Source organism: Adiantum capillus-veneris, chromosome 14 (genome assembly GCF_014529385.1).
Source record: "Adiantum capillus-veneris isolate H3 chromosome 14, ASM1452938v2, whole genome shotgun sequence".
In the NCBI taxonomy this organism is placed as follows: domain Eukaryota; kingdom Viridiplantae; phylum Streptophyta; class Polypodiopsida; order Polypodiales; family Pteridaceae; genus Adiantum; species Adiantum capillus-veneris.
The window spans coordinates 134868196-135012374 of record NC_140944.1 but is presented as its reverse complement, the minus strand read 5'-3'; the positions used below and the strand labels follow the sequence as shown (position 1 = coordinate 135012374).

The window sequence follows — 144179 nt, the reverse complement described above, 5'->3', positions numbered from 1 at the left end:
TTAAATGAAAAGCCAGGCAAATAACCAGAACGAGACAAGATTTCCATTCCCTTCTTGGACATATGTCCTAACCGGCTATGCCACAAAGAAACGTTCGGCTGCTCGGTTACATTGATTACATTTTTAGAGACATTTGATACATAAATCATGTAAAGTCCTCCAGACTTTACTCCATGTGCTGCTGTCATAGAACCCTTGGATATCTTCCACATGTTCTGTCCAAAAATGGTGACATAGCCAGCATCATCAAGTAAACCTGTGCTGATCAAGCTCTTTGTAATTGCGGGAACATGTCTCAAATTCTTCAGCGTGAAAGAAGAGCCATTCTGAAACTTCAATTGAACATCTCCAACACCTAAGATCTCACATGTCTGCCCATTGCCTAGCCGAACATGATCTTTAGTGGTCACATAAGAGGTAAACCACTCCTTGTTTGGAGACACATGAAGTGATGCCCCTGAGTCTATAATCCAGTCACTCAGTGCATTTCCATTAGATGATGTAAGAAGAGCTGAGTCCATTGTATTCTTCAAGAAGTAGATGTCTCCTGACACTAGACTGTCATCCTCTGCAACAGTGTTTGTCACATTTATTTCTTGAATCTTCACTGAGGACTTGTTCTTCTCACCATGGTCTTCAGCTTTCTCTTTGCCTTTTTCTGCTTTCCATTCTCTGCAGTCTCTTTTCATGTGACCCTTCTTGCCACAATGGTAGCATTCTATGTCACTCTTGCCTTTAGCACTGCGGGACTTGCTACGAGACTGATTCCTCTTTCCACCTTTGTACTTTTCTTTGGTCCTTCCCCTGACAACTAAGGCTGTTCCTTTGCCTTTGTCCATTGTCTTTCTATTGGTTTCTTCAGTTAGCAGACTTCCTTCTACACCTGCTATGTTCAAACCATCTGGAGGTGCAGAATTAATCAAAGCTGTGCAAAAAGTGTCCCAACTTTCTGGCAATGTGATCAATAGGAACATAGCTCTAACAGGTTCATCAAACTTGACACCTTGAGCTGACAACTGACTATAGATTGTGTTGAATTCATTCAGATGATTGGACTAGGTGTCCCTTCTTTCATCTTCAAGTCAACAAGCTTCTTAAGCTAGTATACCTGTGAAGCTGCACTCTGCTTCTCATAAAGATCACTCAGCTTTAACCATGCTTGATAAGACAACATCTCGTCTGCTACATTGAAGTAAACGCTTTCTGCCAAAGTCAGCATAATGGTAGAAAGTGCCAATTCATACATTTCGCTCCATTCATCTTCGTCCATATCTTCTGGTTTTATCCCCTTGAGCTTTATAGGTTTGATCTGCTTCTTTTGTACCAACACGTGCCAAATCTGCTGCTTCCACAATGGAAAATTGGTTCCATCCAGCTTCTTGATATTGTAAAGAGTAGTGTCCTATGATCCAGCCATAGCTACGCTTCACAGTAGTTTACTTTCCTGGGAGAAATTCGGCAAAGTTTCCCTTGTAAACTGACCTCTGAACCAATATCAACCTGTCAAATGAACCAAGAAAGCTTCAGATTTTGCATAAATTTCGGCAGAGTCTCCTTTGTAAAATGGCTCTGGTGTACTCAAAAATAGACCAAAAAACAGCTCAAAAAACACTGTCTCTCTGACACTGTAAGCTGTGGGTAAACCTGTCCTGCACATGTACTGTCTTTGACTGTCCTGTCACTGTTCTGTAATCATAGACTGCGACAATGCCTCAACGGCAATAAAGCAAAGATGCAATCCCAACTGTCTAACTCACAGTCAATACATCCTAGCCGCCTATCTAAGGGTGCTCGAGGGATCGCTCCAAGACATGTATCACCAAAAGGATCTCAACATTCGAGAATCCCCCAGCTCAATAAAACCTCACTCGACCCTCAACAAAGGCTACAGTAAATCTGACAGTACATAGACTTCCCACAAAGTCATACATCCACAAATTTCCCACTGTATGCTATAACCGTTGCGGCGGTTGTTTGCTGCGTGACTCACAGCCAGCAAACCCTCAACAAACATACATCATCTCTAACAATACATCCCATGTGGAAGTACCTGCAATGTCAAGATGAAATCTGGAATATCAAGCAGGAAACCTAAGCTACCTGATGAACTAGTGGATGTCGCCTACAGTCTGTGTGTAGATGCGCCCGTGTCGTATGTGACACGCCTCCAAGAACTGTGAGCCGTCCTTCGATGTGTATACAGCCACAAATCAACACTCTGGGAGTGTCGATATCCTCATCACCTGCAGTCGTAGGCCGAAAACCCCAAATTTGCAGAGTCGGATCTGCACCCGCTGAGACCACGTAGTCGAAAATGGCCTGCGCAGAACTTTGTCGAAGCCGAACGGTAACCGAGATGACCTCAGAATGAAATTCTGAGCACACCAAGCCCTACGGAGCCTCCCACAAGATTTGGGGCCGTATCTTTGCCTGTCGAATTTTACTCCAATCTGAGCTGGTGACTCTAGCCTCTTGCAGTGTTGCCCCGAGCCTCGATTTGAGCTCTGATACCAGTTGAAGGAGTACGAGCGGAAGTGCGACGCGAGAGAGAGTGCGAGAAGAAGAGCACGACGATATGGTGAACTCGCTCTACTGTAATGTGTAGAGCATAGTGAGTTCTTATTAGGTTTTTACAAAAGAATATGTGTACATACCTGGCGGCCCGCCCACTTACCTGGGCAACCACATTGGGCTTTATACCCCAACATTACCTGGATCCTAATGAAGAGTATGCCATTCGCATTGATGACCATGACATAGAGTTTGAAAAGGAAATAAGGATAAATAACCAAGGAAAAATGTATATGGATAAGAACCGAACTCGGTATTTAAAAGTTGGAAACATTGATGTGATAGACGAATGGGGATTAGAGGTAAATACACTCATTCCGGATATGGAAGCAAAAGAAGGTCCACCAACTTTAGAACTCAAGGGATACGATCAAGTTGATTTGAAACCCTTGAAATGGCTTAGCACGAATAATCCTAGGATCGTAGTCTATTGTTGGGAGGATAGGAATGTCAAGGATCTTTTGTGGACCTCTCATGCCAAATCAAGGTAGTTAACACCCATGAAAATCATCTATATCTTCAAAATCAAAGACAAGGGTTCAACAGATCTACCAACTTATCTTTTTAGGGATTGTTGTAACCAAGGGTACTCTATAAGAGATTGGATATTGGGCCAAGGACTAGAAACTATTCCAAGATAGAAACTCTACGAGCAATCTTTTGGGAGCAATGTTAAAAAACCCAAACCTACCTCATCACGAAGAAAACCGGGTGACACTGAAGCCAGTCCAGGGCTACATGAGTCACTATTTCCAACAGATTGGGTTGAAGGACTTGAGACAAGACCAACTGCCAGAAGAGTTGGAACCGAACCAAATAGACGTGTTAGACCAAATGATTTTCAAAAATGGGTCAAAAAATATAGTGGATATGGGGTTCCATATGACCACTTAGCTAGCTGTAAGCAAGTGCTAAGAGTAGAATGTATATTTGATGTCCACACTCAGTTTGAGGGATTCTAGAATGACATTAGAAGAAAAAGCATTGACATGGTTCCAAAACATTCACCAAGGTCAATCATGGACTTAAATACATTAGCTCAAGGATTTATAGATACATATTCCAAAATTGGGATCAAACATAATACGGTAGCTCAAATCTATAGCTTCAAACAAAAACAAGGTGAGTTTGTTAGGCTTTGTGCATCTAGGATGAAACAATACATTGCAAGATTCCCAAAACTAGAAATACCTGTAGAAGAAAGACTAGTGTCATTGTTTCTATAAGGATTGCTAAACAAAGAACTTCATGATATATTGTATAACAAGAAACATGTGACCCTAGAAGAGTGTGTATCAGATGCTATTGACTTGGGAGACAATTGTGATATTTTCAATGAAGAAAATGTCCCTAAGGATACTCAGAGTGAGAAAACAACATCCTTAAAACCAACACAGGTGGGAACAACTATTGCAGCACCACTAACAGCCATAGAAGATATGCTCAAAAGGATGAACAAAATGATGAATAATATGCAAAAAGCACCTATGAGAGGACCAGGGCAAGAGATACCTCAACAGGGACAACCGATTAGGCCACAAAAAAGTGTGATATCAAGGGTAAATGGGCCAACCATGAGACCAATGAGTGCTATTACCGACCAAAATACTTTGGAATTGTTCAATATGTGCCCATGAGGCCACAAGGACAACCCATATATAGATATCAGCTTAATATGGCCCCAATACAAGGACCACTGAGATAGGTATGGAAAGACCACAACCAGTGTTGGGTCAAGAACCTCCATATTCCGAACATAATGCACTACCTGTAAAGTACATGCATTCAGAAAGAGTCATAGATAAACAACCACTAGTGCTTGTTACACCTTATGTGGAGCCTAGTCCATCTATAGTAATGGTAGAAGGGGAGTGGTATAATTCACATCCACCTCCAATGGAAGAATCTGTGACTTTACACTAGAGCTTACACCAATGTACTATGTAGCTAATCAAGGTGTTAGACCTTGTATGGTAAGACCCATGATTAAGACAAGGATTGGAAACTATTATAATTGTGGTGCAGATGATCATTGGAAAAATGAATTTCCAGAACCTGATAAGAACATTAAGCCAATTGAAGCTTTTTGTACACAATGTTGCAAAAAGGGGGAACACTTCCCTGAAGACTATCCAAAAAATCCTTTAAACAAGGGAAAAGCAATAGTGAATGTAGTCCAAATGATACCTAGTAGCTCTTTGGAGAGTGAACCTATGGTTCCAATCAAGATGATCACAAGAACCCATGCTAAGAAAAAGAAACATAGATCCTCCAATGAATTAGAGAACACTAAAATTTCCTCTCAAAAGACCAAGAAAAGAAGAAGTCAAAGGTATGAGATGAGAAAACAAAAACAAAGGATTGAAATTGAGGGAAAAACCAAGAAACTATTCCAAGAAAAATTGGAAGTGAAATCAAAGAAACCACAATGAAATCTGGAGGATCAATTTTGGTAGACAAAGTTTTTGAGCCAATTAATGGAGCCTTGGAAGCTTACCAAGCAAAACTTAAAGCAGGCCAAAACATTGAAACAAATGAAAAGACTATTCTTCTCTAGATATGGAAGCAGCTAAGCTTGAAGCTTATCAAAATTTGGTAAGAATTACTGAAGAAAACAAAAACCCAAGCTTGAGAGTCTAGCAAAACCTGGGGAGCTTGTGGTAGAAATCAGTAAAGAGAAAGCCAAAGTGGTGGTAGAACCCCACCTTGAAACTAAAGAGCCAGAGCTCATAGTGCTTGACAGTGAAGACGCTTTAGATGGAATTACTTTTGTAGAGGAAGACTAGCCACGACATTTATGGACAAAAGTAAGGGAGATTAATGATGGGAGCATAACTTTGATGTCGGCTCCTATAGAGGAAGTTTGGCTAGACAATCTACCTCTTGATATGGACAATGATATCCAATACTTGTATGGGGATTACGGATCTGAAGCATTAGGAATGTCTAAACCATTGACTCTAAAAACACTACCCTCTTACTTAGGAGACAATAAAGATGAATCTATAGTGTGTAAAACCACTCAGATAAAGAGAGCGAAACAAACCTTAGAGGTAGACAACATCCATTCAATCATGTCTACACCCATTCAATCATGTCTACACCCATTCAATGCACTCTTACCTTGGAGAATTGTTAAAAATCAGACCATATCTATGGAATGATCTACAAAAAAGTCTAGAGAAGGTGGGCATAATAGGGCTAATCGAGAAAAATTGAAACATGAATTGGATAAAAAAGAGATTCAATCTGTCCCAATGAACACGATCGGAGAATACTATGAAGGGGAAGAAGGAAACACAACTCTTCCAGTGAGATATAATGATGTAGAAACCATGAAAATACTAGATAGCAGGCATGCATAGCCATAGCCACAAAAGCAGTATGGGAATCCTCGAGAAAATACTAGATAGCGGGCATGCATAGCCATAGCCACAAAAGCAGTATGGGAATCGTTGAGAAAATACTAGATAGTGGGCATGCATAGCCATAGCCACAAAAGCAGTATGGGAATCCTCGAGAAAACTGGCCAATAGACAAACTCAAATGAAATTACAATTGACGGATGGACACATCAAAAAACCTTAAGAACTACTTGAAAAAGTGATAGTTAGTTCTTGTGGAATTGATTATCAATATACTTTTGCAATAGTGGAGTTTGGAAAGAAACTTAACTATGAAATCATCTTGGGAAGACCATTCATGTGACAAGTACAGCTTATTCAGGATTGGGGAAACAATTACTTGTATTTGAAGCAAGTAGGATCAATCACAAGGGTTAATTTGACAGGTCACACTTATAGAGATGTAATGCAAACACTCATTTAAGAATTTGACTCAGTCTCGTCAGGCTGAATCAAAGCTTTCGTCTTGGTTAAACAAAGACACACCTATTTGGATGTGTGGAGCCTCATAAAACGGGAGTTTAAAACAAGAAGAATGTATTTTAAAAAGAGATTGCTTGGATGAAACATATATACCTGAACCCTTTCCGGAGCATTTGCTTGAGCCATTTGAATGGACTCAAATTTTGGCAACAATGGATGAATGTGTGTGAATATGTCTATGCCTACTCAATTTTGCAATGAGGATGGTTATGACTTAATTCCCATACAATTGATTTTGACCATTCACATTGAAGATGAAGTTCAGGAACCCAAGGACTTACTGAAAGCTCAAAAAGTCTTTTTAAACCTCTATTATGATGCCACAGACAAGTTTGAAGAACATTCAGCTACATCTGATGATTTGGGGTCAGAAAAAGAACATGTGAGAGCCAAACTACTCATGAAAGGAGGAGAGGAAAAGTTTTTTTACTTTCCAAACCAAAAAACAAGAATATAGAAATGGTATAGAAGAAAAAGAGACACTAGAAACTTGAAACCTAAACCTATGCCATCAGTTCTAGCAAAACACAGTTTTTGATACAGATAGATGCACATGATTGTGTCAAAGACAAAATCATGGGTAGATATCTTTCAAAAAACAAACAAGGAACATAAAAAACATCAAGGAAAACGAGAAAGGAAACTCAATAAAAACCTAAACACTAGGATGATGATTCATCCATGACATGAGTTGAATGAAAGAAGAAATATCAAGAGTTAAAGAAAGCTCTAAAGGAGACGTATACCAATGAAATGGAAACCACAGAAGAAGAAAGTAAAGATGTAATGAGTGTTCCATCCCATTACAAGAAATATACTCTCCAAGATCGAAAGATCATAGTCGAACAACCTGCAAGGGAACTAAGAAAACAGGGTGAGTCCCATGAAGGACCTGAAAATGAAAAGAAGATAGTCTAGTCGAACCAGGAGAAGACCTAGACCTGCTTACATTGCAAACGACTTGACGAAAGAAGAAGAACTTTTTCTAAGCTTACTGAAAGAGTACTGAGATATCTTTGCTTGATCTTATAAAGATCTCAAGGCTGTTGATTTAGAAATTTGTCAACATACCATACCCATGAGAGATAATGCAAAACCAAGTAGACAATGGCCATATACTTATAATGAAACCTTTGCCAGAAAGATTAAAGAAAAGATAGAAAAGCTCAAGGAAGCTGAATTCGTTTATGAGATTGAACACACAGATTGGGTGTCTCCAATTGTGGTGGTACCCAAAAAAAATGGGAAATTAAGAGAGTGTGTCAATCTCAAAAAAGTGAATGCACCCACTATTAGAGACAACTATCCTCTTGCAATCACTGAGCATGTTTTACAACGAGTTGCAGGAAAAGAAGCTGACAGCTTTTTAGATGGATTTTCAGGGTACAATCAACTTTTGGTTGATCCCAAAGATCAGCATAAAACTGCCTTTGCAAATGAATGGGGTATTTTTGCCTATAGGGTTATGCCTTTTGGGTTAACTAATGCTCTTGCCACCTTCCAAAGTTTGATGAGCCATGCTTTTAAAGAATATCTTCAGAATTTCGTGGAAGTATATATGGATGATTTATGTGTACATTCATCAATCCGTGCTGATCATTTTGAACACCTCAAAAAGTTATTAAAAAATGTAGACTCTATAGGATTTTCTTAAATCCTAAAAAGGCACATTTATGGGCAGACAAGGAAAAATTCTTGGACATATAGCGTCTAAAAATGACATAGCGATGGATATGGATAAAATTCATGTTATTGTTGAATTGTCGAGGCCGATAATAGTCAAAGGGGTCCAAGCTTTCATGGTACATTGTGGATATTATAGATGATTCATTTACATGTATGCTATAATTGCAAAACCCATGTATAGCTTGATTACACTCTTTGTATGGACTGATGAATGTGAAGAATCCTTTATGAAGGTTAAGCAAGCTCTCACTTCAGTCCCAATATTGAAAGCACTAGATTGGAATAAGATATTCCATATACATGTTGATGCTTCCAATTTTGCCATTGGATACATATTAGCTCAACCAGGAGACGAAAAAATTGATTTTCCTCTTTCATATGCTAGTGAACAGTTGAATGTGGTAGAAAAGAATTATACAATCACTAAAAGGAAAGGATTAGGGATTATCTATGTCGTAAAAAAGTATAGACATTACCTATTATCCAACAAATTTGTGTTCTTTGTGGACCACCAAGCTTTGTTGTACTTGGTCAACAATCCATGCAACACAGGAAGAATGGTGAGATGTTTCATCATTCTTTTGGAATTTGATTTCATTGTAGTTGTAAAAAAGGGTACCACTCACCAAGAGCATATCATTTATGGAGAATTATTTCAGGAGAACCACCAAAAGGGGTAGACTGTGAGTGCACGAATGCAGTGGTGTGTGGAGAGAGAGAGAGAGAGAGAGAGAGAGAGAGAGAGAGAGAGAGAGAGAGAGAGAGAGAGAGAGTACACAAGATGTGGGTGGAGCTCCCAAATCTCACTGTATGAACACAATTTGAGAATGAGTGAAATCTCATTATTCTTTGTATGTATAAAGAATAAGGAGATAAATGTGGGCGGCCAGTCTCACTGGCCGACAGACACGGGCAAAGCACGGTGAGGCACACTGCCTTTACCTAACCTTCTCCCACTAAAGGTTGTGTGCCGATAAGTGGCGAGAAGACTAGCCTACAACTAGTATATATAAGAGGTGAGAGAAGACGACTCTCAACCTATGCCCACTACTCATGCTGTAACTGCTCTAGTGTAGATGCAACATGCATATCACTAGGGCTAGAGCTACGATGACACTCCTGATGCAGGTATCGAGTGACGACCTGCATGGATCCAGAATGCACAATGACAGTGTCAGTCATCGCACGACTGACAAACCAAGTGTATAAGCAAGATCAGATCTCGAGGCCAAAAGATCAGACATGAGAGACCCAAAAGCTGACGAGACATGCAATATGTGGGCCAACCTATCCCTCTCAGCAACCTCAGTGCCATATGCATCCACATGAGGACCCACCTGACTATGCATCACCATGCCACTATCATCTGTCAAAGGCATATCTGCTGAGAATGACTACAAAACCAAAAAATCAGCACCACTATAATCACACACAATTGTCTGAAGGACACTGTCACCTCAAATGTATCAGACCCATCATAGAACAATACATCGGTCTCTAGCTCAACTGATGTCACCTCAACTGATGACTGACTAAGGTGTGGATCCCTAGAGATACCACTGTCTGCGTGAACGTCACCACAAGACAAATGCACAACCTGCTCTCCATGCAACACATCCACAAAAGAGACATGCCTCATCTCTCACTCCAAACATGGCTGCAATTACACAGAGACTACACCACCTCATGTCTCAGAAATATTCAAAGGGTATACCAGACCACTCCTAGCACCTCTGGCTATCACCAGTGATCCCCTATGCATCTGAAATGACCGCTCTCCAAGTAGTACACAATGTCCACTACTTTGCAATCGACCCACTGAAATGAGACTCTAGCTAAGTCCTGGTACATAATGTACATCTCATAGCGTAAGCAATGCACCGCTAGGTAAAGACATGCATACATCTCTAGCACCCTCTATACCTGCTGAACCATCAACAAATTGCACACAACCAAGTCTCCCACTAGAGAAAGAGAAAAACAAATCACGATGTGGTATCACGTGAAAAATTGCATGCTCATCTAGTAGAAAATGCATAGACAATGTGGTATCCCAAGACACAAAGTAGTCTGAAGGAAAGCTAGACTCAAAAGTGACATGCCCGTCACATGCATACTCTCTAGCATATGTCCTCATAGTAGCACCATGCAGCTGCCTCTTCCGCTGCCCCATACACCTGAAGCAACGATGCCTAATATGCCCATCGTGGTTGTAGTGCCAACATGTCAGTCGTGATTGTGAGCGAGAACTGCCTCTAACCTGAAGCGTCTCCATATCCATGCCAAAACTATGGCAAACAAAGTGGGAGGCCCACTCAACCACTACACAATGCTCAAAAGCATGATCAATCACATCAAAATTGATGCTCATATATGCATAAAACAATTCCACAATCTGCAAACTCTGCAAGCATAAACTGGGACAAACTGGTCAACCGAGCGTAAAGCACATAACCATATACGCAAGTAGAGAGCAAACTAGCTCAAAACACATCCCACAAGAGAAACTGTCTGCAAAAATCTGCAAAAACCTGTGAAACCTGTGACTAGCCTATATTGTAGCCACACAAACATACACAAATCACTCCTATGAGAGTGAGTACAAGAACACCAAACCGTGTCCAAATTGACAAAACCTATCAAAAGTGGGAGTAAACACTTGATCACTGTCAAAGTGGGAATATATCGACCACTATACCATCAGAGAGCAAACTACGAATATGCATAAACCATGGCGAGAAATCTTGGGAAAATTTTGACAGAGTTTCTCCTAAAAACTGAGCAAAAACTCAAAAAATCTCACCAAATACGCAGGACAATAGACACTGTCTCAGTAGGAAAATCCACAAATGGTCTACATGCAATGCCAAAAGCCTGGCAAACTGGTTCACTCCTGATCGAGTTGCTCTATGGACGTGTACATGTCCAAAAACATGCAACCTGCTACCTGCAAGCTATGGCTAGCTCAAACTGTATCCGCATAATGCATACATAGCATGAAACTACACAAAACCCTGCTTAAAAAGCTCTCTGAAATGCCCCACACAGTCAAACAATGCGCATAAAACTATATCCGGATCTGTAACGATCCGAACGTCACATCCCAAAGTATCACTTGCATACACAAAAACAAGGTGAATTCTCTCTCAAATAGCACCACAGTGTGTGCCATACAAGGCCAAAGATGCAAACCGCATCACTCTCTACACTGTGGGAATCAAACTGCAAAACCTCGATATGTCGAGATTGTTGACAGGCTGCTACAAAAAATTCAGCGTCAGAATTTCAAAATTTTTATATGATCAGTACATCCAAAATGTGCCAAAATCCCAAGATAGACTCTTGGATTACATGTATCCGAGTCCGAGTGTGAGAGATATGCCAAAAACCTCCATTTTCTACCCAAAAACGCAGCATAAACTTTACGTTGTTGCACCTGCTGTAATTTAGAGCAGAACTTCAGAAAATAGAAATCACCATCACATCCAACATCTGCCAAAAACCCAACCTAAACTCCTCGATTATATCCATCCGACTCCGTGTGACAAAGATATACAAAAAACACTATTTCGGGAGCCAAAAACAACAAAAATGAGCTACAACACTTCTTGTTCCTGCTCTAGTTCTGCAAAATTCAGCAATTACTTGCTACACAAGCTGAATATACATGCCTAAGTTGAGATCTAACACCGTCGAGATGTATCCACCTCCACCGAGCTCAAGCCGCCATAGTCGAGCTCCGTCACTTCCATCTCGTCCTATAGCACACGTGTTGCCAAAGCTCTGATACCAATTGTGAGTGCATGAATGCGGTGCGTGTGCGGAGAGAGAGAGAGAGAGAGAGAGAGAGAGAGAGAGAGAGAGAGAGAGAGAGAGAGAGAGAGAGAGAGAGAGAGAGAGAGAGTACACAGGATGTGGGTGGAGCTCCCAAATTTCACTGTATGAGCACAATATGAGAATGAGTGAGAGCTTCTTATTCTTTGTATGTATAAGAATAAAGAGATAAATGTGGGTGGCCGGACACTAGCCGAGGACACTAGCCGACGAACACGAGCAAAGCACGGTGAGACACACCGCCTTTACCAAACATAGACGATGATCTATCAGATGCATATTTGTTCTCCATAGAAATGATACCCCGTTGGTCAGAAGATATGGTTTTGTTGATGACCATAGCTCAAGTGGATTCTCAAATACCACTTCCTATTACAACCGGATAATTGGGCAATCGACTATGTATTAATTACTAGCTGGAAGGTTCTACAAAAGAAATTGGGATGGGATATTTCTTTTTTGCATTAATCCTGAGGAGAAAACCCAATACCTAAGTCAAGCGCACATTATCATCATAGGACTTCACTTTGCGGAAGACCAAACTATGCAACGGATCATGAGACTTGGAGTATTTTGGCCAACCATGAGAAGTGATGTTCACTCATCTATAAAAAAATCGTCTTCAATGCCAGAAACAAGCACCCATACCTCATGTGACATTATTTCAAGTTTCACTTGTTCCTAAGTGGAGTAACTATCTAGTTACTTACTTATCAAGCAGAACAGTTCCATACTTATCAAGCTAAACATTTCCAGAGGATATGAGTAAACGCTGTCAAAGAGAATTGAAATTAAAGTAAGAGACTATGCTCTTATTGGAAACCAATTATATCGAAGAGAAAGGATTAACATTTGTGTCTTTGTGCAAATGAAATGAATATATACCCATTCTAGAACAAGCACATGCTAAATTAGCTCGAGGTCACTTTTCAAGTGAAACCACCACTAGAGCAATTTTAATGGCAGACATATGGTGGCCTACACTTTTTGCAGATGCCAAAGAATATGTTTGAAGGTGTGATGCATGTCAACGAGCTAAAATGCAAACCCGGATAGATAGCATGCCTTTAAGACCAATGATGGGGGCTAGAGGTTTTGCAAATTGGGGCATAGATTTTGTCGGACCATTACAACCACCTTCTTATAGAACTAAAGCTCGATATATTATTGTAGCTAGGACTAGGCATGAACTGTCAAAGAGGCTCGAAGATTTACAAAAGCTTGATGAGTAAAGGCTAACAGCTAGCTCACATCTATGCACAAAAACAGAAACAAAAAAAGTTTTTTGATTCCCATCTAGTCACAAAAATCTTCAAAAAAGGGGACCTAGTTTTAGTTTATTCCCTTAAGCAGCACATTTCCAAGTTCAAGGAACGGGAAACGAACCATTTATCATTAAAGATGTAACCCCAAGTGGAGCAGTTAAGTTGTCCACTCTGGATGGTGAACCAATGGCTCACTGGATAAGTGGATGTCGCTTAAAGAAGTACAATTTGCCACGAACCAATGATTTGCTAGAGAAGATGCATGGAGCAAAGCAGAGAAAGATGAAATGAAAACAGGTTATTGATGAAGCCCAAGAGGAAGCTCGACTTTGAGTACTCAAGAGGAAAGCTGCTTTCAAAAATCAACATATATTTATTCTATCATAATATATACAAAGGTTAGCTTTGCCAAAAATCTAGATGATTCTTAGAGCCATAAAATTGATAGGTATTTATAGTTAAGTTTTTACAATCCACCATTTCATTTGAGTAGTAGCTCTTGCACACATCCTTGAGAGGATTGTGAAATATAAGGCTCTTATTTTAGGGGACAATGTTAGGGACAAGAATGGGTTTGGTCTTGTAAGTAGGGATCACTTTGACCACTTGATTGAAAACCCATTCATTTAAGGTCATGTCATTTCCATCTTCAAAGATAACAATGTAGTCATCTCTAACAGAACCAAGAGAATAATAAAGTTGAATAACTGGCAGCTCTTCCCTCCACCAAAGGTAAGAGGAGAGACATCCGAGCTTCTTCACATTGATGTAGAAGATACCAACATTACATCCCCATGTAAATTCCCATCCCCTTTGGATTCTTGTTGATGGAGGAGAGAAAGCCTTCATCAAAATCTTCATCATGTTGCAACAAAAAGAAAAATTTGAAGAGCAACAAGCCTCAAAATACATTATCTCAGAGGTCTTGAACTTGCGATACTTAGCGTCGGCATCTTTCTGAAACATTGACATTGGTAAGTTCTCGAACTTACTCTCCAATTCAGTTTTTCTAAATTTTCAAACAATAACAGTTTCCATAACCATTTGGCAACATGGAGGATACCTGACAGGTCGCTAGGCCCTAATAGATCGAGAAAATCATAGTCAAGATAGACATGATTTCCAATGGGACAGGCTCTTGTCAAGTAACTTGAGTCCGAGACATTGAAAAGGTTTCCTAGCCCTCTCTCACAGGGAAAGCATGAACTAACTCAGGAATCTAAACGTCTTTAATTCTCACCTTTCAAAAGAGACAAAATCCAAATACCTTTTTACCCATAGCTTTCAAGGGCACGTATATTTGGGACTTCTCCACTCTTGGCAGCACAATGAGTTTCTAGTTTCGCTTCTCCTAACAAGAGGGAGTGGAGAGTTTCTTGACTGATCGAGACAACCCATCCTTGACTGGCAACCTGAGCGAGTTCCCACTTTCCACCCCCGCACTCACACTTTTTGGTTGTTTTCTACTTACTACAATAGGATTGTTCATACACAAAATTCTGTTTTAAGGTTCCCACCACAAGTTTGATAAAACAACCCTTCAACCATTATCAAAGTGGCACCAAAACAATCTTTCCTAGAAGAAAAACAACATATGACTCTTCTTCATTAAAATATCCAAACCCCTAGAGTTCACTCCTCTTGGAGAGAGTTATTACTCCCGTGTCTTTAGTTGCCCATACAACTAAATTGTCCTGCAATCTAGACACAAACCCGTAGTGACTAACTTGCAATCTGGGCACCAACCCGCAAGTACTATCTTGCATTTTGGGCACAAATCTGCAAGATGTGTGCACCCATATGCACTGCTTTAGCATTCACTCCACTAAGCCTTGTCTGGATATCAAAGGGAGTTTTGACTATATCAGTATAGGATTTTTGAATGAAGAAGGTTCAAGAGTTTTTCTACTAGGCAAACATTTCTTTCCTACGAGCAAACAGACTACTTTCCAAACAATCTTTCACGACAAAGAAAATTATATAAGACATATGATGTAATTTGTGATGGTTTTATGATCCATTGAGATTGATTTTCCTTTTCCTACTCTATCGTCTATGCAATGAATGCAAATACTTAACTAAATTAATTCTAACCTTGTCTAGTGTAGGACTAGTGCCTGGCGAGTTTGATGGCACATCCTCCAAGGCAATTCTCCTTAGTGCGAAAATGGTCCTTTTTGGGGCAATCTCGCCTCTTATAGATAACTTGAAAATGTGTTAGAACTAATTGTGTAAAAACCAATTTGATAATAAGTTTGATAAAATGTTAATTACATCAATTTGTTCACTTCTATTCTAATGATTTATGCTTATGGTAGGCAAAAAATTATGTAAGTCTAAGAGACATACACATTCACACCATCTATTCATGCACTAATCACATGATTAATCACTTATATTTTCTTGCAAGAAAAATTCATCATTTTAGTTGGACAAAATTCTTGAATGCGATTAGCTAATTCATGCAAGCATCTACGTTACGTTGATGAAGGATTGCACATATAGTCAACACAAATGATTATGTAATTGAGCAGTGAGACCTTCATTACTTTATATTGTAGATAAATTACCATAAAATAAGTATAATAAATGTTGATTCCCAGTTGAGGATAGGTAAATAAGAGTATAGCATTTGATAGTAGGGTAGCAATTGGAAAGGATTCCAATTGAATGATGATATGGTAGCAATTGGAAAGACTCCAATTGAATGAGAGAAGAGATTGATAGTAGCTTGATTAAACAATAGATTTCTATTACCCAAATTTTCTTTGGAGTTATTGATCTCTCAAAGGTTTGATGTGGTAGTCACCAAGTTGTTTGCTACAGCAGCAGCAGAGGTTCCTTCTCCCAAGTGTGTCTCCAAATGAGTGAGAAAAGGCTCCTTTTATAAATTTTTGGAGTCTCAACCTTCCCAATCTTGCCCATAACTCCCAAGGGAGTCCCTATTGCTATTCTAAGTTGTAGAGGTGTCCTACGACTCATTACTTGCCAATGAAGGCGTCGATGACCATTTCCTAAGTCTTCTATACCAACTTTGGGTGCTACACCTCATGTGGCACATGCTTAGATCCATTCTTACCAAAAGAGATGGGTCCATGGCCATGGGTCACCCAATGGGAATCCATGGGCATCCATATACATGCACATGCATACACATATATACCTTATAATTATAAACTAGCTCTACTAACATTAGGATAAGGATTTAATTGTTCTAGGTGAGCATAGGTTATTAGAATTGAACTCTAAAAGTTGCTATTGAAAGACGAGATTGAGGGCGACGACTTAAGGTGTGAGATGCATACACCTGCTGTATTGTCCGTTACATAGTCCTGATGCTGCTCATCTAGTTTGGGCTCATTCAGGGTCTGTTTGACTTCATATGTCAAATTTGACACTTTGTAGCCTTCGAGCTTTTTCTTGTTGTTTGAGAGCTTGCCTTGACTATTTCCTTGAAACCATCTAGGTACATTGTGTATAGACCTTGTCTATAAGCTGCCAGTGGAGACAGAATCCAATTATGGCATATGGAAAAATCCTAGATTATTTACTTGGGACCCCTTCGACCCTTGCCAAATGGTCATCTGATGATATGGAAATGTTCTATTACCTGGGGGAATGCTACAGTTCAAGTCTCGTCCAATTCGGTTGAGCTGACAGGCAGCTATGGTCAATTTTGTGTCGTAGGAGTTCGTACGCAGCTGGGATTCTAGGGTTTTTCCCTGAGCCTAGACCTGCTACTCGGCCGTATAGAAATGTTCTTTGATGATTTGAGAACTTACCACTCATGTCTCATGTGAGATGGCGTTGTAAATGGGCGACTGTGGACTTCGAAAATCGCGTGCGAAGAAGACAGAAAGCTCTCTCCTAGTGGAAATGAGGTGATTTTGGGCTACCTTGGATATCTATACTCGGACTTCCCAAACTATTTTTCCCCAGATTCCCCTGTTAGTCCTACTAAGCCGTGAAATCTACGTTAAACTCAAAAATCTCTTCGATTAGATTCCGTTAGCTCATTCTGCAAGAATTTGCAAAAGTAGGCCTTGGCGGCCTAATTTAGGCTTCCCGTTTTCGTTTGTCGTTTTGATTGAAAACTTTTGTGCATGTCCGCCTTGTTCTTCTGATCATCAGTGTATCTTTAGTTTCTCCATCTGAGCTCATTTGCTATTTATTACTAATTTTTTACCTGTTTATTGAAAAAATCAAAGAAAATAATAAGATGCACTAAAAAAGCAAAGTGAAAAATCAATAATTGAGAAAATCCATTGAAGAACACTATTATATTGCTTTTTTGTGGAATTCTCCATTTTTAAGGCTACAATATCAAGAAAAATGATGAAAACAAGAAAAATGGTTAATTTTTTGATATATTTTACGATAGTATATACACTATTTACACTCATCGGGCAGATGCTATCAGTTAAAATTCCCCAGTTGATGATGTTTTTGAGGGCATTATTAGGTAATCTTGCAAAAAATCACACGTTAACATCCAACTTTTTCCTCCCTCTTCAAACATTGCCCTTAGTTAGTGAAGTTCCCCTCCATCCCTCCTAGATGGAGTACTCCGGGAGGACTGTGTGCATGGGTTGAACAATCGTGTCTATGCATAGCTATGGTTGGCTCTACCATGCTTTGAAGATCAATGCAATTCAAACCAGTACGTTGTGCAAGAGTTGGGTCTTGAGTAATTAAGTCAAGGGTTTCTGTGGTCGAGGTTTCCTGTTGATGTTTCCCAAAGAGAAAATCTTGTATTTTGTGTGCTCTTTGCTTTATTGTACCGTCAGGATACGTTGGTATGCTGATTTCCTTAGCTGTCGGTATCAATGATGACGATTGTTGAGCTTTAACTTGCCAATGGTATCTTAGATTTTCGTTGATGGACTGTTGTGGTTGAGTGTTTTGAGACTTAACTTTCCACTATTTCATTGGCTTTACAGTTTGTGGAGAAGATAAATGCTTCTTTTTCCTCCAAACCCATTTTGTGATGGTTTCTCTTCTGACTGATGTTTTTCTCTGAGTTGTCAGATATGAAACTTTCGTCAGTATGATAGATGAATTTTTACGCACTCAAATCTGAGCCGGATTGTCCTTGAGTTGTGCTTTTGGTACCCAAATTTGCCTGACTCCTTGCATGCTACTTGTAGAATTTTCTTGTCTAGAGGATGAAGAAGATTTTCTACTCCCTTGTGTCTTTTGTGGGTAACCTCTTTTCCATTCTCCGTTGCTTGATGCAATTGGAATGATGAGTTGTCCTCCTTTGGGTGATAGCTTGAGTTGATTGGTGTCCCAACCTCGTACTGCCTTGTACGTCCGCATCCATGAGATTCCAAGAATCATTGTTTCATTCATGTGTTTGTCTGGTATGCATACAAATTGATGAGGGCATGAACATCCATGTACTATCACATTCAATTTGACTACTCCCAATGCCGGTGTTGGGTTTTTGTTGCATCCTTTGATACTTTCTTGTACGTGGAATAACTGACTGCATTCATTCGAGCTCCGGTATCAACCAGTGCATTCGTGCTATGATTCTTCAGCTGTACTTTGATGCGAAGGTCCATTCCATCTAACCATTTATCATCCATTGACACTGCATCCTTCCGCAATTCCCATAGTCTTTTATCTAGTTCCAAAGTGTTGATGGGAAGATCTCAACTTTATACATATCTTGATATAAATAAAGTTATGGCATCTTGAATTTAGTAAAGTTAGTTCCTTTCAAAATCTTGTCTTGAGTTGTGGAAGCTTAAAGCACTTGATATTATGTTAAGTCTTAAATCAAACCACCAACAAGTATATTCTTGTGTAGGTACCATCAAATTCCTTATACACTGTTGTTGTACAGGAGAAAAAAATTCTCCTAAACCATGCCCAACCACCCACATTCAAAGGGGAAGGAACCCATATTGAGCACGACATAGAAGCTTAGATTGAGGCTATGGAAAATTATTTTGAAGCTGTAGTGACCCAACCTGAAAAGCAGACAATGCTCGCAATGTTCCTTCTTGCTGGTGATGCAAAGATATAGTGGAAACAACATTGCAAGGACTTGGCTGTCTCAGGATGTTTTGAGTCTTGGGAGGAAGGAACCCATATTGGGCGCGATGTAGAAGCTTGGATTGAGGCTATGGAAGATTATTTTGAAGCTACAGTGACCCAACCTGAAAATCAGACTATGCTCGCAATGTTTCGTCTTGCTAGTGATGCAAAGATATGGTGGAAACAACATTGCAAGGACTTGGGTGTCTTGGGATGTTTCGAGTCTTGGGAGGATATTAAACAAGAGTTTACAACGCGATATCTTCCACCCGCTCATCGAGACGCCAAAATGAATGAGTTCTTTGCTCCAAAATAGCTATCCTTATCGATGAGGGAGTATTACTCTAAGTTCGTAACCTTGCGAAGATATTCCCCAAAAACGTCCATTGAGCAGTAGGTAGCACGATTCTATCAAGGATTGAATCAACCTTTGGATAACTGTCTTGAAGCAATGAGACCCGTATCACTCTAGGATGCTCTCTTAAGGGCAACATCTCTGGCCAAAGAAACAACTAGGAATCAAGGAAGAGGAAACAGATAGGAATCAAGGAAGAGGAAAATTTAGAAATCAAAGGGCTAGGTCCAACAATTGGAACCCCTAGAAATGTTAATCAAGCTTATCAATCTCGCCTTGTAGCACCCGCAACTACAGCAACTTAACTTGAGCATCCTAATGTTTGTTGTTATGAGTGTAATGAGCTAGGACACTATAGGAACATGTGTCCCAGAAGAAGTGTAGCAAGTACTACAAATGCAATTCCTATAGCACCAAATGGTAGAGGTCAATTGGTTTGTCATGGAGGAAGGAATTCAGGAAGAGGTCGTGGAAGAGGAGTTGTGGCTCAAGCTCACCTCATTATTATGGAAGATCCAACATTAGGATACCTAGCTAATGAGAGAGTAACTTTGTATCCTAGAAACTCAGGAGAGGAAACTTAGGAATAGAAGCATCGTCAAACACCTTGTCAAATGGAAGGATTTCCCTGAAGAAGATGCAACGTCATCCGGACTTACCTTTGAGATGAGTACATTAGTTCACTTGTATGATCATACTTCAATGGATGACAAAGAGCCGGATCACTATGGAAAGTTACTTTTACACATGTGTAATAGCATGGGTATGCTCATAATGGTGTATCTTTATGGAGTGGAGCCAATGGATTTACATGTAGAAAATATAATGGGGATAGTGTGATTGACTATATGCTACTCTCCAAAGCCATCATGTATCGCATAAAGAGTTTTATTTTTGGCCAATGGACCCCGGAATCAGACTTTCGGACCTTATGTATTGACCTTGCATGTGGAGAAGCAACTAAGCATGATAATCTCAGTCAAAGGGAAGAGAATTTATCACTATATATGGATTTTAAATGGGCACCAATGTACATTGAAATGGTTGAGCAAAAGTTATGGATGACAAAGCTTTAATATGGCGCATCATTGGAAACTAAATGGGAACCTTTCAAGAAAGTTATTTGTTCTTGTGCCATAGCATGTCCATGGTATCAACAAAGATATATCACGCAAAAGGTGGTTTGATAAAGAATGTCAAGACGCTTGAAAGTCCTTGATAAATCTTGATGCAACTATGGACAAAGACAGTTGTAAAAGTCATTTGCATATATACAAGGCATTGATTCAAAAAAAGAGAAGAATCTGGGAAGTAAAGCAACGATTTTTTTTAAGTCTAAGAAAAGGCACGTGCATGTGGAAGATTTTGGGGAAACTTAAGGGACAAGCGGGTTGAGATTTTTGGTAACTTGAGTCATGTGGATATGTACACACATTGTAGGCAACTATATGAGCAACCAAATGCTTAAAAAATGTCATTTTATGGTTCACTCCCATGTATGCCCTCCTTTTTTACTATTGAGGATGTATGTGGTGGGCTTGAAAAGTTGGCCACTCACAAAGCGGGAGATCTTCAAGGTATCAAGTCGGAGATGATTAAATGGACGGGAGATTTGACACATGATTGGATGCGTGATATGTTAAACCTTGCACTTCAACATGGTATGCCTTATGATTGGAGTACTAATTGGTTCAAGCCTTTCCATAAAGGAGGGGATGTAAAGAATGTAAACAATTATCGGACTATAATGATTGGGTCTCATATGGAAACGTTGTTTGGGTGCATAATGGAGATGAAATTGAGTGATTGTGTTGAAAAGAATGACAAGCATGCAAAAGGACAAGCGAGCTTTTGTTGATACCATAGCACCATTGATCATGTTGTCACTCTTCATGTTCTCATGGAGGAAATTCGGTTGAAAGGCAAGCAATTGTGTTTTTTTTTTCTGGACTTTAAGAAAGCCTTTGATATGATTTCATGAAACAATTTGTGGAGAATGATGGAAGAAATCCAAGTGTCAAGTGAGTTTATGCTTGCAGATTCTCAAATCTATGAGAAGATGATGTGTCAATTGCGCATAGGAAGAGGAATTTCAAAAAAAATTGCAAGCACTATTGGGGCTAACAAGGATGTCCGTTGTCATCAACTCTCTTTGGTATATGCATTGCTCAATTGGAACAACTGGTACTTGACTTTATGCAAGAAGAAAGCATTAAAGAGGTCACTATTTTCAATGTGGTAATCATGCTTTTGTTGTATACGGATGATGTGGTGCTTCTAGCACACACTTTAGAAGATGCAAAAAAGCTTATGGTTGTCCTTGAGAACTTTTGCTTGCATTGGGGGGTGATTGTAAATGAATCCAAAACAAAGGTTATGCTTGTGAAAACCAACCATAAGTAGAAGTCATGCATTGTGTACAACAATGAGACACTTAAAGTTGTTGAGAGCTTTAAGTACCTTGGCCTTGAGGTTCCGGACAATCACAAGTGGCATGAATGTGCTATGCATCATTTAGAAGCGGGAAAGAGAGCATACTATGCATTTGAGAGCATGTCTAATGGGGGAAACATCAAGTGTTGGGTTCTCAAGAAGTACCTTTTTGACACATTGGTGACACCAGTTCTTCTTTATGGAGTTGAAGTGTGGGGTGGGAGCATCTCAAAGTCTACTTGGAAAGAGTTTGAGAATGTTTAAAAGCATTTTCTCACAAGTTTTCTCCAAGTTAAGACACAAACACGATACATCCTCCTACTTCTTGAGTTGGGATCTCTTCCAATTGAGGTTATGGGCATGGAAAGGGTTGTGGAATACATGATAAAGATGCATCAAAATCCCTCACATCGACTTTCTACAATTGCACGGGAAGCAAGACAAAAGTTCAAAAGACGCATAAAAGCAAGATCTTGAGCACGGGATGGATGCAATACATAAAGAAGTGGTTTGGGAGATGGGATGCATTACACTTGCTACATGATGCCTCAATTGACTCGCAAGTGAATGAATCTTTTCTACAACACCAATGTATTATGGCTTGGGAGGAATCCGGTGGGTCACGCTTCATACATTACACCACCCATATTGCCCCCAACTACAAAATCATGTTCTTCGTTGAAAGGGGAAACCATACTCACACTTACATGCTTGAGCCTATCCCCTTGTCAACGATATGCACTATCACAATCATTCGGTTTAGCTCCCACTTCCTTTGATGTGAGACAGGGCATTGGGGCAATGGAGAAGAGTCAAATCAAGTGTGCACATTATGCTCACTGCAAGTTTGAGAGTCTGAGTACCACACACTACTAGAGTGCTCAGCTTTTGGTCACATCCGAACTTGATTCCCTCACATTTTTAGCCGTGACTTAGACCTACACACTTTCCTCTCCCAAACACAATGTGGGCTCTCCATTCCGATATTCACCACCACAATTTTGGAGCATCAAGAGTCACTCATCAGCCACACACATACTACATCACATGTAACTTTGGTCCCATAGGTCATATTTGACCTCTGAGGACAATAATAAAATCTCTCTCTCTCTCTCTCCCTCTCTCTCTCTCTCTCTCTCTCTCTCTCTCTCTCTCTCTCTCTCTCTCCCATATAGATTTTTTCATGCTCTTATACTCATGTTCCTTAGTTGAATAATCTTTCTTCAAGACTCTTTCATTTGCTAATATGTTGATATTACTATAGTTGAGGATTCCAATTTACAGTTTAGTATGCTCTATGTTTTGCTACTAGTTTGCATTATAATGTAATTTAGAATTTAAATCCAAGATAGATGTACACCACGGTTTTGGCCACAAGCTATGGTTTAGAGTACCAAGAGCGTATGTAATTTGAGAATTATTTTTGAAGGGACCAGAATGATTGCAAGAAACAACAATGTTCCATTGTATATTAGTATAATGCTAATAATTGTTGTATTTAGGAGAGCGTCATAATATTTGTGGTGCTTAATAGGACACATAGCATATGAGTTTTGTTAAAACCATATTAAGGTGGTTGATAGAAAGCCTCGTGTTGTCTAGTAATAGGAAGATGCATGGCGAGAGCCTTAACGAGTACGACTAGACAAAGGTTCATCCAATTTACTGTCACACAAAGTGTGCACCAACCATTTTGGCATACCTCTAGCCTCCTCATTTTCAGCCCTTTCCTCATCAAGTACATCATGTACATCTACATCAGTAATAGGCTGATCTAGAACATTTTCAGAAACCCCCATAGGCTGTACATTTGCCTCATTGGAACTTACATTCGTATTTCCACCACTGAAAAGAGGCAACAAAGTGTCATAAATTTCCTGTGAGCTTCATTACTGTCTCTAGTACATGACAGCAAGGGCTGAACAGAATCTTCCACAAACACTACATCCCGTGAAACCAGAATAGGTTTTGTTTGCGGATGATACAACCTGTAATCTTTGCTTTCAGCACTATAAACAACAAAAATACATTTGACAGCCTTATCATCCAATTTTCTGCGCTGCACTTGTGGCACCAAAGCATATGCCAAGCAGCCAAAAACACGCATGTGCTCAATAGAAGGCTTTCTATCATGCCATGCTTCATATGGAGTAATAGACTGCAAAGCTTTCGTAGGACACCTGTTAAGTACATAAGTGGCACACATAATGGCCTCAAGCCAAAAAGAATGCGGCAAAGCTTGACTTTTGACCATACATCGTGCCATATCCGTCAGTGACCTGTTTTTCCTCTCAGCAACACCATTTTGCTCAGGTGTATAAGGCACTGTACATTGGTGTTTTATCCCACGACTAGCCAGAAATGCATCAAATTCATGAGACATATACTCCCCCCCTCGATCAAAACGGAGGGTGCCCATAGTACATTTCGAGACATTTTCAGCCATAGCCAGAAATTGTTTGAAGCACATAAAAACTTCGGACTTTGCTTTAAGCGGAAATACCCATGCATGCCTAGAGTAATCATCGATGAAAGTCACAAAGTACAGGTAATTGCCCAAGGACAGAGTTTGCATGGGCCCACAAACATCACTATGCACAAGCTGCAACCGGCATGTGGCCCGAACTGAACCATCCTTTGGAAACTTAGAACGCTGCATCTTACCCAAAATACAGCCTTCACAAACATGTTTGACAGGTGCTTCAAGAGGTGGCAAAGAAGCAACCATATCAAATTTCTGCAAATGCAGCAAACTGGAAAAATTCAGATGACCAAAACGTGCATGCCAAAGTTTTGCATCTGAAATAACCCTTGAATCTGCAACAGCATTTGCAAAATTTTTTCCACACTTGTCATACAAAGTGAGCTTATACAGCCCACGACACGTACAAAAGCCCAGATGCAACAATTTCATCACCAAAACTGAGATCATGAACTATACATTTGTCATCCACAAATTTGACTACAAGTCCAAGTCTAGCAAGTGCGGATACAGACAAGAGATTCTTCTTGATTCCAGGTACATAAAGTGCATCAACAAGTGTGAAGGAACTGCCATTAGCAGCAGTGAGCACAATCTTTTCAACTCCCTGAACTGGATAAGAGGCGTTGTTGGCACAAGTGACTGAATTCCCATGAGGGACAGACTCGAGAGGGGTAAACAATTCACGATGTGAGGTAATGTGCTTTGTAGCACCACTGTCGAAATACCACACATGTGAATCTGCAGCAACTGACAAGCATGCATCATGGACAACAGGATTGTAAGTGCACTCTGCGCTAAAAGCCCATTCTGCATCAACATCAGCATTACAGTCTCCTTTCACAGAAGACTCAACAATGGCTGCATTTGTAGTGGAACCAGCATTTGCAGTGGAACCACCCTCTTTCTTCTTAGCCTCTTTGGCCTTCAACTTAGGACACGACTTGATCAAGTGATCATTGGATTTACAATAATGGCAACGCATCTTATTTTTGCCCTTATCACCAGAATTGCCAGACGAAGTGCTGCCAGCAGAAGCATTAGGAACATAATTTTTGCCACTCGCAGCAGAACCATAAGAAGTGGCTGCAATACTGTTACCACCCTTTCTTTGAGAAGCAATAAAAGCCTGTTCAACTGCACGCTGCCTAGTCCTGTTTTTTCTGGAAAGTGACTCTTGCAACAGCAATGTGCATAATGCATCAAACTTGACAACTTCAGGATTTCCTTGGGTCATAAGTCTCCAAGTACTAGCAAAAGTCTGGTAGGAATCTGGTAAGGCATCAAGAATAGTCTGCACAAGGGAACTGTCTAAAATGACTTCACCTGCAGAAATAAGCTGCTCATTGATATCCTTGACACTAGCAAGGAAAGTGTCCATATTATCTTCCTCATGCATAATCTTCGACTCCAGCTCTTTACGCAGCAAAGCAATTTTAGCCTCATTGCGGCTTGCATAAAGACCTGCTAGAATATCCCAAGCTGTTTTGCAGATTTTGCTGAACGCATGTGAGGAACAATGGTGCGCTTCACAGACAACGCAATCAATGCATGAGCTTGCGCATCCTTAACATCCCAACGAGCTTGTTCTGCCGTAGGAAAAACAACTCTAACAGCTACAATCCTTGCAACAAGACCTGCAACATCCTCAACATCGCCTACATCCTCAGAACCAGGACGTACATCAATGCCCTACACAATGTTCCAGACACCCTTTGACACAAGAACATGTTGCATCATATAAGCCCACATAGGGTAGTTGTCCCCATCCAATCTGTCCTCAGCAACAGCAAACATCTTGAACACATCTGTGTTGTTGTTGTCAGCCATGGTAAATGCTGCACCTGATGTGAAAACTGCCCGAAAATAGGAGAAACGGAGCGGGAACAACCTGTGCTATATAGCACAAACCGTAGAAGATTATAAGGCACCTGTTATGTAGAAAATGGCACTGATAGAAATTCTGCACAAAATGACGAAATAGCCTGTGCAATACTGCCTGTAGTGGAAACAGAGGCCGAAATGAGCCCAAATCAAAATTCTGAGCAGACCAAATTTTGAGCCCAAATAAAAAATTTTGTCGACCTACGAACGGTCGCCAAAGCTCATTGAAATCAGAGAAAGTGAGCAGGCGTGTGCTGGAGCAGCTGGCGACTAAGCCCGGGAGGACGTGACCTGCTCTGATACCAATTGTTGGAATTAGGGTTGCAGAGAAACACACACAGCTTGGAGAAGACGAAGGAAGCTCAAGGCACACAATAGATAATGTGTTACTTAGTGTGCAATGGAAAGATAGATAGCCCTAGAGTGATGGGCGTATATACAATGCACGGGGGAAAAAGCCTCCTAAAGAGGGAAAAAATGCCCTGGCGGTCCTAGTGTGGTAACAAGTCAAACATTGACTATTCAAGAACCCAATAGACAAATTCAGATAAAGACTAATAATATCAAAAGCTGGAAAAAGGAAATGAGGCCAGAAGAACTTTGCAAAAAGTATGGAGCAAAGAAGATTGAGTGTATACTCGCATCCATGAATACTTTTCCAATTGCAGAGATTGATCTGAATGCTGTCTTAATCGACAAAGAGCAACCTAAAAGACAAAGATGGAAATATCCTAACCAATTTATTGAATCTAACCTTGGGGAGAGGACAATTTAGCTTGATGGGCGAACACCAAACTAGTCAGACCAGGAGAAGTAGGAGTTTAGACCAGAAGCAACCTGACCAATGTGGAGAATCCAGATCAAGCTAATGAAAGGGTAGAAATGGAACCTGGAATCGCTGAATTAGGAGATCCATTTAATGAGTATGCAAATGGTATTCAAACCGAAAAATAAGCTGAGTCATTGGACAAAAGAAAAGAAGGTGATCCTAATTGGCTCCGTCTAGACGATCAAGAGATTGAGGATGGAGTCTTGGCTCAGAGAAAAGTCCCAAAATGGTTAAGGTCAACAAGCATCCAAAGCTAGAGGTTAGTGAGAAATCTAAGGCATTATTTCAGAAGTATAAAGACCTGTTTGCATGGGAACACACTGATCTCCAGGGTGTTGATCCAGAAGTCTGTCAACCAAAAAAATTACACTTTATGCGGTCCCAGGGTTTTAGAAGGAGTCAAGAGGATCACTACTTGCATACAAAGAAACTCATTGATGGTTCTTTAGTCATTCTCATTTTATATATAGATGACATGCTCATTGCAAGAAACTCCACTGAAGAGATTTCCAAATTAAGGCAAATTCAAACAAAAAAATTTTCTATGAAGGATTTGGGTGAAGCAAACCATTTTCTTGGTATGCGTATCAAGAGAGATAGGAAAAGAGGTCTTGAGGTGGTTCAATATGCAAGGGGGGAAGGCAGTCCCACTACCATCATATTTGAAACTTATCAAGAAGATTCTCCCAAGTCAGATGCTGAGAGAGCCGAAATGGCAAGCGTTCCATACTCAATGAAGCTAGGTGATCCTAATCAGCTTGGTATATGTGGTATTGGGGACATAAAACGTTGTATGCATAATGTATGCTATGGTAGGTTACGAGGCCAGGCATTGCATTTGTATTGGGAGTGGTCAGTCGATATATAGATAATCGTGGAAAGGAACATTGGATAGCGTTGAAACACATCCTTAGACAATTGAAGGTTATAACAAGTAGGTGTTTACGCTTTGGTAATAGCGATGCATCGATTGTTGGTTACAAAGATGCAGATTATGCGAGTGTAGCGATGCATCTATTGTTGGTAATAGCGATGCATCTATTGTTGGTTGCATAGATGCATATTATGCAGGTTGTATATATAGTAGAAGATCTATGTCTGGCTACATTTTTGTATTTGTAGGAGGAGCCATTTCTTGGAAATCATCTCTCGAGATTGTATGGCTTCTTCCACTACAAAGTTTGGGTATGTTGCAACGTCAGATTCCAACAAGGAAGCCTTATGGTTGGCACATTTAGTAGGAGATCTAAACATTCATTAGGTTCCAGTTTTGAATTGTGATACTCAGAGTGTCATTGCTTTGGCAAGGAATCCCGTGTTTCACTCCAAGTCAAACCACATTGAGGTGAGGTATCATCTCATGTGGGATGCATTGACAGATAAGTGCTTGGAGCTTGTCAAGGTCCACACTAATGATAGCCTAGCAAATGCTCTTACAAAGAGCCTAGCTACAGAGCAGTTTGTACATTGCATCAAGTCAATGGGTGTATGGTGAACTGATTTGTACAAGGGTGAAGCTGTCGTGCTTCACAATTGTACATACTAGCTTTAGTCTCTACTTAAGGCCACATTGGCCTTTAGGTGGGAGATTGTTGGGTAAAGGCCCTATGGACAGCCGTCCGGACACCCCCTACCCTCACTAACTCACTAACCTTTGTATTCTTCCCATATACATAAAATAAAGCAGCACACACATCTCCTTCTAAGCTGTATGGTTCCCCCAAAGCCTTGGTCTCTCTCCTCTCATCTTCTCCTTCCCCCTTCCTGCACGCACTTGAGCATGGGCTTCTCAATCCCCATAGTAGCATGTATAAGTCACCCACAAATATTCCAAACTTTATGCAGGTCTTTTCCATGCCCACAAACAATGTGACCCCACTCTATACAATATTGTTATCTAGGAAAGCCTGCTCAATTGCACCCTAGTCGTGAACATGCTAGAGATTGTACAGTAGAGACTAAAGGGTTACCGTAGCTGATCTCAATGGGTAGTCCTTGCAATTGAATACACCGAGTAAATTGCAAGCAACAAACAGGAAAACGCAATCAATATCAACAAAAGCAGATCTAGAACCCTAAAGAAAAACAAAGAAACAAGAAAACTAGACAGTAAAAGTGGGACTAGAACGACAGGATGGGATAGGGACTATTATACCCTTACAAGAGCCTTTGTGCACTCAAGTGTCTCGTCCTTTGTGCCTCGGTATTGTGCAACATGGGCAAAGGAATCCATTAGCACTCAAAATCTTGCACATCTATAGCTGGAACGCAAGCTCACTCGTATCATGGGGGTAGTAGCAGCAAGGTGCATAGCTTTCTCATTTTGCATGACATTGCCATACATGAAGAGGATCACAATTAAAAATGCTTGAAAAATTAGACGTTAATGACAATTGTTCCCAAAATTCAGGGTTGAAAAGGGAAAGGCACTGGTAAGGGATCCCTAGCTCAAAGGGGTTGAAAGCATAAGCCTTGATCCCGAAGCTCGAAGAGGACATGTTGTTGCTTGCTTTAAAGAGATGCAGATGGATGCCACTAAAGCTACGATAGCTCCCATCATGGAAATTATAACTCCCACAATGGCACCCACAAAGGCAATGATAACTACAGCTCTTTGGCACATACACACGGAAGTAGTTTTGGATTGAGATGTAGAGTCTTCAAGCATTGTTTGCAGTTGGCAAAAGTGTCGAGCGGAGTTTCCTAGGACAAGATCAGTAGGTTACTAGTTGTCACTTGCTTGCATACACGATAATCGAGGTAGGCACCTGTCAAGAGTGCAAAAAATTTCTTACCTCCACTACAATATTGCTCCGCTAACAAGAACCCAAAGATCAATCACCCATTTTGAAATGCAAAGCTTCAAGGCCCAAATAAAAAGCATAAACCTCTTTCGAAGCCATGAAACTTTCAATAGATTAATCTCCAATTTCACATGCACAAAACAATATTTGATAAAATATCATTAGCTTAACTATAGACAACCTTGATTCAAAACAATGGGGTGGCAAGGTCATTACCATGGCCACATCTTCTCAACTTCAATGTGGCAACACAATGGATTGATAGCAAAACCAACACAACAGCACGAACATCAACACAAAGTAGAAAAGAAAATTGACCCTAGAAACAAGAGGTTGAGCATTGTGCTAATTTTATTGAAAAAACACATGAGCAAATTTTGTGCAACAACATCATGACATAGCAATAAACAAACACACAAAGAAATTCAGATTCAACCTTGACTTTTTGAGCATCAAAAGCCAAAATAAATCCCCACTTTTTGAGAACCAAAGATTTGGAAAAAGAACCTTTTGAACATGAGCCTAAGTTGAAAGAAGAGGAACGGATGGGAACTAGTAATGATGCAAAAAGAAAACATCTGCAAGGATACTAAAAGTCGAGGCTAAGTTGCAACAAGGGGAACAACACTAAAGTAGTTACGACACAAATGGGCAGAGTGTTGCGGATCTCTACGGAGCACTGCATCATTGCTCCTCGGAGCCTCTGCCCCAACCATCGCCAGCTTGTTGTAGGTGAACCAAAAAGGTCACCATGGAACCGAGCTAGGAATTAAGCAAAACGTAATTTTGCTTCACATTTACCAAGGCAAAAACAAAGGCTAAGTTGCAAGAAGGGAAACACATGATCAAAATACGAGGGCTACAAAACTGGGCAGAGTGTTCCTCCATGAGCTCCCATCCCAATAGCTTGTTGTTTGCCTCCTCCCACTTTGCACAACGGCTAGAGTCCCAACACAAAAAACCTATAGTTTTGCTAATCTTGATTCCACCTGATCATCGATTAACCAAGGTTGCATGTTACACAATATTCAAACAGGGTTTGTGATAGAGATCTCGTGAGTGTAGTTTTGCAAGGGGCACTCCCGACTCCAAGCCTCAAGTCCCAACTCTCCTAGAAAGCTCGTACAACAAGAGAGAACTAGAGAATTGCTTCAAACTTAATAGGAAAAATAGTCATCAGGTTGAACAACCACTTGCTAGCAGATTTTGAGGATGTCTTAAAGGAGCGGCACAAGGAGAATTCGAGATTGTGTTTGCATAATAGGTGATTCTCTATATGAACCAAGAAAGCCTATTGCAAGGTTATTCTTGGAAAAAAGGCAAGAGGATTCCAATACATTCAATGTGCATTGATTTTTGATAGCTTGTCAAATACTAAATTCAAACCTTGTACTGAGAAACGATTATCTTAGTAGCCAATAAGAACTTTTCTTTAGTTCGTAAAACATAAAATATCATTCTTATTTTTAGCTAGGCAAAAAGAGAAGGCATCTCTATGGCCTTTGCCCTTTGGGCAGCCAATAAACTCAAGTTGACAAATTAGAGAATTCCCAAATAATTGAAGCATAAGATGCATAGAAAAACTAGAAATATGATAAACTAGCACAATAGCTCTCCTTTCCAAAAGCAGCAATTTCCAATGGCACTAGGCCCACACTCTCAAAGGTCATCGGGCAGCACTGCTCGAAAAAAACCTAGGTATTGTGTAATCCCATCTACAAATTTTGAGATTTATCTCTAAATTTTTAATTTGAAGGTGATAAAACCTACAAAATTCAAAGAAAATTAGTATAAAAACCTTCAAATTTAGTTAATTTACCTCTAAAATTTCTCATATGTAGGTTTGCCAAGTTTTTTGGCGATCTGAAGTAATGACTATGTAGTGGGGTGAATGTTTTTGGCAGTGATGATGAGTTATTGATATGTAGTATCTTTTGTTCACTCAATAGTAACATTACTTTGAGTTGTCTTGAGATGAAGGGGCTGCTTACACTAGTTTCTATAGAATATGGATGATGAGATTGGTGGGAGAAATCTTTTTCTTTTTGGATTCAAAACTATCCTGAGTTTGAGATGGCTATCTATAAGTCGATTATGGTTTTGGTTTCCTGTAGTCATAATAAAGTTCATTTAAGATCTTATAAACTAGTAAGGTCTTTTGAATTAAATAGCTTTGTTATGAGTTCTCTTATAGTTAAAGTTTTATGAAGTCCATAATAATGTTCATCTTAAAATATCATAAATTAATTAAAAAAATAAATAAATCTTCAACAACTTATTTATCCCCTCTTTGTTACGCGCGTGCGCGCGCGCACACAGAGAGAGAGAGAGAGAGAGAGCGCACAAAATGGATAAAAATAAATATACCTCTCTGTACTTCTATAAAGGACCTGTAGGCTTACTAGTACGACCACCAACCTCCACTTTCACGGAATCTTGTAGCTTCGCCCCCAATTACATAGTCGTAATTTCAACTTCACCCTGTTGGAAAGGAAATCATAAGCTTGCATCATCACAAAAAGAAACCTAAAATGCATTCTCTATTCTCTGTGAAACAATTTCCCTTCCTGCCGTTATGTAGATTATATACATATTGTTGTGCACTTCTTTTCATATCCTCAGCCACCAAACTCTCTCTCTCACTCTCTCTCTTTCTCTCTCTCTCTCTCTCTCTCTCTCTCTCTCTCTCTCTCTCTCTCTCTCTCTCTCTCTCTCTCTGAGCGCACTGAGTTGCATGCAACACTACCGGAACCAACCGGATCAAGGAGTTTACGACACGTGGGGGGGATTCCTCCCCCTTTTATAATATTATAGATGAAAGAGCTGGCCATTTTTAGTTTTAGTTCAACTTGATATATTTTTACAATTTTTTTTTTGTATGTGAGAGAGAGAGAGAGAGAGAGAGAGAGAGAGAGAGAGAGAGAAAGAGAGAGATCAAAATAAATACATATATAGATAACTCTTTGTACTTGTATAAAGGTCTTTTAGGCTTATGAAAGGGCTAGCCATTTTGAGTTTTAGTGCAACTTGTTATATTTTTACAAATTTTTTAACTGAAATTGCATCCATACATATTAGAGGGCCTTCACACGGGCAATTCTGTAACTACTCCAAAACTTTCCTTGAAGGAGGCAAATGGAATATGTGAGCATTCACACGCACGTCTTTTTTGTTCCAAAGACTTGCTAGTGTAGGTCACTTTATTGCACACATAAAATATGGACTCCTTGATTAGAATGCTACCCATAATCTCAAGTTACGTTTGTACAAAAGGATGTTCCTATTCATAAGCTTTTGCAAAATAGCAAAAGTTTATGAAAAAGAACCAATCTCCCTACATTTTAGCTCAACTACTCCAAACTCTTTCGAACACATCGTGTGAATGTGAAAATTTGAAAAGAACCCTCTATTTTCCTTTTCAAAACTCACCGTGTGAAGAACCTCTTACACCCACACTTCGATATAGCAAGGGTTGACCCACTACGAGGATGCCTTTAGAAGTTATGTTTTTACGGTTTATTCCCTTTTCGTGTTGCTTAATGTGAAAGACAGGCCATTTTAATTTTAATAACGGGCAGTGCCGGCCCCACTTTGGCAAAAGGTCAACGGAACTCTCATAGACAAGCAACCTTTTCTGTCGTTCTGGCAAAGCAATCTCTGCTGATAACAACACGTTGCATGGGCAGCATGAGTCGCACCATCCCACGTCCGTGTAAGCCATGCTAGTGAGGCAGACCAAGAGGAACTGGCCATGGGACACGTCTGATACAAGAGCAGAAGCGATATGGCGCAGCGGAGCCGGCGCAAATCACATGCCAGACGGCTTATCGCCTCTACTTTTGTTTTCAATCCCTTCATCCTCTGCGGATCTACCTTGTTTTTGCTCTTCCTTCTCTCCTTCATAGCTGGACCTCTCCTAGTCTCCCCTGCTCAGCAACAACCTGTTCCCATTCACCAGGTAATGGATTTCTTTTTCTGTAAATTATCTTCAAATCATCTTATTTTACCTGTGATTTGGGTTTCTACAGCTGAATACTTATTGACATTTCGAGTTTTGCTTGCCTTGATAGCTTTTATTGTTGTTTCACCTTCTATTGGCGTTCATGAGGCTTTGAGCTTCTGTAAATCATTGGTTACAGGAGATCTAGAGATTATACCCTTTTTTGTGCGTGAAAAAGATCCTTCTATTAGTTTTTTGAAACTGCTGCCCGACGGGCTACAACTCCTCTAGTTGTTATATCTCAAGTGAATGTCCCAATGGAATCGCAATATTTATTTTGTCTTTAGGTATTTATTTTACTTATTTGACAAGATTCTGGGTAGGGCAATTTATTGAAGGGGGTACTTAAGGCCCCTGGGCTAGAATATAAGTACACCTACTCCCCATTGTATAATCATTAATTCATTGCCTAGTTGATTGGTTTAGCAGTCTCTCTCTCTCTCTCTCTCTCTCTCTCTCTCTCTCTCTCTCTCTCGCATTCTCTCTTGGCTCTACGCTTCCTCATCATTGACTTTGACATGGTAGTAGAAGACAAGGCGATGCACCCTGTGCAACCATCTCACCCTTCCAGAACTCTTGATGCACTCACAGTAGTATCCAGCCATCTCATCCAGATAGAAATCTTGATGCACTAGAATCACATTCATTTCACTTTCACTTAGCCATTACATCTGGACCTTGTTGATCTCTAACAGATGTCTAGATGCACTTAGTTCAAATCATTCATCAGTTAAAATGCTGCAGACATTTCATCTTTCCAACACATACTCTAACAATACACACATGAAAGAGCATGTTCAATCTAGGAGCTTTCCAATTCTATGTACATATTTTCATAAATTCATTCCACAAAAATTGTTAGCCTATCAGTATCTCTAAAATCTCAAGGAGAAATTAGTGACTTTATTCAATTTAAGCAATCTGTGACAAAGGAGTGGAGCGGCTCCCCTCTTGTGCAGACCGCACCGCATCGGATTCAACGTGCTTTTTCATTAGTAAGTTTTGGAATAGATAATCCAAAAGCCTCAAGGTACAACTCAAAACTTAAGAGAATTTGCGAGGTTCTCTTCCTCTATCCACTTTGCATCGAGAGCCAAAATATGCCCTTGACCAAATTATCTGGTGGACCTACCTTACCTTTCTGTTCTTTTCTTGTGCCATGGGACCTGCTGGTAGCCCCATTGACCTCCCCTGTCCACTGGCACCTCAATCTGAATTGTCGGAATTTTGTGATGAACCATCGGCGGATTCCCACAGTTCTTCGGAACTCTCGGATGAGCTATCGGTTGATCCCATTACTTCTTCGGAATTCTTTGATGAACTATCATGGCTCCCTTGGCTCTTTCGTTTTCTTGGAAGCCTCTTGCCCCGTAGAGGTGGACATGGCTTATCCATAGTATAGGTTGATGAGCAGGCATGCATACCAAAACCTTGCTTGGCATGTCTCATAAGTCTCTGAATGGAGTCAGGCCTCTTTTGCAGACAATACGGTTGAATCTCTTTTGGCTATCCACAACAGAACCGCTCAATCTAGTCCTTCAAAGTGATCTTCTGAAACGAGGACACTAGCAAATAGGTATCCGAAAACCTCTCGCAATAATCATACAAAGTGTCTTCCTTATTCATTCTCAGATGATGCCAAGCAGTGATGACATCTTCTTCATATTCTTTCGTTATCCAGTCAAAAGTGAAAACTCTCTTGAGTTTTACCTACTTCTTAGGTGCTTCTTTGTGCAACAATAGAGTAGACCACCCTATGCATTTCCTTTCAAGTAAGATGCTGCCCTTCGTACCTTGGAGAGTTCCGAGAAACGAAGGCGACGTCAAACTCCCGGATGAATTCAAGTGCTGGATGGGTGTCGTGGTAGCTTGAAAATGTGTCAAACTTGACTACTTGACCCCATCCTTGAACTCCTTGGTCTTCTTGTTCTCATTATCTGAAGTTAGAAGGGAACGAGATCTCCTCTGAATTTGCTAGATGGATCCCTATGCCTTCTAGACCTTTTCAAGAATTTTCTTTCTTGCTTTTTCTTCGCTTCTTCTGTTTTTCTCATCTTGTCTGGATCTAGAGGTAGACGAACTAGCAAAACTCTCTGAAGACGAAGAAAATTTGGTCATCTTGGAAACGAACATGCTTCTTACATATGCTTGCCACCTCAAAAGTCGATTTCCAGCCCAAATAACAGGAAAATCTGCTGATTTCCTCTTCTTCCGAGAGTGCTTTAAGCTCTTCATCAATTGGATTGTCTTCTTTTCAAGAGCTTTGTCAAAACTTTTCTACGAGTACAATTTCGGCTTTTCAGCACTCAGCTTTGCTTTCTGTTTCATTACTGGCTCTTGAGGTGATTCACATATATTGGGTCCTTGGAGTACTTGATCAATCTTTTCATGCACGTGTCAACCTGAAGTTGATGTTTGTACTCCGCATTATCGAGATTCCTCGTTGGAAATCAACATCTCCGTTGGTTTCTTTTGTTGCCACGCTGGGGCTCAACTTTTCATCATCTCCTTGGTAACCAACCATCGGAGGGATGTTGTCTCTGTCTGGTTCTCCGCGAGAACCCATGTGTGCTGCAAAAAGGATCGGATCTTTTGTAGAAGAAGAATTGTTTTGAGATCTGATACCACTATTACGGGCTTGGACACTCCAAGTGAGAAATCAATAGCAACACACAGACAAAATGTGCAAATAACTGAACTTTAATAGAGAAAGATAGAGAAGAGGAGTTTTGACACGGAACGACGGAGTTCCGTCCCCAGATGCACTGGGCCCAAAGATTGGCGCCCCTTTCGATATTTTTTTTTTTTTCCTAGAAAAAGATCCTTCTATTAGTTAATGAAAACTGCCCATAGGGCTACAACCACCTCTGCAAGAGAGGGCTACAACAAGCATGATGGGGAGACTCTCCAAATGAAAAAACAACATATATACAATGAGGCTAAATCAAGAGATGGGAGGAGGGAAGAGCCACACAGGTGGACAGTAGTGCCATCTGAGCACCCCCTGAACGATGGTGTAGAAAAGATTCTCTCTCTCGCTCTCTCTCTTGCATTCTCTCTTGGCTCTACGCTTGTGCATCGTGGACTTTGTCACTGGCAAGAGGGTACATGACACAAGAAAAATGTGGAGACTCTCCGATGCTTAACAAATAAACATACAACTGCTAGATCATAAAATGGAGAAAGGAAAAGCCACACATGTGGTCGATAATGCCATTGAATGCCCTCGAAGAAAGGCCCTGTATTAGAGATAATATGTAGAATCAAGAATTGACACTTCCACATATTCTCTATTCCCTGGCCTTTCTTCATGGTGGTTGAGGGCATTCAATGCCATTATCGGCCACCTATGTGTCTTTTCTTGGAGTGCTACTTAGGGGGAGAGAGGTGGATGTCCTTGCAGTGCTCTCTATTGCATCCCACATCTACCACCAGGTGTGTCAGGAGCAGGCCTTGCCTATGGGCACAAGCAGGCAGCATTGGAGGCTTTGCCGCACCAGGTCAACAATCTGTCAATATGGGCACGAGCAGGCAGCGAGAGAATATGTAGAAGTCTTATCTAGAGCAGCAAGGCAAGCAAAATTTAAAATGTCAATAAATATTCAGTGGGTTAAAGCTTTTATTTTCTATAATTATGTTCTGTTTCACTTTATAGTGGCGTGGATGGCGCTCTGAGCTTTTGTAAATTATTGGTTACAGGAGATATAGAGATGCCATTTTTTTTTCGTGAACAAGATCCTTCTATTAGTTTTTTGAAAATGGCCAACTGGCTACAACTCCTCTAGCAAGAGAGTACATGATACAAGAAAAGGTGGAGACTCTTCCATACAAATAGATATACAATTGCTAGATCACAAAATGGGAGGGAGGAAAAGCCACACATGTGGCTGGTAATGCTACTGAATGTCCTGGCCCACTGCCTTCGCCGCCACAACTTTATGAAAGCATGGCGTTGTCTCTGTACATTGTCAGAGTGTTATGTGCAATGAAATTGAGAGAATATGTAGAATTAGGAATTCACACTTCCACAATCCCTCGTTCTTTCCTTGCATTAATGAATGCAACTTTGCATTATTGATGGTTTCTTTTAGTTTTCTGAGAGAGAAAGAGAATCAAAGAGATGAAGTAGAGATGTAAAGAGATAGAGGGAGAGGATAAAGATGCATCAATGGGTCCCAACCAACCCTCTCAAGGCCCCCCCACACCGTTATCGATGTGGTATTTGCTGTAGATTGTGTAAATGGAATGTACACTAATGCAATACTTCAATGCGAGACTCGACTCGACTCGACTCGAATGAATGATGTAGCCGCAGTAACTCTTCAAAATGAAGTTAAATTGATGCACCTTTGTAATGTGGCTCAATGTGGGTTGCGGATGGTCACCAACGGGTAGATCTGGGGCTGATTTGCACACCCGATGTGAGAGGTTTAAGGGCTGAATGCTGGATGGAAAAAGCGCAGACGTAATGTCATGAATATCAATTTCTAACCTTCTAAAAGTATTCTCCAACTTAAATTGGCTACTCAAGTCCAGGGAAAATAAAAAGAGGACAAGTGAAATCGATTAAGTGCTCTCCTTACTGTTCACTAGTCTTGCTTGTTCAGAAGAAAGACAACACATTTCGAATGTGCGTCGATTAACGTTCTCTAAATAAGATTACAATTAAGAATAGGTTCCCGATTCCTCAAATCGATGATATCCTAAACAAGCTACAAGGGGCACAAATTGTCAGCCGCATAGATCTCAAGAGCGGCTACCACCAGATTCATATTGCTCCTAAAGAAATGCATAAGATTGCATTCCGAACAACTTTCGGATTTGAGTTTCTAGTAATGTCTTTCTACCTTACTAAAACTCCAACAACTTTCAATTGAATGATGGACCGAATTTTTGGTCCTCACCTACAGTCCACAATAATCTTCTTTGACAACATTCTAGTCTTCTCTCACACAGAGGAGGAACACAAATGACATCTACAGACCGTGTTTGAAGAATTGCAATAGGATAAACTTTAAGTTAATGTCAATTAATTCATAACACTTGTTGCTAGTGGGGGGCTTGGTTTGTTCCAATTAATGCATAGCCAATTTGGACTTGACTTTCCTTGTTCCATGTGGATCATGTTCAACCATGCTTAATGTATAGAGTAAATGACGCGTTATGGCTGCGATTTGTCAAAATTATATGGAAGTAATCTTTTCGTGACCATAGCAAGGATGACAAGACCTTCATGTTGGACCCAAATTGGAGCATTGCATTTTGATGGGCCGATTGGATTTGAGCCTTTTCTCAAGAACAAGCACTACGTAAACTTCCCTCCCGTGGAATTGCAAGGGCACCTTGCAATTTACAATCCTGATTACATGTTGATTCATGATGTCTTTGGTGATATATAGATCCTGGATGTGTCTTTTGTTTGTAGCTTTCATGTCTGATTATTATAAATATTTCTATACATTACTTTTTTACAACTTCATTTCTTCACCTATTTTTGGAATGCCATTTCAAAAACTTTTTTCCATTTTAACTGATGACTGGAAGGAAGTGTGCAGGGTACCTCAACTTTTTGTCAAAGGAGTTAGGCATATTATACTTGAATGAATACCGAAAGAAAAGGTCTTGATTTTTGGATGCCAATCACCAAAGTGTGAGAGTAACATCAATATAAGCTGTGATGTACTCAATTTGAAGGAATAGTCATCATTTTGAATCAAGCTTCTTGAAAGCTTATCTTGAATTAAGCATTATGTTATTATGCCAACCAATTATATTCTTTCATACTATCCACATTCTGATCTTTGTCTGAGAAGCATTATCGTTGAAGGTTAGCTATCCTATGCATTTCTGATGCATTTTTTCCTGGTTTTAGGATGCAAAGGACTCTTTAGCAAAGGACATCTGGGCCTCAAAGCTGTCTCAGAACTACTACGGTTGCAGTGATCCAAGTCCTTCCTTTCTAGGTTAGGAATCTTAAATACTCTGTCAACTGATGCACATGGATTCAGTGAAGGGTATGCATGGTTGCAATGAAGAAGAGACTCATATAAGTTTTCCCTTAGCCTCCAGATAGGGAAATAGATAATTTTACAGCAGAAAGGTCATATGAAATTTTGGTACCTCTAATGCTACTTTCCACATAAACACATCTTTCTTTAATACCATAGAGTGTTATATGTAGTTTTGTAGACACCGTTCCACATCTGCACTCTTACTTTTGTTCTTCTTTAGGTTTTCTGTTTGGTTTAAACACAACAATTATTTAGATTTTGGGGCTTTTAGGCCACCTTTGTTGAAGGAGTTGCAATCATAACTTGAGAAGAAACAAGTGGATTCTCCACCTCCATATCAGCATAAAGATCATGGTTCAGCTTGTAACAAGAAACAAATGTGATTGAGCTTTTGATATCATTGTAACAAGCTTTTAATATTGTAGATGGGGTGGAGACATTGCATTACTGAATTTGGAATCAAATATTTATCATAACACCAAGAGCTGGAACTTGAATAACATAACAAAAGAGAGAAAGGGATAGAAAATGGTAGCGATTGCTTGTGCACAAAAGAGTGCTAAAGTTATGTATTTCAAGTGAATGTCCTCTCTCATCCTATTCATCCATTTTGTCATTTTAGGTATTTTTAAACTTATTTGACATGAGAATTGGGTCGGGCGATGTATTTCAGGGCCTCATTATAATAATCATCTAGTTCATTGCCGAGTGTGTTAGTTCAATGACTCTCTCTCTCTCTCTCTCTCTCTCTCTCTCTCTCTCTCTCCACACTTCTGTGCCGTATACTTTGACATGGTATCAGAAACTTCGGCTTGATGATCTTGGGATGCACCAAGGAGGTAGAGTGGAGGTGACAAGAGGAGCCAAGAAGTAGCAACGATTGTTACCTTATACATGTGGTAGTGATGTGTGTGAACACACTTAGGACCATCGGGGCATTTTTTCTCTCACTAGGAGGTTTTTTCCCCGTGCATTGTATATACGCCCAATTGCACACTAAGTGATATACTCTCTATTGTGTGCCTTGAGCTTCCTTCGTCTTCTCCAAGCTGTGTGTGTCTTCCTGCAACCCTAATTCCAACAATTGGTATCAGGGCAAGTTGCGTCCTCCCGGGCTTAGTCGCCGGCAGCTCCAGCACATGCCTACTCACTTTCTCTGATTTTTGTGAGCTTTGGCGAGCATCCGCAGGTCGACAAATATTTTGGGGGAACTCGTAGAGCTTGGTCTGCTCAGATTTTCCACTATAGGTAGTGCTGCGCAAGGGCCCATAGTTTTTCCATACGTCAATCATGCGTCTCACTCGGGGGGATATGGAAACCCGAAATAAGCATGACTCAGACCCCTCGAAGATTCCATACGTGGAATACCATACGACACCCTAAAAAATAATATATATATATATATAATAACTTGCAATTAAAACACTAGAGAAAAGCATAAAACCACAGATTGCATTAAAACGCCATAGAAAATGTAGAATCTAGCTGAATCAAGGAGTCGGGAGTTGGGGAAAAGGTCAATAGATACAATAGATACTAGAGCCAAGCAAGAGATAACAAAATATGGATCCTCCAAAACCAACAAGACTGAAGACTCAAATGTCTCCAAATGACTAGAGTCTAGGGCATCGCAACAGGAGGCAGGATCGAAGCGGCTCATGGGTGAAGAGAAGAGGTGAGGCACTCAATGTGAAGCTTGAGGAAGCACAAGACTACAATCGGGTGTGCAGGTTTAGATTCTCACAGATGCGTTCACTCATAATGACCCAAGCTGACATTTGGGGCAAAAAAATGTCCACGTGTAAAAATCCATGCGAAGTGAGAAAAGATGTTTCTCACGTCATCCTCACACGGACGCGCCTAGAAGCCCGATTGATTTTCCTCATGAATGAGAAAAAAACTATGGCGCAGGCTATTTCGTCATTTTGTGCAAAATTTTTGTCAATGCCGTTTTTTGCATAACAGGTCCCTTACAGTCTTCTATGGTTTGTGCTATATAGCACGTCTTGTTCCCGCTTCGTTTCTTCTCTTTTCGAATAGTTTTCACATCAGGTGCAGCATTTACCATGCTTGACAACAACACAAATGTTTTCAAGATGTTTGCTACTGAGGATAGATTGGATGGGGACAACTACCCTATGTGGGCTTATATGATGCAATATGTTCTAGTGTCAAAGGGCGTTTGGAATATTGTGCAGGGCATTGATGTACGTCCTGGTTTTGAGGATATAGGCGATGTTGCAGGTTTTGGTGGTAGGATTGCTGTTGCCAGAGCTGTTTTCCCTAAGCTCGAAACAGGCTTTGGGATATTCTAGCTGGTCTTTATGCAAGTCACAATGAGGCTAAAATTGCGTTGCTACGTAAAGAGCTAGAGTCGAAGATTATGCATTAGGAAGATGAAATGGACACTTTCCTTGCCGGTGTCAAGGATACAAATGAGCAACTAATTTCTACAAGTGAAGTCATTTCTGACAATTCCCTTGTGCAGACTATTCTTGATGCTTTGCCAGATTTGTGTCAAACTTTTGCTAGTACTTGGAGACTTATGACCCAAGGAATCTAGAAGTTGTCAAGTTTGATGCAGTATGCACATTGATGTTGTAAGAATCACTTTCCAAAAAAAACAGGACTAGACAACGTGCAGTTGAACATGCCTTTATTGCTGCTCAAAGAGAAGGTGATAAGAACGATGTAGCCACTTGTCATGGTTCTTCTGCGAGTGCTGAATCACTTTTTCCTAATGCTTCCGCTGACAACAATTCGTTTGGGAATTGTGGTGATAAGGGCAAAAAGAAGATGCGTTGCCATTATTGTAAAGCTAATGATCACTTCATCAAGCAGTGTCCGAAATTGGAGGCAAAAGAGGCTAAGAAGAAAGAGGCTGGATCAACTATAGGGTCCAATACAAGTGTAGCTATTGTAGAGTCTACTGTGAAAGGATGTAGATGCAGAGTGGGATTTTAGTGCAGAGTGTACTTATGATCTTGCTGTCCATGATGCATGCATGTCAGTTGTTGTAGATTCACATGTGTGGTATTTTGATAGTGGTGCTACAAAGCACACTATCTCACATCATGACTTGTTTACCTCTCTCGAGGATGTCCCTCATGGAAATTCAGTCACTTGTGGCAACAATGCCTCTTATCCGGTTAAGGGAGTTGGAAAGATTGTGCTTACTGTTGCAAATGGCAGTTCTTTCACACTTGTTGATGCATTGTATGTACCTGGGATCAAGAAGAATCTTTTGTCTGTATCTGCACAACCTAGACTTGGTCTTGTAGTCAAATTTGTGGATGACAGATGTACAATACATGATCTCAGTTTTGGTAACGAAATTGTTGCATTTGGCATTTTATGCCGTGGGTTGTATAAGCTCATTTTGTATGACAAGTGTGGGCAGAATTTTGCAAATGCAGTTGTGGATTCTAAGGCTATTTCAGATGCAAAACTTTGGCATGCACGTTTTGGGCGGTTGAATTTTGCCAGTTTGCTGCGTTTGCAGAAATCTGATATGGTTGCTTCTTTGCCGTCTCTTGAAGAATGTGTCAAACATGTTTGTGAAGGCTGTATTTTGGGTAAGATGCAGCGTTTGAAGTTTCCAAAGGATGGTTCAGCTAGGGCCACATGCAGGTTGCAGTTTGTGCATAGTGATATTTGTGGACCATGCAAACTCTGTCCTTGGGCAATTGCCTTTACTTTGTGACTTTCATTGATGATTTATCCAGGCATGCATAAGTGTATTCGCTTAAGGCGAAGTCTGGAGTGTTTTTGTGCTTTAAGCAATTTCTGGCTATGGTTGAAAACGTCTCGAAATGTACTATGGACACCCCCGTTCCGATCGAGGGGGGAAGTATATGCCTCATGAATTTAATGCATTTTTGGCTAGTCGTGGGATCAATGTATGGTCAAAAGTCAAGCTTTGCCGCATTCGTTTTGTCTCGAGGCCATCATGTGTGCCACTTATGTACTTAACAGGTGTCCTACAAAAGCTTTGCAGTCTATGACTCCATATGAAGCATGGCATGATAGAAAGTCTTCTATTGAGCACATGCGTGTTTTTGGTTGTTTGGCATATGCTTTGGTGCCATAATTGCAGCGCAAAAAATTGGATGCTAAGGCTGTCAAATGTATTTTTGTTGGTTATAGTACTGAAAGCAAAGGTTACATGTTGTATCATCCCTAAACAAAGCGTATCCTAGTTTCACGGGATGTTGTGTTTGTGGAAGATTCTATTTAGCCCTTGTTGTCATGTACTAGAGACAATAATGTAAGCTCACAAGACATTTATGACACTTTGTTGCCTCTTTTCAGTGGTGGAAGTTCGAAATTCCAATGAGGTAAATGTACAGCCTATGAGGGTTTGTGAAAATGTTAGATCAGTCTATTACTGATGCAGATGTACATGATGTACTTGATGAGGAAAGGCTGAGAATGAGCAGGCTAGAGGTATGCCAAAATGGCAGGTGCATACTTTGCGTGACAGTAAATTGGATGCACCTTTGTCTAGTCATACTCGTCATGCATTACACAGTTTGCAGAGGATAGTGGATTATCTGTAAACCTTGGTAAAACCAAGGTAATGGTGTTTAACACAACACCAGAGTGGATCAGGAGATTAGCACCAACTTTCACATATGATCAGGAGATTGTAGAGTATACAGATGCATACACTTACCTTGGGGTTGTCTTCACTGGGCCGAGGTTTTCTTTGGGGAGAGCAGCAAAGACTGACTGACTAGAGCTTATGTGGCCTTGGGAGGCTTGGAGAGGATGTATTCGCAGGTTCAGTTCCAGGAACCTCGGACAAAGTTATGGCTCTTTGATACTTTGGTAGCCTCAGCTATGTTGTATGGGGTGCAGATATGGGGACCTTGTGTAGGTCAGGATGGTTGGAGACGTATGGAGAGGCCCTTGGTATCTATGATCTCTCGACTGATCAGAGCCAAGGCCTCCGTACCCCACGCTATCATTCGAGCAGAGCTAGCTGCCCCTCCTATGGAGATTGATGCACTTACTAGTCTCCTTTTTGCACATCTTGTGGGATATTACAAGAGACAGATATGCTAGAGTGGCCATTGAGTCTTCCAGACAGTTAACTCTTCTGGGAGACACTTCATGCTGGTATGCACAGATGACATCTTGGTTTCAGACACATGGGTTCACCATGGGCAGGCTGCCCCCTTTCCAGTACTCTCTTTAGACACCCTCGATGTCTCTTACACGGGTGGAGATTACTAGACTCATTCGTCAGGACCTGATCCAGTTGGATACCAGGAGGACATGGATAGAGCCGCCACAAGAGTTGGGCACGAAGATGGCTTTCTATAGAGAGCATCTTCTCCACCTCATAGGAGATGGGTTTGTGATTCGACCCATCTACATGGACACACATATGTCTCATGGTTTGTGGTGTGCCATTGGTCAGATACGCACATCCTCACATCAGCTGGAGATTGAGACAGGTAGATTCAGAGAGATACGAGCGGACATCAGGATATGCCGCTTTTGCCAGCTATAGCCAGAGACAGAGCTAAATTACATATGTCATTGCACATTGTACTATGAGATTCGGGGCCGTTTCCATTGCTTATGCAGAGAGGGTTTCAGTCCTTTCTCTAGGGTCATGAGTTATGAGGATCAAAGATGTCTTGGGCTATATCTACTTGAGTTACACAGATATAGAGACACTTTACTGGGGAGAGCTAGAGAGAGACAGTCCCAAAGACAGATTACATATTCTTTTCACTAGATATGGGACAGCCAGAGGAGCAGCCATCACTGCAGAGCTCGGTCCACACTCATTCGACCACTACTGACACTCTCATCGACCGAGCACGGGAGCTATGGAGATCTAGATGGCCACGATTGAGGAGAGGGGCTACACAGCATCGACGGAGACTACACCAGAGGATTCAAGCCATACTCTCTCGACATCCAAAGTGCAGATGAGGATGGATTTTTAGTAGTAGTAGTATTTTTGTTCTAGTTTTTTTGTACCCAGACATGGTATTAGATTCACTATTTTGTAACAAATTGGTCTCATATGTCATTTTGGCCTTTTGAGACGTCAATATAACATTTCATTTCATTTCTCTCTCTCTCTCTCTCTCTCTCTCTCTCTCTCTCTCTCTCTCTCTCTCTCTCTCTCTTTCATTGTGTTTAGTTTCTCTCAAGTGAAGTAAAGTAACCTTGTGTCTGTGTGGAGTACTAGTTTTGAGTTAAAATCCTTAAACCCTTTCGCTGTACCTGACAACCCCGATCTCCTTCCTCTCTAGAGCATAAAGTCGATAGCCCTAGGAAAGAATATTGTAGCCGACAAAAATCATTCAATTGGACTCAGAATCAAATTTCCCTCGTTGCTTCTTCGAAACATGGATGTAGGCACCACTCTAAAAAACCCAAAAAGTGGAGATATCAGATTTTCTACCGAAGTAAGCCTCAAATGAATTCTATCGGGGAAGCAAAGGCATAGTAGATCGATTGAGGGGATGAACCATTGTAGCAACTGCCTCAGCCCATAAGGTCTTCGGGAGATCTTGATGCTCGAGCATTGTCCACCCATCTCCACCACATTTCTATTCTTCTGCTCCACTACCCCATTCTTTGAGGGCAAACCAATATTTGCAAGCTTGTAGCATTGCATTTGAAGCTATCGGTGGGTATGTATGCCAGATGGGGAGTCGTGAATAGCATATTGAAAGATTTTTATAAGCTTTAAAGCATGCAATTTTCCATTTGTCAATCGGACCTTAGAGTAATGAGCTATGGCTTAAAATCGATGGAAATCATGGCGATCATAATTTTTTTGATGAAGATCTCGTCACCCAAGAACCATTTTTGCGGAGTGGGCTATGTTTATTTGCGGCCATGAGCCGTCGGCCGTACAAGAGGAGGTTTTCTATGAGAATTTTACGATGCAGAGTGCAGGGAGAGCAGTTAATGCCATGCCGTGCCATACCGTGCTGAGAAGAATGGGGTGGAGTGGAGTGAAGGTGGTTTTTTAAAAGGCAAACTCAAGCTGGTAGTTGCGAGTGTGGGACAAGGGACCAAGCAAGAGTTTTTTGAATCAAGCTGAAAATAGCTTGCAACTATTAATATAAAAAAGGAGACGTTGAGCCTAACGTTGCATGTGATGGCGACGCCGCGGCAGTGGGCTCCAAGGCAAAGAAGAGGTGGGCGTCAGCTTGCATGAGAAGGGGGGGGTGTCACGAGTCGGGGTTGTTGGGAGCGCTACTACAGGAGGGTAAAGGGCTATTGGCCGTGAGCTGGAGTGAATGGCTGCACGCGAGAGCAAGTCCAACTTCAGGATTTATCCGGCTCTTGATGCCAAGTGGATGGAGGAGGACTTAGCAGATACTCCTTAGATACTAAAGCTTTACCTTGAGGCTTTTGGTTTAGCACTGACTATTCCAAGAGTTACCGACGATGAATGAGAAGGTTAAAGCTGGTGCGGTGTAGACTGCACAAGAAGGAAGGTACTCCACTCCCTCGTCACAACTTACCTCGATGGGAATAGAGTCACTGATTTCTTGTGAGATTTCAGTGATACTGAGAGAGGGTGATAGTATGTGTTGAATGACTTTATGTAAAGAAGGTCCTTGAAATAAGAATTCCTAAAATGAATTTGTACATGTGCTCTCTCATGTGTGTATTGTTTGAGTATGTATTTGAAAGATGAAATGACTGCAACATTTTATCTAAGTCATCTAAGGGGTGATGTGGATGTGATAGTAACGAGATTTAGTAGATCACATCCGTGAAAAGATCAATGCGGTTTGGGATCGCTAAATGAGTTACAATGATCATGATTCTCATCTAAGATCTGGATGGGGATAATGTTATGAATATGATCCATAGTTACCTGGAACGGGAAATCGGAACGGGGAACGGCAATAAGCATGAAATGCCATTCCCTGTTACGGATACTCAAGTTTGAAACACGGAACGGGGATTTGGAACGAGAAGTTGGAATGGGGACAGGGAATGGAGACCTGAAAATGGCCATTCCTTGTAGCTATGATATGATGTGAATATTCAGTGATTGTCGTCTTCGTGCAAGTGCTAGATATGTGGGTCTAGTATGTCGATACTTAGAGACATTGTCTACCAAAAAGTTTTTGTCCTATGTCTGTTTCGCAGGCGTAATCGAGGGCGATTATAATTTTTTCAAGAGGGGGGTATGTCACAAAGTGATGATGCGGCATGGCCTAAAGGATGGAACTTGGCCGAAGGGCCTAGAAAAGAAGTAGAAGAAGTTGTTCCAATTTACACGTTCTGGTCGAGTGGCCCAAAGAGGGTTCGGCTTAAAAACCTTATGCTCCCAACTTGCAGAACCCGGCCGAGGGGCCTAAAACCTTTAAAAATAAAGCAGGGCCCAAAAATGGTCTACAACCGATGACATGGCATGGCGTACAGACTGGTCCGCAATTTGCAGAAGGTTGATGATGTGGCAGTGTGTATAGACAGCCCACTAGGCGCTTGCTTTTGGAGACCTAATGATTTTGGAACTTACAACTTTTCATGTAACTGCTTTTGAGTTTGGCCAAGGGCCTTTATAAGTGTGCCCAAAAAGGTTTACAGCTGATGACATGGCATGGCGTACAGATTGGCCTGCAATTTGTGGAAGGCTGATGATGTGGCAGCGTGTACAGACAGCCCACTGGGCGCTTGCTTTTGGAGACCTAATGCTTTTGGAACTTACAACTTTTCATGTAACTGCTTTTGAGTTTGGCCAAGGGCCTTTATAAGTGTGCCCAAGGCCTCTCCTCTAGACAGATTTTCTTGGGAGCATCGCCAGAGAGAGGACCCTTGGACATTGTACTTTGCAAAGCATAATAATAAAGAAATACCGAGAAGGGCGCTAGTCTTTGGGGCCAGTGCATTTGGGTGCAGAACTACGCCGTGCCATGTCCACTCTACTTTTCTCTCTCTCTCTCTCTGGAATGTGACATTGGAATGCCCAGAATACGCTCACATCCGGGCTAACTTTCAACCACTTCTAAGCGGTTGCTCTACCTTTGCGGACCTATTATCCAAGACAGACCCCTCCCCTACAGCTCTCGGCACATACCTCACCCGCATACTTGAGCATCAAAAGACACTCATAGGAACACAAAAAGAGAATAACACACACCACACCATACACCCCCGTGAGGGGAGACTATGTATCACTTTGAGGTCCCATGGGTCATTTTTGGCCCCCGCGGACGTTAATACCAAATCAAATCAAATCAAATCTCTCGCTCTCCCTTTTTTCAAGTTTTGTTCATTTGTTTGCAGTTCTCTCACATGTTGCTATAGATCTTTGGCTTGGAGTGTTCAAGTCTATTATAGGCGCCATCCTTAGCCTCCTGCACCCTGTCCTTGTTGGCATTTCAAATAGCCAAGGAGACAATCTCTAGAAGCCCAAATTAGCCTTTTTGGCACCACCTGTTCTGGTCACCCTAGCAGCCACCAAGAAGATTCCATGAATGTTTTGGATCACGGCCAGAAGATCTGTTTGCAGCCATAAGAAGCATCTGTAAAGCCTCTCGTGAGCAGCTTTGGAGTTTCCACTTCAGGCCTCCATATGTGTGTTTCTGTAGCATCTGTACCAGTCTTAAGATGTCAGGGTTTTTTGCATGTCAAGTTAACCTCAGACCAAGCAATAAACAATTTCATGTGGACACAGCTGGTGATCACACTCTAGCAGGCAGACTCTAGGGTATTAGACTTTAAGGTTGCGACAGCAAGAGATCATTGAGATCCGATTCATACTGAACATTACATCCACCACATCTACTCAGATCCTTTTTTTTTAACGCGAAAAAGATCCTTCTATTAGTTAATGAAACTGCCCGTAGGGCTACAACCACCTCTTCAACAGAGGGCTACAACAATCATGATGGGGAGACTCTCCCAATGAAAAAACAACATATGTACAATGAGGCTAAATCAAGAGATGGGAGGAGGGAAGAGCCACACAGGTGGCCGGTAGTGCCATCTGAGTACACCCTGGACCATGGTGAAGAAAGGCCCAGGACGCCAGAGTCAAAGAAAAGCCTCTCTGCGCCCCCGCATGCGGTCGGAGCTGCCCTGGAGTCTCTCGAGCTGTCCTCTGAGAGTATGGATCAGCTCTAGCCAAAGATCCCGAACAGTCTCTGCTGGTGGTACAGGGTGAGCCTCGAAGATGCGGAAGCAGCGGGCCCGCCAGATGAACCAGAGTGTCAGGCCACTGATGAGCTCCCAGCACTCCTCTCTCTCACTACACCACTCCTGTGGAGTAAGCTCTGTGTGGCAGGTTGGAGTGTAGGTCGACCCCCCTGCATTACTATCATCATGCTAGTAGAAGATAGCTCAAACTAAAGTGCCGGGCCCGTGAGAGTGGACCAAGCAGTTGCCCCCCAAGTGTACTGCCGAGCTGTGGAAAGGGCTGGCATCAGCCGAAGAACACGAAGCCACACCTGCTATGCCAAAGGACAGTCCCAAAGACAATGACACTGACTCTCCACAAGATGGTCACAAGCTGCACATGCGGTCGAGAGACCACAATGTACAAGCCAGCTCCCAACTGCTGTAGCTTTGTGTGCAACCAGCCACTAGAACAAAGTGACTCGTCTCGGCTGTCTGGAGTCCCACAACCTCTCCCAAAAAGCAGCTAAGAACTCAGCTGTGAGACCCTCCTCCTGCCAATGAGGTGCTGCAGCAGGCTGAGCCTCTCTCTGTGCTGCCAGTATGTGATGTCCCAGTCGAACAGTGTACTGAAAGAAAGGGACACTTGGGTGGTTTGCAGAGGAGAAAGAATCCCTCCAAAGCCACTCTCCAGGATCCCACTGTACTCGTGCCAGTGGACAGCTCTCCCAAGCCCACAATCTCCAGTGTCCAGTCTTAAGAGTTGCTGGGTCAGGATCAATGACACAAGTACCCGCTACCATGGGTCCCCAGGAAACATGAGGCCGACTACTAACCAAGTGGCCTCTCTTGAGTGCAAACCATGGGGTTCCAAACAAGGGGCTGTTTCAGGCGCTCCTCCGTGCAAGTAGGTTGACGCTGCTCCAGGCCTCGCCGCAGATGCTCCCAAGATCGTAGCAAACTCACATAGAAGCAGTCCTCCAATCTCCTGCTCAAGCCAACTCTACGCATCTTTGTGAAAATCCATCTGCTGCAGCAAGAACTCCTTCCAGGGCTCCTCACCTGGAAGGAGTCCTCTGACGATGAACTTCCCAAGAAGGGCTTTGCTCTGCTGTGCTGGGTCTATGATCCCAAGCCCTCCCTGAGAACAAGGAAGAGTGATGACCTGCCAAGCCACTTTGAGTGTCAACGCCCTGACCAAAGGAAGTTCCTGATCAGCCTCTCTACCCGGCTGATACAAAAACTCGAGAAGATCCAGCAAGAAGTGATGTACCACATAGTAGCCAACAAAACCTGGTTGGCCACTACAATTCTGCCTGCAAGAGACAGTCGTGTGGATCTCCAATGTAACAACTTTCTCTTGATAGACAAGAAGAGCGGAGTGATCTGCTGCTCGGGAGACAAGTCCAAACCAACTTGACAGCCCAAGTATCGAATTGCAGTCCCTGGGGGAATCCACCTGAAACCCTTACCTGGCATCCAATCGGGCATAGGAGCACTACAAACCGAGAAAGCCACTGTCTTTCTCCAGTTGATCAGTGCGCCAGCTGCACAATAGAAGGTCTCTAAAGCCTGCTCATACCTGTGAAGGTTGGCCTCCTGGCCATCCAAGTACAAGGCTGAGTCGTCTGCAAACTCAGCGTCCAGTAGCTTATCTCCCCGAATAGGAAGAGCTAAGCCCTGTAAACCAACTTGTTGCGACACCAAAAACCTGCTCATCGCCTCAGCATAGAACAAAAAGAGGAAGGGGGCAAGAGGGCAGCCGTGTCTGACCGAACGTGTGAGCATGAAACGATCACCTCTACCTCCTGACAAAAGTACCTGACTGTGTGCCCGTCTGTACAAAGCTGACACTCCTCTGATCCAAGCATCTGAGAAGCTCATCGTGCGTAGAGTACCCTCCAAAAAGTCCCAGTAAACTCTGTCGTAGGCCTTCTCAAAATCGAGAAGAAGAATCACCACATCCTCACCACGGAGCCGCGCTAGGGCAGAAGCCTCCTAGAAAGTAAAGATGTTGTCAAGGATACTACGCTCCTTGACAAAACCTATCTAAGTCCCATGTATAAGGCTCTCTAGAAGTGGCTGAATCCTCAAACTCAGAGCCTTGGAAAGAATTTTGTAGGTCGAGTTGAGGATGGTGATGTGGCGCCATTGTCGAATCTCATCCAAGGAGCCACCCTCCTTGGGAATGAGGTAAATCGGGCCCTCACTCATGTTGTCAGGCATCTCTCCTGTGTGCAAGATGAACTGAAAAGCACTATAGAGATCTGGGCCAAGCAAGTCCCAGTACTCCAAGAAAAACTGGGAGTCAAGCCATCCTCGCCTGGACAGCTACCACGGGGGAGTGCACTAAGGGCCATGTGCAACTCTTCCAGCTGAAGTGGCAGCTCAAGCCTCTGACGCATCTCCTCAGTCACAAGACAAGGCATCTGTGTCCACACCTGCTCTCTGCATGCATTTTGAAGCTCTGACTGAGGCTCTGCAGACAATAACTCACTGTAAAAGTCAGTAGCAACTGCATGCATGTCCTCTGGCTCAGAAGCAACAGACCCGTCGGGCCTCCTCAACTGATTGACCTTGACATGCATATGGTGAGGTCCCACTGCCTCAAAGAAAGCACCAGTCACTTTGTCACCCACCTGTGTCCACTGAGATGCCTGTTGATGGAAGAAAACTCATGGCGTCGCTCCTCTGTGCTAACAAGCTCCTGGCGAGCCTGCTGTAACTGCTCCTCCAACGAAGGACTGTCTGGATGCTGCTCCTGCATCCTCTGCAAGGAAGCAACGCCCCGTCGAAGACGCTGCTCCTCCTCTCTCGCTGCAGCTAGGCGAGCTAAAGACTCCTGAAGAAAGAATCGACTAAGCTGAGCTAGTCCTGAGGCCACTCTGTCAGCAAGAGAGTCCTGCATGTCTAAGCTCTCTGTCCAAAGAACCTCCACTCACTCTCTGAGTGAAGAGTCCAGCAAGACCCTCTCAGGGATGCGAAGCATCCTGCTCCCCCTCCTCTGCCTATCTGTCATTGTGAGGATCACTGTTGCATGATCCGAGAAGGAAGTCCCTGCCAAGTCACAAAAGTCGTCATTAGTGTAGAAGCGATCTATCCGCGATAGATTCACTCCTCCCACTCTACGGTCCGAACGAGAGAAGGCTAGGCTTTCTGGGGGCCTCACAAAGCTAGAATTCTACCACATCCGAAATCCTCAGTCATACAAAACCTCTCCCAAGCTGCCAGCTCAACTCCCTGCACAGTAGCATGGCTACCACCAATCCTGTTAGAGGGGTCCTCCAACATGTTGAAGTCACCCCTATGCACCACTGCTCTGCCTACGGCAGAGACTCAACAATCTGTGACCAAAACTCTTCTCGGGCACTCGCCACATTGGGCGCATAGATGTTCAGGAAGCCCACAAGACAACCCTAAAACTGCATAGTGATCCTCTGAGCCCTGCCTGGCACATTACTCCCTTTGCCCACAATGGCTTGCTGCAAAGAATCCGCAATAGTCATACATACCCCACCCTGGATGCCTCCAGGTCCAAAAGCAGCTAACCAAAAAGTATCATATCGTCCATGCAAAAGCTGACCACAATGTCTAATGCGGCTCTCACATAGATGATGCTCCTATAGCATAAGAAGGTCAATCTCTCCTCCCACAAGGCATTGCTGAAGCTCCTGACGCAGTCGGCCCCTCTGACGTTGAAATTGGGGCCCACCTAATCTCTGCACGTTCCATGAGACGATCCTCAATGGGAGCGAGAGAGAACAGATGCTGCCGCCTCTGAGGTTGCCGTGCGAGGTGTCTCCATGATAGTCCCAATCGCTAAGCCTATCTTGGACAAAAGTGGTAGGTACTCCCTCCGCAAACCAGGAAAGAAGACGGAGATGGGAAGGTCTGCCTCCTCTACTAGAACATCTGAAGTAGGGTCAAAACCATGTCTCCACTGTCGAAAGTGGGCTCGAACTGCTCGGATGGTCAAGGGGCTCATAACTATGACCTTGGATGCCATCTCGGAGGTCTCAAACTTGATCTGATAGTAGCCTCGTCCGAGGAACTGAACGTCCAAGATCTTGCCCACCTCTGCAAGAAGGCGAGCCTGGAGAAGGTCACGCAACTCTCCTCCGCTGGGTCTGGTGCCGAGAATCTTGCAGATGACGGAAGTCGCCTGCAGACGATCCACCTCTGTGGCTAGGCGCGCTTGCTCAGTCGGAGTAAGAGCAAGTCGAATCGTGGGCTCAGCGGGGTCGGGCGAGGGGGCTTCATCAGAGTCCCTCTGTGGTGGAGCTTGAGCCTCCATCTATGTTTGCTGCCGTGTCGGAGAAGAAACGGATAGAAAATTTGTCTGCAAAAAAGCCCCGACGAGCACTGTCCAGAAACCAGCACTTGTCAGAGTCAGTCAAAAGAAACCTTCGGTTCGAGAGTGGCAGAGAACGAAGATACCGGGGGGGGGGGGTTTGGAAATGGCAATGGGTGAGGGAAGCGGGCTGGCAGCGGCAGCTGGCAGGGGGCTGAGGGGCGGACAGGGAGGGGCAGCGCAAGGCAAGGGGAAGGCAGGGGGCAGTGCGCACGCAACAGTGGTTGCTGAAGGCGCAGGGTTTGGGGGGGGGGGGGGGGGCAGCTAGCGATGGCGGGAGGGGGGGGACAGGTGCTGGCGAGGGAGGGGGGGCGAGCGGCAGCAGGCCGCGAGCGCGCGTCACTCACTTGTACTTTGAGTTCTTGACAGAGATAATTATTCACCGACTCATCATCTATTCAGATCTTAGGGTGGTGGTATGTGGGAACTTCACTACATTCCCACCAATACATGATATGTTGTACCCACAGTACTGTACCACATGGAGCTTGATAGGGATGCAGTTCATGATTGTGTCCCCAGGACATGTAGTACTGCATCTGGAGTCCTTTTCAGGTATAGATCTTTCCTCCCTTGATTCATTCTCATAAGACTTAATTCACCAGCAGCTCTATGCAGTTTTCGTACTTTTATCTTCTTCATTTGTATCTTCTGTCATTTTCTTGTGGACATCTCAGGCTGATTTTGACATATAGTAGGCGTTTATATGCCTTTCTTTCCTTCTTTCTTTCTGTGTTTATGTTCCATTCTGTCCTATAGTCCAATTTTGCCATTCACAGGATGCTAGTATAAGTATCTTTCTTTCTGTTTGTTTCTTTTTTGCTGAACAATATATTTAGAGTTTGGAGGTCTCATATTAAGACTTACTGATCATCCTCAACCGTGATATGCTTTGAGAAGGTTCCATTTTGGTCCTTAGACTTGTAAACGATGGACTTCTTGCTGAGGATTTATTTATATTACTGAAAATTTCAAAAAATCCCAAAATACCTTTTATCAAATTGTAACTAAGTTAGACTTTGTAAATAATTAATTTATTTACGAGAAAAGAATTATCTAATTAGTTGTGTGCACACCAGAATAGACCTAGCAGTTCCAAGGCCTCAGGTGAGCCTAAATGCGGGCTAGAACACCTCAGAGGGACCTTAGCAGAAATTACCCTGAAGCCCTAGTGATTGGGAAATCGGGTCTTCAGAAAGAGGTAAGCAGTAGCTTCAGATTTTAGGCTCAGAAAAATACGCGCGTCAGTACAAGCACATGAATGAGATGGGGTCCTTAGAACAGTGACCCTAAGGCTAATAAAGCTAATAAAGCCTTAGGGTAAGTTTCGTGAAATTAAATTTAACGGTCCGTGCCCGGGCGGGCGGCCGGACAAGTGTGAACAGGTAAAGGCGGTGCAGTGCCCGTGCGGCATTGCGCCGGCAGACCTTTGGTGTTCTCATAAAAGAATCATTGGTAGCAGTTGTTAGTTAGTTGCACATTTTTAATTAATGAGCTAGAAGTTTTTAAAGTCAAAAGTTGAATGGTTTTTAAGTTTTTAAAGTAAGTGTGCCAAGTGGCACACTTACCAATGCAAACTAACTCTCTCTCACTCTCACTCTCACCCTCTCTCTCTTCCTAGCATCCCCTCTCCCTGATGGCTATTTAGGAGCCCCCCTCCCCCATTTTCAGGGCTGGCAGTGCACCTACCCCCCCTAATGTGAGCGTGCTCTACGCGGTGGAGCCCTCCATTGAAGCTTGAGAGCAGCCCCTTGCGACATATGTGGTAGCCTTGTGCTCCCATTGTCAAGAACAAGGGATCTCACAATCATAGACACCTTCTGGTGAAGTTTCATCGCGAGAAGCTGCCGTAGACGCTCTCTTAGCAGAGTGCGGCTGCTGTAATTCTCTGTTTTCAGCCCCTAATCACCTCGATTAGGGCTGTTTTCAGCAGATCAGCCATAGAAATCCTCTTCTCTCTCCTTATCCTAAGTCTACATTAAGTTTGGCGCGATTCCATCGCGAAGAAGACCTCTGTTTCGGCGTAGGGGTGCGCACAGGTAAGAATTTCAGGTTATGTACAGAAAATTACAGCAAGCATGTGCGTGTGCATTTTGCTTGTTTCTCTTTTGTGTTCTATGCATGAAGGAATGAGCATGAAGGCAACACATAACGGAAGATGGACTCTCCTCTGTGAGAGCTTCCGATGAGCTGTTTCGGAAGATAGACTCTCTTTTCGAGAGCTTCCAACCAGTCTCGCAGAAGAGGGGAAATCCCCTAAGCAGTAAGAAAGTGGAAACACTTTCTCAGTCAGTAGTCAGAACAGAACAGAAGAAAGAATAGAGGACGGGCGTATGCCCCGTTCCTGTGCTTGTAAAGATTCTCCCTTAGTAATAAAGATATTTCTCTTTATGGGGGGGGACTAGCCCATCTTCTGGTCCCCAATGAAGTGTCAAAGTTTTCTCGCTCCCTCTAATTCTCTTGAGTATTTGAAGTGCAATTAAACGTCAGTTTACGCTTCCGTATTTTTGTGACAGTGGCATGAGAGCCAGGTTCTCTCTCTCTTCCTGAAGGGATTGACGACTCTTGGCAGACTGCAGAAATGGGAGGATGCGAGATAGAGTTCTCTCTCCTTCAACAGCAGGTGGAAGAGTTGCAGAAAGCTCTCTCCCATCCAGAAGTCCAAAAGATTCTCCATACTCTTGAAAAAGGGAAGGAGAAAATGCCGATGGGGTCGGGAGAAATTCCGCAGAACCCAAAGGCGCCACAACCAAGAAAAGATCCTTTGATTGGAACTTATGCATGCACGAGAGGCAGAAGAAACCTCCAGAACGTCATGTGCGGTTTAATCCAAAAGTTCAAGATCAGGATCTCCCTAATTCCCCTCAGTTCTCTTTTATGAAGGATCTGGAAGACATAGTTTCTCCGGAAGACATGTTTCTCGACATTCAAGGGAAAGGACTCCTGTCCCCAAGGAGTCTAAGCATAGAAAGAAGGAGCACCATAAGAAGAAGCACCATAGGCAGAAAACATTCAAGTCGGGAGATAAAGATGTGAAATTCGACACCTACAATGGACGGTGTGATAATGACAAAGCTTTGGCTTTCATCCGCCAATTTGAAGTTGCATTTGTAGAAGGGAATTTCAAGGAAAGATCCAAGCTTCGCCATGTCAGTTTGTACCTGAAAGGCACCGCCAGCAATTGGTGGTTAACCCTTATCCTGGAAGAGCGCAAACCCCAAGATTGGACCGCTTTCAAGAAGGAGTTCTACGCACAGTTCCTTCCTCCAGACTATGAGGAAGAGGTAAAGAAAGAATGGGATCGACTTTCACAGTCAGAGAACGAAACTGTTCCACGCTATGTGGATAGGTTTTGGGACGTTCTCTTGAAAGTCACTCCATTCAAGAAGATTGACGATTCGGAGAAGATGCGCAAGTTTGAAGCAGGTTTGCATGAAGCCTTGCAAAAGGCTATGAAGCTTTACCCTCGAGGTAACTTGCAGATACTTATGGAATCAGCCCGCATAGCTGATGGAATACATGACAAGGGTACTCCAAGGAAGATGGAGCAAAGCACTTACCATGCCAAGCAGAAGGCTCTCCATGAGCAACCTACCTCTTCTACTTCTTCTCAAAAGAAGAAAAGAACCGCCTCCGAAGCAGAAGCAAAGCCAAATCAGCCCAAGAAAGGGAGATATCTCTCTCCTGTTGAGTTGCGAACCTACATTAGTGAAGGAAGATGCTTCAAGTGCGGACAAGTTGGTCATATGAAGGGTGATTGTCCAACCAAACCTCCACAACCACCCTCCTCCAATGCAGTCCCAGATGTACAGGGAAATACAACCAAGGATGGAAAAGAAAGAGCTCTTCTCAAAGCATGGGGTAGTATCAACAACCAGCGGGCTCTTATTTTGTTTGACCCTGGTAGTACAGACAACTTCATCTCTACTCAGCTAGCTGACGACCTGAACTTGCAGCCCAATCGTTTTGGAGTCTCTATTCAAGCGCAATCAGCTTTCAAAGGGCAGAACTCAAACTCTACTCCAATCATAGGGAAGTTGAATCTAAAGGTCGACGACTACAAGGATCAAGAGTCTTTCTTACTAGCTTCACTTGAAGGATGCGATGTTATCTTGGGAATGCCTTGGCACTACAAGATGCATCCCATTCCTGACTATGTTCAGAAAACCTTATCTTTTGCTCATAAAGGAAAGGAGTATCTTGTACTTGCAGATGCAGGTGATTGGCGTATTCCTATCGCCAACCACATTGCCATCAAGAAAGAAATGAAAAAGTGTGTTTCAGCGTACTTGATTTTTGCAAGAGAGAGAGATATGTCTGTTTCACAACTTTCTTCCTCTTTAGAGCAAAAAAGACTTAAGTTAATAGAAAGATATAAAGATTGTTTTGCAGATGAACTTCCAAATGAACTCCCACCTTTGCGACCTGAGGATCATACCATTGATTTGATCCCAGGAAGTTCTCCTCCAAATCAGCCCCCTTATCGAGTTAGTCTAATGCAGCAAGAGGAAATTCTCAAGCAGATTAACGAACTTTTGGAGAAGGGCTTAATAAGGCCTAGTACTTCTCCATATTGTTCACCTGTCTTGCTAGTACAGAAAAAGGATGGCACATTCCGCATGTGCATAGACTATAGATCTCTAAACAAGATCACAATCAAGAATCGATTTCCAATCCCTCGGATTGACGACATTCTTGACAAGTTACAAGGAGCAAGTGTCTTTAGTCGTATAGACTTGAAGAGCGGTTATCATCAAATCCGCATAGCTCCTCAGGATGTGCATAAGACTTCATTTAGAACAACCTTCGGGTTGTATGAATTCTTAGTGATGCCTTTTGGACTCACTAATGCACCAGCTACATTCAACAGAATGATGGATAGAATCTTCCACTCATATAGAAGTTTTACAGGCGTTTTCTTTGATGACGTCTTAATCTTCTCAGAGACGGAAGACGAACACTATAAGCATCTCGCCTTAGTGTTTGAAGAATTACACAAACACAAATTATTTGTGAATGCTAAGAAGAGTGAGTTCTTTTTGAAAGAAATCCACTATTTGGGCCATATAGTATCTCACAACCAGGTGAGAATGGACCCTGAAAAGATTCAAGCAGTTGTAGAATGGCCTACGCCAACTACAGTACATGATGTACGAAGTTTCCTTGGCCTCTGTTCTTATTATCGGCGTTTCATTCGAGCTTTTGCCGCGATAGCAGGTCCCCTCCATGACCTGACAAAGAAGCGGATTCCATTCCATTGGGGGTCTGGACAAAAACAAGCTTTCGAAAAGCTTAAGTATCTACTCAGTCACGGACCTGTTCTCACCGTCCCTGATCTTCGCAAACCTTTCGAGGTATACTGCGATGCATCTGGAGATTGTGTAGGAGCAGTTCTGAACCAAGAGGGTCACGCGATAGCCTATGAAAGTCGGCGCCTTAAAGATGCAGAGTTGCATGCCTCCATATACGAAAAAGAGCTACTGGCAGTAATTCATGCTCTTTCCATTTGGAAACACTATCTATTAGGAGCTGATTTTATTATCAAGACAGATCATCAAAGTCTTCGCTACTTTATCACACAGAGAAAGTTATCAGAAAAGCAGATGAGATGGGCCAACTTTCTTTCAATGTTTCATTTTCAGATTTTACACACTTCTAGAACAAAGAATGCAGTTGCAGATGCTCTCTCCAGGCGTCCAAAGATCAATGCACTAACAACAATTTATCATGAGGAACTAGAATCTCTCAGCGAGATGTATCCTCAAGATCCAGACTTCGCCACAATTTGGGCAGATCTTCAAGCTGGTCACTCAAAGCCACCTTATTCTATCAGGGATAATACACTTTATCGTCAACAAGCAATATGCATAGCTCAGCCCTTACGACAAAAGGTGATGGATGAAGCACATAATTCTCCTTATGCCGGGCATCGGGGAATTGCTTCCACCACTAGTGCCCTCGAAAGGTATTTCTTTTGGCCAACACTCCGTGCGGACATTGAAAAACATGTACGTGAGTGTTTAGTATGCCAAAAAGTGAAATATGACAGACATAAAGTTTATGGCAAGCTTCAGCCGCTCCCTGTGCCTAACATGCCATGGGAAAGTATTGCCATGGATTTTATTACGGATCTTCCTCGATCCAAGAATGGAAATGATGCAATCTGGACTATAGTAGACAGATTCAGTAAGCAAGCCCATTTTCTTCCAGTAAAGAAGACGATCAAAGCTGATCACATGGCTAGAATATTTCTAGCTCAGATTTTTAAACACCATGGATTGCCAAAGACTATTGTCAGCGATAGAGATCCCCGCATGACTAGTCTATTTTGGCAGGCATTGTTTGAAAACTTGGGAACTAAGCTTGATTTTTCATCAGCTTATCACCCTCAAACAGATGGTCAAAGCGAAATTGCTAATGCCACTGTTTTAGATCTCCTCAAGTGCTATGTTTCAGAACGACAATCTGAATGGGAACAGTACTTACCAATAGTTGAGTTTGCATATAATAATACTATACATTCCTCAACTGGTAAAGCCCCCTTCGAAATTATTTACGGGAAGCCACTCTTACTTCCTATTATGGTGACCAAAGAAAACATCTTCGCCGCAGATGAATTTGTGCGCAATATTGATATTGCCCATCAACAAGTAAAGCAAGCAATTCTTCGTACTCAAGAGTAACAGAAGAGAAAAGCAGACAAGCACAGAAGGAATCTCAATCTTGAAAAAGGACAATATGTCCTGCTTCGGTTTGAGAAAGCTAGATTGAAAAAGCGGGTCGGCAAAGGGAAAGTTGTCAAACTTTCCCATAGATTCTACGGCCCTTTCAAAGTTACAGATAAAGTCAATGATGTGACTTTCAGATTGGGTTTGCCTTCTCACTGGCGCATCCACAATGCTTTTCATGTCAGTCTCCTCCGACCATATGTTGGACCTCCTCCAGTGGCGCCAGTACAAGAAGATCCTCCAGAAGTCGAAGAGACTGAGGAAATCCTTCAACCTGAACAGATAATACACCACTCGGAGAGACAACTCAAGTCGGGGAGTCTACATCGAAAGTATTTAGTCAAGTTCAAGAATTACACTCCTTTAGATGCAAAGTGGATGACTGAGTCCGATCTCAAGGACTACCCTGACATCTTGCACAGTTATGTTGACGCTCTACAGTTGAGGTCAACTGTTTAGAACCAAGAGGGATGTAACTAAGTCAGACTTTGTAAATAATTAATTTATTTACGAGAAAAGAATTATCTAATTAGTTGTGTGCACACCAGAATAGACCTAGCAGTTCCAAGGCCTCAGGTGAGCCTAAATGCGGGCTAGAACACCTCAGAGGGACCTTAGTAGAAATTACCCTGAAGCCCTAGTGATTGGGAAATCGGGTCTTCAGAAAGGGGTAAGCAGTAGCCTTAGATTTTAGGCTCAGAAAAATACGCGCGTCAGTACAAGCACATGAATGAGATGGGGTCCTTAGAACAGTGACCGTAACGCTAATAAAGCTAATAAAGCCTTAGGGTAAGTTTCGTGAAATTAATTTAACGGTCCGTGCCCGGGCGGGCGGCCGGACAAGTGTGAACAGGTAAAGGCGGTGCAGTGCCCGTGCGGCATTGCGCCGGCAGACCTTTGGTGTTCTCATAAAAGAATCATTGGTAGCAGTTGTTAGTTAGTTGCACATTTTTAATTAATGAGCTAGAAGTTTTTAAAGTCAAAAGTTGAATGGTTTTTAAGTTTTTAAAGTAAGTGTGCCAAGTGGCACACTTACCAATGCAAACTAACTCTCTCTCACTCTCACTCTCACCCTCTCTCTCTTCCTAGCGCCCCCTCTCCCTGATGGCTATTTAGGAGCCCCCCTCCCCCATTTTCAGGGCTGGCAGTGCACCTACCCCCCCTAATGTGAGCGTGCTCTACGCGGTGGAGCCCTCCATTGAAGCTTGAGAGCAGCCCCTTGCGACATATGTGGTAGCCTTGTGCTCCCATTGTCAAGAACAAGGGATCTCACAATCATAGACACCTTCTGGTGAAGTTTCATCGCGAGAAGCTGCCGTAGACGCTCTCTTAGCAGAGTGCGGCTGCTGTAATTCTCTGTTTTCAGCCCCTAATCACCTCGATTAGGGCTGTTTTCAGCAGATCAACCATAGAAATCCTCTTCTCTCTCCTTATCCTAAGTCTACATCAAGTTTGGCGCGATTCCATCGCGAAGAAGACCTCTGTTTCGGCGTAGGGGTGCGCACAGGTAAGAATTTCAGGTTATGTGCAGAAAATTACAGCAAGCATGTACGTGTGCATTTTGCTTGTTTCTCTTTTGTGTTCTATGCATGAAGGAATGAGCATGAAGGCAACACATAACGGAAGATGGACTCTCCTCTGTGAGAGCTTCCGATGAGCTGTTTCGGAAGATAGACTCTCTTTTCGAGAGCTTCCAACCAGTCTCGCAGAAGAGGGGAAATCCCCTAAGCAGTAAGAAAGTGGAAACACTTTCTCAGTCAATAGTCAGAACAGAACAGAAGAAAGAATAGAGGACGGGCGTATGCCCCGTTCCTGTGATTGTAAAGATTCTCCCTTAGTAATAAAGATATTTCTCTTTATGGGGGGGGACTAGCCCATCTTCTGGTCCCAATGAAGTGTCAAGTTTTCTCGCTCCCTCTAATTCTCTTGAGTATTTGAAGTGCAATTAAACGTCAGTTTACGCTTCCGTATTTTTGTGACACAAATTTAGATATATTGCTCCAAATTTTGCATAGTTTAGTCTTTTTGACAATATAGATCTATCTTTAAGTGTCGTATAAATAAAAAATTTCATCAATGAGCTTAGAAGGGCTGTTGAGAGTTTTTTTTACCCGAAGGGCTGGCTGTTAAGAGTTTCGATTGTTCTGTATTTGGCAAACCGTTTACCTCCCTTTCATGTTCAAGTACTTAGCAGGAATATTGTTGCCCACTTGCTTTGCACAGTTCTGCTTTACTATATTGCTAGAAAGGAAGCAATTTACTTTTAATTGCTTGTTCTATTCTAATCAATTTGTGAGAGATTTTCCCCATTTTTTTCAACTGAATCACAGTTTCTTTTATTGAGGGCTTCTTAGGTCAAGTCGAGTATCGATCAAACGGTTACTTGCTTGTTGAAGCCAGCGGAGGTTTAAATCAACAAAGAACGGGGGTAATAGCTTATCTGTGGTAACTGTAGTCTCATACATTATGGTCCCAAGTTTTGCATTTAAGACAGCATGTGCTTTTGTAGATAATTGATGCAGTTGTGGTTGCTCGGATCTTGAATGCCACATTGGTGGTACCTCAATTAGATCATACATCTTTTTGGAAAGATACCAGGTTGGTAGGTGAGGATGACGTGATTTGATTAGTCACTTAAAAGGCGTTGCTCAAATAATATTGAAAGCTCACAAAACCTGGTCAAATTTTTAGATTCTTTTTTTTAACTTGTCATAAGTCGGATCTGTATCAGATTCACAGGTCTATGGGTGATGTTATATTTCTGTTATACATTATAGGTCAGGGGTATCTAAACCCTGCTGAGGTTTGCTCACATTAAAAATATCTATGCTAACTGTGCACCTTTATTTCTCCCTCTATCAATATGTTCCGATATCTCATCAATCTACATACCAAGAAGGTAGGAGAGAGCGAACATCCCTGCTTCACTCCAACGTGGAGTGAATTGTCTGAATTAGGCCCTCTAGTGTTTGCGCTCTACTGTCAGAGCCTCATAAAGTGCCAAGAAACCCTAAGTTTCTACACTGGGAACACCCAAATTTTACGATCTATGTAACAATCCCGCTTTAGCTATTGTATCAAGAGCTTTGAGAAAATCCACCAAGAAGCAAGAGATTTGACACCCATGTGCTTGATTCTCTTCAATGATAGCTCAAAGTCTAAATCGAAGATCAAGCATAGAGAATCCTCTCTTTGAATCTAGTATGCCCCGTGCTCTGACTTTGGATGGATAGCACTCTTGTCAGATTTCTTTCTCCGCACCAAGCTCAGGTGATTGCTCCTATTGCTTTGGCAGAGGCCAGAGGACCCATTCAGTCTTTGGAGGATGGTGTGTTTGACGAGCCAAAGATTGTACATCTTTGTGATACTTGGACATAGGACATGTGTATGTTGGTTGGCTTTTGGCATTGTGAGCTGGACTTTGGAGCAAGATGGCATGGCCAATCTCCGACTTTTCCTATAACCTATAGCCATTGAAGACATGCCTGCACGGCATGGTGTACAGGCAGAGGAGCTCTAGTCTATACAGTTGACACAGGTTCAATGGATCCATAAGTGAGTACAGTTAGTACAGTTGGTCTGGTCTGGTTCACACTGGACGGACTCTCTCAGTGACATGTGGCAAGGATACGGACGATGGTCAAGTGGACATCGTGGTCAGGTCATCATCACCACGCAGTTTGGGGATAGACTTAGATGGCTGACATTTATGAGCCGTTGGTGACTCTTTATGGTTGTACATATGAGTAGTAGCTGTTGGGTCATCATTATCTTCTTCATATATGGTGCAACGTCGTCGTTTAGAGTGTGAGTCTATACAAACAGCACGTCTGCACCATCCCTGCACATCTGAGCCTCGACACCCCCATTGTACCCGTGAGTTCTGGGCTGGAGCTGAGTGTGCTGCCATGCCAGAGTCTGTACTGGTTCCTTTGAGATAGTCGAGTCCATATGTTCTGGTCTGCTGCTGCGTCTCTGTGTTGATTTGCTGTTATCTATTGTTTCCTGTGTTTTCGTTCCTGTTTGAGTGAGATGTCACGCACATTGCACTGAGGAGCACCCACTGTAGAGAGCACGACACACTATCCATGCTACAAGTGCTCTCATTTTTGGCACGCCCGGTGGGATGCTACCATTTTCGCCCTGCCTCAGGATTCGCATGTAAAGTCCCAGATAATTGATGACCTCAAAGCTGAAATGCAAGGATTTCGGGACGTGCTAGTCCAAGGGGACATGGGGTTTCAGTAGCAGCCTCAGGCTACCATGGGATATGGGTTGGTTCGTCATGCTAGATCAGTACAGACGCCCATGGGATATGGAGAGCACAGTCATCGACAGTTTGGGGAGGTGCTCCATCACAACAGTAGTTTGACTACTACCCTCGGGGATTTTAGCAGCGTGGCACCTTCGGCTCCTTACCACACATGTCATCCTCACAAACGGCTCCTTGTGATGGCTTCGCAGGTGCACATCGACATGGGTGTGCGAGTCGGCGGCCTCAGTACACTTCAGGCCTGGTACTCCCATCCGCCGAGCAGCAGGTGGCTGCTCCTTTCGCTGAGAGTCGGTTTGTGGAGAGCACTCATAGAGTCAAGAGTTTTCCCATCTATCTGATGGCTCCACTTCCAGAGTCTGATACTTTGGGTGCAGCAGTGGCCACAACTCTATCTCTTGAATGACAGATTTAGGAGCTCACCATTGTACAGATGCAGTACCTAGTGGTTTTCTTTCACAGTTATTCAGTATTCCTCTCACCGAGACGGTGAGCGGTCTTGTGGCTAGCAACCTGTAGCAAGCTACAGGGTCACTTTCACGGGACACACAGTTAGTACAGTTGGTCTGGTCTGGTTCACATTGGACGGACTCTCTAGGCTGGGCAGTGACACATGGCAGGGATACGGACGGTGATCTAGTGGACATCGTGGCCAGGTCATCACCACCACTCAGTTTGGGGATAGACTTAGATGGCTGACATTTATGAGCCGTTGTTGGTGGCTCTTTATGGTTGTACATATGAGTAGTATCTGTCGGGTCATCATTATCTTCTTCATATATGGTCCAGTGTCGTCGTCTAGAGTGTGAGTCTATACACACAGCACGTCTGCACCATCCCTGCACATCTGAGCCTCGACACCTCCATTTTACCTGTGAGTTCTGGGCTGGAGCTGAGTGTGCTGCCACGCCAGAGTCTGTATTGGTTCCGTTGAGATAGTCGAGTCAATATGTTTTGGTTTGCTACTGTGTCTCTGTGTTGATTTGCTGTTATCTATTGTTTCCTGTGTTTTTCGTTCTATTTGAGTGAGATGTCAGGCACATTGCACTGAGGAGCACCCACTGTGGAGAGCACGACACTCTATCCGCGCTACACAGGGTTTTCAGAATGCAGCATTGGAAGGATGACATAGAGCATCATAGACAGAATCTCTTGAGACATCCAAGTACGGATAGTCCTAGCGCATCATTCTAGAGCATTGTGAACGGGAATATCTGTTTGGCAGCCAAGAACGGATACCTCTGATGCATCACATCGGATGGGTGATATAGAGCATTGAGAAGAAGTATTCTACCTTCCGGAACAAACATCTCTAATGTGTCATGGGATGGGTGACATAGAGCATTGTGAAGGAGTTGTTCCGTAAGTTCGGTGAGTGAGAGACTAAGAGATGGGAATTCGTAATGCATCACATGGTGGGTGACATAGAGCATTGTGAAGGAGTTGTTCCGTAAGTTCGGTGAGTGAGAGACTAAGAGATGGGAATTCGTAATGCATCACATGGTGGGTGACGGGAGCATCAAGTAGGGAATATTTCATATAGTTTGAGTATTTTGGAAATTGAGTTAGAGTTGCACGCAAGAGCCAAGCAGTTGAGTGAAGATGGGTTCTTCGTAGCTTTGAGGAAATGTAGTTGCTTTCTAAAAAAGTGAGCTGCTTTTTGGTTGCTTTTCTGACAAGCAAATGCATTTTTTGTGAAGGAGTATGTGTCAGCATTGCATATGTGCATGAGATTGGATTCGGGGATGCCTGGATGGTGTGTATGGAAGCATAAGGCTAACAGATGAGTTTTTATTGACTTTTGCAAATTTAGAATATTTTTAAGTGTGTCCGGCCACTTCCTAAATAGCAGGCCAAAAACTTTGTGCCCCCATTTCCGTAGATAAGATCGACCCTCCCCCTTTTTAGTATGAAAAAGTAAAGAGTCTGTGTGTGTGTGTGTGTGTTCCTCACTATTCTTCTCTTTGGTGGAAAATTCAAAGGATGCTTGCTGATTACTCACCCATTCCTCCTTTGGATGTGGACTCTCGCTTCTCTGATTGGAATCTGGCTACGACTAGATTGGACTGCATCTTAGCTGGCAGTGTATATGCCATCCTTTAGTCTGATATATGGATTGTGCATCGTGGTAATCGGTTGTGGTTGCTCTGTCACAAGGTGGGCACCACGTGCCAATAGAAACGAACAGACTGAACAGACTTTTAGCACTTCAATAACAACTGAACTGAAAGAGAGAGACGACACGCGACACGGAGTGGCAGAATTCCACCCCAGAGAGTATTGGCCCCAAACCTTGGCGCCCCTTTCGGTATTTCTTTATATTGCGTCATCAAAGTACAAGCCGATACTCCAGACTCTGCACCTTCTCCAGGAAGCATGCCAAAGAATGAGCCCTAGCCTCATATTTAAAGGCCCTTGGCCTAAAAAGCAGTTTACATGAAAAGCTTTCAAACTCAAAAGCTTCTGGTCCAAAAAGCAATGCCAAAAGCTGCCAATGTAAATCACGTAAATCCGTACAGCCTGCCACGTCATCATGCCAGCGCAATTTTCGGAAATCAGCCACGCTGTTGCAGTTTAGGGTTAGGGTTTCCAGAATTAGGGTTTGCAGGTTTTAGGGTTAGGGTTTAGGGTTTCAGCAGTTAGGCTTTCTGGAATTAGGGTTTCAGCAGTTAGGGTTTCTGGAACTAGGGTTTCAGAAGTTAGGGTTTCTGGAATTAGGGTTTCAGCAGTTAGGGTTTCTGGCAGAAATTAGGGTTAGGGTTTTCTGCTCTCGGGCAACCACGTCATTACTTTGTGACACTTCTTCTGTTACTTGTTCTTCTTAGGGTTTTAGGCTCCTCGGCCACATCTGTAAGTTGGCTCCATTCTTTAGACTTTGACACGTCAGCAGTTTGTTACATGCTCTCCGAGTCATCCTTGTGGTGGAAACACACAATGTCTCATATTTGGCAGAGTCATCTACCTTTGAAGGAGCGGTTTTTCTTGTGGCGTTGCTTGGTGGGAGCTCTACCTGTTGGCAGTGTGTTACATACTCGGCATATTGCACCTTCCCACTGCCCCAGATGTCTTGAAGCTGAGGAGACCTTGCCACATTTGCTATGGCGTTGTCGCCACTCCAGAGCCTTCATTCGGCAAGTGTCGACTGCTCTTCGGCTGCGTTTTCCTTCCGGCTCTTTTCACAGATGCTTTTGGCTCTTTGGAGTGCTTCGGTCATCGCATTCTCAGTTTACTTAACTCCATTCACAATTCGGTCATCACATTGGATGCATGTTGTTTGGTATGCAAAGTGGTGGGAGAAAGATTGTCGGCTACCCTACTTTTGAGCTACCTTAGAGCTACATTTCTTGACATGCCTATCCCCAAGATTGTGATTGTCTCCCCATTGGGGAGAGGTGTTTAGTTTGAGACAGTAGACCAGGCTAGTTTAGCTCTAAAACAGAATCCCCTTGATTTTTGCACGGTTATCATAACAGCTAAACTACGTGTATTATTTTTGGAATATGGGACATCCCGTATCAAAATGTACAGTACCTCTCTTAACGTTTTCTATTCTAGCATATTTTGCTCAAAAAATATATTCTATTCTAATGTCTTTTGCTAGTTGATCAAGTTGTATTTCAGAGCTTCGTGGTGCTTGTTTATGTATGCAATGGTTAAAAATTGAAGAGTCATTGAGGAGGTGCATGTTCCCCTTTCATTTTTCCTTATTAAAGTAACATATCTAAAAAAGTTGACATATTTTATTTTTGATTCTCAAAAATACGTCTAGCACGCGTATTGTATGCCTCATATTAAACGTCCCATTTTTTATTTTTTCCCGAGAAAGAGAGATCCTTCTATTAGTTAATGAAACTTCCCATAGGGCTACAACAATCATAAGGGGAGACTCTCCCAAAAAAAGAGCGTATGTACAATGAGGCTAAACCAGGAGATGGGAGGAAGGAAGAGCCACACAGGTGGACGGTAGTGCCATCTGAGCACACCCTGGACCATGGTGAAGAAAGGTCAAGGGTGCCAGAGTTGAAGGAACGCCTCTCTACACTCCCGCATGCGGTCGGAGCTGCCCTCGAGTCTCTCGAACTGTCCCCTCGGAGTATGGATCAGCTCTAGCCAAAAATCTTGAACAGTCTCCGCTGGTGGCACAAGACGAGCCTCAAAGATGCGAAAGCAGCGGGCCCGCCAAATGAACGAGAGTGCCAGGCCACAGACGAGCTCCCAACACTCCTCTTTCTCACTGCACCACTCATGTGGAGTAAGCTTTGTAACAGGCTGGAGTGTAGGTCGACCCCCTTGTATCACTATCATCCTGCTGGTGGAGGATAGTTCAAACTGTAATGCAGGGCCCATGAGAGTGGACCAAGCAGTTGCACCCCAAGTGCACCGCCGTCCTGTAGAAAGAGTTGGCATCAACCCCGAAGGACCCGAAGCCAAACCTGATGTGCCATAGGGCAGTCCCAAAGACAGTGACGTTGACTCTCCAAAGGCTGGTCACAAGCTACACATGCTGCCGAGAGGCCACTATGTACAAGCCAGCTCCCCACTGCTGTAGCTCTATGTGCAACCAGCCACCACTGGAACAACGTGACTCGCCGCGGCTGTCTGGTGTCCCACAACCTCGCCCAAAAAGCTGATAAGAACTCAACTCTGAGATCCTCCTTCTGCCAATGAGGTGTTGTAGCAAGACGAGCCTCTCTCCGTGCTGCCAGTATGTGACGTCCCAGTCGAACAATGTACTGAAAGAAAGGGACATTTGGATGGTCGGCTGAGGAGAAAGGGTCCCTCCAAAACCACTCTCTAGGACCCCCCTGCACTCGTGTCAATGGATAGCTCTCCCAAGCCCACAGCCTCCAGTGGCCAGTCTCAAGAGCTGCTGGGTCAGGATCTTTGACACAAGACCTCCCACAGATGCCCACAACTCGGATCCTCTGAAATCAACACTTTGCAACCTGTGGGGCCTCTACTGAGACTCTGTGTAATCGACCCTCGCCCTGTAACTCGAAAAACATGGAGGGTACAGTCTCTGAGCAAGTCCGAACTGCGATGAGGACCTCCAATCGCGTGAAGGCCCCCATCCATCTGGGCGCTGCTGACTCGAGAGGTGTAAGCCACTTAGCCGGTACTGCCTCTGTGATGTCCTGACACATGCTCTGTACGGCTCTCATGCCTTGTAGTTGGATACTCTGATGCTCCTCTAACAAACCTGAGAACTGTAGCCAGTCACCAAAAGTGCGTGCTGGACACTCTGCCATGGGACCCCAAGAAACATGAGGCCTACTACTAACCAAGTGGCCTCTCTGAGTGCTGACCATGGGGTTCCAAACAAGGGGCTATCTCAAGCGCTCCTCCGTGTAAGTAGGCTGGTGCTGCTCCAGGCCTCTTTGCAACTGCTCCCAGGAGCAAAACAGGCTCACAAAAAAACGGTCCTCTAGTCTCCTGCTCAAGCCAACTCTGCGTATCTTTGTGAAAATCCATCTAGTGGAGGTCTCCAAGGGCCTCTAGCCTGAGGCACAAACTCCTTCCAGGGCTCCTCCCTTGGAAGCAACCCTCTGACAACAAACTTTCCAAGAAGGGCTCTGCTCTGCTGTGCTGGGTCTATGATCCCCATACCCCCCCCCCCCGAGAACAAGGTAGAGTGATGACTTGCTAGGCCACTTTGTGAAGGGGATCGGGGAGCACCACATACGGAGAGAGAGAGAGAGAGAAGGAGACACACGACACACATATATGGGTGGGGAGACTCCAAGAGTGAGCAGCCCCCTATACACTTATGCTATGTATAAGGTATACAAGTCAGTGGGCGCCCAGACTCTGGGCGGCCGGGCAAGGCGCAGACGCCTATACCCCAACAACCTCCCACTTAAAGGCGACTGCGCCTTTAAGAAAGGGAACCTAGTCTAAATACTACAAAAGGTGAGAGAAAACCGCTCTCAACCGATGCCCACTGGCTGGCTGTGATTGTGTGCATCTGGCTGTCCTGCTCCCGTGTAAGTCCATACACCACCAGACATACCACACACGTACTGCAAGTATGTACGCAATATCTGCATCTCCCTCGTGCACTATGCCATCATCAGTCAACAAACGACTGACAACCCCAACTGCAAATGCTCCCACTGCAGCTGCGATATCCGGTCTCAAGATCAACATCTCATACATGAGACCACCGAATGCCGATGCAATGCTAGCGGGCCCTGCTAGCTCTACAGAGCATGCATCAACATATATATCCCTGGCAATAGGCATCTTTGACTGACGAGGCGTGTCAGCCACATGCATCTCCTGACTGTCCACAAAAGACGCATCAACCTGTCGTGCAACCTCAGAGCAAACCAGCTGCTCTAGGTGTCTGCTGGAAGACATATCCTTCACAACTATATCCCCATGCTCACTGTCGAGCATAGAAAGGAATGATTGCATAATCGCTGACGTCTCAGCCTCCTCTGCAATCATCCACTGCAAACATGACCACTCAATCTGCTGTGACTCACTAGAGCTCTCATGCTCTAACTCCGTATGCATAGACTCTTGCACAACGTCCTGTCGTGACTCACTAGAGCAAGACCGCTCTACCTGTCTATCCTGCATAGAAGTATCTCGCACAACTGACTCTCTGCTTTGCTCAGTCACTAGCAAAGCATGCATGTCTGACTCTGTCACCTCTCTGTGTGACTGCTCAAGTCGTGCCCCAACTGTGTGCACAACGAGCTCACTACTTTGCACTCCATGCAAAGTACCCTGCAACCCACAAGCAAAAGAGACTCGCCTGCTCTCTCGCTGTCTACCTGGCTGCATGATCACAGAGACAACACCGTCTCTTCCGTGATCCACATGCAATGGGTAACCTGTACCACTCCTGGCACCTCTCGCAATCACTAGCGAACCGAAATGCATCACAAAATCTCGCTCTCGTAGCGAAATCTGACATCCACTATCCCGTAAGTGTCTGATTGAGATCAAATCCCGTCTCAGATCTGGCACATAACGCACATGACGCAGGGTAAATCTCATACCATTGGGCAAGGACAAACATACGTCTCCTGTACCCTCAATGTCATACACAGCACCATCAGCCATGTGCACACAACCAAGTCTCCCACTAGAAAACGTGCTAAACCACTCACGATGCGACGTGACATGGAATGTAGCATCTGAATCTAGTAACCAATGTGAAGACAATGTGCAATCCGATATGCAATCCGTAGACATAAGATTGTCTGAAGACAAGCTAGATGTAAATGTGACATCGCCGTCACAAGCATACTCAGTAACCACCGTACTGATCTCACTAGCATCTGTCGTGTCCAAATCTGCATCACGCATCTGTCGCCTCTGTTGTCTCAAACGCTTGAAACATCGACGCCTAATGTGCCCTCTATGTCCACAATGCCAACATGTCAAGTCTCTATGCCGTCGAGACTTGCGTGTGGGATCAATCTCTCCCATGGACATAGAAGTGGGACTAGACTTCCCTGTAGACATGGATGTCGCGTACATAGCATGTTAACTCTGCCATAAAGCATGAGTTGTAGTCTCTCTCGAGACCTGCCAGTCAACAGACTCAACCAGATGCAAACGAATCGTAGACATTGCTAACTCATCAAGATCCTGCCAATCATCATCACGCATAGACTTGGGCTTCGCCGATAAACCACGCAAGGGTTTATCCTGCCCCAAATCCGCCAATGCAACAAGCATATGCTCCTTCCAAGCAACAAAATCTGCACCATGAAACTGTGTCAGACCATAACGCTGGAAGTCAAATGAAAAATCAGCCATAATGCTCACAAAAGAGCAACCAACAATGAGTAGCAAATGTCAACCAAATCAGCCCTAAACTGGCTCGAATCACATCAAACAAAAGTCTGCAAATATGGCTGTAAAATCTGATGCAAAGTTGCACCAATAACCGTGCAAAACCTTGCACAAAATCACAAGTCAATATGACTCAATCGCGCATAAATATCTGACAAAATTTTGGCAGAGTCTCCTTTGTAACTGGAGCAAAAGCTCAACAGTAAACCTCAAAGAGACAATAATATATGCCACAATGGCCAATCCGGGAATAAACTCGACCGGAATCACCTCACAAAGTCATACATATGAGCATACCCGCTTTTGCCGGAGTACCACTCAAATAATCTCAGCCATAAACAAATACACAAATCCATATATGGCATACATAAACCGCCAAGACCATGGCAACATAGCTCACTCTCGCATGAGTGGCTCTCTGGACGAATGCATATCCAAAAACCTGTGTACACCTATGAATTTGCTGGTTGCTGCAGAAAATACTCCGTGTGTGTGAGATATACCAAAAACAGTGTTTTTGGGACCCGAAAGTGCACAAATAAACCTGCTGCTGTACCTGCTGTAATTCAAAGCAGAATTTCAGCAAATAGACATCACCATTGCGTCCGGAGCGTGCCAAAACCCTGACCTAGACTCCTGGATCATGTAGATCTGACTCTGTATGATGGAGCTACGCAAAAAATTGCGTTTTAGAGCCCAAAAATGGCAAAAACGAGCTGCACACAGTCTTGAACCTGCTCCTGCTCCACTCTGCGTGATGCAATGTCCTCTCAATGCAAGCTCCAACGCAAGAGCTCTGCCACAACAGCATCCAAGCACTCGAATGTCAAGCTCTCCTCCGTCGAGCACTTCTCTAACGAGCTCCACTGAGCTCAAAAGCTCCTCTCACCAAGGAAGCCGCAACCGCCTCCTCGACCAAGCTTGACCACACCAAGCTCCTAAGCTCCAAAGACAATGCTCTTCAAGCTAAAATCTCTCTCCGTGAAACTCCACGATCGAACTCCACCGTCGAGAGCGAGCGAGCTATCGCCTCGAAGCTCTCAAAGCCGTCGTGCTCTCCGCGGTCACCATAGCTCTGATACCAATTGAAGGGGATCGGGGAGCACCACAGACGGAGAGTGAGAGAGAGAAGGAGACACGATACACAGATATGGGTGGGGAGACTCCAAGAGTGAGCAGCTCCCTATACACTTATGCTATGTATAAGGTATACAAGTCAGTGGGCGCCGAGACTCTGGGCGGCCGGGCAAGGCACAGACGCCTATACCCCAGCACTTTGGCCCGTGCTATCTGAGAATCGCGCCATGACCAAAGGAAATTCTTGATCAGCCTCTCTACCTGGTTGATGCAAAGAGCTCGAAAAGATCCAACAAGATGTAATGTACCACATAGTAGCCAACAACACTTGGTTGACCACTACAACTCTGCCTGCCAAAGAAAGTCGTGCCGAGCTCCAATGTAACAGCTTCTTCTTGATGGACAGGAGAAGGGGAGCAATCTGCTGCTCAGGAGAGAAGTCCAAGCCAACTTGACAGCCCAAGTATCGAATTGCAGTCCTTGGGGGGATCCATCTGAAATCCTCACCTGGTAGCCACTCAGGTGTAGGAGCGCTACCAACTGAGAAAGCCACTGTCTTCCTCCAATTGATCAGTGCGCCTGATGCACAACAAAAAGTCTCAAGAGCTTGCTCACACCTGTGTAGGTTGGCCTCCTAGCCCTCCAAGTACAGAGTTGAGTCGTCTGCAAACTCAGCATCCAGTAACTCATCGCCCCGAATAGGGACCGCTAAGCCACGTAAACCAACTTGTTGTGAAACCAAAAATATGCTCATCTCCTTAGCATAGAACAGAAAGAGGAAGGGGGCAAGAGCGAAGCCCTGTCTGACCGAACGTGTGAGCATGAAACGATCTCCTCTACCTCCTGCCAGAAGCACCTGACTGTGTGCATGTCTGTAAAGAGCTGACACACCTCTAATCCAGGCATCTGAGAAGCCTCAAGCACATCCGTAGTAGGGTCAAAACCATGATGCCATCGTCTGAAGTAAAGCTGCTCAGATGCCGAGCGGGCTCATCGAAATCACCTTGGCCGTCATCTATGGAGGCTCGAACTCTATCTGGTAGTACCCTCTCCCGAGGATCTGGACATCGGTGATCTTGCCCATATCGGAGAGAAGGCGGGCCTGAAGAAGATCTCGAACCTCGCCCTGACTGGCTGAGTGCCAATGATCTTACAAATAACTGAAGTGGCTTGCAAGCGTTCCACTTCGGCCATCAAGCTCTCTTGCTCTTCTAACGAGAGAGCAAGTCGAAGGGTCGGCTCCGTGGTGTCCGGCGAAGGGGCTTCTGTAGTGTGCCTCTGAGGTGGAGCAGAAGCCGCCATTCTGTATCTGTTGCTGGATCGAGAGGGCGATAGTGACGTGAAACTCACAGTAGGCTGAAAAATCGACTTCTTGCGAGCTGAAAGTGGCCGGGGGGGGGGATGATAGCGGGAGCGCGAGGCTGAGGCAGGTGGGCACGAGGCGGGGGAGGGTGGGCGCGGGGCTGAGGCTGGGGGGGCGTGGGGCGTGGGGCACTGGCGGTAGGCTGCACGCTGGGAGCACTGCGTGCAGAGCTAGCAGGCAGCGGGCAGGTCAGCGCGAGGGAGGAGGGGCGAGAGGGGGGGTGCAGGTGCGTGTGCAGGGGGTTGGGGGTGGGGGGGGTGAGCAGCAACGAGCCGTTTCGCCTATTTAACGTCCCATTGGTTGCTATGACTGTTATTTATATAGATGGAGATAAGATATGGATCTAGCAATTATAATTAGGTTTCACGGTCTATTACCAGAGTTTCAGCCACATATTTCAGAGATTAGTAGTCATCTGGGAGTGGTGTTGATGGTGAAGTAGAGGCCAATAGTGTCTACACACTCCCACTTTTGGATTGATTCTTCACCCCCTCTAGTGAAGAATCCTCCTTGGTTCATCTGTATTCCTACGATACACAAACGTGATATTCAGCAGAGTTTATTCTTTATTTAGCTGCTAAGACACATACGTGGTAGAGCAGGATATATGGCAGCTGGATGCACAGAGTGGCATAAAGGCATTGTCAACAGGAAAGGCCAAAGAAGGTCAGTGAAACTTGCACAGAGACAGCTGGGATTTTCCATTAGAGTTACTGATTGGGGTAGGCTGGCTAGTTTCATGTGGTACATGCCAGTCATACAAATACTGGCTCCTGCAATATTTTGGTTTTGGGAACTTCTATTTAATGTGCATTGTCAGCCTACTGTAAACTGAATGCCATAATGTGTAAGACCTCCCACTCTGACGTCTGGTTTGCAGCAACTTCAGTGATATTTTTGATGAAGAGAACTTTATTTCTACTCTGAAGCAGTTTGTTCCAATAGTTAAAGAGCTACCTATAAGTATGCAAATCCATGATGAAGATAAGAAGTCTGTACCAATCCCAAGAAAATGTACCCCAGATTACTATTGGAAGTACGTTCTGCCAGTGCTGCAGAAGAATAGGGTAAGCCATGATGCCTGTCTACACAATGTCCTTTTTTATTTGTCTACAACAACTATTTAGAACATCTATCTTGTTCAATGAAGTAAAAGCTTACTGAATGTAGCATACCTTTACACTAAATAATTGAACCGATCTATATGTTGGAAATGTGATAAAAAGTCGTGATGTTTCTCTTCAAGTTTCAATTGATGCAAGCCATAGTTGCACATTTCAGGTGATTCTTTTGAAAAAATTTGACTACAGACTTTCAAATAGATTGGACGAAGATCTGCAAAAGCTTCGTTGCAAGGTTAATTATCATGCCTTACAATTTACTCAAGCAATCAAAACCATGGGGACCAAGCTTGTGGAACGATTGCGAAAAAGAAATGGCCGATATATAGCTCTTCACCTTAGGTAAGGCTGAAGCCGATCTGTAGAAAGCGATTGTGCCCTTAACAACCTTGAAACTAAAGAACATAGTATCAGATTTTTTTGGGGGGGATTCTTGTAGAGAAATCTTGAGCTACATGAAGCTCGCAGGATTGCCTTTTTTCTCCATTCTTCTACTAAATTTGGATCAAACTGCAAATTTAGTCAAAAATGTACATAAAACATTGTGGATTTGGTGCTGTGTTAGCGACATAGATTCGAGCCGGACATGCTGGCTTTCACAGGATGCTATTATGGAGGTGGAGCAAAGGAGATCAAGGAACTTACGCTACTTCGAAAACAATGGAAAAATATTCCTGTAACAATGCTCTTTTGGCATACATTTTTCTTTGTTTCTGTTTTGTCTAGTCTGAATTTCACCTGTGTAATTTTCAGCGTCGCAACCCAGAGAAGGCCTGGCGAAATGGGAGGTGTCCTCTCACTCCAGAGGAAGTTGGGTTGATGCTACGTGCCTTAGGATATGGTAGTGGTACTTACCTCTATGTTGCATCTGGAGAAATCTACGGTGGAGAGAGCACTTTGGCCCCTCTGAGAAAAATGTTTCCAAACTTCTTCACCAAGGATATGCTAGCAACTCAGGGTGATCTCCATCCATTCTCTGCTTACTCTTCACGCATGGCAGCAATTGACTTCATAGTCTGCGATGAAAGCGACGTCTTCATTACCAACAATAATGGCAACATGGCACGTATCCTTGCTGGCCGCAGGTCTCTCTCTCTCTCTCTCTCTCTCTCTCTCTCTCTCTCTCTCTCTCTCTCTCTCTCTCTCGCGCGCGCGCGCGTAGCCTGCTGCACCCCCCTCACGCTGCGCATCTACTCCCCCCCGCCTGCTGCTGTGATTCACGCACACAAACCCCTCACGCTGCGCATCCTCCCCCTCCACCTGCAATTGTGACAGCGCACAGCTTCCCCCCGCCCACGTGCTGCTGTGACAGCGCGCCCGCAGATACATACATTCCCCCCCCCCCCCCCCCCCTTTTTTCCAGCCCGCAGGTACATACACCCAGAAAAATTCAAAAATCCAGGAGGAATTCCCACAGGAATTTTCAGTCTCGGCTTTTCCAGCTTTTCCGAATTTTCGCATTTTCAAAATCCTGTATTTTTCAGACCTGCAGGGATTATTTTACAAGGAATTTGGAAACTGTAGAACTCACCAAAATTGCAAATTGACACGTACAGAAAGCAAATATATGCCATGTAGGCTGAATGTGGAAACACATGTATGCATAATGCGGTGCGTATAGATTGCTCTCTCCTCTCTCTTAGAAAGTGAAACAAATAAGGCAAGACAGATGGCGGCGCACTACATGGTCACAAGCAAGAGGATGACAGCCATTGAAAAGGAGTTGAAAGAATGCAAAGCCCACATGGATGAGTGGAAGAAAGAGAAGAATTTAATTCTTGAATGGAAAAAGAGGGAGGAACAGGCGAGGGAACTAGAACGCAAGGAGTTCCGGGATGAAATTCAAGCTTTAAAAAGTAGCATCTTAGCCCTTAGGAAGGAACTCGACGAAACCAAAGAGGGAAGACGTCTTGAAGATGGAGAAATTCAGCCATCAATGATCGACGAGCTGAATAGTATACGAGCACAAGTCAAAGAAATAAAGGAGGAAGGAGAAAAGAAGACCTCATGGGTGGAGGTTCTCTTCAAAACGCAAAAGAAAATGGATGAGGCTGAAAAATGGATTGAAGTTGTCAAGAAGGGAAAGGGCAAGGAAATTCCGACTACATCCGACATCATCAACAAAACACTAGAAGAGAAACAACGAAGAAGGGTACGCGCTCTACACGTGAGAGTGACCGGCTTAAAAGATTCAAATAAGGTGGACCAAGAGGTGAAGAGCCTCATGTCCATGATGGGGGTGGAGAAGCCCTCGCACACACAAGCTTGGAGAGTGGGCAAGAAGAGTGAAGGTAATGGGGAGAGTTCAAAAGAACGGACTCTCATTTTGCGCTTTCCCTCCATGGAAGAAAAGAAAGACTTTTTAAAGAAGAGGCCAACCCTCAAGAAAACAGGTATTTTTTTAGGAGATGATCTTACGCTCTCACAGCTTGCACATATGAGAGAGGTCATGCCAGAGATTATAGCAACAAGGGAGAAGGGCAAGTTAGCTTTCTACAGAAATAGACGAGTAGTGATTACAGAGCACCGCTCTACATGACGGTGCGAGACCTATGGGACCACTCTCAGGATGGCGGTTTGGAACTGTAATGGTTCGTATAGACTTGATGTGGGGGCCTTTGAGGACAGCTTCAGAGACAGAGACATTGTTTTCTACTCAAAGACTCATCAGGCTCCAGGACAGTTGATGCCGCATATATCAGGATACAGATGGGAGACAGCTTGTCGGACATGCACCAGAACTGCGCATGTTACTAGAGGATCAGGAGGTGTAGCAGTTCTTTTCAGAGAGGAGCTCCAACCACTACTGCACATAGTTCGGAGAGATGATCAGGCCAGATACTTGTGGGTGAGGCTGAGGGCAGAGACTGGACGTTTCTTGTACATCGCCAGCTATTTTCCTCCCAGCACTTCAGTATATGCTTCATCCAGAGGACAGTCTCCTTACTCTGTACTTTATGATGATATCTGGGAGTTCTCCAGGGATGGAGACATCATACTCCTGGGGGATTTCAATGCCCGTACAGGCAGCTCACAGACAGTCTTCTATGACACATCAGAGGAGATGCTTAGAGAGCTAGAGCCAGAGGAGATGGGACTTGAGAGATGCTCATACGATAGAGAGCATATAGAGTATGGGAGATACCTGAGAGAGATGACGACTACTCATAGTTTAGCCATACTGAATGGTTTAACGACTTTCCCATTGTCTATAGGTTTTACTTATTTTCCACACAGACATGGGTCCAGCACTGTAGACTATGTTCTGACACATCCGAGCTTTATCTCTCACATTCAGGATTTCACAGTGGGGCCCAAGCCTGTTGGGATAGCAGTAGATCATGCACTTTTGACATTATCAGTCTCCTTTGAGTACAATACATCTCAGGCCTCACGGGGTGGTAGACATCCACGCTATACTTTTACACCAGAGACTGATCAGTCTATGCAGAGGAAATACGTAGGCTTTTATGCACATCAGAGCCAGTATACACAGTGGAGGAGATCACATCTATGCTGACAGTGACATTACATGGGGTAGCGACAGAGGCATACCCACACACTCAGCCTAACAGAGATGCTTGCACGGTTATTCAACCGTGTCATGTGTGAGGGCTTCCCTGAGTCTTGGAGATTATCTACTATTGTACCTATCTTCAAGACAGGAGACCCCACAGTGCCGGGGAATTACCGTACTATCATGGTAGGACACACATTGGCACGGTTATATGCATCCATCCTCGAGCATAGGCTGAGCAGTTGGGCAGAGATTATGGGCATACGGGCACCTGGGCAGGCTGGTTTCAGAAGGGGTTTCTCCACACTAGATCATGTCTTTACACTCAGAGCTATCATTGAGGAGGGTCGAGCACATGGTAGACAGATATACTGCAGCTTTGTGGATTTCCGCAAAGCTTTTGACACAGTACCGAGGGCCAGATTGATACGCCGACTTATAGAATTGGGGGTACCCACAGAGCTGATGTGGGGGATTATGGCATTGTACAGTTCAGTGATGGGTCATGTACGCACATCAGAGGGGATATCTGACATAGTTCACTCCACTATCGGAGTGAAACAGGGATGCCCACTGTCCTCTACTTTATTTGGTATGTATGTTGATGAGGTCTCTGATTATATTGACAGAGGAGGAGATAGAGGTGCTCAGCTTGCAGGGACATGGATCCCTCTTTTATTGTATGCTGACGATATCGTGTTGATATCAGACTCACCGGAGGGTATGCAGAGACATTTGGACGCATTGCATAGTTTTGCAGAGGATAGTGGATTGTCTGTCAACCTTGGTAAAACCAAGGTCATGGTATTTAATACCACGCCACAGTGGGTTAGGAGATCAGCACCTACTTTCACATATGGGCAGGACAGTATGGAGTACACTGATGCATACACATATCTTGGGGTGGTCTTTAGTGGACCGAGGTTCACACTAAAAGTGGCAGCAAACACTAGATTGACTCGTGCCTATGCAGCCCTAGGTGGTTTAGAGAGGATTTGTTCGCAGGTTCAGTTCCAGGAACCTCGAACAAAGCTCTGGCTTTTTGATACTTTGGTCGCTTCAGTTATGCATTACGGGGTTCAGGTTTGGGGAATGTCTATTGACAGTGCAGGATGGAGTAATATGGAGAGACCCCTGATATCTATGATTTCTAGGCTGATTAGAGCCAAGGCCTCAATCCCACATGACATCATACGAGCGGAGCTGGCTGCCCCACCTATGGAGGTTGAGGCACTCACCAGATCAGTAACATTTGTACACAGCTTATGGGACACCACCAGGGATAGGTATGCCAGGCTTGCTCTTGAGTCATCCAGACAGCTGGCATTACAGGGAGATACATCATGTTGGTATGCACAGATGAGCTCATGGTTTCAGAGGCATGGTTTCAGCATGGACAGGCTGCCCCCTTTCCAGTATTCTCTTGATGCACCATCCTTGGCTCTTACATGGATGGAGACTACTAGACTCATTCGGCAGGATCTTATCCAGCTTGATAGCAAGAGGACATGGATAGAGCCATCACGGGAGTTGGGTACGAAGAGAGTTTTCTATAGAGAGCATCTTCTTCAACTCACGACAGACGGATTTGTCACACGGCCCAGTTACATGGACACACATCTATCTCATGGGTTACGATGTGCTATAGGCCAGATTCGCACATCTTCACACCAGCTTGGGATTGAGACAGGTAGATCAAGAGGCATACCAGCAGACAGTAGGATATGTCAGTTATGCCATGCAGAGCCAGAGACAGAGTTTCACTACATATGTCGCTGCACAGTCTACTATGAGATACGGGGACGCTTTCATTGTCTATTCAGAGATGGCTTTGACTCGTTAGATAGAGTCATGAGATATCAGGATCAAAGATGTCTCGGATTATTCCTACTTGAGATTCAGAGACATAGAGACGCTCTATTGAATGGGCAAAGACAGAGACAGTCCCAGAGACGCATCTCAGATTTCTTCAGTCTGAGTACCACAGAGGCAGAGGGGACACCACCACCACAGAGCTCGGTTCCCACCCATACACACCAGCGGTACTCTCATTGATCAAGCCATAGAGTTAGGGAGATCGAGAGGACCGCGACTGAGGAGGGGAGCCACACAGCACCGACGGAGATTGCGACAGAGGATCCACAGGATTCTAGCACGACACCCAGAGTGTCGATCAGGATAGGCTTCATGCTACTGCTATATTGTATCATGGTGACACTTATCCCCACTTTGTACCTTTATGGCATGATACCATTGCTCAGCCTACCAGCCACCCATAGGAGTCGGTAGCACTCCTATCAGTTCTTTGTTTGTAGTTTTCCTTGTTTGTACCCAGACTTGGTACTAAACTCATCATTGTAATCAGTTGGTCTCATAGGTCATTTGGCCTTTTGTAGACGTTAATATATCATTTCTTTCATTATTTCATTCTCTCTCTCTCTCTCTCTCTCTCTCTCTCTCTCTCTCTCTCTCTCTCTCTCTCTCTCTCTGATGGGGGTGGAGAAGCCTTCACACACAAAGGCATGGAGAGTGGGCAAGAAGAGTGAGGGCCCCGGAGAATCTTCAAAGGAAAGAGCTCTCATACTACGCTTCCCTTCATTGGAAGAGAAGAAGGAATTCTTGAGAAAGAGACCTACTCTCAAGAAGACAGGTATTTTCTTAGGCGATGACCTCACTCTCTCACAACTTGCGCATATGAGAGAAGTAATGCCCGAGATTCAAGCGGCAAGGGAGAAGGGGAAGATGGCCTTTTACAGAGATGGTCGGGTGGTGATTGTAGAGCGGCGCTCTACATGACGGTGCGAGACCTATGGGACCACATTGAGGATGGCGACTTGGAATTGTAATGGGTCTATGAGGTTGGATGTTGGTGCCTTTGAGGACAGTTTTAGAGACAAGGACATTGTTTTCTTTTCAGAGACTCACCAGGCCCCTGGCCAACTGTTGCCACATGTGGTGGGATACAAATGGGAGACAGCCCACAGAACAGTCACGAGATCTGAGCATGGGAGTAGAGGTTCAGGAGGAGTAGCGGTGTTGTTTAGGGAGGAGCTACAGCCACTACTACATATTGTACGGAGAGATGATCAGGCTAGATACATGTGGGTGAGGCTGAGAGCTGACACAGGTCGATTTCTATATATTGCTATATGTTACTTCCCCCCCAGTACGTCAGTATATGCTGTATCCAGAGGGCAATCGCCTTTCTCAATTCTAGATGATGATATATGGGAGTTTTCTAGGGATGGTGATATCATCCTCCTAGGAGACTTCAATGCTCGAACGGGCAACTGTCAGACAGTCTTCTACGACACCTCAGATGAGATGCTTAGAGAGTTGGATGTGGGTGAGCTTGGGTTTGACAGATGCTCACATGACAGAGAGCAGACTGAGTATGGGAGATACCTCACGGAGATGACGACTACACATGGGCTAGCCATACTTAATGGCTTACAGCGGTTTCCTGGAGCAGCAGGCTTCACATGCTTTCCACACAGACATGGGGCCAGTACAGTGGACTATGTTATGACACAGCCGAGCTTTATTCCTTGTATTCAGGATTTCACGGTGGGAGCCAGACCAGTGGGCGTAGCAGTGGATCATGCTCTCTTGACACTGTCCGTATCTTTTCAGTTTAGTACAGCCCAGAAATCAGGAGGCAGGTCACACACCCGTTATACATTTACACCAGAGACTGACTCGGTTTATACAGAGGCGATCTGGGATCGTCTATGCACAGTTGCTCCAGGCCTCTCAGTAGAGGAGTGCACTACTTTATTGACTGAGACACTACATGATGCAGCATCAGAGGCATACCCACACACTCAACCGGATCGGAGGCGACATTCTGGGAGCATGCCCCAGAATAGTTGGTATGATGAGGAGTGCAGAGAGATGAGAGCCCAGCTTCAGAGGGATCTTCATTTAGGAGTCATCACCTACAGACAGTCGCGGATTGCTTTCCGGCGCCTTGTGCGAAAGAAGAAACGAGCTTACCTGGCCCAGATGGAGCGAGACTTGTATCAGTTGTTCTTGAGTAGAGACTCAGGCGAGGCATGGCGACTCTTCCATGAGCACTCCCCTCCCCCAGTGATTACTTCTCCTGATGTGTGGGGCCAGTATGCGACATCGTTATATACGGTTCCTGGGCAGGATCCCCTTCCAGATCCTACAGAGCCATGTCCACCTACGAGCACCTTCTTTACCACTGAGATGGTAAAGAGAGCCATTGACAGGATGAGGACCAGGAGGGCTTACGATCATGACGGTCTAGTAGCGGAGCACTTTATACATGCTAGGGATATGCTGATGGAGGTTCTTGCAGTGTTGTTCAATCGTGCCATGTGTGAGGGATTACCTGAGACTTGGAGGTTGTCTACTATTGTGCCTATATTCAAGGCAGGTGATCCTACAGAGCCTGGAAATTACCGCACTATTATGGTTGGACACACACTGGCACGATTGTATGCATCCATTATTGAGCAGCAGTTGAGTAACTGGGCAGAGGGTGAGGGTGTACGGGCAAAGGGACAGGCAGGTTTCAGGAGGGGTTTCTCCACTCTTGACCATATTCTGACACTCAGAGCTATCATTGAGGAGGGCAGGTCACATGGGAGACGGATTTATTGTAGCTTTGTGGATTTCCGCAAAGCATTTGACATGGTACCGAGAGCTCGACTGATGCGCAGACTGCAGGAGATGGGGGTGCCCACAGTGTTGATTTGGGGGATTATGGCTTTATACAGATCAGTGATGGGACATGTACGCACCCCAGAGGGGATATCTGACTTAGTTCACTCCACTATCGGGGTGAAACAGGGTTGCCCATTGTCTCCTACTCTATTTGGTATGTATGTTGATGAGGTGTCTGATTACATTGACAGAGAGGGTGATAGAGGTGCCCAGCTGGCAGGGACGTGGATCCCATTGTTGTTATATGCTGATGATATTGTCTTGATCTCTGACTCACCAGAGGGTATGCAGCGACAGTTGGATGCATTACACAGTTTTGCAGAGGATAGTGGATTGTCTGTAAACCTTGGTAAAACCAAGGTCATGGTGTTTAACACCACACCGCAGTGGATCAGGAGATCGGCACCGACCTTCACGTATGGTCAAGAGATTGTGGAGTATACAGATGCATACACTTACCTTGGGATAGTCTTCACTGGGCCGAGGTTTTCTTTGGGGAGAGCAGCAAAGACTAGACTGACCAGAGCTTATGCGGCCTTGGGAGGCTTGGAGAGGATGTGTTCGCAGGTTCAGTTCCAGGAACCTCGGACAAAGTTATGGCTCTTTGATACTTTAGTAGCCTCAGCTATGATGTATGGGGTACAGGTATGGGGACCTTCTGTAGGCCAGGATGGTTGGAGAGGTATGGAGAGGCCCTTGGTATCTATGATCTCCCGATTGATTAGAGCCAAGGCCTCCGTACCTCACGCGATCATTCGAGCAGAGCTAGCTGCCCCCCCCATGGAGATTGAGGCGCTTACCAGATCAGTGTCCTTTGTGCACAGCCTATGGGATACTACTAGAGACAGATATGCTAGATTGGCCCTTGAGTCTTCCAGACAGTTAGCTCTACAGGGGGACACTTCATGCTGGTATGCACAGATGACTTCATGGTTTCAGACGCATGGCTTCACCATGGACAGGTTGCCCCCTTTCCAGTATTCTCTTCAGGCACCCTCGCTGTCTCTTACACGGGTGGAGATCACTAGACTCATTCGTAAGGACCTGATCCAGCTCGACACCAGGAGGACATGGATAGAGCCGCCTCAGGAGTTGAGCACAAAGATGGCTTTCTATAGAGAGCATCTTCTCCACCTCACAGGAGATGGGTTTGTGATTCGACCCAGCTACATGGACACACATATGTCTCATGGTTTGCGTTGTGCCATTGGTCAGATACGCACATCCTCACATCAGCTCGAGATTGAGACCGGTAGATTCAGAGGGATACCAGCAGACAGCAGGATATGCCGATTATGCCAGAGAGAGCCAGAGACAGAGTTGCACTACATATGTCATTGCACAGTGTTCTATGAGATACGGGGGCGTTTCCACTGCTTATTCAGAGAGGGTTTTGGTCCTCTATCTAGGGTCATGAGTTATGAGGATCAGAGATGTCTTGGACTATATCTACTTGAGTTACACAGGTATAGAGACACTTTACTGGGGAGAGCTAGAGAGAGGCAGTCCCAGAGACACATTACAGATTTCTTTTCACTAGATATGGGACAGCCAGAGGAGCAGCCACCACTGCAGAGCTCGTCCCACACTCATTCGACCACTACTGGCACTCTCATCGACCGAGCATTGGAGCTACAGAGATACAGACGACCGCGACTGAGGAGAGGAGCTACACAGCATCGACGGAGACTACAACAGAAGATTCGAGCCATACTCTCTCGACATCCAGAGTGCAGATGAGGATGGATCCTCACCATTTCTTCCATCTTTGTTTCACACACTGTTACATCCAGTTTACCGGGTACCTATTGTATCAGCTGCTACACCCACGTAGTTTTAGATTGTAGTAGTAGTAGTAGTATTTTGTTCCACTTCTAGTTCTTTTCTAGTTCTTTTGTACCCAGACATGGTATTAGATTCACTATTTTGTAACTGATTGGTCTCATAGGTCATTTTGGCCTTTTGAAGACGTTAATATAACATTTCATTTCATTTCATTTCATTTCTCTCTCTCTCTCTGCTACCTTCTTTTGTGTTTTCGTGACTTCTGCCCACAAAGACATTCCCGACTTGTTATGTTCTTCCTTGGTTTTAATCGTCTTTACCTGCTCTTTGATGTTGTCAATTTCTTCCCTCAAAGAGAGCTGGAATTCCCCCTCTTCAAGTCCGCTTTTCGATTGTGTTCCCGCCACCTCTTTGTGGAGATCCGAAAGGCTACTCTCCAATGGTGATCCTTCTCATCCTTCCACCTCTTCTCCTTTTCTTCATTCTCTTGATAGAAAATAATCTTCGCATTTTCCAATCCTCCATCTCTTTTCTCCATGCCTTCATTTCTGATTCATGGCGGAATTTCATTTGGAGTGAAGCATATGTTTGAGTTTGCTTGCCTATTTGAGATGACATGAGAATAAAGCTGAAAAATGTAACAAAATGATTGGACTAAATGGATCTCCCCTATCTCCACACCATGTATAAATAAAAGATCCTCATAAATGCATATATTTCTTCCCTGTTTTTCCTTAGTTATGCATACATAAGCATTCCTATTTGTTCCTCAATTATGCATACATTTTTCCCTCAATTATGCATACATTTGTCTCTCAAAAATGTGTAATCTGTATTCCAAAATGCCTACTGTTTTTTGTTTTCCTCAAGCTTTGTTTTTTGCGAATGCTTAACCTGTTCCCTGTTCCTTCTGTACCTTCAGGCTGCCACAATGTAAACCCTAATCTGCTCGCACAGAGCTACCTGCCCGTACCCTTCTGCTTGTGCCATATTGGTTTTGCAAGCTACCTGTAGAAAACATACCACTTGCAAGCAACCGTTTTAAAGTTTTGGGACAAGCAGCGAACAAGCTCTCAACCCGTGTCCTACCTGCTGCATGCAACAATGTCTTGTACATGGGGCATTCATAGACGTAAAAAACATGACCTTGGAAGAGGAACAAAAAAGGAGGATGAGAGCCATGCATGTTAGAGTATCCGGTCTTAAAGATCAAGACAATGTGGATGATGAAGTGGAAGAGCTCATGGGTATCATGGGGATTATATCTCCATACAAGAGCTTGGAGAGTGGGAAAGAAGAAGGGAGACCTACTCTAAAGAAGACAGGAGTTTTCTTAGGTGATGGCCTCACCTTGACACAGCTAGCACGATCAAAGAGGTCATTCTAGAAATCCAAGCAGCAAGGGAAAAAGGGAAAGTTTCTTTTTACAGGGATGGTAAATGGTGACCTTGGAGAGATGCACCGCATGACGGTGCACGACCTATGGGACTAAAATCAAGATTGCCACATGGAATTGCAATGGGTCTATGAGATTAGCTGTAGGAGCCTTTGAGGACAGTTTCAATGGGAGGGACAATCTTTTTTACTCAGAGGCACACCAGGCACTCGGACATGCCCTACCACATGTGTTACAGACTTGGACACCCCAAGTTGGTAATCGGGCACACCATACAAGAGAATCACTTAAAATACAATCTAGCGCCCCTTTCTGTATTTATTTTTATATTAATGCTTGAGCAAAGTTACAATTCCCGTGGGCCCTCTCTCAGAAGCTCGTCAGCTAACTGAGGGGAGAAGTGGCCTTGGGTTCTTATTTAAAGGCCCTTCACCTCAAAATCAAAAGCAAGTACATGAAAAGATGCAACCTCAAAAGCTCTTTAGCCCAAAAGCAGCCAGCGAAAATCGTGGAAATCCGTGCAACCTGCCACATGGCATGCCAACGCAAAACGTGGAGATCCATATTGCCGCCATGTCAGCATGCCGATGCAATTTGCGGGATTCCGTACTGCCACATCATCAGTCCGAGCTTCCACGTCATCAGTTTGTGACATACCCCCCTCTTGAAATAATTGTACTCGCCCTCGATTACGCCTGCAAAATCAAACACAAGCCATAAACCAATTCAACAACTGACTCTAAGTACCGACGCACTAGACGACACAAATCTAGCACTTGTACAAAGACAACAGTCACATCACATCACATTCAAGTCATATCATATAAACTCCATCCAGATCTAGGACCATGATCCCTGGCAACGTATTTAGCAATCGCATCTAGATCCACACTGGAACTCACTGATGTCGGATCAACTAATTCTTATTGCGATCGTGTCCATAGATTCAAGACCGAAATGCTACAGTCATTTCATCAATCATTCCATCTTTCAATCTTGCTCTCAAACACAACACATGTGTGAGTAATCAAAAATCAGATTCATTTCCGGGAATTCGAGTTCATCAATCACACATTGAGTTCATACTAAAGAGTGTTTCAATCATTCAGTCTAGTCATCTTATCGCTGTGTGTAGCCATCTCATCCCTTGGGAACTCGTGATGTGCTCACCACAATATTCAGTCATATCATTCATCATCAGTCATCATCATCATTCAAAATTCACGATTCTTATCTCGAATAGTGATCAGGTTCATTTTGGAGCTGTCATCTCCCAAGTCATCATCATCTCATTCTCAATTTCACCTGTTATCTGTACATAAATAGCAGGATCTTCCAAAACACGTTTATTTCACATAAATTCAGAGTCATCTTCAGGAATTCCTATTTCAAAATTAATCATTCATAAAGCAAAAATACTTTCAGCATATCAGTATTTGATCTGGAGCGAGCATCTCCTCACCAGTTCTATTTCAGTCTATCAATCGTTCTCATTCTTGTGCCTTTTTGGGGCACTGCAGAGATATATGTCCTCGTTCTCCACAGTCAAAACACTTCCGTGTTTTGAGGTATTTGTCTTTCTATTTCTCTGTCAGTTGGGGACGTGTATCTTTCTTTCCTCTTCTTCTGTCATCATTCGTCGAAAGTTGTTCGGTTGGATAGGTCAAGTTACCTGAATGCATAGCAAACCCTTGCTTAGCATGTCCCATCAGTTGTTGTATGGACTCTGATTTTTTTAAAAACACTAATCTTGTATCTCTTTGGGAAGTCCACAGCAAAATTGCTGGACTTGCTGCTTAAAACTGATCTTTTTAAAGGATGGAGCAGGTAAAAAAACATCCCGGAATCTCTCGCAATAAATATACGGAGTATCTTCCTTGGCCATCTGAAGATGATTCCAGGCGATAATCACATCATGTTCGTACTCTTGAGTGAGCCACGGGGAAATAAAAAGTCTCTTGAACTTTAGCCACTTTGTCAGTTGTGCTTTTCGTAACAGGAGAGTGGACCCCCATGTCCGTGCATTTCCTTTCAAATAGGATGCTGCCCTTCTAATCTTGGAGTGCTTTGAAGAGCGCCCTCCAGAAAAAGCTATGTCAAACTGTTGAATAAAAGCGAGGGCTTGTGCGCATCTCGAAAACCTGCAAAGGTATCAAATTTTACTGCTTGTTGACCCTCCTTGAATTCTTTGGTCTTCTTGCTCTTATCTTCGAGAAAGTCGTATTGATTGGCTCTATAAAAGTGGTTCCTCTTAGAATAAAACATCTAGTCATCATAGTCCAAACTCTCAGAAGAGGATGAATCCTCCTCAGAATTGTCAAAAAAAATTTGAGATTTTCGGTGGGATCTGCTCTTCTTGGCCTTCTTCTTGTTCTTTCCATGTCTCTAGTTCTTCCGTCGTTTCTTGCCCTTTTTGTCCTCATCATTGGAATCAGAAGAGGAAGAGTTGTCGGAACTTTCAGTAAAGGATGAGGACAAACTGGACACACCCTCGAAGCGTACACGCTTCTTGGCTTTTCGTGCATTTGCAAACGAAGACTGTCGACCCAAATGATTTGTTTCCTTGCTGCATCTCTTTGGAGGCTTCGTGGTCTTCATTATTTGGTTGACTCATTGTTCGATCACATCATTAAGTTCATCTTCAGTGTACATCAGCGGGACAGGGGTTTTCTTCAATGCGGACTTTAATGGTTAATCGATGCCTGTACGCCATCAGAAATGCATCCCATTAATTGGGTGCCGGGTCAAAAATATCGTGTATTGGGGATCCTTCGAATACTGTAGCATTTGCTCGGCACAGGCATCGACCTGCTGTTGACGTTGCATCTCCATTGTTACAGACTTGGACACCCCAAGACTGAAATCTGGCACAATACACAAGAGAATCACTTAAAATACTTGACAACTTTATCACAATTTAAAATAGATCGACACAACCCGGCATAGTTCTGTGCCCAGAGGTATCGGCCCCAAAATCTAGCGCCCCTTTCGGTTTTATTTTTATATTAATGCTTGAGCAAAGTCACAATTCCTGCAGGCTCTCTCTCTCTCTCAGAAGCTCGTCATCTAACTGAGGGGAGAAGTGACCTTGGGTTCTTATTTAGAAGGCCTTGGCCTCAAAATCAAAAGCAAGTACATGAAAAGCTGCAAACTCAAAAGCTCTTTGGCTCAAAAGCAGCCAGCGTAAATCACGGAAATCTGTACAGCCTGCCACGTGGCATGTCACCGCAAAACGCGAAGATCCATACTGTTGCCACATCAACATGCCAATGCAATTTGGGGGATTCCGTACTGCCACGTCATCAGTCCGAGCTACCACGCCATCAGTTTGTGATAACATGCTAGTGGATATAGATGGGAGTCAGCTAGTAGACAGGAGATGAGATCAAAGCTTAGAGGATGAGGATCCGGGGGAGTAGCAATACTATGCATGGAGGTGCTACAGCTGATGGCACACATTGTACACAGAGATGCTCATGCTCGGTATATGTGGGTGAGACTGAGGCCTGAGACTGGCCTATTGCTATTTTCCACCTAGCGCATCAGTTTATGCAGCACCCAGGGGGCAATCACCATTTACCATACTAGACAAGGATATTTGGGAGTTCTCTAAAGATAGTGATGTTATGATTTTGGGAGACTTTAATGCTAGGACAGCGCATCATGAGTCGGCTTTCCATGACATGTCAGAGGAGATGCTTAGGGAACTTGACACCACTGATATGGGCCTGGCCAGAGTCTCACAAAATGGAGCATACAGAGTATGGTAGGTTTCTTATTGAGATGCCTAGTGTGCATGGCTTGGCTGTATTGAATGTTATACATAGTTTCCCTCAGTCCAGTGGCTTTACTTGCTTTCCCCATCGACATGGAGCGGATACAGTAGACTATGTCATGGCTACACCTAGCTTCATCCCATGCATTGAGGACTTTGTGGTAGGCCCTACACCGGTTGGAGTTACAGTGGACCATACGATTTTGAGCCTTAAACTAGCCTTTTCCTAATGTATAGATGCGCCGACACAGATACCCAGAGCTTCTCGGTATACATTTAGGAGGGAGATAGACTCTGTATACATTGATGAGATCTATGCACGCCTTTGTGACGAGGAGCCAGAGCGTCCTCTTCATGAGCTCACACGGATTTTCACAGAGACACTACATTTGGCGGCGATATAGGCATTTCCACATAGCCACGCTTCAGGGAGACCTCGTACTGGAAGGATGCCCTAGAACAGCTGGTATCATGAGGAGTGCAGGGAGACGAGAGCTACTGTAAAGAGTAAGGTGCTCATAGGTGCTATTACTCACAGACAGTCACGCATCACCTTTCGGCGCCTTGTGCGACGGAAGAAGCGAGCCTATTTAGCCCAGTTGGAGAGAGATTTATGCCAGCTTTTCTTGAGTCAGGATTCAGGTGAGGCTTGGAGATTGTTTCATGAGCACTCCCCGGCACGAGCCATTACATCTACAGATACATGGAGTGAGTATGCTACCTCGCTTTATATAGTCCTTGACCAGAGTTCATTGCCGCACCCACCAGAGGTATGCCCACAGACTTATACTTTCTTTACTAAGGAGAGGGTAAAGAAAGCTATTGACAGGATGAAGACTGGGAGAGCATGTGATCATGATGGCTTAGTAGCTGAGCATTTTATACATGCGAGAGGTATGTTGGCTGAGTTTCTTGCTTGGATGTTTAATAGAGCTATGTGTGAGGGCTTCCCTGATACTTGGAGTATGTCGACTATTGTACCCATCTTCAAAGCTGGAGACCCTATGATGTCGGGGAATTATTGTACTATCATGATTGGACATACACTAGTCAGATTATATGCATCCATCATTGAGCATGAGCTTAGCAGATGGGTTGAGAGGGGAGGGCATACATGTGTCAGGCCAAGATGGTTTTAGGAGAGGTTTCTCTACTCTTGATCACATTCTCACACTTTGAGCTATTATTGAGGAGGGCAGAGGAGAATCTACTGCAGCTTTGTGGATTTCCGCAAAGCTTTTGATACAGTTGTTTCACCCCAATGGTGGAGTGAATGGCGTCTGACATCCTTGAGGTGTACTACCGGTCATGTAACTGTCTTGTATAATGCCATGATGCCCCAAATGAGCTCTTTAGGCACTCCCGATCTTTGCAATCTCGCCATAAGTCTACACTTTTTGGTATGTATGTAGATGAGGTTTCAGACTGTATTGAGAGGGAGGGTGATAGAGGTGCGCAACTATCAAGGACTTGGATACCCTTACTATTATATGCAGATGATATTGTGCTCATGAATCACTAGAGGGGATGCAACTTCATCTTGATGCTTTACACACTTTTGCAGAGGATACGGGTATGTCTGTTAACCTTGGGAAGACCAAGGTTATGATATTTAATACTACAACTCAGTGGGTCAGTCAGACGATCGGCACCCGTCTTTACAGATGGACAGGAGAGGTTAGAGTATACAGACATGTACACTTATCTTGGGGTAGTCTTTAGTGGCCGGCCTTTCTCTATGAGGCGAATAACAGAGACTAGATTGACTAGGGCATATGCAGCTTTGGGAGGACTTAAGAGGATGGAACCTCGCACCAATCTATGGCTATTTGATACTTTGGTTGCCTCAACCATGCTTTATGGAGTACAAATATGGGGACCTTCAGTGGACTATCAGAGTCGTCAGCATGGGTGCACTAATGGATGGCGAGGCATGGAGAGGCCACTTATCTCCATGATATCCAGGATGACCAGGGCTAAGGTCACAGTTCCCCATGAGATTATCAGTATCTTTCTTACATAGCCCATGGGAGCTACCACGAGAGCGTTATTCGGCTTGCTATGGAGTCCTCTCAAAAACCCACAGCTCAGGGAGACACATCATGTTGGTATGCATAGATGGCATCATGGTTTGAGTTACATGGTCTCTCTATGGATATGCTTCCTCCTTTTCAGCATTCCCTAGATGCCCCCTCCCTCTCCTTGACATACAGGGAGATTAGCAGGGTTACACGGATAGATATATTCCAGATCGACACCGTGAGGACATGGACTCAACCGACACACAAGATAGGTACGAAGATGGCTTTCTACAGAGAGCACCTTCTACAGGTCACAAAGGATGGATTTTCCACTTGTCACATGGATTGCGGTGTGCTATTGGACAGATCCGCACATCATCTCATCAGCTGGAGATTCAGAGAGGCAGATTTAGAGGGATCCCACAGGAGGACACTCTGTCAGCTATGTCAGAGATAGCCAAAGAAAGAGCTTCACTACATATGCTGGTGTACATACTACTATGAGATACGTGGCTGCTTCCATTGCTTCTTCAGAGAGGAGAGCCGTGCGATTCTACGACCAGAGATGCCATGATCTATGGAGATACAACGACATCAAGCAGGGCTCCACACACACACACACACACACACACACACAAAGAGAGAGAGAGAGAGAGAGAGAGAGAGAGAGAGAGAGAGAGAGAGAGAGAGAGAGAGAGAGAAATGAAATGAAATGTTATATTAACGTCTTCAAGAGGCCAAAGTGACTTGTGAGACCAGAAAGTTACATTGTGGTGGATCTGATACAAAGTTAGAGTAAGAAAATAACAACATAACAAAACAAAAAATTCTATGGAATCCTAAACTAGTCGATGTGAACTAAGCAAAGTAAGCAGCTGGCTGGGATAGCTAAATAGTTAAATAGTTAAATCATAGGAGATCCAGCATCGGTCGCTGGCGGATCTCATAAATCTCCTCCATGGTCAGTAGTCTGACCGGGCGTCGTGCATGCCTGGCCAGAGTGATCCAAATATTTTGATGTAACCTCCGTCGATGCTGTATAGTCCTCCGCAGTCGTGGGCGCCTGGATTTCCCCAGCTCAGTCGCTCAGTCGATCAGTGTGCCTCTGGTGTGAGACGAATGTGAGCTTTGCTATGAAAGTAGCTCCTTCGGCTGTCCAGTGTTTGCTCTAAAGAAATCTGTGATCTGTCTCTGAGACTGGCTAGCCTCTTCACTCATCAGGCTATCTCTGTGTCTGCGCAGCTCGAGCAAGAACAAACCCAGACATCTCTGATGCTCGTATCCCATGACTCTGGAGAGTGGTCCACCAAAACCCTCTCTAAACAAGCAATGGAAGCGGTCTCGTATCTCGTAGTAGACGGGGCAGCGGCATGTGTAATGCAACTCTGCCTCAGGCTCCATGTCACACAAGGGGCATGTCCTGGCCTCTGCTGGTACTCCGCTGTATCTCCCAGTCTCAATCCGCAGCTGGTGAGAAGATGTGCCAATAGCACATCGCATCTCGTAGTAGACGAGGCAGCGGCATGTGTAATGCAACTCTGCCTCAGGCTCCATGTCACACAAGGGGTATGTCTTGGCCTCTGCTGGTACTCTGTTGTATCTCCCAGTCTCAATCCGCAGCTGGTGAGAAGATGTGCGTATCTGGCCAATAGCACATCGTATCCCATGAGACAGGTGAGTATCCATGTATCTAGGTCTCGTCACAAAACCGTCCTCCGTAAGCTCAAAAAGATGCTCTCTGTAGAAAGCCATCTTCACGCCCAGCTCGTGTGTTGGCTGTATCCATGTCCTCCTGGTGTCTAGCTGAGTCAAGTCTTGGCGGATGAGCCTCGTGATCTCGGACTGTGTAAGAGTGAGAGATGGTGCATCCAGTGAGTACTGGAAAGGTGGAAACATGTCTATGCTGAACCCATGCGCCTGAAACCATGATGTCATCTCCCCATACCAGCATGTTGTATCTCCTTGCATGGCTAACTGTCGAGAGGACTCAAGTGCAAGGCGGGCATATTTGTCTCTGGAAAGTTCCCACATGTGGTGTATGAAGGAGACTGATGTGTTGAGCGCCTCAATCACTAGTGGGGGGGCGGCTAGCTTTGCTTGGATAATGGCACGTGGTACTGAAGCCTTAGCTCTAATGAGCCGTGAGATCATAGAGACCAGAGGTTTCTCCATGCTCCCCCATCCATCAGTGCAACCCGACCTCCCATGATGATCCAATGAAGGTCCCCATATCTCAGCTCCATAGAGCAATGCAGAAGCCACCAAAGTGTCAAAGAGCCAGAGCTTTGTCCGAGGCTCCTGAAACTAAACCTGCAAACACATCCTCTCCAATCTAGCCAATGTTGCATGGGCTCTAGTCAATTTGGTATCTGCTGCTCTCCTCAGTGAAAATGCAGGTCCAGTAAAAACCACTCCAAGGTAAGTGTAAGCATCTGTATACTCCACAGTCTCCTGGCCGTACGTGAATGTAGGTGCTGACCTCCTGATCCACTATGGGGTGGTATTAAACACCATAACCTTGGTTTTACCAAGGTTGACAGACAAACCACTTTCGTGGGCAAACCTGTGCAAAGCATCCAAGTGACGTTGCATCCCCTCTAGAGAGTTTGAGATCAACACAATATCATTAGCATATAACAATATTGGAATCCATGTCCTTGCCAGTTGTGCACCTATATCACCATCGCTCTCAATGTAGTCAGAAACCTCATCTACATACATACCGAAAATAGTAGGAGAGAGTGGGCAGCCCTGCTTCACCTCAATAGTGGAGTGAATTGGTGTAGATAGACCCTCAGAGGTGCGTACATGCCCTACTATTGATTTGTACAATACCATGATCCCCCAAATGAGCTCTGTGGGTACTCCCATCTCTTGTAATCTGCGCATCAATCTAGCTTTGGGTACTGTGTCAAAGGCTTTGCGGAAGTCCACAAAGCTGCAAAAGATCCGTCTCCCATGAGATGTCCCCTCCTCAATGATGGCCCTGAGTGTCAAGATATGGTCAAGAGTAGAAAAGCCTCTCCTGAACCTTGCCTGCCCAGCTGCACGCATTCCTTCCCTCTCTGCCCATCTACTTAGCTGTTGCTCAAGAATGGATGCGTACAACCGTGCCAATGTGTGTCCAATCATGATAGCGCGATAATTCCCAGGCTCCATAGGGTCTATTGAGATAGGTACAATCGTAGATAGGCTCCAAGTATCAGGCAAGCCCTCACACATGGCATAGTTAAACATAACTACTAGAAGCTCTGCTAGTAGATCTCTGGCATGCATGAAATGCTCAGCCACTAAGCTGTAGGGAAAAAAGCTATAGAGGATGCAGCCTTTGGGGAGCCATGGCGTGCCGGTGCAGCAGGACGAGAAAGAAAGAGAGAAGATTCGATACACAGAGAAGCAACCAAAGAACACGCTATATTTTGATTGAGTAAAACCTTTTACATATAAGGCATACTTGCCATGCAATAAATAACCATGCAAACTGGGACTACCTGCTATAGGCTGTGTCCACGGGCTTGACATACGTAACAGTCCCCCCCTCAAGCCCGAACTAGACAGACCACTCTCATGATACCTCGATTTTTTGGTGTACTCGTCAACCGTGAGTTTTAGGTTCTTTCACAACCAAGGATTTCTGGTGTATCCATAACTTGGTGCTATGTCATTAGAACCCCCCCCCTTGAACAGATAGGGTGTAGGTCAAAAATTAGCTACCAAAAATGGAGTTTTTGGTTCACTGCCAAACCTTGGGTTTAAGGTGTACCCAGTAACCTCATGAGAAGTGATAAAAACAGGCTGAGAATTGACAAAAATTGGGAGGTCTTACCACTGATCTGTGTGGCAGTGTCTATAACCCGTACAAATTTGATATGATGATAAGTGACAAGCATGACAATAACTAACAATAGATAATCTAAAACAAGGCTTTGGATAATGATGTTGACAATAGACAAAAGCATAGATCTATGACACTAAACGGACGAAGATAGTTGGTGAAACTGGTACCGCAATTTTGAAGGAGTTCTTTAAAGTATCGGTCTTTGACTTCCTCGAGAATTTGCAGCTTAACAATGATTGGATAACCACGTCGATAATTCTTTACAATTTCCGGGGCCGTATGTCTCTGCTTTACTTGAACCACATCTACTGTCATGTTTATTCGATAATCATCATCTGTCTTTTCTTTAAAAATCTTTGTGGCAGCATCTAGCTTGCAATCCATAAGTGGATTGTAGTGCCTTTTGATATGCTGCGAACACTCCTCGCGAATTCTCCTTCTGCCTCCTGCTGCAAATCAAGTATCGAGCACCGAGTGCGGAGTCGGAGGGTGTGACTCCCCACTTGAAAACTTAAAATGGTGGCCTCTTTTAAAATGTGAACACAAAAAAAACTGTCTTCTGCGTTCTCTGTAGCAAAATTTGACGACAGCGTGAAGTAGGTATGCGCTTAGGGCGGGCTGTAGAGGCCAAATTGGCAAACGTTGAAGAATCAAAAAAGCACGAGTAAGCCAGGGTGATCCTCCTACTGTTAATTGCGGGAAAAAATTTGCAGGTTGACGATGCTTCCTCCCGCTGTAAGGGGGTTGCTCCCACGCGAGCAGAGTCGAACTTGGCTCTGATACCAGTTGTAGGGAAAAAAGCTATGGAGGATGCAGCCTTTGGGGAGCCATGGCGTGCCGGTGCAGCAGGACGAGAAAGAAGGAGAGAGAGATTCGATACATAGAGAAGCAACAAAAGAACACGCTATATTTTGATTGAGTAAAACCTTTTACATATAAGGCATACTTGCCATGCAACAAATAACCATGCAAACTGGGACTGCCTGCTATAGGCTGTGCCCACGGGCTTGACATACTTAGCATAAGCCATCATGATCATATGCTCTCCCAGTCCTCATCCTGTCAATGGCCTTCTTCACCGTCTCAGTGGTGAAAAAAGCACATGTGTGTGGGCATGGATTGAGGGGGGTCGAGAAGGGGCGGCTATCCAGGTACTGTGTACAAAGATGACGCGTACCGACCCCAGGTCTCTGTAGAGGTAATGGCAGGGGGGGGGGGGGACCCCTCATGAAAGAGCCGCCACGCCTCATGCAAGTCCTGGCTCAAGAATAGCTGGTATAGATCCTGCTCTAGTTGAGCCAAAAATGCCCTCTTCTTCGGCCGTACTAGGCGTCGGAAGTCAATCTGTGACTGTTTGTGAGTGATGTCCCCTAAAATCACCTCCCTCTAAAGTCTAGCTCTAGTCTGGTAGCATTCCTCATCATACCAGCTGTTCTGAGGCATGCTCCCTGAACGTCGTCTCTACGCAGGCTGGGTGTGTGGGTGTGCCTCTGCTGCTACATCATGTAATGTTTGTGTCAGTATAGTAGTAAGCTCCTACAGAGGTCGCCCTGGCTCCTCAGTGGGTAGGCGTCTGTAGATCCCATCTATGTATACAGAATCCGTCTCCCGCGTGAAGGTGTAGCGAGTAGGGACTGCTACCCGTGGCCTATGTGCTACACTGAACTGGAAGGAGATGGTCAACGACACAAAAGCATGATCCACTGCCACCGCAACCGGTCTAGGCCCAGCTGTGAGATCCTGGATACTAGAGATGAGTCTCGACTGTGCCATGACATAATCCACTGTGCTGGCTCCATGTCTGTGTGGAAAGCATGTGAAACCTCCAACATCGGGAAATCTCTGTAGGCCATTCAAGATGGCCAATCCATGTGCAGTACCCATGTCTATCAAGTGTCGCCCATACTCAGTATATTCCACATCCCGTGATAGTCTAGATAGGCCCGTCTCTACAACATCTAGCTCTCTCAGCATCTCCTCTGAAGTATCATAAAATATTGTCTGGTGATGGGCAGTCCTAGCGTTGAAGTCCCCTAGAATGATAATGTCACCATCTCTAGAGAACTCCCATATGTCATCATCCAAAATAGAGAAGGGGGACTGTCCTCTGGGTGATGCATAGACTGACTACTCGGGGGAAAGTAGCAAATAGCAATGTAAAAATATCTGCCTATCTTTGCTCTCAATCTCACCCACATGTACCTAGCCTACACATACCTGCGGGCTATATGTATCAATGGCTGCAACTCCTCTCTAAATAACACTGCCACTCCCCGTGAGCCCCGTCCTCTGTGCTCTGTGTAGCAAGGCTACAGTGTCACTTTCACAGGACACACAGTTAGTACAGTTGGTTTGGTCTGGTTCACACTGGACGGACTCTTTGGGCTTGCAGTGACACGTGGCAGGGATACGAACGGTGGTCTAGTGGACATCGTGGCCAGGTCACCGCCACCACTTAGTTTGGAGATAGACTTAGATGGCTGACATTTATGAGCCGTTGGTGGCTCTTCATGGTGGGACATATGAGTAGTAGTTGTTGGGTCATCAGTATCAGCTTCTTCATATATGGTCCAGCATTGTCGTCTAGAGTAGTGAGTCTATACAGAGCACGTTTGCACCATCCCTGCACATCTGAGCCTCGACACCCCCATTGTACCCGTGAGTTCTGGGTTGGAGCTGAGTGTGCTGCCACGCCAGAGTCTATATTGGTTGTTTGAGATAGTCGAGTCCATATGTTCTTGTCTGTTGCTGTGTCTCTGTGTTGATTAGCTTTTATCTATTGTTTCTTGTGTTTTCATTCTGTTTTGAGTGAGATGCCACGCACATTGCACTGAGGAGCACCCACTGTAGAGAGCACGACACACTATCCGCGCTACAGGTGCTCTCATTTTTGGCACGCCCGGTGGGACCTCAACTGAAGTCTCACTCTCTGTTGAGGTACAAATCGAGGAGCTAGCTGGTTTTTACCTAGCCTCGTCTACTTTGCCTTGCACAGTGCAGCCTGCTAGTCTGGTCCAGTTTCACCTAGACAGCTTAGTCTAGGTGACCTAGTCCCTCGCCCTGCTGGTCTGGTCCTCTCTCGCCCTGGTCCAACCAGCTCTCGTCCTGGTCTAGTCCTTCCTCGTCCCTGGTCCAGATAGGTGGTCTAGTCACTCGCCCTGGTCTAGAGGAGTCTAGACCGGTGTTCAGCCAGTTGAAAGTTTTCGTGCCCAAAGCTTGGTTGGGTTTGTGGTTACTGCATGACACATACAAGGCGGTCATTAGAGCGTCAAAGCGCACTAGTGAGTCCTCTGAAGTACTACCACAGAAGGCATTAACCCTTGGTACCTAGTAGAAGTCCACCGACCTCATCACCCGTACCTCCACATACGGCATCATCCATTCCTCCATCCAGTTCTACATCTTCCAGGTCACCTTCCCTAGTAAATCTCTCTCCCATTTTGTTACAGCAACCTATTGAGCAACGGGCTCCTGAGCAAGAGGCCATGGAGGCATTGACCAGTGTTTTGGCCAAGGTAAACATCAAGTTTCCTACTTTCAAGGGACTCTTCTCAGAAGATGCAGACGACCATGCAAGGAGGTTTGTATCTCTCTGTAGAGGTCGTGGTCTTAATAGAGAAGATGCTTATTTGGTACTCTTTCCATCTATACCTTGGATGGCTTAGCAGACAAGTGGTACAGTCAGTTTGTAGAGAACCATTTTGCAACTTGAGCAGATTTAAGACAACAATTCTGTGCAGCATTCAAGCCAGGTGACTTCCAGGAAAAGGTTTTGGATGAGTTGGCCAACATGGTGCTCCAGCCAGAGGAGACTTTTGCAGAACTCATGACTAAAACCAAGTCTCTGGTTGCCAAGCTTCCTCAGCAACCAGGGGAATTTATGGTCAAGAAGTGGGTAGAGAAAGCTCTTCCAAAGACATCTCAGCAGAAACTACGCAAAAGTCTTCGACATGAAGCATCTCTGGAGGAGTTTATAGCGGCCGCTACCAGGATAGAAGGAGCAAGGAGGCTATTCAAGGACCCCCTTCATGTGGAGACTGTCTCAGCACTCACGGAAAATCCCTTAGACTCCTTGCTGTCTTTACGTAAGGAGTTAGAAGAACTGAAGTTACAAAGAGCACTTCAAGAGGAGAGGTCCTTCTCTCTTAGACCGGAAAAATCTCCATAGTAAGAGGCTTTAGAACAAATCAAGCGAGAGCTAGAAGAGCTTCGGGCACAGCAAGACACTAAGCCGCCGATGGTGTGGTGTTCCTCCTGTCGCTCTCCAGGGCATCCTCCTCAAGACTGCCCACTTCGAGCTTACTGCCACTTCTGTGAAAAGTCTGGACATGAGGACAAGGACTGCTACTACCTCAAGGGATTGCGACAAATACAACAAAGTCTTGGTCCTACTCTTCGACAAGGGCCAGCACCTACATCCAACATGGTTTCTCCCTGTGGCCATCTACACCATATGCCACCTTTGTTGACAGACCTCCTATGGAAGGTATGGAGAGCACTTTTCCCTCTGAAAGCTTTTATCATACCCATGCTCCCTCATCGCTTCAAAGCTTCTATGCCTCCACCTCCACTCCGTGCACCAGGAGCAAGGACCGCCTCGCCCATTGAATCGGCCCATTTTGTGCTACAGATACGAGAATACGGTCATTACCAAAGAAAATGCCCTCTGCCCGAAGGGTGCCCTCCCTGTCGTCATTGCCCTGAAACGAAGGATCACTACAGTAAGGATCGCTCTAAACTTCGTGCATCCACGGCTTCGAACCCAAGTCAAAGCCAGAATGAGTTTACCTTTCCCAAGCTCAATCTGATAACAGTTCGCACCGTTCCTCAGCCGACCCCTTCTACCCACGTGGTTACCCCCCAAAATAAGTTGCAGTTGGTAGAGGAGCCATCTGGTGTCCTCACTCGGGCCCAGAGAGCTGCTCTCGGTCTTAGCATTCCAGCAAGTTCAACTCTCTCACACATTCTCACAATAGTGGATACCCTGCCTTCAACTGTTGACAAGTCATCCCCCAGTGCCAAGAAAGAATCCAAATCTTTGCTCTCTGATATTGATGAAGCTTTCGTGGAAGCAGTTTTAGATCTACAGAAGATCAAGGTACCAGAGAAACCACCTGTAGAACAAGAAAAGCTTACAACAGAGACAGTCTTGAAGAACACCTTCCAACAAGTATCCCTCTATGACATGCTGCGGCTAGATGCGAGTTTCAGAAGTGACACCCTTGCAGTTATTCAATCCCTTTACCCCGAAGCAGGTCCTAGTGGGCGGGCACCTCCCACTGCGACCATCAGAGTCCTATATGATATCCAATCCCGTTGCTCCCCTCACTGATTATAGAAGCCCTCGCTTGACAGTGTCCGTCTTGGATCGGCAATTCTCAGGAGTGATAGTGGATGGTGGATCTGGCATCAACCTGATGCCCGAGTTCACTATGTTAGCTCTATGTCTACAGCCTACTCGCCCTGCTCCCTTCACAGTTACATTGGCCGACCAACGGACAGTCTACCCAGTGGGCATAATGGACAATGTGCCTCTGCAGGTACAAGACTTTACTTTTAACTTGGATTTTGTTGTGGTTCGTCTTCCCCAGGTTGAGGGCGGATTTCCCTTGCTCATCGGTAGACCATGGCTGCGACACACTAAAGCACTTCATGATTGGGGAAATAATGCCATGTGGATACATACTTTGCCTCCCCGATGCAACCCATTCGCCTAGAGGGAGGCATGGATCCCGTCGTGCAACATAGTTCTTTGTCCCTAGCAACCATCCTTGAATTGGAACAACCTACTCCACCTGATGGGTCAGACGAGGATCTGTTGGAGTGGTTGGATGCTACCAAATCTATGCCCTGTTATGGAGTCTCTATTACTCTTTGCCTAAAGGTACACCCTTTTCCAATGTTTCCACAGTAACTAAACCTAATGAGCCACCCGAGCCATCTCAAAGGTTGAAGGTCACAAAAGCTACTCCCGATGCGCCCTTGGTGGAAGTCTTTGAATTTGGTGAGCCTATGAAGAATCATAGAAGCAAGAAGAAATCTACAGGAGTTCACCCCCTCAAACTTCAGCCCCAATGGTGTCTACTTCTTCGACCAAGAATAAGCTCTCCTCTGTGTCTAGCGAACTTACCTTCACAGAGCCTCAGCTTGATGAGTTCCCTGCTCATGATGTTTCTCTGACCCTTGACACAGTAACCTCTTCACCTACAGGGCATTCTTTAGCAGTACCATCTCCAGACCCAGTAAAAGGAAGATACTTCTACGACTCTTGTACCCACCCCGTGCTGTTAACCAAGATGCAGAGCAAATTGTTATGTTCTCACAAGATCAGGTTAGCATCATTCAAGGTTACAGAGGCATCAAGCAATACAGATTTAAGGTTACAGAGGCATCAAGCAATACAGATTTTGGACAAGGCTGGTTTGAAAAACCAGTGGGAAGACCAGATAGTGTACTGTTCTGTGGACCTTCTCTCAGGAATCGGACCACCACAAAATCCAGCCTTGAATGGGAACGCTATCTGTGCATGTGCACCCACCCCCTCCCCTCGCCCTCACACTCACTCGCCCTAGCCACTCACCCTCATCCCCTTGCCCCGCCCCCTACCTAGGCCTCACCCCCTCCTACCCACCCCTCGCCCCCCCTACCCACCCTCTTTCTTACCCTCGCCCCTATCCACTCCCCGCTCTCGGCCCTACCCACCCCCTTCCACCCCTGTCCCCTATCTAGTCCCCCCTCGCCCCTACCCACCCAATCTCCCCCTCGCCCCTATCTAGGCCCCCTAGCCCCCTCACCCCTATCTAGCCTAACCCCCCGCCCTACCCACCCTTCCCCTCTATTTAAAAAAAATTGCAGAAACAAGAAAAACCGAGCTTGGCAATCTTCAGTTCCTACTTTCTGGTCAGCTTACCTAGCCAGGGCATTTCTTCTTCAACATATTTTGCAAATATCGGCATTACTTCATTGGTACTTCCTCCTTAGGAACTCGAAATTTCTCCAACGTCACCTTCTTCAGTCAGAGTGTACTGCGTTTTTTCCTGGTGTTTCAAATGTTCTCTCTAGTCTCACTGTTTTGTCTCACCGAGACGGTGAGTGATTTTGTGGCGGGCAACCTGTAGCTGGGCTACAGTGTCACTTTCACAAGACACACAGTTAGTAGAGTTGGTCTGGTCTGGTTCACACTGGATGGACTCTCTTGGCTGGTAGTGACACGTGGCAGGGATACGGACAGTGGTCTAGTGGACATCGTGGCCAGGTCACCGCAACCACTCAATTTGGAGATAGACTTAGATGGCTGACGTGGTTGGTGGCTCTTCATGGTGGGACATATGAGTAGTAGTTGTTGGGTCATCAATATCATCTTCTTCATATATGGTCCAGCGTCGTCGTCTAGAGTAGCGAGTCTATACACACAACACGTCTACACCATCCCTGCATATCTGAGCCTCGACATCCCCATTGTACCCGTGAGTTTTGGACTAGAGCTGAGTAAGCTGCCACGCCAGAGTCTGTATCGGTTCTTTGAGATAGTCGAGTCTATATATTCTGGTCTGCTGCTGTGTCTCTGTGTTGATTAGCTTTTATCTATTGTTTCCTATGTTTTCATTCTGTTTTGAGTGAGATGTTACGCACATTGCACTGAGGAGCACTCATTGTAGAGAGCACGACACACTATCCGTGCTACACTCTGATCGCGTCTCTTGTCTACAAGCTGTCTTCCATCTGTATCCACTGATGTGAGGCATAGATTGCCCATGGGCCTAATGTGTCTCAGAGTAGAGGATGATGTCTCTTCTAGTAAAATTATCCTCCGACATTACCTACATCAAGATGCATAGATCCATTACAATTCCAGGCGGTAACTTTGAGTGTGGTCCCATAAGTCTCGCACCGTCATGTGGAGCGTCGCTCTAGTATTACCACTCTTCCATCACGATAAAAGGCAATCTTGCCTTTTCCCCTTGCCGCTCTAATCTCCGGCATTACCTTGCATATGAGCGATCTGTGAGAGGGTAAGATCATCCCCGAGAAAGATGCCTGTCTTTTTAAGAGTTGGCCTTTTCTTCAAAAAGACCTTCACTTCCATGGAGGGAAATCAAAGGATGAGTACCCTTTCTTTCGAGGTTTCCCCATTGCTTCCATTTTTCTTGTTGCCCACTTTCCAATCTCTTGTGTGCATCGGCTCATGAACCCCATCAAACCCATGAGATCTTTTACCTCTTCGTCCACATTATCTTTGTCTTCAAGGCCGCAAATTCTCACATGTAAAGCGCGCACACGTCTTCTTTGCTCCTCCTCTAGTGTCAGATTAATAATAGTGGGTGTGGGCGTGGACGTTATTTCCTTGCCTTTTCCTTTCTTGGCAACCTCGATCCATTTCTCGACTTCATCTGCCTTCTGTTGAGTCTTTGTAATAACATCTATCCAAGACTCTTCTCCCCTTTGATGGCCTGTACTTGCTCCTTGATCTGATTTCTTCGACTACTGAGGGTTACAATTCGCCCTCTTCCAGTGTGTTTCTTGATCGTGCTGCTTCAGCGAGATCTTTCTTGAGTGACGCAATCTCTTCATCCTGAGCCGTCACACGATCTTCCAGTGCATTTATCTTACTTTCTTGGATCAACACGCGTCCTTCGAGCATTTTTATTGTGCCCAATAGGTTGCGGTTCATCTTGGTAATGGTCTCCGTCATTTCCTCTTTGCACTTTTGAATGGCATCCTCTAAGGGGTCATTCTTATCATTCTGCTTCCTCATGCTTAATCGCCGCCAGGAAAACGAGAGCCACTATGCGCACTTATGTTTCCACACTATGCATACATTTCCTCCCGCATCAAACATACATTTTGCGTACCCTTGCAATTTCTGCAAAACAGTCTGCAATCTGATTTTTTTAAAATTTTCTTCAGTTTCTGCCTGCAAACTCTGAGAATTTCTAAATATTTGAAAATGGAAATTTTTCCATTTCTGGAAATTCCTTGCAGTGTGATTTCTGAGAATTGTGAAAATTTGTAAGTTTCGAAATTCCCTGTTGCAGATTGACTGTCGGACCTGTACCTGCCGCGGGGGGGGGGAATGCAGGGAATGCAGGAAAGCAGGAAATGCAGGGCAGCGTGATTGATGTAGAGAAACAGGGGCAGCGCGATGGGGGGGCGAAAGGTGCAGCGCGAGGGGGAGGGTGGGGCTGGCTGGGTGAGAAATGAAATGTTATATTAACGTCTTCAAAAGGCCATAGTGACCTATGAGACCAGGAAGTTACAAGGTGGTGTATCTGATACAAAGTCAGAGTAACAAAATAACCTAACAACAGTACAAAACAAAGATATAGACTATGGGATCCTAGATTGGTCGATGTGAGCTAAGCAAAAAACTAAGCAAAAATGGGCGGCTTGTTGGGATAGCTGAATCACAAAAGATCTAGCATCGGTCGTTGGCGAATCTCATCAATTTCCTCTATGGTAGTAGTCTGGCCAGGCGTCGTGCATGCCTGGCCAGCGTGCTCCGAATCTTTTGACGTAGCCTCCGTCGATGCTGTGTAGTCCTTCGCAGTCGTGGGCGCCTGGATTTCCCCAGTTCAATCGCTCGGTCGATCAGTGTGCCTCTGGTGTGAGACGAGGGGGAGCTCTGCTGTGGGAGTGTCTCTTGCGGCTGACCCGTGTCTGCTCTGAAGAAGTCCATGATCCGTCTTTGAGACTGGTTAGCCTCGCCATTCATCAGGCTCTCTCTGTGTCTGCGCAACTCGAGCAAGAACAAACCCAGGCATCTCTGATCTTCGTATCCCATTACTCTTGAGAGTGGTCCAAAACCCTCTCTGAACAAGCAATGGAAGCGGCCTCATATGTCGTAGTAGACGGGGCAGCAGCATGTATAATGCAGCTCTGTCTCAGGTTCCATGTCACACAAGGGGCATGTCCTGGCCTCAGCTGGTATTCCGTTGTATCTCCCAGTTTCAATCCGCAGTTGGTGAGACGATGTGCGTAACTGGCCAATAGCACATCGTATCCCATGAGACAAGTGGGTATCCATGTATCTGGGTCTCTTCACAAAACCATCTTCCTTAAGCTGGAGAAGGTGGTCTCTGTAGAAAACCATCTTCGTGCCCAATTCTTGTGCTGGTTGTATCCATGTCCTCCTAGGGTCTAGCTGGGTCAAGTCTTTGCGGATGAGGTTGGTGATCTCCGACTGTGTAAGAATGAGAGATGGTGCATCCAATGAGTACTGGAATGGTGGCAGCCTGTCTATGCTGAACCCATGCGCCTGAAACCATGATGTCATCTCCCCATACCAGCATGTTGTATCTCCTTGTATGGCTAACTGTCAAGAGGACTCAAGTGCTATGCGAGCATATCTGTGTCTGGGAAGTTCCCATGTGCGGTTTATAAAGGAGACTGATCTGGTGAGTGCCTCCACCACTAGTGGGGGGGCCGCCAGCTCTGCTCGGATAATGGCCCGTGGTACTGATGCCTTGGCTCTAATGAGCCGCGAGAGAGAGAGAGAGAGAGAGAGAGAGAGAGAGAGAGAGAGAGAGAGAGAGAGAGAGAAATGAAATGAAATGAAATGTTATATTAACGTCTTCAAAAGGCCATAGTGACCTATGAGACCAGAAACTGATACAATCTTGGTGGATCTGACACAAAGTATGTGTGAAACAGTAAAAGTGTGTACAAAATAACAATAAAGAGAATGATAAACTCAGTGGGTAAGTATCTAGGGAGGTGTCAAAGATCAAAGGCTCGCATGGGTCGATGCCGAATGGTATCAATATCGTCCACAAAGAGGGTTTGCACAAGACGGCTCCCATGTCTCGCCAAGATAAGTCTGCTTTGCTGTGGTAGTCTCTTTCGTCTGGAAGAGCGGCCTCTCATCCTGCGTCTCCTTGATCTCCCAATCTCAGCTGCCCGATCACTGAGTATGCCTCTATTGATGATATGGTTTGTATCTCCGCTATCTGGCTGCTCTCGTCTCTGTGCTCTGGTATGAAAAAACCTGTAAACTGACTCTGGGTATGTCTCTCCAAATGTATCTCTCTCTCTCTTTTTGTACTTTTTGTACTTGTACTTCAAACATTGTATTAGACTCACCACTTTGTATCTGATGGTCTCATAGGTCATTTTGGCCTTTTGAAGACGTTAATATATCATTTCATTTCATTTCTCTCTCTCTCTCTCTCTCTCTCTCTCTCTCTCTCTCTCTCTCTCTCTCTCTCTCTCTCTCAAAGTTAGGATGCAAGAGTTAGGGGTCCCCAAAGAGATTATTTGGGGGATCATGGCTTTATACGGGTTAGTAACTGGTTATGTACGCACTCCAGAAGGGGATTCCGACATTGTTCATTCCACCGTTGGAGTAAAGCAGGGATGCCCACTGTCCCCTAATTTATTTGGTATGTACATAGATGAGGTATCAGATTACATTGATAGAGAGGGTGACAGAGGTGCTCAACTTGCAGGGTCATGGATCCCTTTGTTGTTGTATGCAGATGATATTGTATTGATAGCAGAATCACCAGATGGAATGCAGAGGCAGCTAGATGCATTACATAAATTCGCGGAGGACAGTGGACTGTCGGTAAACTTGGTAAAACCAAAGTTATGGTGTTTAACACCACACCGCAGTGGGTTAGGAGATCAGCACCTACATTTGCATATGGCCAGGATACAGTAGAGTACACAGATGCATACACATACCTTGGTGTGGTATTTGCAGGACCGAAGTTTACTCTTAAGAAAGCAGCGGATGCTAGATTGTCCAGAGCCTTTGCGGCCTTGGGAGGGTTGGAGAGGATGTGTTCACAAGTGCAGTTTCAGGAACCACGAACAAAACTTTGGCTCTTTGATACTGTGGTGGCTTCGGCTATGCTTTATGGGGTCTAGATTTGGGGACCATCTATGGATCAGGATAATTGGAAGTCAATGGAGAGACCTTTGGTATCTATGATTTCCCGAATGATTAAGCCAAGGCCTCCGTACCACACGTGATTACCCGAGCGGAACTAGCTGCCCCTCCGATAGAAATTGAAGCTCTTACCAGATCGGTGTCCTTTATACATGGTTTGTGGGATACAAATAATTGCCGATATACTAGACTGGCCCTCGAATCCTCTCGACAATTAGCAATGAAAGGGGATACATCATGCTGGCATGCGCAACTGTCCTCATGGTTTGAGAGACACGGGTTCATTATGGGAAGATTACCCCCCTTCAAATACTCTCTTGAGGCTCCATCACTGGCAATTACACGAACGGAGATTAATAAAATCATCCGTCAAGATCTTATACAGTTGGATACTAAGAGGACACGGGTAGACCCTACACAAGAATTGGGCACGAAGATGGCCGACTACAAAGAAAACTTCCTACAGCTATCTGAAGATGGATTTGTGATTCGCCCGACCTACATGGATACCCACCTGTCTCATGGTTTGAGATGTGCTATTGGTCAGATTCGTACATCCTCAAACCAGTTGGAAATTGAATTTGGCAGATTTAGGGGAATCCCACCTAAGAGCAGAATTTGCAAGTTATGCGGAATGGAGCCGGAGACAGAATTACACTACATATGCCACTGCACCGTATACTATGAGATACGTGGGCGCTTCCATTGCCTATTTAAAGAAGGCTTTGGACCTCTTGATAGAGTCATGCAATACCAAGATCAAAGATGCTTAGGCTTGTACCTATTGGAACTACATCGGCACAGGGATAATCTAATGAGAAGACAAAGAGCACTACAGCCTCAGAGGCAGATCACAGATTTCTTCGGATCGAGAGAAGCAGGAGTGGAAGGAGAAGCAAGAGGCCAGCAGCCAGCACAAAGGAGTACCCACATTCATACCAAAGGCACCCTCATTGACAGGGCGATTGAGCTTAGGAAATCGAGACGACCACGACCGAGATGCAGAAGCACACTTCACCGGAGGAGACTACAACAAAGGATTAGAAGCATCCTAGCCAGACACCTAGAATGCTCCTAAGAAGTTTATTTAATACTTTGTATTTAGTTTTTCACATTTATTTTCACACTTTCACACTTTTCACACTTAGTACTTTAGTACTAAGGTACCCAGACATTGTAACAGATTGACCACTTTTGTATCAGTTTGGTCTCATAGGTCATTCTGGCCTTTTGAAGACGTTAATATAACATTTCATTTCATTTTCTCTCTCTCTCTCTCTAACCCTAGCCCATAACCTGCACACCCTCGCAGTCGAGGCCAGCAGCCAGCACAAAGGAGTACCCACATTCATACCAAAGGCACACCCTCATTGACAGGGCGATTGAGCTTAGGAAATCGAGACGACCACGACCGAGATGCAGAAGCACACTTCATCGGAGGAGACTACAACAAAGGATTAGAAGCATTCTAGCCAGACACCTAGAATGCTCCTAAGAAGTTTATTTAATACTTTGTATTTAGTTTTTCACATTTATTTTCACACTTTTCACACTTAGTACTTTAGTACTAAGGTACCTAGACATTGTAACAGATTCACCACTATTGTATCAGTTTGGTCTCATAGGTCATTCTGGCCTTTTCAAGACGTTAATATAACATTTCATTTCATTTTCTCTCTCTCTCTCTCTAACCCTAGCCCATAACCTGCACACCCTCGCAGTCGTCGTCCTGTCCCGCCGCCCTCAACCTCCCCCTTGGCGAGGGGCTGCCCTGTGGGGAGGGGTTAATTCAACTTAAGCCACAGCCTTGCCCTGCCCCTCAATGCAGCCTGCGACCTGCACACCATGACCTGCACCTCTGCGACCTACACATCCACACGCTTAACTCGTGACCTGCTTCTCTTAGTCCGTCCGTATTAATATTGGCACATTAATAGTGGCCCGTCTATAACCCTAACCTCGTCCCAAGCTCCACCATAAGAAGCCTGCCCATGGACACTCGACCGAGGTAAGCCTAGTTTCGTTGGGGTCGTGGCAACACCCCCAAAGATGGACAGCTTTGCCCGCCTCCAAATAGAAGTCGAAAGACTTCTCAAGGAAAATGACGAGCTGAAACAGAGACTTGCGGCCTTCGAGGCTCGGTTCGCCACGGTGGAGAACGGCAAGAAGGTTGAGTTGCAATTGATGGAAGTCAAGTTTAATGAAGCAAAGTTGGAAGTAGAGACAACCCTCGTCAAAGAGGTGAAGACTCAAGTGCAAGAGGTAATCTCCCTCAAGGTGGAAGATCGTGTGGCATCCACGCTATGCGAACAACAATGACAAGAAGATATCGCCCTCAACGATCGCATTGGTGGGCTCCCAAGCGACTAGAAAGGGGAGGGGGACCTCAAATTTTATGAATCCCTCGCCCACATTCAAACACTCCACATGGTACAATGAGATCTAGTAACAATTACCTCTCTTACAGACAAACATCGCACCAACCATGCAATCCTCACTTTCAAGACCAAGGCGACCGAATCAAACTCCTTCAGCAATCAAGGCTTCTCAAGGACACTAAAATGTGGTTTACAGAAGATCTTACATCCGCTCAACTCAAACAGAAGAAAGCAGAACTGCAAAAAATGCAAGAAGCACGCGAAGTAGAGAAATGGGCAGTCTATCGAGGAGGTAAAGCCATTATCCAGGAGTTTCGAACTCCCCAAACAGCTCCGTCCTCACCTCCTCTTTTATAGGTTTTGTTCATCTTATCTCCCCCTTTCTTTTTTACCCCCTCACTGGACCCTGAGTCCTTAACTGAGATGTAGCTCACAATCTCCTTGCTTGGAAAGACCTTTTGTAATGTCTTGTTTTCGGTCCCATAGGTCATATATGACCTCCGTGGACGATAATTCAATCTATCTATCTATCTCTGTGTGGATATCTAGGGTACACAAATAGATGTCTTTGATTTGTTTTATAAGTGGATTTTGGCCTTTTGTAGATGTTAGTACATCTTTTTTCCTAGAGACGGCTGCGGCGCTACTTGCTAGAGATACAGAGGCACATGGGGACACTTCTGCAGCCACCTACAAAGACCCCGGGGCAGGGGGGGAGAGACAATCACAGCTTACATATTTCTTTCAAAGAGCTACACCCATACCCCTTCCACTTACAGACCCACCCAGGGGAGTGACCCTTCAGCAGACTGAGGCGAGCTGGGCTAGAGGACGTCCACGGGCTACCAGAGGCCAGTCCCCACGACTACACCGCAGACAGATCAAGGAGATCCGGACTCGAGCACGTCGAGCTGTTGAGGAGAGACAAGCCCAGATGATGGCTCACCCAGAAGCATTCATCAGGGCAGCCCTTTCTCCCGACCCTCCCATGTACTACATTTTACACCCCCCTATTAGCATAGGATGGAGCTAGCTAGATTGATGCATTTGCATGGTTGTACTACCCTCAACATATAGACATGCACATATCCCTAGTACTAGAGCTCCACCCATCCCCATAGATCTCATTACCCACTAGACTTCCTTCCTTCTCTCTTTTATTTTGTACCAGTCTGAACTATTTTTGTCTTTTTCGATAGACAGAGGACATCTACAGATGTATACTTGATTTGTCTCATAGGCTGACTTCGGCCTCACATAGACGTTAAAAAGCTCTCTCTCTCTCTCTCTCTCTCTCTCTCTCTCTCTCTCTCTCTCTCTCTCTCTCTCTCTCTCTCTCTCTCTCTCTCTCTCTCTCTCTCTCTCTCTCTACGCGCATATGTGCCTATCACGATGACATGCTGATTGAGCGTGAGCGAAGGAGAAACCACCGGCTGTTTTGAGCACATGTGCAACGTTGTGCATTGAATTCGAATCACTTTTCTTCTCTCACAGAGCTCGCAGACCAGTCAAGACTCAAGCTGCTTCTGCCATGCAAACGGATCCTCATCGCTTTGATCGGCAAGGCAAAAGGTTAGACGTTCCGATGCTAGCAGTGAAAAGCTCAATAGCTTAGTGAAGGGGCATGCTGCTGTGTTTGTGGGCCTACGGAGGGGTTTCCACCGACTCCACAGGTCGTTGCTTGAAAACGGGCTTCTTCTTCTTCTTCTCCCCCCCCCATATAGGACCATTATTGCCAAGATGTATGGATTGATTGTAGAGCAATCTTTGAGTAATTGGGCAATGGTGCACGATTTGAGATCAGTGCATTAAGCTGGGTGTAGACTGTATTTTTATGCTGAGAGAAATCATTGAGGAGGGTCGAGCATGAAGTAAATGCTGGTTGTTGGATCTTTGCAAAGCAATTGATACTGTGCCACGTGCGGGATTGATGAGAAGACTGGGGTCCCGATAGAGATGCGATGGGGTGATTATGTATGCCTCATATGAGACTATGATTGGCAGGGTGTGGACCCTTGGAGGTAAATCAAAAGGAGTTACCAACAATATCGGTGAAACAAAGGGATGCCCGCTTTTCATACGAATGACATAGGACTTATATGAGACTCACTCAAAGGACTATATGACCATAAAAACGAAATATAGGCCTTTTGCACAGATAGAGATCCAAAAGTGAATATTTAAAAATTTTATGGTTTTTGAAAGCTCAGTTCCTTGGGCGATGAGGTCTGCATATTTGGTTTACTTTCTGTAGGAAGCATGTGGATTCTATTAGAAAGTAGGAAAAATTACCTAAATACCCCTGAAATTTTGGAAATTCTCAAAATTAACTCTCTAATTTTGAAAATTCCCTTGTACTTTCTTTACCTAGAATGCTTCCATTCTCACATAATGGATTCTTTGCGATACTAAGAATACCTGTTTTTAAAAGATTATAACCATTGGACTAAGAAAAATGACATTTGCTTGTGAAACTCACGAGTCATTTCATGGCTTGTGTCCAAAAGAACCTTAAAAATACTTATTCTAACATGCCAAATGTTTAGAGCACAATTGTTTTTACAAAATGTATTGTATTGAGAGATGTTTTACAGAATTTGAGGGGTATTTTGGGAATTTTGAAAAAATTTAAGGGGTATATTAGGAATTTTGGTAAAATACAAGAGCATATTGGAAGATTTGTCCAAATTTGAGGGGTATTTTGGGAATTTCCAGAAATTTGAAGGTTATTTTGGTAATTTTTCCTAGAAAGTATTTATCTTTGGGGATTACCATTAGCCCAACAAAGTGACTTGCAGTGAGCAGACCAGCTAACGAGACCATGCTCAGGGCCCAGCACATGAGGTCTAGCTTTTAGAGCAGCTCCTCCAAGCCAACCAGCTTAGACTAGCAGTATACCAAGACCAGCAGCAGACATGAGTTGTAGACCAAGACTGACGTAGACCATGTCCAGTAGTGATGAAGTCTAGCATTAGACCAGCTTGGACAAGCAGTAGACCAAGACTGACGTTAGACTAGCTTAGACTAGTCGATCGATTTCGACAAGACCAGATTCAATGTGCTGAGCAACCAAGTCCCAGTGAGATTTCAAATGAGGTTGCACCGGGCGTGCCCAAAATGAGAGCAGTTGTAGAGGAAAAATAAGCTGTGTAGTGTGCTCTTTAGTGCGGGTGCCTCTCAATGCAGTGTGCACGAAATCTTGCTCACAAAGAGAAGACTAATATAGCAATACAGTGAACAACTAAATAAACAATTGAATACACCAAGAACAGGAGATAATGGAGACAACCACAGTGGACTTAATGCTCAGCTGATTCCATTGAACTTGCAATGTACCATTTACAAGTGAATGGCTGACAACGCTCTTAGCTCCAGATAAAAGACCCATACGATATAATGGGATGTAGAGGGTTAACAGTGCATAGAGGTGAGCACTGCTCCCCTTTCTCTCACTTCTCACATCATGAGAGGAATTGGGTCCTTGGATAGATCTTTGGCAACTCTACATTAGAGAGATGGATTGCATCCTCTTCCACCAAAGATGCTGTACTACAGAGGTCGGTTTTTGACTTTATTAGAGGAGGCATACATTCAGAAACCAAAATACATGGAGGTAGACATAGCATCTACTGCCATGTTGTGATTGACTAAACCAGAATATTATCACACAGAATAGAGATCGAGGCTGGCTGAGCTTCACGCTAGTGCTGTTCGGTGGAATGATACAGCAAGGAGCACTATGTATGCAGAGCTTAACAGAGCACAGGGACTGTAGATGTTCTGGGTGCATACTACACTCACGGAGTTCAGGCAGCTGAGAGATCAGAGACAGCTGGGCCACTTAATGCTTGATATACAGAGGCATAGAGAGTCACTTCTCCAGTCACCCAGCGCCCCTGATGGAGGGCTACAGCTTACGAACTGTTTAGAGAGGGCTACCGATGCAGACCCACCTACAAACCCAAGAGGAGTCTCACTACAGCAGGAAGAGGTCTTTCAGTCCGGTAGATGACGACCTCAAGCACTGTAATACCATGCGTCAAGGCTACACAAATGAGAGATCATAGAGATGAGTGCAAAACATAAGCAGGCGAGGCAGGAGAGTGTGCAACAGGCTTTTTCAGATCCTGATTCTACGTTATGTGGACTCTTGACCCCTTACCCACCTATGCATGATATTCAACACCCACACTTTGGTACTGGATGGAGCTAGAATATAGATTGATAGTCACATGAATGTAATGGCGGTAGTGCCCAAGCATATTGTTTCTTTGGCCCTTGAAGTTTAGAGCTCCATGCCTTTATCCCCCACCACCCATGTAAGTCTTTCTAGTTTTTCTCTGTTTGTAGCGGTGTTATCTTGTATGCTTTGTTCTTCTTTCTTGATAGGCAGCGGACACACACATGTATATCGATCCCTTTCACAGACCGATTTTGGCCTCCAGAAGACACTAGTAAAGCTTCCTTCCTTTCTTTCACTCTATCTGCCTTCCTCCTCTCTTACTGATGCAGAGAGACATCTTCGAGTAATAGATGCCCCATTGAGAGAAATTGATAGCTTCTGTATCTGTATTCTAGGCTTGTTTTCTGTTTTTCCCCTTCCCCTTTTGAGTGTGTTTGTGTATTAAAATTTATGATTGTTTTTTTTTTTCTTTAACAACCATTTCTGGGACAGGCGTTACTTTGGTCATAAGCGAACCATTCGACCCAATGCAAAGAAGCTTAAGTCACTGTTTTTAGCCAGGCAGAATATGACATGGGAAGCTTTCAGAGGAAAAGTGAACAAATATCGAAAGGGCTTTTTGGGTGAGCCAATGGACATGCGACCTGGAAGAGGCCAGTTTTTTGAAAATCCTTCATCATGCATCTGTGAGAAAGCCACCAAAAATGAAGATCAAACTGTTAATGTCACGCACGACATGAAAATAGGGATGGATTCACAAGGGCAAATGCATGATGAAATGATTGAATCTCATATTAAGAAGCACACAGGCAGGAAACAGCCAACCGACTATGATGATAAGTTACATAAGCATGGGGCGGATGACATGTTTGATGATGAATATACAGACATACAAAATTACCCATGGTTGCGAGAAAAATGACAGACGTGGGATGCTTCACCATCCAGATAGTTGATGTGAACAGAGGTGCTATGAGTAGGCAGAACTACCTTGTCCTAAGTTGCACTTGAAATCACGAAATTTTCAATTGCAGTCACAATGAAAGTCGATTGTGATCAAAATCCATATGATAGATAGAGAATTGAAAAGAATAGAACAGGTTTTAAAAAACAATCAGAATCCTTTTGGGCATTTCCATGATCAGGGACACTGTTTCCAAGCACCTCATACAATCAGAAGTACAAGAAGAGGCTGACGGAGCCATGGGATGATACAAATTGAACCCTCTTATCATCTTTGATTTTCCCTTGGAAGGCCCATCCTCATTGTGACCTGCTAATGCTCTGGTCTTGGATTTGAGGCAGAGTGATTGTAAGTATATGCTTTAGCCATCCAATGGCACTTTACTGAAATCCGTAAGGACAAATGGATTTATTAAAAAAAAAACAAAACTTTCAAGGACTAGTTCTTCTCTGTATTTGTGTCAAGTAAATTCTTCAAAAGATACAACTATATTGTTCCCTTGCCAATGCTTCTCAACTAACGTACATGAAGGCCTATGTTGAGAATTCCAATTGCTGTCCCAGCATTGAAGCAAGGATCTTATAATTCCTACAACTCTTTTCGAAGTCTCTGATGATTAAGACTTTTGACACTTACTCAACAGTCAATCCATATCCATGCTGCAAGTGGAGTTAGTATAGCTTGGCATACTAATTAAAGACTTTAGTGTCTTCTTAGAACCTCATGAAAACTTGTAAAGACAAATAGTTGAAGTCTTCATGATTGTAAGCTAGATTCCAACATCCACCATCCTTTTTGGCTTCTCCTCTTTAATCTTAGTCAATTCTTCTTTGAAGGTATGTGTGTCAATTTTGGTAATTTTCCCTTCCTTAGTTTGCAGATACTGTGAGGTTGCGAACCCTCCCTTGCAGAGGTCAAGCTCGCTCATGGATACCATATTGCATGCTACTCATAAGCACTATCCTCTCTCCTAAAGCCTCTATTTGAAACTTATGTATAGAGTACAGCATGTGAGTGTGGCATCTCAGATATGGTCTCTTGTCAAGTGTGATATTATGTCAAAGTCATAGTTGACACGTACGGTCTCGTACGACGGGTACACGTACGAAGACGTGCGGTACTAATCGAACTAAAAAAAATTAGACGTACGGTGACGTAATGTACGATGCAAAAAAAAATAATGCGTCTTACACATGATAGATCATATGAGTCATGACATCGACCTTAGTACTTAGTACCAGGGCTAGAAACAAACATTTTTCCTAACCGATCAAAATAAGGGAAAACTTGAGTTTTCAGGTCAAAATTTGAAGCTTTTGCCGGTAATTACACTAAAATTTGAGTAAATTTGCCGGTTTTCTTAGAGGCAAGCTCAAAATCTACCCGGGATTTTATAATTTCAACAGGTTAAAATACACTAGACCTCGGCTTTTTTCTAACACTGCTTAGTACTAAATACTTGTAACTTAAGTCTTACAAGTTAGAACATGAAAGATCTGTCCATGGACATTGGAAATGGTAATGTCAGAAGAAAGAAGAATCATGATCTCCAAAGTGGTGGCGGCCATAGTAGATCCGCTACCTAAGCCTCGTCGCACATAGGTCATGGTGGTTTGAGCCAATGCAGCCATTGGGTTCTTGTTCAAATGCAGTCGAGATGCAAAACATTCCCACACCAAAAAACGTCCCGCCAAAAAAAAAAAAAAAAAGAAAAAAAAAACGGGCGACTCATGTACGAAACGTACGAGTCGTACGGTATGATACGGAACGTCCCGTACGTCGAACGTGACAACCCTGATCAAAGTCCAAAAAAGCTTTTTGTTTGAATAAACTCGTTACGTACACGAGGACTCAAGGAAGATGATCATGGATAAGTGCATTCAATGGCTCGATGATTCGGCATTGGACTATTCTCACCGATCTTTTTGTCGATTATAGAGCACATAAGTGATATCTTTCCAAAAGCCTTTGAAGTAAGGCCTTCCCAGTTGGTGCACCAATATGGATATCATCATCTTACTTGTGCAAGTAAAGCATTGGAGTATGCAGTACGGCTGGGCATTATGAGCAGATTTTACCATTAGCGATAATTTGAATGGTGCAACCAGAAATTTCCATGTGTTGGTTGTTAAAAAAAAAACCAACTATGGTGATAAAGGAACAGCCTGCAAAAGAAAGAACTATGAGAAGCAAAGCGACCATAGTTGCATAGCTTCCTGCAACGTTTTGCAAATCAGGTTGCTGGAAGCAATAGCAGAAGATGATGACCTGGAAGCTGCTGTGCAGAAGAATTAGCTACAGTACAAGAAGATGCGGCTCAGTATGAAGCAGAAGGTGTCCAGCAAAAGCAGAGGCTGCATGTTGAGAAATAGCCAAAACCAAGAGTTGAAGTTGCTGAGCAGGTAGCCGAAAGTAGAAGAAGAAGCTGTGCGTCTGCTGCGGCCCTTCCCAATGACGCTGTAGCCCTGCTATAAGTTGCCCGCCACAAGACCACTCACCGTCTTTATGAGAGAGAACACTTCAACTAGCAGGACAAAATACAGCCCAACCCACCTCAAGAAATTGATGTGTGGAGAAGATATTGAGTGTCGAAGAGAAAGGGACCAATGATAAAATGTAGATATTTGCATGGGCAGCCCTACCACAATGAGATAGGTTGTACAACAAGTAGAAACTGAAAGAAGGCCCAAGCCTGAACAAAATCCCAAAAAGTCACAAAGCTAGTGTAAATGGAGCCAAAAGGACGAGGAGTTTGCTACCACAATTGGTCTTCTAGGGGAGTGTACACAAGAGAAATTCTCAAAATATGCAAAAAAGTAAATATGGGGCTAGGGGGTGGGTGGAGGGAAGGGGTGGATAGGGGCGAGAGGGAGTGATCTAGGGGTTGGGTATGGACGAGGTGGAGAGGATAGGGGCAAGGGAAAGAAGGGGGGGGGGGGGGGGGGGGGGGGGGGGGGGGGTTCCTAGGGGTGAGTGTAGAGGGGGAGGTGAGGGGTTGGGGGTGGGGGCGAGGCCGAGGGGGGGTAGTGAGGAGCGAGGAGTGGAGGATGGGGAGGGATGAGAGGAGGAGGGTAGGGGTGAGGGGAAGGGGTGGTGTGGGGCGAGGGGAGAGGGTGGTTTAGGGGGTGAGTAGGGGCAAGGTGGAGAGGATAAAGCGAGGGGGCTTGGCCTAGGGGGTGGGTAGGGGGAGAGGGTATACACTTCAATTGAAAGGGACATGCTCTTTGTGGCCCTTACAAAAGTAGCCTCTAATGCATATTCTCACTAGGAGGATAAGTGACATGTACCATTTTTCACAAGGTTGATAAAGCAACCCCTTCCAAAATCATCAGTGCATGCCATAGGCTCGTATTGTGGCATCATTTGAGTCATCAGCCTCAAGAGCAGGTCGGGTATGCTGCAAATCTAAAGCCAACATAGTGAACTCAGGCATCAAGTTGATGCCAAATCCACCATCCACTATTACTCTTGTTGATAATTGCCACCCCAAAATGAAGACGGTACGACGAGGGCTTCTATAATAAGAGAGGGGAGCAAAGGGATAGGATATCATATAGGACTTAGATGGTTGCTCTCTAAGGTGTCCGCTAAGAGGACCTACTCTGAGGACAAAGCAATTAAATAACGGCACTTTGAAAACTCGCATCTAGCCGCAACATGCCATAGAGCGACACTTGTTTGGAGATGTTCTTCAAGATAGTCTCTGATGTAAGCCTTTCTTTTTCTACTTGTGGTTTCTCTGGTACCTTGATCTGCTGTAGGTCGACTATTGCTTCCAAGAAAGCTTCATCAATATCGGAGAGCAGAGATTTGGATCCTTGCTTGGCACTAGGGGATTTCTTGTCGACAACTCAAAGTGGGGTATCCACTGCTGGGATAGTGGTTGGAAGAGTGAAACTTGTTGGAAGTCTAAGACCCAAGGAGGCCCCCAAGTGAGGACACCAATGGGCTCCTATACCTGCCTGAACTTGTCATTAGGGACCACCACATGAGTAGAAGGTGACAGTTGAAGGATGGTGCTAACTGCTATCAAATTAATTTTGGGAAAGGTGAATTCAGGTTGGCTCGAGGACGTAGATGCGCGTTGTTTTGGACAGTCCTTATTATAGTGATTCTGAGCCTCGGGGCAATGTTGGCAAGGAGGACACTCTTCTGGCAGAGTACATTTGCTTTGGTAATGCCCATATTCTCCGCATCTATAGCACAAAATGGACCATTTTATGGGTGAGTCGAAGAACGAGGCAGTCTTTGCTCCTACTACATGGAGGTGGAGGATGAGGTGTAGAAACTTTGAGTGGCTAAGGGAGCATTAGCATGATAAAAGTTTTTGAGATGAAAAATTGCTCTCCATACCTTGTATGGGGGGTGTATTCAGCAAGGATGGCATGTAGTTTGGATGGCCATAGGGGGAAACCATGTTGGATGCAGGTGACAGCCCTTGTTGAAGATTAGGAGCAAGACATTGTTGTATTTTCCGCAATCGTTGTCCTCATGTCTAGACTTTTCACAGAAGTGGAAATAAGCCCGAAGGGGGCATTCATGTGGGGAGTGGTCTGGAGAGCGACATGAGCTACACCAGACCACAACCTTAAGACTCTTGTTGAGTCATGAGCTCTTCTAGCTCTCGCTTGATTTGGTCCAACGTCTCTTGATGTGGAGGCTTCTCCTGTCGAGGAAAGAAGGATCTCTCCTCTTGAAGAGCAGGACGTAACTTCAATGCTTCTAGTTCCCTGCATAAAGAAGTCAAGAGGTCAAATGGATTTTTGAAGATTATTGCGGTCTCTACCTGAGGAGGGTCGTTCAATATCTTCCTTGCCCCTTCTATCCTAGTAGCAGCACCGACAAACTCCTCCAAAGTGGCTTCAGGTCAAAGAGTCTCTCAGAGTTTTTGTTGAGAAGTCTTGGGAAGATCCTTCTCTATCCACTTCTTGACCATGAATTCTCATGGTTGTTGGGGGAGCTTGGCGACAAGAGACTTTGTTCTTGTCATGAGTTCTACAAAAGTCTCATTTAGCTGGAGCACTAGGTTTGCCAACACATCCAAAACCTCTCTCTTGGAAGTCACTTGGTTTGAAAGCTTCATAAAATTGTTGCCTTAGTGCTTCCCAAGTAGTAAAGTGGTTCTTAGCAAATTGACTGTACCATTTATCGGTTGAACCGTCCAAGGTTGACGCGAAGAGCACGAGGTAGGCATCTTCTCTGTTCAAACCACGACCCCTACAATGGAAGACAAATCTCCTAGCATGGTTGTATGCATCCTCTATGGAGAGTCCTTTGAAAGTCGAAAGCTTTATATTCACCTTAGCCAGAACACTAGTCAGCTCCTCCATGACTGCCTAGTCGGGAGCTTGTTGAGTTAAGAGTGTGCTAATTATATGTTAAACGTGAAACGTAGTATACGCGTTTAATGCCCGTATAATACATTAGGGGGTATAAAACGTTCGTATTATATGATGACACATCACTGAATCCGATTCTCTGTACTGTTTTCCTATACTTCAATCGAAGATTTCTTTGATCAAAGAAATCGGTATATATATACAAGCACCGGAGCTCTCTCAAGAGCATCACACAACCAAACATTGAGCTGTCTGATAAAAGTGATTGTTTTCTCTCTAAAGATAAAATATTGTTTAGTTAAAATTAATTTATATTTTAATGTTATGATTTATAGTTTTTTTTGTTTTTAATTGAATAGTTTTGAATCAAAATAAAAATTAGAACTTGCTCTTTCTGTGTTAGAGTTTTTTCACACTTAAAGAGAAGAAAATTAGGTCGAGAACCATCTATCATTGTGTTGGAGTATATACTCACACTTGAAGATGGGTGTGTATCGTAAATAGTGATTATTTACTTTTGTGCTAGAGTAAAAGTGTTTACTCGCATTGGAGATAATCAATTATTTCACTTAGATTAAGGTTTAAGAATTAAGAATTAATTTCTCTGAGTCTTTGTGCTAGAGTGATATACTCACACGTGACAGGATGTTGATGAAGTTTTTAATTGAATCTTTTTTACTATACTTGATGCTTATCTTGTACGATTAGAAATGCTTCAACTATGATAATGTTATCACCTTGTTGTGTTAAAGCAGTAGCTCACACTTTCGGATATATTTTCAAATAAAGTTTTTATGCTATATTTGATGTTTATCTTGTATCACTAGAAGTGCTTCTATTACAATGATGTTATCACCTTGTTGTGTTAGAGTAGTTGATCACACTTCCAGGAAGATATGCAATGATCAATACAATTGTTTTTACTAATGTGATTTGTAAAAAATCATGATAATGTAGCTACAATCTAAAATTGATCGTTGGTAACCAATGACCATTGCGTTGAGTTAGAGTATTATGCTCACACTTCAAGATGATCCGATGCAATAAAATATTGCTTGGGGTACAATTCTTATCATTTGAGGTGTAAAGTATTCAAAAGTTATTCCAAATACCTAAACAATGAATTATATTCTCTTTTTGGTTATGTGCACACAATGCAAAATTGTTGTTGGATACGATTGAATATGTACTTCCAATTTTTTGGTATAATCAATTAATAAATTGTATATTACATGTGTGATTAATAAAAATGATTAATTTATAAATTATGATTGTCTATTTTTTACAGATCTCTTTTGTGAATCATGGTTCATGGTCATGAGTGGATGTACGTGTATGAAATAGTACCAAGATGAACTGCATCTCGATTGAAGTGCAAGTCTTGTCACATGTCCTCAGTGGCAATGCTATGAGGATCAAAGAGCATTGGTTCAAAGTATCAATGTTGGGCCTTGTACCTTGTCTCCATGAGACATATATGAAAGATTTTCGGATTATGTATGAAAAGTAAAGGCTGTCCTTGAGGGCAAAAGTAAAGGGGTAAGCAAAAGCGGTTATACTATGGGGAGAGCATATTCAATGGATGAAAAAGAACTTGTTACGAATGAGGAGAGGAATCCGATGGAGACTGAGAATAGAGAGTAGAATTCCTTTATTGCTTGTTTCCAAAGTGAAGTGCATGGTACACCATCATTTTTGACTTAGATTCATTTAGTAATGCATCTAATTCAAAGAGAAATTGTACCGATGGTATTGGAAGAGGGTTAACTATGGATCAAACACTCCATCAAGCTTTTGATAAACAATGGTTATACATGCTGCATTTGAAGTGGACGCATGCATTTTTCACATGTGGTATTCCATTCAATGTAGAGCGGAACCCTATCTTCAAAGATGCATTGATGAGCACCGCCAAAGAAGGATTTGTGATGTTAGATTATAATAAAATGCGCAAAGAGCACGTCGACAAAGTCAAAGATGACATAGAAAGCACGCTCAAACGTGCAGTGTTGGAATATGTTCCTACTTTTGGATATGTTTTGGCTGCGTTTTTACGGGCTGAAAAAGGGGGTATTCTGCAACCAACTAGGGCTGAATTGTCTGCTGTCATGGCTTAGCAAATATCCCAGCTACCAAGCTACATCATATAGGGTTTATTAACTCGTCAATTCTCCAGTGTTCTACAGAAATGTGAAAAAAGTTATCAATGTTGCTAAACCCTGAACAATCCTATAATTTAGAAGTGATGCGTGGTTTCAAAGCTACGTGCATGAAACTCTTAGGGTTGGATGAGGAGAAAGATGCATCTCATCAACGCATTGACTATGCCAATAGGGTTGGTAAGTTTGGTGATCCTTGGCACATTGACGCCATCCAAAAAAGTTAGTGCACCTATGTGGTGGAAAGAATATGGTGGAGAAAAGATAGAACTACAACATGTAGCTGTCAGAGTATTATCGATTGCTGCTTCAAGTGGTAGCTGCAAGAGAAATTGGTTTGTATTTGACTTCTTACTCACTAAGAAGAGAAATAGATTAAAATCAAAACGAGCTAAGGCTCTTGTTTTTTTTTTTTAAATATGAGATTGTTGCATGCTCCAACCAACATTGCGATGAGAGCAGTTGATAATTGTTTTGGTATAAAGAAAACGCATGAGGCAATTGTTGTTGAGGTGTAAAGTGACGGTGAGTTAGAGTAGGAGGTGGCTTCAGAATGTTCAGACATGGAAGAAGTTGATGACATGGTTCCGGTGTTTCATTGTGTGATGACATTGTTTGAAAACACCTTTAGTACAATGTACTTGTAATCAGCTTGAGTTTGTTGGCCATATCTAATGACTCTCTCTTTTTGCCATGTCACTTTGTGTCGTATGCTTGTCAATCACTTTTATTTTATACTTATTATATAGAATTTATAACCACAATGAAAAAGAGAAAAAGCGTTTAATATCAGAGCTGATTATGTAAAATGATTACAAAAAGTTGGCTTGGAGGATTACAACAATAGAATGTATAGCTTTTACAACTCAGCATGCTGAGTGAGATCTGCCAAAATCGCATTCAAGTAGAATTCATCAGAGCCAAGAGATGCAGAGTTGGTCGGTGTAGCCAAAGCTATTATCATAACAAAAAAATTCTATCATTTAAATGCTAAAAGATGTACTGTGAAATTATTGAACATTGAAGTTGATATTTTTCTTACTTTAGAAGAAAAGATTTTCTCATATGCATGATGCGAAGTTTTGTATGGTCCAAAAGATAAAATATTTTTGCTAGGAAAAGTGAAATCTTTACAAAGTAGGAATAATTATCACTAGAGGCAAAGCGCTTCTTAAGAGAGGATGTGAGAATTTCTCTTACCATACAAAATTTTCAATGGCCTAAGCATTGAAAATTTTTCAACATATGAACAGTTTACAGTAAATGCAGGCAATCAAGAAGATGAGAATCTATGACATGTTGCCAAAATTTGAATGGTTTAGAAGCTACAATTGTGCAAAAAATCATGGTGTTGAAGTAAAAATAATTTATTCCAAAATAATCAAGAATGCACCTCTAAGATCAAAATATAAGTAACATTGTTAAATCTACCAGGTGAAAAAGATGTGTTATGGTGAGTTACATGCATATGGCACATATATACTTTTCAACATGAGTAGATTCAAACTTAAAAGCAACACAAATTATCCATACTTGCAAAAATATGGAGTTCTTGTTGCACAGTGATATGTGCAAATATCTCAACTTTGATAAAATTACTACGTTGAGATGATAAAGGATTTAAATGGAAAAGGATCACTTTTTCTATCAAAATTATTTTTACACTTCTCGTACTTTCTACACTTTGAAGTAAAAAAAGAAGTGAGAAAAGCGTCCTTTTTCCAATGTTGAGAAGAAGTATAAAACTTGTTGTGAACGCATGCACATAAACTTGACTTCGCTAAGCTAGCAAGGATCAGCAAGACTTTTGTAGAACTTGTGAGTTAGGGGGTGCAAGTTGAACCATCCTCCAAAACAAAGATACACCTCTTCAATGTGCATCTGCTAGATCCTGGTGGAAAGTGTCCCATGGTTGGATATCTGAGCACAAACTTGTTGACGCATAAGAGGAAGCAAATGAAATGCTTTTGGTTGTTGTATAGCATGTGTGCATGCGGCAAGGGATATATCTAGCTTGCTAAAGATGTATGGTCGTATACTTTAACAACTCTATGTGGCTGCCTTATTAAAGAGAGTCTTTGAGGAGCAAGGGATTTAGAGAGAGGTTAAAAGGATCAAATCATATTGGGTACAATGGGTAGGCTAGAACAATGCTGTACATGAATAATGCATCCTTGAGAGGGGGGGGGGGGGGGGGGGGGGGGGGGCAAGAAAGAGAGAGAGAGAGAGAGAGAGAGAGAGAGTTTATATGGTCTAGCCTTAGAGTCCAGGTCCACTTGTTAGTCGTGAGTCTTCTTGGGAAGGGAGATAAGAAGAACATGATCGCACTCTCAACAACACCAAGCAATGTTTACAGAAAACCGGCCTTTAGTGTATTTTTTAAGGACAAAATTTGAAATTCTTGCCAGTTTTGGAGGGTCACCTTGAAGGAAACTCGCTACATTTGGAGGATTTTAGTGCAAAACTCCCAAAATTTTCACCAATAACCAGAAGATTTTAAATGCTCCCCTTTTTCTTTCCATTGGTTTCTAAAAGCGTGTTTTGGTGCCAGGGGAGAAATCAGAGGAAGAAAGGTGTCAGTAGAACAAAGGGAGGGATGAGAGAGAGACCAATTTTGATTGTTGAATGAGCTCATGAAAGAGTCAAACTACTTCAAGTACCAAGGCTACGACTGAGTCCTATGTAGGAGAAGTGAGGGAGCGATGCTTGTTCTCCCTGCTAGTATTTAAATATTGCAGTCGTCGCTGCAGCGTGGATGGTGTGCTACTTAATTAGTCATGAGGATCAACATCGATATCAGTCACAGTGGGTCATGTGATTGGGCTCTCAAAATCATGGCTTGGGGCGGTCGGCTAGTGGTGTATATGGTTTGTGTCACGCTAATATCGAACGTAGGACTTGCAAGGGAGCCTTTCTCATCAGTGGGCCTCTCCAAATGCAACACTACCAGCCTTCAAGATCTAGAGCTCTCCTCCAGCTTCTTCTACGGTCGTCTCCCTTCTGATTTATGCCACCGCTTTCCTTATCTCAATCAGCTCGACCTCTCCCACAACAACTTCTCTAGCCCCACTCCCTCCTTCTTTCAGGACTGCCTCTACCTCAACTCTCTCAATTTGTAGGACAACCGTTTCAATGGAACAATCCCCTTGGAGTTCACTACCCTCCCGCACCTGTACCACCTCAATCTCTCTAGCAATTTCCTCTCAGGACGCATCTCTCCCTCCTTTTATGCCATCAACTCCTCACCGTCTGTGTTGTAATTTAGAGTAGGGAGATAATGTTATAGTTTAGAGTAGGGAGATAACTTTAATTTAAATGCATTGGAGCACTTCGAGATTGCGGCAGAGAGAGAGAGAGAGAGAGAGAGAGAGAGAGAGAGAGAGAGAGAGAGAGAGAGAGAGAGAGAGAGAGATGACACATTGACATCCAATCGCGCACACTTTATGTGTGTATAGATTTCTTCTTATAGAGTTTGGGGCGGTAGCGTTTCGGTGCTCGCCACTTTTATTACAATAGAATTACAACATTCCCCCCCTCCTCTAAAGGGAAATATTTTTTTAAAAAATTCACTTTAATAGAACTCATGTAGCTTTATCTTCTTCTTTTTGTACGCCGTTGTTTTGGATCCTTTGTGATTGTTTTGTACGACTGCCGCACCTTTTAATCATACCTTTTATCCAAGCTTGTGTACCTATCAAGAAGCAATATAGAAGCTTAGTTTTTTAGAATACCAAAGTGGAAGTTAGTTCATCAGTGTCACTATTATTCTCCTCCCTTTCCGCTTTCGCAAGGTTGGATTGATGCTCTCGTTCTTTCTGCTTATCGAAAGCATGTTTCCAACAGTCTTCACAATAGTGACCTTGTTTATAACAGTATGTGCACGTTATATTACGTGAGCAGGGCGTAGGTGTTGAACTTCGTGAGATAGAGAGACTTGGAATTCTAAAAGAGCCTGATGAGGGTTCTTTGTGTTGGGGTATAGGCGCCTGTGCCTTGCCCGACCGCCCAAAGTCTGGGCGCCCACTGGCTTGTATACCTTATACATAGCATAAGTGTATAGGGGGTTGCTCACTCATTGAGTCTCCCCACCCATATCTGTGTGTCGTGTGTCTCCTTCTCTCTCTCACTCTCCATCTGTGGTGCTCTCCGATCCCCTTCAATTGGTATCAGAGTGACAAGTGTGAGAGCATAGATGGATGGCTTCGCGATGAACTCGTCGGCTATGGCGGAGAGGTCACAGATCTGAGCAAATAAATAGAGGAGGCTTGTGGGCAGCCATACAGAGGCTTGCAAGAGAGCTCTCAGGAGCTTCCTAGTGCTCACAGATCAGTCCACAGTTCCTCTACAGATTAGCCCACTGTGTACAACATTTTCCCTCTTCTCGGCAAGCTTTGCAACGGCTACATCGGCGACAGATTGGAGCTTGGAGCTTCCATAGACATGGAAGCGTTGTGAGATTGATGCATTCATCTCACGCATCAAGGTGGGAAGTGAGTTTGAGCCTTTCTATGAGCTCAAAGAAGCACAGAAGAAAGTCGTTCAATTTTTGGCAGTTTGACAGCACTCTACTGTTTTGCTCATAACTTGAGCTACAAAGCTCCAATTCTAAAACGTTTTGGTTCAAAACGGAGCTGGCTTCAAGCTCTACGACTTTGTGGAAGGAATTGTTTTCTGATTCGGAGTGCAAGTGGTTCTGAAATTAAAAACACAGAGACTGTTTTTCAGGACAGTTTTGGGCTCTATTGTTTTCTTTGTTGGCAGACAGCTTACCCGTGCACACTGCAAGTAGCAAACACATCAGGTGTTACAAGATCGGGTTTGACTCCCAGGTATAGGTTGAGTCTAGTACTCCATAGGTGTTTCCAGTTGCAGTTGAGTGGTTCTTCTGCAGTGTTGTGGCTTGCATACATGGTCTTTGAGCAGGTAATGCTCTATGTATGCTTATGTGGTGAGTAGTAGATCTTGTGAGCAAGTGCAGAGGTTGGTTGTGGATGACTTGTATGGTCACCTGTGGTACTCTTTGTGAGAATTTTTTGGTCACAAGTTTACAGAGCTTATGCATGTATGTTGAGTGTAGTTTGATGCGCATTGATTGCTCATTATATTGAGCTTGCAGGACAATGGTTATTTTATGTTCATAGCCATTATGCGTCGAAACTTTGGCGAAATTTTCCCAGGAGTTTTATGCGCATCATTTATGCGATCAGGTAGAGATTGCGGGCTCAGCATTTGCGTGCGGTGTTCTCTGTAAGTGGGAAATTTGTGCGTGTGTATGCATCGATACCTCACAGTGTGGGCTTGGTGATTAGCTCATGGTTTGACAGGCGTACAGTTATCTTGGCACACTCACAGGAGTGAATATTATGATGTATGCTTGTGTGGCTACGAGTTAGGTAGCCGGATTCGAGCACTAATGGCTCGAGGTTTTTCACCAGATTTCAGCTACAGGTTTATAAGTTTACAGGCAGGTTTGAGGGCTTATTTAGGCGCTGAATTTTCAGCCATTGTTTCGCCTTTGCAGGTGTCCATGTATGGCTCAGTTGTAGGCTGATCTGGGACACGTTTGTGACTTGTTTATGCAGATGTTTAAGAGCTGAATTTTGGGGCTATTTTGGGACTGATTTGCAGCCATATTTTACAGCCATACAGGAGTTTGGTTTACTGTACAGGAGCCTCGTACACTTGGCATTTGGGATTTGAATCATTGCCATTTGTGGAGCACATTGTGGTTACACTACTGCGATAGATTTTATGCGTGGATTCGCATGAGCATTGTAGGTTCTGGTGAGCTCTTTTCTTTTTTGAGAGCATTTTCTTGTTGCAGGTTGCTTTTTTTGGATTAGTTGAGTGCATTTCATTGCTACCGTACCTACAATAGAGTTACAGCTCTTCGTTATTTTTGACATTCCCTTATAGTAGTCAATATGTGTGAGACTTTCGAGTCTAGGACAATGACTCATGAGAGACGGCGTTCTCGTTCGTGTCGACACTTGAGATGTTGGCATTGTGGTCACACAAGGCACATTCGACGGCGATGCTTGTTGAGATGTCGAGCTCTACATCTTGAGCTGGCATCCACTACAGGTCTTGGCCTCTTACGACATTTACTCACTGGCGCGTTAGGTGACCGACACGGAGAATCTTTGCCAGTGATTCTACAGCTGGACTACACTTATAGTAACAGCCTAGTACGCTTCTAGTGTGTTCACACTTAGTGACCGCATGTACATATGTGCTACTTTTCAGCTTTAGCACTTAGTCATTTTGTAATCTCTTTTCTGTGAGAAGAAGAAGAAGCTTTCCATCTCTGTGTGGTGTGTTCTTGTCTTGTGTAGCTCTCTTGCATCCTCTTTCTTTACATGGTATCAGAGCCTGGTGCAGGCAAGAGAGGCTAAGAGAGCAAGAGCATCACAATCCCTTCGTTCGCAATCCACGACAGTACACAGAGATTTACTGTACAAGTACAGTGGTTGTATGTACGCTTGATTGTGGACACTCGTTGAGTGTAGAACGCGTTACAGGTACCACGATAGCAGGTTCAATAGATTTGCAGGTTTTTGCAGATTGTAGCTATTTTGTCTTAGTGCTTCAAGATGTCTGACGGTTTCAGTCAGATTGTTACTGAGAATCTTGAGAAAAATAACTACCCTGCATGGAAGTTCAGAATAACTAATTTCCTAAAAGGAAAAGGTTATTGGGACTATGTAGAAGGAGACAATGAAAAGGAACCAGAGATTCCCGAGGCAAATGCTACAGCAGAACAAAGGAAAGCTTTGAGGGACTGGCAACAAGGCCAGAGCAAAGTGATGTATTGGCTTTCTATGAGCATCACAGATGGCATGATGGGCTATCTACAGGATGCTGAAACCCCCGCCTGATGGTGTACATAAAGTGTGTGCAGCATGCCAGTTTGGAAAACAGTCAAAGGGCTCATTTGCACATGAGCGAAATGTATGTAAAAAGCCACTTGAGGTGGTGCACACAGATGTTTGGGGTCCAACCGATACTGCAAGTATACATGGTTGCAGGTATTATGTCTCTTTCATTGATGACCATACAAGGAAAGTATGGGTCTACTTCATGCGTAACAAAAGTGAAGTGTTTGGTCACTTTCAGGACTTCAAAGTCATGATTGAGAAGGAGACAGATATGAAAATCAAGACATTGAGGTCAGATGGAGGGAGAGAGTACTTCTCCAACGATTTTTCAGATTTTCTGCGAATGCATGGTATACGCAGGCAGTTTACATGCATGTGTACTCCACAGCAGAATGGGGTCGTAGAAAGGAAAAACACACATTGCAGAGGTTGCACGTGCATTGATGAATGAGAAGAACATGCCTCATCATTTTTGGGCTGAAGCTGTAAATACAGCTGTGTACATTATGAACAGGACACCTACAGCTGCGGTGCATGATGTAACACCTGAGGAAAAGTTTACAGGTACAAAGCCTGATTTGACACACTTGAAAGTGTTTGGCTGCATAGCTTACGTGCATGTACCAAATGAGTTGCGTAGGAAATTGGATCCTAAAGCAGAGAAATGTATTCTTGTGGGATATTCCCTTGAACAAAAGGGGTATAGGTGCTACAATCCTACTACATGAGAATTACGAGTAAGCAGAGATGTAGTCTTTGATGAGATGAGCAGCTGGTACAGTAATGCACATGGCACTATTGGGGCTGATGTAAAAGATGATGTGGTTGTACAAAATGTGAGGCCACAGTCACAAGTTTTGAGTGTCGTGGCTCTATTGAGAAGCCATGGAATGGTAGACTACGTACGCAGGTTACTCCACCAGCAGGTATAGGGAATGTATCACGAAAAGGAAAGGAAAAGGTTGATGAACCTCCCTTTATGGCTGATGCATCATCACGGTTTTCACATGTAGACATGGATTCAGATGGTTCTGAACAAAGTCTTGATGAGGAATTTGGAATTCCGGCTGTCAGGACACCTGGTGTAAGGAAAGTACAAGAAGATGCTAGAGGGCAAAGGAGTGACCCAGGACCGCGCAGATCTAACAGAGTCAGAAATCCACTTCAGAAATTGACTTATGATGGGTATCTAGCGCATCACCAAGCTTACATGGCTAAGGTGATACAGGATGTGGAGCCCACATGTTTTGAGGATGCGGTTGGAAATGTGCATTGGGATGATGCAATGAATGAAGAGATGGCTGCATTGGAAGCAAACGACACATGGGAATTGGTGCCATTGCCAAGTGGCAAGAAAGCTATTGGCTATAAATGGGTGTATAAAACTAAGCATAAGGCTGATGGTAACATTGAGCATCACAAGGCAAGGCTGGTCGCAAAGGGTTATGCACAGACGTATGGCATAGACTATGAGGAGACCTTTGCTCCAATGGCAAAGATGGCGACTGTGAGAGCTGTCATAGCAGTGGATGCATCTAGAGGATGGATTATGCATCAAATGGATGTAAAGAATGCCTTCTTGAATGGTGAGTTGCAAGAGGAAGTGTATATGGATCAGCCATCTGGTTATGTCGATCCAGGTTACCCAGATTATGTATGCAGACTTCTCAAAGCTTTGTATGGTTTGAAGCAAGGCTCTCGAGCATGGTATGACAGGATTGCCAAGTATCTTGTCAGTATTGGGTTTAGGAGAGCTCATGTTGATCATTCACTCTATGTACGTGAGAGTGATGTGGGGATTGTGGTCATTACCATATATGTAGATGACCTTATTATTGTGGGTGACAATGCTATGGAGATTGACCATGTGAAGGGTCTTCTCAAACAGGAGTTTGAAATGAAAGATTTGGGTGAGTTGCGCTACTTTCTTGGCATTGAGGTGATCAAGACTCCAAAGGGTGTATGGCTGCCACAGAGACAATATGCTTTGGACATGTTGTCAAAGTATGGTATGGCTGATTGTAAGCCAATTTCTATTCCCTTGGATGTGAATGCAAAGCTGAGTGCAGAGAAGGGTGATGTTGTTGAGGATGTCAAGATGTATAGAAAGATTGTGGGTAGTCTAATCTACTTGACTATCACGAGGCCAGACTTGAGCTACACAGTAGGCTTGGAGAGTCAGTTCATGCAGCTTCCGAGGAAGCCACATTTGGATGGAGTACGACGCATACTTCGGTATGTGCAAGGGACTCTTGACTACGCATTGTTCTATGCAGCAGATGTGCCATTAGCATTGTATGGGTATACAGATGCAGATTGGGCAGGTAGCATTGTTGATAGGAGATCTACGAGTGGATTCATGTTCTCTTTTGGGAGTGTTGCTGTTACTTGGAGCAGCAAAAAGCAGCCTACGATTGCTTTATCGAGCACAGAGACCGAGTACAGAGGTGCAACAGTTGCAGCGTGCGAGGTATCTTGGCTACGCACATTACTTGAGGACTTGGGAGTGCAGGTGGACCAGCAGATTGTCATCCATTGTGACAACCTCAGCAGCATGCAGTTGGCTAGGAACCCAGTGTTCCATGCCAAGACCAAGCACATAGAGGTCCATTACCACTACGTTCGAGAGCGAGTGTTGGCGGGCGACATCGACTTTGTCTACGTCAGCACAGAGGAGCAGATAGCTGATATCTTTACCAAGGCCCTCGGAGCTGAGAAGCTTCGACGTTTCCGGACTATTCTTGGACTCTGCGACATGCAAAGCTCGAGGGGGAGTGTTGAGATGTCGAGCTCTACATCTTGAGCTGGCATCCACTACGGGTCTTGGCCGCTTACGACATTTACTCACTGGCGCGTTAGGTGACCGACACAGAGGATCTTTGCCAGTGATTCTACAGCCGGACTACACTTATAGTGCCAGCCTAGTACGCTTCTAGCGTGTTCACACTTAGTGACCGCATGTACATATGTGCTACTTTTCAGCTTTAGCACTTAGTCATTTTGTACTCTCTTTTCTGTGAGAAGAAGAAGCTTTCCATCTCTGTGTGGTGTGTGCTTGTCTTGTGTAGCTCTCTTGCATCCTCTTTCTTTACAATGCTTTCGTCGTATGAGACAGCACAGGAGACAGGCTAGTCTCAAGGATGCAGTAGATGCTATAGGCTCTGTTGACTTCATAGTTGCAGGATTAGATACAGAGTCTGATTACCCTAGTGACAGTGAGGTCACATTTTCTTCCTATATTACTCCTGAGTTTTTGACGTCTGAGGATAGTGCACTTCTTTTGCAGTGGGTGCTAGATAGGGACGCTACTTTTCATGTCACTCCGTATCGTGACTGGTTCAGTAGCTATTCTAGCAGAGTGCATGGTAGTGTGCGATTGGCAGATGGGTCACTCCATGAGATTGCTGGTTCAAGAGATGTGAAACTGTCATTACCGAGCAGTGCATCGTACATGCTTAGAGATGTGTGTCATGTGCCAGATTTGACGATGAGTTTGATCTCCGTTGGTCAGCTCAGGGATAGTGGATGTCGGGTATTGCTGCTTGAGCGATCTTTTGCATTGCATTTGGGTTCGCTAGTGATTAGGAGAGGTGCTAGAGTTGGCACATGGTACCCATTGCACGTAGTACTGGTGCGAGATGGTCGAGTCTCAATCTTGTTACAGCCATGCAGAGAGCCAGAGACCCGTACAGTCTCTTTTGCTCATGAGTTGCAGGATGCTTTGCATGGAGTGCAGAGTAGTGAGCTCGTTGTGCACGTAGTTGGGGCATGACTTGAGCAGTCACACAGAGAGGAGACAGAGTCAGACATGCATGCTTTACTGGTGACTGAGCAAAGAAGAGAGTCAGTTGTGCGAGATACTTCTAAGCACGATAGACATGTAGAGCGGTCTTGCTCTAGTGAGTCACAACAAGAGGAAGTTGTGCAAGAGTCTATGCATAAGGAGTTAGAGCATGAGAGCTCTAGTGAGTCACAGCAGATTGAGTGGTCATCTTTGTAGTGGATGATTGCAAAGGAGGCTGAGACGTCAGCGATTATGCAATCATTCCTTTCTATGCTCGATAGTGAGCATGAGGATATAGTTGTGCAGGATATGTCTTCCAGCAGACACCTAGAGCAACTGGTTTGCTCTGAGGTTGCACGACAGGTTGATGCATCTTTTGCAGACAGCCAGGAGATGAATGTGGCTGACACGCCTTGTCAGTCAATGATGCCTATTGCCAGGGATATATATGTCGATGCATGCTCCGTAGAGCTAGCAAGGCCCGCTAGCATTGCATCGGCATTCGGTGGTCTCATGTATAAGATGTTGATCTTGAGATCGGATATCGGAGCTGCAGTTGGAGCATTTGCAGTTGGGGTTGTTAGTCGTTTGTTGACTGATGATGGCATAGTGCACGAGGGAGATATGCAGGTATTGTGTACATACTTGCAGTACGTGTGCGGTACGTCTGGTGGTGTATGGACTTACACGGGAGTAGGACAATCGGATGCACACAATCATAGCCAGCCAATGGACAGCGGTTGAGAGCGGTTTTCTCTCACCTTTTGTAGTCTTTAGACTAGGTTCCCTTGTTAAAGGTACAATCGTCTTTAAGTGGGAGGTTGTTGGGGTATAGGCGCATGTGCCTTGCCCGGCCGCCCACTGACTTGTATACCTTATACATAGCATAAGTGTATAGGGGGCTGCTCACTCATTGAGTCTCCCCACCCATATCTGTGTGTCGTGTGTCTCCTTCTCTCTCTCTCACTCTCCGTCTGTGGTGCTCTCCGATTCCCTTCACTTTGCAGGTAACATGTCTCTTGCGGAAGGATGGTGAAGTAAATCTCGTGCTTTTGGAGAACATGTCTAGTGGTATAGTCGTATTAGGGCCAAGTGAAGTTGCATTTTTTCGCATAGTATCCTCTTGGAGGATCCGGACAATAAGAACCGGTAATGTGAGACCAATGATACGGATTTGAGTAGTTACAAATGCTATCCAAGTGGATGGTAGAGCACTAAGTAACATCGTAGCATTTTGTGAATCAGTAAAACTAGGCGTGCAGTAGTAGCCTCATCAAGTAGACATTGCCACTCATCCAAAAAACTAGGAACGCTATCATCTTCAGGAAGCAAGCAGTTTACTAATTTGCGATGGACGGTTACTTGTGAAGCAATGTCTGTGTGGGCATATAATGTTTTTAAATGCTCCTAGATTGCATTAGCAGTCGACAAACGATGCACTAATTGAATTTGTGTATCACCTATACATAACATGATGTTGGACATGGCTTTATTATCTAGTTTTTGCCATGCGGCAATATCAGCCGCATTAGTAGCAGGAGTATTTGGGGCAGCACCTGCAAGAATTACAAGAGCCGGCATAAAGTGGTGCCATTTACCACATCCCAAAGTTCTTCATGAACAAGAAACATTTGCATGCGTATTACCCAAGAACGATAAGTAGTGTTGGTGAGGCGATCGAGTTTATATGTTGTGTATGATTTTGAAGATGCATTTGCTGCCATGATGATGCATTAACAAGGTGAAACCCCTACGTCAAATAGCCTAAAAATTTGGCAACTTTGTCGCGTGGATAGCCTTGAAATTGCGGCAGTTCCAACACGGGGCGTATGTGTTAGTGTTTGTGTTTTATTTAAATCAAGACAAAAACAATTAAGGAGTTTACATGTTGGTGTTGATCCGCTTTGTCGTCGTATCGTTGCGTCGTAATCAAAAAATGTCGATGCAAGAAGCACGAGAATCTCTTCTTATGCAAAATGGGATATTATGATAATGCAATAATACATAAGAGATAATGCATGGTAATGGTACTCATATAAGGTTCATATGAGGGAAGCAAAGAAGATAGGCGCGGCGGGAGGATCGTAATAGTAAGCGACTAACCTATGTTGTAGTTTAGAGTAGGGAGATAATGTTGTAGTTTAGAGTAGGGAGATAACTTTAATTTAAATGTATTGGAGCACTCAAAGATTGAGAGAGAGAGAGAGAGGGGGGGGGGGGGGGGGAGAGATGTTGCATGAGAGAGAGAGAGAGAGAGAGGGAGAGACGACACATTGACATTCAATCGCGCACACTTTGTGTGTGTATAGATTTCTTTTTATAGAGTTTGGGGCAGCAAAGTTTCGATGCTCACCACTTTTATTACAATAAAATTACAACAGTCTGCATCCCCATTAGCATCAGCATCATCATCACTTGATCTTGCACTAGAGAGCTTGGCCGCAAAATTCCCTGCCTCTGTCTTCAGTCGCAACCGCGGCCTCTGTGGGCCACCTTTGCTGATCATGTGCATTGATCATGGCCAATTTCCTCATGGATCCATAAACATATTCATTGCGATGAGGAGCTACTCTATTTCTTCTCTTACTACTCGGGCTTATAGTACATTGGCACCGTCCATTGATTCATGGCTCCAGCAAGCTGGTTTCTCAGTCACACCCTCCGCTATGGGGATGTTTAATTCACATCTCAGGCTTTCATGGAAGAGCCTTCAGCAGGCCACATCTGCCTTCAGCCATGCCAACATCCTCGGCGTCAGAGGCTCAATCACAGTGTACAAAGACCAGCTCTCCAATGGCCGGATGATAGCCATTAAAGTACTCCAAAAATAAAATAACACTCTGCACTATACTGATGTGCAAAACTAGTTCTTTAGGGAGCTTGAAGTACTGGGGAAGCTTAGGCATTGGAATTTGGTGAGAATATTGGGCTATTGCTTCCACATGAAAGACACCATGGCTATCATTCTCGATTTCATGCCCATGGGAAGCCTTGATGCTCTTCTTCACAAAATTAATAGGGCTCTCCCGGAATTATTGCATCTCCAAAAAAATGGATTGGGATGCACACATTCGGATTCTGCGCGGAATCCTTGAAGCCCTCATGTATCGCCACCATGAGTATGATGGCAAGCGGGTGGCAAGCATTGTGTCATTCATGGAGACCTCAAACCTGGGAATGTGCTGCTAGATGTAGAGATGGAGGCAATGTGCTGCTAGATGTAGAGATGGAGGCCCACATTGCAGACTTCGGGCTTGGGAGAATGGTCAGAGCTACAAACACGACCTCCATGCCTACGCCATCGCAACAAATGGTATTGTCGAATGGAAACTGGTGGTCCTTTGGTTACACAGCTCCATGTAAATTCTTCTCTTCAAATCCAATTAAGAGTTTTTTGAGTTGTCGTAAGGTTTAGTGATGATCATACATCAAAACATGGTCAAGATTAGTGATTATATAATCATCATCATGATTAATATTCACCATCATTGTCATCACATTAACCATCATATACCAAAATCATCAATCATTAATGATCATATAGCAAGATCATTTTCTCCATTAATGTGGGAGCCCCTTAATTTTGCATACAGAATGTGTGCAACAAGGCTCAGTGTCTTGTAAAGTGGATGTGTTCAGCTTTGGGGTGATAATGCTGGAGGTGTTGAAAGGGGAGTGGCCTAGTAGCACAAAACTAGAGGAGGGGCGACATTGGCGGATTGGATGGGTGAGGCCCTAGCAAGGGGGGCCATAGATGTAGTGGTGGTTCTTGAGTTAAAGGAAGCTAGCTATATTAATTGGAAGGAAGAGATTGAGGCTACTTTGAGGTTGGCTTGTAGGTGCACCTTCTACCAACCTTCTGCTAGACCTCACATCAATCAAGTTCTTGCATTACTTAAAAATCTTGCTCCTAGTGGTAGAAAGAAGAATCCCCGAGTTCCGACTTGCTCTCTAGCTCGCTACTGCTGCCCACCTGTGCACGCCTACCCCCCCCCCTCCTCAGCCCCCTGCCTCTCCCCCACACCCCCCACTGCCCCGCTGCCTGTCATCCTGCGCCACCCCCTGCCTGCCCGCACTGCCTCCAACCTGCCTGCCCGCTGCCTGCCCTCCCCCGCCCCCCCCCCCCCCCCGTCACCCCCTCCTCCTGCTGCCGCCAACCTTCCCCTACCCCCCCCCCCCCCCGCCTCGGTTTCTCCTCGTCATCCGTTGCAATTCGGCCTCCTCGGCATTGCTTCGTTTTTGGGGCAGTGTCTCCTGCGCCTGATTGCAGCGTCCGCCTGTCGACCTCTTCTTACGACACAGCAGTAGATACAGATGGAGGCTCCAGCTTCGCCACAGAGGGACTCGCGAGAAGCCCCCTCGCCCGACCCCGCTGAGCCCACCATTCAACTTGCTCTATCGCCGACAGAGCAAGCGAGCCTAGCCACTGAGGTTGAGCGTTTGCAGGCGACTTCGGTCATCTGCAAAATTCTCGGCACCCGTCCTAGCAGAGGAGAGCTGCAAGACCTTCTCCAGGACCGCCTTCTCGCAGAGGTGGGCAAGATCTTGGATGTCCAGATTCTCGGACGGAGGTACTACCAGATCGAGTTCGAGACCTCCGAGATGGCTTCCAAGGTCATAGCTATGAGTCCACTGGCCATCCGAGCATCATGCGCCCACTTTCGACAGTGACGACATGGTTTTGACCCGACTTCGGATATGCTAGTAGAAGAGGCAGACATTCCTATCTCAGTCTTCTTTCCGGGTTTACGGAGGGAGTACCTACCACTTGTTTCCAGGATTGGCTCCGCCATCGGGACTATCCTGGAGACACCTCGTACGGCAGTATCAGTAGCTACCAAGGCGGCTGGCATCCCCTCAGTTCGAGTTTTGGTCAGAGATACCCACACACTCCCGAAGGTCATCCTTCTGGCTTGGGTGAGTGGGGGTTGGTTTAGACAGAGTGTGGAGTACTCGGGCCTCCCGAACCAGTGCTTCATTTGCAGACAGATGGGCCACCTAGCGAAGGCCTGTCCACGGAGGAGGCCACGACCTGCACCTCAGTCTTAGCCCCAGCCTGCCAATGCTGGGCCGCAGCCACAGCCAGCGGCACAACGCACCGATTCAGAGCCGGTGGGCAGGCCTGTGGCCGTCGACGCCAGGGGCCACAGCGACAGCCTGGCACTCAGAGTGGCCCTCAGGTGCCTACTCAGCAGCAGTGGGTTCCCACGGGGAACCGCTTTGGTCCTCTTGAGCAGGAGGAGCCCTCTATGCCAGCCTCCACCTCTGCTTCACCCTCGCCAGCCGCCCCCCCTTAAGAGTTTCGCTCCTCCTCCTCATCCTCCCCCCCGCCCTCTGCTCCCGTCCACTCCCCTCCTCGCCCCTCTACCTCTGTCGCCCCACCCCGCTCCTCTTCCCCTCCGCCCCCCCCAGCTCCTTCTCCCCCCCTCTCCTGCTCCAGTTCCACAGTCGACTCAGGAGAATGGTCCCTCGCTGGCGGCTAGGAGATCTCTTGGCAGCGCCTTTGCCATGAGTCGCCTAGCGAGAGAGGGTCAGTCCTTCTTGCGGCCCCCTCTGCAGATTCAGACATCTTCCCTTGCAGCTTTCCCTCGTGGTCTGACGAGCATTGACCTCCGACGCCGCTGGGATTTCTTCTACTATAGGTTCACTCGCTTTCTCGGCGATTCCGCAGCAGACCACGAGGTAGCCTGCTGCTTCAGGGTCCATGCTTTGTTCCTCGTCGCTAGGGGGACAGAGGCCTTGGACTCAGCAGTTGGTTTTTCCTTCCCCCTCTGTGGTAGGGCCGAGACATAGTGGTCCCTCAACTTAGTGGTGGGATGGTGGCATACACAGGTTCTCGAGTTCTCTCACCGCATGGGAGAACTTGGAGTTACAGATTTGCTGCAGACTTTGTGGCCACTGGCCAAGTTTGCGCTGACACCCCCAGACTCAGCAGGATGTAGGCACATTGTGGTGTACTTTTTTGTTGATACGCAGTGTTTGCCTTGCTATGTATACATTCATGAGGACTCCTGGACAGAGGAGGTTGCTTTACGCACGGCTCGCTCTGCTTGGGCTTGGGCTAGGCACTCATTGCAGTCTCGCCTATCTAGAGGACGCTCGGATGCGGATTACTCCCCATCCAAGCCAGCCTCGAAGATAGCCCGTTTGCTGTTGCGGCAGCATCTGTTCTCTCTCGCTCCCCATGAGGATCGTCTCGTGGAACGTGTAGGGAGTAGGTGGGCCCCAGTTTCAGCGACAGCGGGGCCGATTGCGTCAGGAGCTTCAGCGTTGCCTTGTGGGAGGAGAGATTGATCTCCTTATGCTTCAGGAGCACCATCTGTCTGAGAGCCGCATTCGGCGATGTGGTCATATTTTGTGTGGACGATATGATACCTTTTGGTCAGCTGCTTTTGGACGTGGAGGCATCCAGGGTGGGGTATATATAACTATTGCGGACTCATTGCAGCAGACCATTGTGGGCAGATGGATTATTGTGCCAGGCAGGGCTCAGTGGATTACTATGCAGGTTCAAGGTGGCCTTGTGGGCTTCCTGAACATCTATGCGCCCAATGTGGCGAGTGCTCGTGCAGAGTTTTGGTCACAGATTGTTGAGTCTTTGCCACAGGCTGACCATTGGTGTGTAGGAGGGGACTTCAACATGTTGGAGGACCCTTCTGACAGGATTGGAGGCAGCCATACTACTGTGCATGGAGTCGAGTTAGCAGCTTGGGAGAGGTTGTGTATGACTTTGAGGGTCTCGGATACATGGCAGCACTCTGGCTTTGTGAGGCCTCCAGCAAGTCTTGCCTTCTCTAGATCGGACCGCAAAGTGGGAGGAGTGAATCTATGGCGGATATATCGCTTCTACACTAGTGACTACTTCAGTGACTTGGGGGGATCAGTGGGCATCCTGGCAGGGACATCCTTTTCGGACCATGCACCAGTGATCCTCACAGTGGCAAACAGGCAGAGGAGTGGATGCTTCGCATCCCAGAGCGGGTCTTGTTGGACTCAGCACTCAGAGAGAGGGTAGAGGCTCTCTGAACAGAGGGCATGGACAGCCAAGCTCTACCTGCAAACAGAGTGGCCTTAGGTCTAGCTCAGCTTAGCCACTTTTTTTTTTCTCCAGGAGTCTCTGGCTCAACGGACTGCAGCGAGAGAGGAGGAGTAGCGTCTCAAATGAGGCATTACTTCACTACAGAGGATGCAGGAGCAGCATCAGACAGTCCATGGTTGGAGGAGCAGTTACAGCAGGCTCGACAAGAGCTTGCTTGCATAGAGGAGAGGCGTCATGAGTTTGCCTTTCACCGACAGTGGGACCTCGGCACTCGCATGCCAAGGTCAATCAGTTGAGGAGACCCGATGGGTCAGTTGTTTATGAGCCCGAGGATATGCGTGCAGTTGCTACTGACTTTTACCGTGAGTTACTGTCGGGCTGAGCCCCAGTCAGAGCTGCAGGATGCATGCATGGAGCAGGTTTGGGCACAGATGCCTTGTCTTGTGACTGAGGAGATGTGCTAGAGGCTAGAGATTCCTCTTCAGCTTGAGGAGCTACACACGGCTCTTAGGGCCCTCCCTCGTGGTAGCTATCCACGTGAGAATGGGCTCACTCCCAGCTTCTTCTTGGAGTATTGGGACATGCTTGGCCCAGATCTTTGTAGTGCCTTTCATTACATTCTACACACAGGAGTGATGCCGGATAGCATGAGTGAGGGCCTGATTTACCTCATTCCAAAGGAGGGTGGCTCCTTGGATGAGATTCGACAGTGGCGCCCCATCACCATCCTCAACTCAGCCTATAAAATTCTTGCCAAGGCTCTGAGTTTGAGGATTCAACCACTTTTGGAGAGCCTTATATATGGGACTCAGACAGGTTTTGTCAAGGAACGCAGTATCCTTGACAACATCTTCACTTTCTGGGAGGCTTCTGCCTTGGCACGGCTCCGTGGGGAGGACCTTGTGATTCTTCTTCTCGATTTTGAGAAGGCATACGACAGAGTTGACTGGGACTTTCTAGAGGGCACTCTACGCAGGATGGGATTCTCAGATGCTTCGATCAGAGGGGTGTCATCTTTGTATAGACAAGCTCACAGTCAGGTGCTTTTGGCAGGAGGTAGAGGTGAGCGCTTCATGCTCACACGATCGGTCAGACAGGGTTGTCCTCTTGCCCCCTTTCTCTTTCTGTTCTATGCGGAGGCGATGAGCAGATTTTTGGTGTCACAGCAGGTTGGTCTGAGGGGCTTAGCACTCCCTATTCGGGGAGATGAGCTTCTGGACGCTGAGTTTGCCGACGACTCAGCCTTGTACTTAGAGGGCCAGGAGGCCAATCTACATAGATGTGAGCAGGCTTTGGAGACCTTCTGTTGTGCATCGGGCGCACTGATAAACTGGAGAAAGACAATGCCTTTCTCGGTTGGCAGTGCTCCTGTGCCAGATTGGATGCCAGGAGTGTGTTTCAGGTGGATTCCCCCAGGGGCTGCAGTTCGGTACTTGGGTTGTCAGGTTGGTTTGGACTTGTCCCCCGAGCAGCAGATTGCTCCTCTTCTCCTGTCCATCAGGAGAAAGCTGTTACATTGGAGCTCAGCACGAATTTCGCTGGCTGGTAGAGTAGTAGTTGCCAACCAGGTGTTGTTGGTGACTATGTGGTGCTGGATCTTCTCGAGTTCTTGTATCAGCC

At 44.4% G+C, this 144179-nt stretch overlaps 2 protein-coding genes across 3 annotated transcripts; both read left to right on the top strand.

The window, feature by feature from the left end:
- The first annotated feature begins 33646 nt into the window (after positions 1-33646).
- Positions 33647-118123, top strand: LOC147443184 (protein ROOT HAIR SPECIFIC 17-like). Of its 2 annotated transcripts, XM_086529091.1 has the most exons (9): positions 33647-34033; positions 39948-40038; positions 63630-63703; positions 63785-63873; positions 76681-76867; positions 77082-77263; positions 77495-77597; positions 77675-78006; positions 116889-118123. In XM_086529091.1, exons 1-9 carry the CDS (start codon positions 33860-33862, stop codon positions 117316-117318), a joined length of 1662 nt encoding a protein of 553 aa, XP_086385217.1. In that variant the 5' UTR covers positions 33647-33859; the 3' UTR covers positions 117319-118123. The 2 variants fall into 2 exon arrangements, with proteins under 2 accessions (XP_086385217.1, XP_086385219.1); XM_086529093.1 differs by lacking the exon at positions 76681-76867 and having other exon boundaries at positions 33648-34033; positions 77111-77263; positions 116889-118120.
- A 19677-nt stretch (positions 118124-137800) lies between these two features.
- On the top strand, positions 137801-138993 carry LOC147443183 (uncharacterized). Its single transcript, XM_086529802.1, has one exon. It carries the CDS (start codon positions 137866-137868, stop codon positions 138349-138351), a length of 486 nt encoding a protein of 161 aa, XP_086385928.1. The 5' UTR covers positions 137801-137865; the 3' UTR covers positions 138352-138993.
- The last annotated feature ends 5186 nt before the right edge of the window (positions 138994-144179 follow it).

What these genes read in the sequence shown, in the direction of transcription:
- LOC147443183 (XM_086529802.1), top strand. Translation starts at nt 137,866, where the DNA reads ATGCTCACCACTTTTATTACAATAAAATTACAACAGTCTGCATCCCCA.
- LOC147443184 (XM_086529091.1), top strand. Translation starts at nt 33,860, where the DNA reads ATGGCGCAGCGGAGCCGGCGCAAATCACATGCCAGACGGCTTATCGCC. An exon ending in AACCTGTTCCCATTCACCAG is followed by an intron (nt 34,034 to 39,947) that starts GTAATGGATTTC and finishes TCCTGGTTTTAG; the next exon opens with GATGCAAAGGACTCTTTAGC. An exon ending in CAGTGCTGCAGAAGAATAGG is followed by an intron (nt 76,868 to 77,081) that starts GTAAGCCATGAT and finishes TGCACATTTCAG; the next exon opens with GTGATTCTTTTGAAAAAATT.